Raw genomic sequence first — 144,179 nt, 5'->3', positions numbered from 1 at the left:
TGCACAACTCAATAAGAGGAACGTGCCACTGTAGAGGATGGAGGAGTTTCCTCAGGCTGAGTAAGTAAGTCTGCACACCTTTGCTCTGGGTCATATGAGCAGTGTTGGTTGTAACGTTATAACTACAGTTAACAGCCTTATGTAACAGTGTTTGGGGGTAACAGAGTAACCTAACCAGTTAGTTTAGCAATTTACTCGTTTCGTTATAGTTACCTTTTCCAAAATAATGGCGTTACTTAGTTACATTTAAGACCTATATTTCCCTGTTCTTTCTTTTGCCACAAAGAAAAAATAATCCAGCTGACACAAATTTGTGCTGTTTCCTGAATGAATGAGCTCTCTCTGTCAAAGGAGGCATAAAGGAGACATGCATGCTGTTCGCACTCCCACTGACTGTTACACGAAAAAGAAATTGACCGAACACCGTTGCGTCGCAGTCTATGGTGATTGTGTGATCATTCTACAATATTATAGGTTACCATTTTTGGTGTAACAGTAACACAGGGTTACATGGCCATCTTTTGGCGACAAAAGAGAACTTCTGGTGCTTGTGTCTTGTTTACATTAATTTACAGTCGCACACGATTGAGAGAAGGAAGACCTTTAGTGAGGCTGCGGAAGTATTCACACTATTTTTGGATTTAGTGGTGAAAGGGGGAGATCAACGTCAATACAAATTGATTGGCCATGGTGAAGCCACTCACAGCTCCACAACACTCCAGGTAGGCTGCACTCTTGATTTTATGATTAATAAACTTCCTCGCAGGAGGGGTCTAATTGTCGGTAACGGAAAAGTGAACTAATTTTAATGGCAATAATGCTGTAACTCAACAAGTTACTTTAAAAAAGTAAGGATACGGCATACGAGTCACGCTCCAAATTTGAGACCGAACAGTTGGACGATGCGCACACAAACACACACACACACACACACACACACACACACACACACACACACACACACACACACACACACACACACACACACACACACACACACACACACACACACACACACACACACACACACACACACACACACACACACACACACACACACACACACACTAATGCCAGTCGACCAGAGCGTTGACAATCACTGGCCTCCAATGCAGGTCATGAGCCGGATTTGAGCAGAGGATATCATCAAGACTTAACTGTATGTCTGTGCCTTGAGGCATGCACACTTCCTGGATGAGTGACCACCTGTCTATCAGCTATTTGCCCGGCTTTAAAGTCCACCACTTCAACGCTTTCTATACCCTCCAGACTCCAGAGAAGACTTCCCAATCCCATTCCTACTACCCAGTATGTGGAAGAACAAAGAAGTACTGGGATTCTTTCACTCAGTAAAATGAGCGATACCACAATACAAACATACACATTTTTACTTGAATAAAAGTACAAAAGTATTGTCATCAAAATATACTTATAGTAACAATGTAAAAATACAAAATTTGTCAAATCTTTTTTGAAAATAGCTGATCTACAATCTCACAATGCGTTGTGATGCATCTGTCCACAGCTAAGTGCAGTGGTCAGGGTGGTCCACGTGCATTTTCAGAGCATCTTTATTTTTACGATCAATCAATTGATTGTGTTCCCAGCTTGGATCTGTGGAACTAGCATAGTATTTATCTGAATATCAAAGAAAACTAATATCATGACATTTTTGTCACATCATTATATATATCTAAACTCTTAGTTATTTGGGGGACCCACAGGTTAAGAATCACTGGCCTAAACTGACGCCTAAATGTCAGAACACTTTAGAGACAATCAATGGACGGCCCAGTCCGATCTGATGGCCCCGTCTGATAGATTAGATGAATTCATTTATCTAATCATCTCAATCTGAGGCTGATCCTAATGGGACGATGGAGACATCAGTGTTGTTGTTTAATGATAAGCGCTTGTTGTCCCTCTCATCACTGCTCAGCGCTGTGCCGGTGGCTTTCCGTATAGGCCCTAATTAAAATGACGTAGCAGCGGTGAGATTATTAACATCTTGTTTACAAGTTTCGTCTGCTGCCGCACTCGGTTATTCGAGTGGAAAGACCTCTTCAATAGATCAAATGGTTCGGTGCTTGTTCAGCGCTTCAAAATGCATAGTATGTCACTTTGCCCTGTGTTTACACAGCAAAACAATTCATAGGGATTTTTTTTACCCATAATGTCCGTCTATACCAGTTGTCATCAGCCTCTGGACTTGTGCGGTGGTGTTTACCTGCAGAAACACAGTGCCTTGTTGCTGTATTTTGGTGTTTGTTTTGTTAGACAGGCATGTGTTGGGGAAACCAAAAATGAAGCATAGCGTTAGATTATGCAATAAACAAGAGTCTTGCCCGCCCAGCTGTAATCAGCTGTCAGTCAGATCCTTTCCTATTCCTCATTCACATATCTGGTGGTCATTAGGTCACACTGTCTTACTGCAATCAGAGTTCACGCTCAGTAAGGGAGGCCCCTTTAAATACGGCTTGCTTTCTCTATACCTCTGCTTGTTGGATCTGAAGCCTCAGATCCGTTTGTAAAAAAGAAAAAGTTGGGAATACTCAAAATTTTAAGGCAACAAACTTCAGAAAACTTTTAAGTTTAGGTCAACTTAGAATTTTAAGTTAAGCAAAAACTATAAAAGTTGAGGCAACTGAAAATGTTAAGATAAACCAACTAAACCAATTTAAGCAAAACTTAAAGTTTTATGTTTGATTGTCTAACTTAAAAGTTTTCTGAAGTTTGTTGCCTTAAAATTTTGAGTTTTCCCAACTTTTATTTTTTACAGTGTGCCTGCTGCCTCCTCCACCCCAACCTCCACCTTTGATCAAATTCTGGCATTATCACATAAAAGTGATTTATGTTTCTGATTCAAGCTATTACATATGTATTGCTATGTTTACTATTGTATCCCTATGGGGGGTTTTGCTTAACGTTCCCTGATTTTGCATAGCAGGCAATGGGCATGCATGTACAACATTCTCTGAACACTTGAGGCTGATTATTTGAGTAAAAGTATGAAAGTGTTCGCATCAAAATGTACTTAAAAGTACCAAAAGTAAAAATACAAAATGTTTGAAAATAGCAGATCTAGAATATCTAGAAGCTCACAACACGTTGTGGCGCGTTGTGAGCTTGTAGATTGCCTATTTTCAAATAGCCAAGGAATAAAATAGGGCTAAAGTGGTTAATGTTTTATAATATTATAATTTATAGAAGTAAAAGTATTGGGAATTGGAAATACTCAAGTAAAGTACAAAATACCTCCAAATTATACTGAAGTACTGTACAGTACTTGTACAGTAAATGTACATGGCTACTTTATACCATTGTACCTTAAATCCCACTGGCTCCTCTCTCCCTGTCCCGGCCTGTCCCGGCCTGGCCTGGCCTGGCCTTGGTGCTTGGTATGGGAGAGAGAACACAGCACGGGCCCAGCAAGGTAACAACAACACCCAATCAGTATGGAACAGATGCAGCTGCAGGGACGTGCAGAGAATGTTAGAGAGGCAGGGGCTGAAATTTCTTAAACGGCCTCGAAAATAGCCGACCTCCAAGCTCACATCGCGTTGCGCTGCGAGTCGACCCGTTGTGAGCTTGGAGGTCGGCTGTTTTTGGTGCGTGATACCACACGTCAAGTCAATACTGGAGATGTGGCATAACGGCATGGATTTCTAAACAGAGAGAGCAATTCTTTCAACATAAGATGCTGTATTCAAGTTCAGGAGAGTTTGGACAAGGCAATTCTCTTGAATGCTGCCTTCAGGTATGGCATGGAAAGGAGGCACTTGGATTTCTTTCACCATAGTAAAAACTGCATTATGGTCTGAAAAGGCCACTTTTTTTTACTGACGGAAAAAAGGGCAGGTGGTCAAGCCCCCTTTGATGTCTATGTGTGCACGTGCCTGTGCAGCTGCATTGAGTGGACCAGGGGGTGGATCTGTAATGAAGCAATAAGCCACAAGAGGCGAGTGGTTACCTGGTATTTTACACCGGCTGAGAGGCGTAGGGAGACACGAGGCCCAGCCGAGTGTCTCAGCCGATGTAAAATACAGGTAACCACAAGCCTTGCGTGGCTTATTGCTTTTCTAAAACGGTTACAATATGGCAACTTGAAAAATCATAGACACGTACCAATTAAAAGTAAAACTGTTCTATGTCACATTGTCACTAATAATTCACTACAAGGTCTGCTCTGCAAGAAAGTAGTCCCCAGCTACAAGAAAGTAGTTCCCGGCCAGGCTGCAGAAACAACACACCTGTTAATCGCAATCAAGTTCTCTAGTCTAGCTTCACAACACTGTGGAAAGAAATCATTGATATAAACTGATTTAAGGTGTGGGTTATAGTGATGGTCTCATATACCACAGGAATTAAAGGGAAACCAGCCAATCAGAATCAAGGAATGGAACTAGCCGTTTTAGAATGCCTAATTTATACTTACAGTATATATATCATGCCTTTTATACTTTAGAGTAGTGGTTCTCAACCTTTGGGTCAGGACCCCCAGAGGGGTCCCCACTTGATTTGGGGGGGAAACTGGAATGATTGAAGAATTTATTAGAAGGTTGCATAGGCAAAAGTACAGTTTCATGACAACTCAAATATGATTATTTTGGGTGGTCTACAGTTCAAATATCATTATTTTGGGGGGTTGTGGCCTGAACATGTTGAGAACCATTGCTTTAGAAGTAGACTGGAGATCCTACTGACATGCTGCATGTCAATGTGGTGTGTGTGTGTGTGTGTGTGTGCGTGCGTGCGTGCGTGCGTGCGTGCGTGCGTGCGTGCGTGCGTGCGTGCGTGCGTGCAGACCAGAACACACTCCAGAGAGTGATAAAAAAACAGCAGAGAATCATAGGCTGCCCAGCCCTCCCTGGAGGACAATTGCAGAGGCGCCATTTCTTATATATAATCTATATAAAAGAACTTGAAGGTCACAGCGATGTGAATGAGCTTGAAGATCGACTACTTTTCTTATTATTTATAAAAGAGAAAACATATGAAGAAGAAGTGGAGCTAGATAATAATTCCCATTGAAATGATGCAAGCTGCCGCAGTTTTTCCTTTCCCTTTTCTCCTCTGTAAATATAGCTATATATTTGTATGTTGATGACCTGTAATAATGTGTTAACTTAATATTCTATGCTCTGTTGATGCATTGAATACACAATGGAAACACAAACGGTTTGCAGGACTTTTTTGTGTTATCCCTTTTAATGTTTTACTGTACCTCTGTGCTGTTTAAATGGTTTGACGTAATGTATTCAATCAATCAATCAATTAATGAATGTATGGGGGAGGGGAGGGGAGGGGGGGGGGGGGGGGACTACTTACTGCTCTCTGGCAGGCATTACAGGTTAGCCAAGAACACGTCACTTCAGATTCAGAGACGGTTTATTTCCCAAAGATATTTGCATACAACATGGGTAAATATCAGTGGGACAGGCACTTATGCATGGTAATATCCACCTTGCAAAAGTGATTATTTATCTCAGTGGTTTCTTTAAATTTCAAGTTGAGTTTGTTATGCATTAGGCCAGGAACCCCCTTTAACTCTGAGAGTGTACACACATGGAACCTTTTTAAATCTTGTTTTTGCCTTGTTCTTTGCCCTTCTGAATGTAGAACTTTGAGAGAGTGTGTTAAATAAAATGTATTATTATTATTATTATAAAATGGAACCAGAAGGATCTATTTGGTATCATTTGGCTTGTACGCTTCCATTTAGGTTACTAACCATCAAAAGTTTATCTGGAGACCCCCCCCCCACCACCACCACCACCAAGGACCGGGACCCCACTTTGAGAGCCACTGATTTACCTTGACATTTAGTTTTATATGGGTATTCATATTGTATTATACAATTATAGCATCAAGCTGCAAAGCACTGTGAGCTTGAGGACATGTGATTGAGATTGTGCCACCATGGCACCTTATTGCGGTGTTCATTGTTCATAAATTATATTATACAGATACGTATTTTTAAAACATTTTTGTCCAAAAGCTGAAATTAGACTGAACTGAACTGAGCTTATAGACGGGCTATTTTCGGTGTGTGACATCGACGTGCAACTATAGCTCAGGCTTAAGATGATGCGACGCGCGTTGGCTTTGAAGTGGGTCATTACTGTGGCGGGACTTGTGTGAGGCTTTCGTTTCTTCTAGTGCCGCTTGTTATCTGTTTGAGCGGCTGGAAAAGTAATTAATGGCGGTCTCCCAGGACAAGGGCCTACAACAAGCGCCAAGCAAAGTGATTATGTGCATAATGTAATGTAATGTAGCTTAAATGATGATGAATGTTCAGCGGGGATTGAGACCAGGGTGGTGGGCTGTCATCTCCGACGCTATAAAATAAGCCCGTGAATTCTGACCGATTCGATGAAAAAAGTAATGTGGGGAAGTTGTTAGGCTGGTGTTGGCTGGGACCACAGTCCCCACCAGGGACGTGCTGGGCCTCTGATTCAGCCCGGGAAAAAGAGTTGGAGAGGCCCTCATTTTTTTTTTACCCTAACCCTAACCCTTATATGTCCAAAACCGTTTGTTTTGTATTTATCATTTAAAAAATGATTTAAACTAGTGAAAACAGCCGATCTACAAGCACACAACGCCTGTGTGCTTGTAGATCTGCTGTTTTCACTACTTTTGTGCAACGGCCTTGTATGATGAAGCAGGGCTTTGCTTTGCGAAAAAATTTACAAATTTGAAACTTGGAGATACAAGGTTTCTGCCCGACAGTGACGATTTACTTTGTTGGCCGCCCAGCCCCCAAAATGGAACTAAGGCCGACATTTTATTTTTATTTTTTTCCTAATGGCCAGCCGGGAATGAACCAGCCGTTCGGGAGTTGACCCGCTTTTCCCAATGGCGAGCACGTCACTGGTCCCCACGGTGGTGGGCAGGAAACTGCACGGCCAGATTTACAGAACCATATTGTTGCGGTTGGGCAGAAACCCCTTATCTCCGTAGTTTTATCATAAAACTACATTTCATCAAATTACAGTGTCACACAAAAGTAGAACAATTAGCTGATAAACAAGCTCAAAATGTTTCAAACTCTAGATCTGCTGTTTTTGCATTAATCCTGAAAATACAGTTTTGTTTTTGGGGGTTTGTTATTGCACATACCATGGGGTCAACTGAATTAGAATAACCTGTAGGTCTAAAGAAACCTCACTTTTACAATGAAAGATTGTATACTCTACTGCAGCGACAGTGTTTCTCAAATGGGGGTATAGTACCTCTGTGTATGTGTAGGGGTACGCAGAGGCACTACAGGGGGTACTTCAGAGAAAATGGAAACATTTTACTGTTTAAGTACAAATTTTGACTAGCACAACTGTTACTGAATAGAAAACAGGCTACATACAGTGCCAGCTAGAGGGCGCCAGAGGCTGCTGGGTGACCAGAATATCCACATAGGGATACGTTGTATATGCACAAGCCTTGCGCAGCCGTGACGCGTGTGAACACTTCCGTGCGTGTCATGAATATGACCCGGATGAAGTTAGCTTCAAGCTACCCATAGGCTAACAGTCATGTTAGAAGCCCAATTTTCGGCGATTTAGCCGTGGATAAACCCTGTCACTCTTCCATAAAAGCATAGATCAGAGAAAATGAGCTTCAAAGATCTGAGAATGCATTGGATTCAATGGCAAACATCGGCGGCGCGACGCTCTCGCGGGCCGATGTAAACAGATAGCGACCGGCGGACTGCTCGAAAATTTAGCCGGGGGCTTCGGTAAGGCCTTCGGGTGTTTATTTAACTTTACTGATCGGCACCCCAGCCAAATAAGGGCGCCGATTTATCCCGACACACAACTACTATTTTACCTGAGAGTTACCGCTCTGTGAGCCAGTCACCAGTCTAGCCAGGGACGTTTTCCTGTTTTAACTTTTTACCATGTAGATTGCACCTGTGAAAGTTAGCCTTTTGTGGACTGTGTGGTTTGAATCTGACGCTCGTTAGCCCCTGATATTCTTTTTACACGTTAATATCTAATTATCATGTACAGTATTCTCGCTGTATGTTGATGCACCTAAATGTCTAACCCAGAGGTCTTCAACAGGGGGTCCGCGACTCCTAGGGGGTCCACGGAGGTACTACAGGTGGTCTGCGAAATTGTTGCTTGATTAAACTTTTTTTTTAAAAGGCCATTTGTCTTTAAATATTTTTAAAACATTTTTCACATTCATGTTAAAAATAAATCACGATTCTGTCCATTTTGAATAGCTTGTATACATGATTACAGTGCAATTGACAGATTGTTGAAAGTATTGACATTGGTTCTCAGTAGTATGTTATGTTTAAAATAAAGAATATGTTGTAGCCCCGACTCACCCCACCCTACGAGGTGGTAGGGGGTTCCTGCTCAATCTCCCCATCAGTTTGGGGGTCCCTGGCCTGAAAACGTTGAAGACCCCTGGTCTAACCTAACCTCATGTACATAGTGTACCAGATGGATATGCTACTGTATATACGCATTATCTTTTGTTGATATGTCTCTCCCTCCGCCCACACTCCTTTCTGGAAAGTAATAAAATAAACTATGGAGCTCACAAACGAAAGCGTGCAACGTGACAATAAAGCTCAATCTGATCATGTGTGAGACGAGTAAGCATGTCTCGTGACTTCTGACGGCTCGCAGGTGAAATATTCCTCCACGTTGTTTTATGCTTAAAAATATATCAAACTCGGAACGAGCGAGTGCCCCGGTGACAACATGACTTGGTAAGTGTCCTCCGAGCGGTTTGTCATTTAGGCTGCGGTGTAAATCAAATCCATTACAGCCGGCTGGTCTTTGGCCTCTGTAATGATGGATAGCACAGCCTCTCCGCCACTGCTGCACTGATGGCGTAGTGGAGGGCTGCAACAGTCAATCCAACTGATCCATTTCATTGATTATACTTTTTTTTTAATTGATAATTAAAAATAAATAACCGATTAACAATCAATACATATTTTCTTGGATGTGTCATTATAGGCATAAACTTAAAAAAGGGGGAAATATTTGTGAATAAATATGAAATAAGGAACGCATGATGACGGATTTGTTGATATATAAAATGTTTCAAAGATATTTAAAAAAACACAGAAGTCGAATTGATCGACATTTACCCTCTTCTCTCCAGTACAGAAGAGCTCTTGTGTGGTTTTGTTTACACCGACATGTGCTATGGGGTTACCGTAGTAACAGGAGCAGAAAGAAAGAAAGAACGAACGGACGAACGAACGAACGAACGAAAGAACGAACGAAAGACATTTTCCATTGTGTTACAGATAGGCCTACCATAAGTTGAAGCATGCAAGCTAATAGAAGTCTAAATTACGCTAATTACTGTGTTTATGCTGCCTCTAGTAGTTGTCAATAGTGTAATTATTGAGAGCATGTCAGATGTGCTGCGATTCCATCCCCATCATCCCCACTACTTAAGACATCATTATTCTATCAGTTTCCCAGCACCTTTTTTCTCCCTGTATATCATTATGGAGGTCTAAGGTGTCTCCACACCAAACAGCCTACAGGAGACTACTTCTGACTGTACACAGACTGCAAAGAACTGCAAAAAACGAAGCACTTTTATTTTTTCAGACGACGCCGACTGTAGTTACTGTATGGCAGTGGTGCCAGGTCTGCTCATTATAAGCAACGTTGATCCTGTTTTCCTATAATGTTGCTAGTTGTGGGTTGCTTTTGTTTGGGCTTGTTTCTGAAGTGTAGTTGCTTATTTGGCCTTGCTTTCAACATTATTTTATAAAATAACTAATGTAATAGAGCTCAGAGGTGAAACTGGTCGATGCTTTTGGGCTTATTTTCATAGACCTGGTCGCTTATTTCACTCACAGAATCTGGCAACCATACCCGGAGGCACTGTGTGTTTTCCGTGCAGAGGAGAAGGGAAAAAAAAGAACAACAACAACACGGGGAGCTGCTGCACTATTTACTAGCTTTGCTTTGGATCAGATTGGAATAGGAACTGAGAGTTGAGATTGAGAATATGGTATTTAGTAAAAATATGCGACGGGAAAATGTCTCTGGCTTATTTTGGCTTGGTTTTGCAACAGTAGCAAACTATTCTACAACTCCCCCATCTTACCGACGGCCAGGGGCGACTGAACAAAACTGAGCAAGTCCAGTTTTCCAGTTTTCGGTCGATAACGTTCCCGACCCGCTGCCGAAAACCTGACGATGAGCTCCCGTTCGGCAACCGCCGCTATCCGCCGCCTTCCGCCGCTATCCGCCGCCGATTCGGCCACGAATCTGTTTGGTTAAAAGTGGCCTTAAGGGACGGAGTAGGGTTGCCAACCGTCCCTTGAAATACAGAATAGTAGTGGGTGCTCCCCGCCATCCCGTTTCTCTGAATTCTCTCTCCCAGACCAGCGCGATTATCGCTTCAGCACACACACACTCGCACACATTTTGGTACGCCCACATGAACACGGTCATGGAACTACAGAGCGCATTTGTGAATGATTGCGACCGTAGGTCGCATTTACTATCAAACCCTGCACAAAGTGTCAGTCCGTCAGTCAGTCTGTCTGTCTGTCACACCTCACACGTCACACTCTTGCCCTGCTCATATCTCCGCAACCGTTGCCCCGATCCATGCCAAATTTTGCACACACACTCCTTACCTGCCAAACTACAACCTCCAAGGACCCCCGGAGCTCCAGGGACCCCCAGGTCCCTGGGGGACCCCCAGATGTAAAAAATGACCAAATGTGCTAAACTGACCAAATGACCACCCCAACGGGCCTGCTCACGGGGAATTCCCGGGGACCACCGACTCCTGGTGCTCCAGAACGGATGCAAAAGTGGTGGCGCCCCCAGTGGAGGACCCCCTACACTGCAGCTCACATAAAATGCCGTAACTCCGGCTAGGAGCGACCGGGACAGCCGGGGCCGGTACCTATTCGTCCGCCTTGCCGGCGCGGAGACCCCACCCCTCATTTCTCACATGGCCCTCTTCTAGCGCCACCATGAGGCCGATTCTTGCAAAACACATTTTTGGACACTGCTCCTACAATTTTTGCCCTAAAATCACGCAAATCGGTACACAGTATGTCTACACTCATCCCATCAACATGAATCTCTCCCATATAGCGCCACCTCCAGGCCGATTTTTAAAAACACATTTTTGGACACTGCTCCTACAGATTTTGCCCTAAAATCACGGAAATCACTACACAGTATGTCTACACTCATGTCATCAACATGGATCAGGAAGATTTTGGCAAAACACATTTTTGCCCTATTTGTGGAGATAAGTGACCTACGGTCGCTTACCGATTAGGGAGTCTTACTGGTGTCTATTGTGCTAGAATAGATTGTTTTAGGGTTAGGCTACTATATAGGCTCTGATATTCGCTACAGAGTATATTTCGCATTGTACAGAGCGCATTTGTGCATGTCGTCTATTGCGCTAGGGTTATATTGTCTCTAATATTCGCCAGTATATTTCTATCTATCTTTGAAGAAAATAGAATTGAATTGGCAACATCGTTCTCCTCCTGCCAACTTGAGTGTTGTTCTCCACGGTTGGCGTGCGTGGTCTGGGAGAGAGAAACGGGGAGGTGGGGGTGGCGATCTAGCTCAACCTAGGCGTAAAATAAATCAGTAGCGTCAGTTCAGCAAAAGCTAGGGTATGGGCAAAGATGGGAGTCATCATGGAAAAGAGGCATTACATTTTGTATAACACGGTTCTATTGTGAAACTAGCTGATCTACATGCTCACAACGCCACGCAGCGCGAGGCGTTGTGAGCATGTAGATCGGCTATTTTCACAATGTCTGAAAAAATTAACAATAATGCATTGCACCTGTGCAGCTGACCTGCGGAACCTGGGAATATACATGTTGTCAAGATGGGGAGAATACAAGTGTGTAGAATATAATAATAATAGCTTGTTAAAGAGACATTTTGTTACATTTTGCATTTGTAGTTATTTTACTGTAATTTAACATAATAACCAGCACAGATAGACAAAGACAAGAGACATTCATGGATTTATATTTATTTATAACTTATAACTATTTATAACAGGCTGGCACCCAGGCTAGAATGAATTGGCACAACAACTAAATTGGGGAGAAAAGGGGGTCCTTTGTTATTTGTCCTCATTTTTGGGGAATCAATCACATCTTACAAGTTCAAAAAGCTTATATACATATAATAAAGGTTTTTTAGCTAAACTCTCTAGACTTCGTCAATTGGACCCAAGTTGTCTCTGTACTTGGAGCGCTTTTTTCACCAAAAACACCAAATCTCTCTGCCAAAAATACAAGCTCACAACGCATCACGATGCCATCTGCTATTGTTGTGTGTTTGTTCGTTTTTTCATCTTGTGTTCATAAAATGGTAAATGGTGCATTTATATAGCGCCTTTACAATGATTGTGCATTTCATTCACCTATTCACTTCACACACACACATTCATACACCGATGGCGGAGGAAACCATGCAAGGCACCAACCTGCTCACCGGGAGCAATTAGGGGTTCAGATCAGCATCTTGCTCAAGGACACTTCAACTCTGAGGGAGCCGGGGATCAAACTGGGAACCTCTACCACCGAGCCACTGCCGCCCTGGAGTAAAACTAGTAAAATAATGTTTTTTCCTTCTCTTCAGACAAGGTACATTGTAGCAACATACAGTATCCTTGCTGTCAGGTGGAAACCACATTATTTTCAGGATTGAAATGTAAAATATATAGCAAAAATAGCAGTTCTACAAGTTCAAAACATGTTGCATCGTGGCGCGTTTTAAGCTCGTTGCGACCATACAGTAGGTAGGTCGCTACTTCGTATGAAAGCCACTCATTAATTTGTCACGACATCACAATGACAATGACAATATAGCTGACCTGTTCTAACATCACCTAATCCCAGCCCAGCAGAAGAATATGGAGATATAGCCCCATATATGGAGATCCCTGATGTCATCCATATCATTCAGCAGAAGGATATAGGATATAGCCCCAAACATAGGCGATTCTAGCCTCTTCCAGCGGGGGGTGCACGACCTCTATTACCTCATGCACGCACGCGCGCGCAGATATTAGCGGTTTTGTAATGTTGTTTTAGCGGATATTAGCGGTTTTGTAATGTTGTTTTAGCGGATTTCTGCAGTTAATTTTGTACCCAAATGTAACACAATATAAACAAAAAAAGTGTAAAACAGGTGCTTCTTTTTCTAGACACCATGAGCATGTCTAGTATAGGATTTATTTACTTATTTTGCAGACAGAGGCAGCAAAGCCAAACATCAAGTTAATCATCATTCATCAAGCAATCAAGCAGTCATTTACAGTGTCAAATAAGCATTTCACAAAAACAAATAGTAGACACATCCTTATTACACAATGAACTGCAGCCTCCGGGTTTTGACACTTGCAAACCTTTCAATTATTTTCTGCACTTTAATTTCGTGTATTTTCTCAATCTGTAAAATGCCTATATCTGACACTCTTTTATCAGTCATGGTTGTCCGTAAATACGTTTTTAGTTGTCTCAAAGTAGAGAAACTGCGCTCAGCTGAAGCACTCGTAACTGGTATGGTGAGGTACAGTGTGTAGACGTGTTTTAATGTACCAAATGAATCAGAATTATGCATTCCCTTCTCTTGAAAAAAAGCAAGTTTCTTTTCAAACAGTGTCGTGTCCTCCATTTCTTTTTTTTTGCGCACATTCTCTTCCCTGTACATGGAAGTCATTACAGAGATTTCAGCTTTCAGAACATCTGCATCAAGAGTGTATGTTTGACATACGTCTGTCACACTTTTTTCTGAAGGGCTATCTGAGGTTACAACATCAGCAAGACACTGGAGGATATGAAAATCGTTTTCAGAAAAGCGCCCCTCAAGCTGTTGTATGAGTGTGTCCAGTGTTCTATACAGAATATCACATCGGTAATAATCCGCTGCTGTGTTCGGTTCTACACGGCGGCAGAACCATTTTGGGCTTAATATAATAGGGTTTATAAAAGCATGATCTGACTGTCTTAGTCTTACCTTGGGCTGGTCAGGAGGAAATGGTTCAGTCACGCACAGTGAGACAAGAGTCCTGGCTGATAGAGCCTGAGGTCTGTGTTTTGTAGAGGAAAGTCAGGTACAAAATGATCCTCTCCATGTGATGTTTCAGGGCAAGCAGCTATATTATAATATCTACCGGTAGTCACGTCCATAGTAGTGAAGAGCTCGAACTCCATGCTTTATTTTTAACAGATGTTGTTTTCAATTTCAATACTGGCGTGTGGATATGACATCACATCAGGAGGGGAGGGGGGGCTGCCTGGAGCTGCCAGCCTCTATCACTACCACTAGGGGGTGTTGTTGTATTCGGTCTGAGTGGATGTAAAGTTACATTACAAAAAAAAAAAGAAATCAAAATGGCCGCCTGGCGGCCAGGGGTTGCACGTGCACCCTAGGACACCCCTTAAAATCGCCTATGGCCCCAAATATAGAGATCCCTGATGTCATCAATATCATCCTAGCTCAGCAGCAGGATATAGCTGACCTGTTCTGACATCACAATGATATGATCCTATATCCTTCTGCTGAGCTGGGATGAGGTGTCGTGATGTCAGAACAGGTCAGTGCAAATTATGTCTATGTCAGACATCAGCCATCTCCATATTTGGGAAAATGTGGCCACATTTAGTCCAACTACTCCAACAACTTTTTTTTTGGTCAAAGTTGCTCCCATGCCAAAGGGCCAGCGCTCGCCCAGCAGTCTGCACACGCCCTTAGGGCGTCTTACTGGTAGATCACCTTTTTTGAATGGTAGATCACCTTTTTTGAAGCGGTGAAAACCGCTTCCAATGAATGGCTTTGTGTATATCACGCCCATATATGGTCATTTCAGTCCAGAATGAACAGGCTTTTTCAAAAACAGAATGTCCGTTTAATTACCATATATGGTGATCTCAGTCCAGAATGAACAGGGTTTTTCAAAAACACAAAGTATGTTACCTTATGTCCATATATGGTCACTCCAGGCCAGAATTAACAGGTTTTTCCTGTCCCGTACGTGTAAAATACCAGTCCAGAATGAATAGGCTTTTTCAAAAAGCAAAATGTCGATGTCCCTCCCGGTTAGATGAATGGATACTTTGAGGATTGGTCAAGCTTCACATGATAATTTGGCCTTCAGGGTTTAAAATATGTAGTAAGCCACAAATACATTCAGAATAGAGGTTTTATCTGTCCACCGCTTCACTTCGAACCGAGGTTTGATTTTTTTTACTACTTTGCGTTTTTCTACAGCGACGCTGTAGTATGATGAAGTAGCACAATCATTAATTTACAAAAAACTGAACAAAACAAAACATCAAAGGTTAAAATATGGAGATGAGTTTTCTGCCCGACAGCAATATTATAGTAAAGAATAAGAGGAAGAGACAAAAACAAGAACATAATAAAACAGAGTCTAATAAGATGATAAAATGGGTCAGCATTGTACAATGTGTATGCGTGGCATATTATATACAACATCAGCATTTATCAGAAGCTGCCACATATGCTTCAGTTTAGGTAGGAACAGTCAAGCATTTTAAGGTGCAAAAAGACAAATGATTAAAGGGGAGTTTCGGTCAAAAACGACTTTCCTACCTTTGAAATGATGATCCAGGAAGGCTCTGGGCTGATCCGGGTGTTGTTTTACCCAAAGCAGCATTTTGTTCATTTATCGATTTTCTCCCCTGCACCCCACGGCTCCAAAACGGCACCTTTAGGGTCGTACCGTAATCCGGTTATTATTCTCGCTCAAAATTCACTTTTCTCGCTCGGTCTCAGTCCCTCATACTGTAGTTAGCATATCCGAGCTACATCAGCTCCTGGTCGCCGCCATGTTTGTTTACTTCAAGCTCAACTCTCAACTCTCAGCCTAGGAGAGAAACACTGGGAAATCCCTAACCCGTTGGGAAACGCGCGTTCACGAGCTGCTGCTGCTGCTGCTGCTGCTGCTCTCACAGCTCCACCTCCCTCCCCCACAGCCTGTTACGTGTTGAGGCAGACAAGAGGCTACACCATACATCACTCTGCAGACTTTGTCGACATAGTTACATCTTTTTTCTTTGGCTAAGAGCATTTTTGTGTTTTATTGTTCGTCGCGCGTCGGGGAGTCACGCGATACAAAACGGGATTTCCCAGTGTTCTCTCCTGGGCTGCGAGTTGAGAGTTGAGCTTGAAGTAAACAAACATGGCGGCGACCAGGAGCTGATGTAGCTCGGATATGCTAACTACAGTATGAGGCACTGAGACCGAGCGAGAAAAGTGAATTTTGAGCGAGAATAATAACCGGATTACGGTACGACCCTAAAGGTGCCGTTTTGGAGCCGTGGGGTGCAGGGGAGAAAATCGATAAATGAACAAAATGCTGCTTTGGGTAAAACAACACACGGATCAGCCCAGAGCCTTCCTGGATCATCATTTCAAAGGTAGGAAAGTCGTTTTTGACCGAAACTCCCCTTAAGTACACTTAGTTATTTAGTGAACATATTGCACGTCGCTGGTGTAACACAATGTGTACTGAACAATATCCAATAAGCGGATTATGAAACAACGGGCCCCTGGCCCTGGCACAAACTTTTAAAAGCCCCCCCCTGCATGCAGGTAAACTGACTTGCACTCAAGTACAATATTAACTATTATTATTAATACACCTCTCAACAAAATTTTAGAGTGCTGTTTTGCATTTGCTTTTTGCATGTCCCTGTAAGGGTGTGGTCACACCTAACTTTAATTGTGCCTATAAGGGCGGATTATGTCAACGCTTTTCAATGGGAACAGAGCGGTTTGTTTGGTTTGTTGCCATTTGCGGATTTCTGCAACAAACCAAAAATAATAATAACAACTCTGCGTACTGCAAAAAAAAAGCATTGGTAGAACCCGCCCTCATAGGTGGTTGGTGTGACTGTGCTCTAAAGCAGGGGTTCCCAAACTTTTTTGTCTCGGGGCACCCCATAAATATATTTTTAATCCGATGCACCCCTACATTATAATTTTCACTCCCAGCACCTTATATTTATAGCATATCGTCGTTGTCGGGTGGAAACCTTGTATGTCCAAAACCGTTCGTTTTGTATTTATCATCTATAAAATGTACTAAACGCTTTGTGCGACAGTCTTGTATGATGATCGAAGCAGGGCAAAAGACGTACACATTTGAAACTTGGACATACGAGGTTTCTGCCCGACAGTGACGATATTTTAGTGATTATGTTGTGAGGAAAATGTTGAGATAATAGCCATTTTGGTTAGAACTGACTGAAAATAACTTTGTACTTCAAGTTGAAAATGATACTACATATTTTTGTGTCCAAATAAATTCCAAATATAATCTAATTATCTCGCGGCACCCCTGGACTGCCTTCGCGGCACCACAGGGTGCCCCGTCACCCACTTTGAAAACCCCGTGCCCTAAAGCTCCATAGATAAACTGGCAGGATAATCATGCACTTAAAAAGGCTTTTTTCCCCCCTACAAATGCTACTAACTCTTCAGTTTTCACGTAAGACTTTTGTGGCTCTTTCTGTTATTGTTATTGTTATTATTATAACACACGAGCAAGTCGGATCTTCAAAATATGGATTTGGATAATATTATATTTCCAGTTAATTTCCTGTTATTATGTTACAATATTATCTTCAGGCCTATAGCGTTCCTTTGCTAAGGCGTTTTGTTTTGTATTGCAAAACACGTCTCATACGTGCTGGCATTACGTTACCAGTATTAGGGTATAACAGGGATATCGTTCATGTCAGACAGAAACCTTGCATCTCCATATTTAAGCTTTACACGTTTTGTTGTAAATCAAGAGCCTACTTCATCATACAAGAGTGTGAAAATAGCAGATCTCCACGCTCACACCGCCCTCGTAGATCACCTATTTTCACCATTTTAAAATGTTCTGTTTTTTAAATAATAAAAAGGAAAGGTTTTTGGACGTATGAGGTTTTCAGCCAACAGCGACGATATATGTTTGCAGGCGGGGGGAAGGGGACAGGGGGGCGGACGGACATGGCGCCACGGCCCAGTGGTCCCTTTAACAACCGTTCTCTGAGACCCCGCCGTCCGTCCGGTGATGTGATGGCCAGGGTGCTTAAATGCTCGGTAAAATTGCCCGTGAATTGTACTGACACCGCCCCGGACTCCGCAGGTACTTACTGCCCCCGGTCTGGCCGTAAATCTGGGACCGGCTACCCGGCGAGGACCGTGGTGGGCGGCCCCATAAAAATCATATGAACGCACGGCTAACCTCAGCAAGTCTGCAAACAGCTGCTCAGCAGCAGAAGCACCGAGGGCCAGTGAGTTGGGAGAACTTTTCTTTTCAAGGTTTTGTGTTTCTCCACCACCGCACACACTGGTTCTCAACCAGTCCGGGGGCCACGAGGGATCCAAATGGACCCTTAAAGGAGTAGTTCACCCCCAAACTGACTTATTTTCAATGACTTACCCCATGGAGACTAGAGTTCAATATATACATGTATATATTGTTTTTGTTTTTGTTTTGTTTTCTAACATTCCTAAGACAATAATTTGATTACAATAAATTCACCCCCATTGATTCCGGATGGGGACCCGAATTCATTTGGGTCCCAGAATCAATGAGGGTGAATTTATTATAATGAAATTATTGCCTTAGGAATGCGAGAAAAAAAAAATATATATATATATATATATTATTGAACTCAAGTCTCCATGGGGTGAGTAATCAATAGAAAAAAACTCAGTTTGGGGTGAAATATTCCTTTAAAACGTAATGACATGAAAAATATGTCTGTCACACTTAGCATACCCACGGTCATTATGAGGACCTAGGATCTATCATTAGATGTCCAAACAGTGTGTGAAGTCTTATGCCAAAATGTACTACATTGGTTAACCGTTTTCTCCTCTGCCTCTTTCTGCTGGGTTTATAGATTTTTTTGAATTATTGTTGGGCCACATCAAGCACAATGCTGCACACATAACCAGTGGTATGTTCAACTATGAGCCTGGTATGTTCTCGAATGATACTAATAATGTATGTATGTATGTATGTATGAAACATAAAATCATCCATGACCCTTAAGTTCAATGCATTATTGCCAAATTAAAGTCATTGATTTATTTGACGGCCTGCCTTACTGCCCTGGTATCTGGCCTTTGTGCCTCGAAATAAAATGTCCAAAGGTCAGTTATTGGCCTTGCTCCTAAAATTACGGCATCCCAGGCCTGGGGAGGAGGGGGGGGGGGATAATGGGCTTGGCTGGGCCTGTGAAAGTACAGAATACTGTAGTTTGTAGGCTGCAGAGACTTACAGAAAAGAGAAAAAGGGGATGGGAATGAAAGGATGAAAGCACGAGTAGACCTGAAAGATTTATTACCCTATTCCTCCCACGATGCGTTTAGGCCATCTGGCTAATTAAAAGTATATTCATATTGGCTCCACCTGCTCAAATTTATGGCTGCATCCAGCTAATTTGCTAGCTCAACTCACCTGCAGTGCTACATGTACTGTAGCTCTGGTCCATAGCGTTACTGGAGTTCTCCCTAACGCTATGTTCCTCTACCTCCTCTCCGGCTTGGCAAAACTGGAAAGCCGTCTCGTCTGGTCAGAAAATAACAAAAACTGTTTCGCTACACACCAAACCAAAGGTATCAGTGGGGAGTTGAAAGCTGACCCTACTTAAGGCCCTATCAGAGTAGTCTGCGGTGATAAGTCATCACTGCGGTGTATGTATTACAAAGCCTAGGTGATAGCCAGAAAACTACACTACGGTGATGACTTATCACCGCAGACTGTACTAAAATACATTTCTAGGGTGAAATGAAAAATATTCCAACGGATGGAGACTTCTTTCTAGTTTTTCACTATTTGTCGTCGCCATCACAGCGCCAACCGCCAACTCACTACTGCCACGCAGGTAAGATGTCCACATTAACAGAACATTAGTTTGAAGTATATTCAAGTATTCAAATTATTCTTTCAGCTACAAAGATGTCTCTAACAATCGACTTTTTATTCTATTCCTTTCCTTTGAGCACTTCTGTGTCTCAGATACTGTTGAACTGGCTTCAAGAGAATCTGATACCCCAGTAATTATGATGCAAATTACATTAATCTACCTCCCCTAGTCTGCATTTAGAAGTGCCTTTAGTATCAATAAAACATTCATGCACGACTGTCAGAAACGTGTTGGGAATATTAAATTAGCCAGCTGAGATATTTTTAGGACCAGCACCCTTTGAACAGGTCCTCACTGAATAAAGAGAATGTCTTTATTCAGACATTAAGAAAAAAAGTACAGTAGCAACACGGTTCTCCTCTAAACGCTGCCTTTGTAAATGTGTAGCGTGCAGTCAGTTCATGTCTCTGCAGATCTCTGCCACAGAACAGGGAATAAATAAATACAATATTGGTGGGGGTCAGACACGTGCACACACAGACATCAAAGGGGGCTTGAGCCCCTGCCCTTTTATCTGTCTGTAAAAGGTGCCCTCTCCAGACCATGAATGCAGTTTTTACTCTGGTGAAAGAAATGCAAATGTCCTCTTTCCATGCCATATCTGAAGGCAGCATTCAAGAGAATTGCCTTGTCCAAACACTCCTAAACTTGAATGCAGCCGCTTATGTTGAAAGAATTGCCCTCTCTGTGTAGATCTCCAGAATTCACTTGATTTTGCTTAGTTCAGTGTGGTATCAAGCAGTGAAAATAGCCGACCTCCAAGCTGCGAAGCGTTGAGAGCTTGGAGGTTTGCTATTTTCAATATTTACACTAAAAGGCCCTTTTAGAAATTTCAGCCCATGCCTCTCTAACATTGGATTCCAATAAACAAGAGCCTGCTGCCCTCGCTCTAGCAAGGAAAGCCCAGAACAATGACTGGCATATCCTGTGTAGCAGTAGTGGCTCAGAGGATCTGCATGATGACCAAAAGCCTATTATCTCCCCCTGCCAAGGGGCGATTACCCTTTAGGGGTCTTCAACGTTTTCAGGCCGGGGACCCCCAAACTGATGGGGAGATGGAGCAGGGACCCCCTACCACCTCGTAGGGTGGGGGGGGGCTACGACATATTTTTTATTTTAAACATGTACGAGTTACAGCGAGCAGGGTGAGCCGTACCTTATTAACTGAGAACCAATGTCAATAATATCAACAATCTGTCAATTGCATAGTAATCATGTATTCAAGCTATTCAAAATGGATAGAATCATGATTTATGTTTTAACATAAATGTGAAAAATGAAAAAAAAAATGTTTTTTTTTTTTTTTTTTTTAAGTAATAATTTTGCGGACCCCCTGCAGTACCTCCGCGGACCCCCTAGGGGTCGCGGACCCCCTGTTGAAGACCCCTGCGGTTTAGACTAGCGGTTAAGATGGCTTCCCGACCCGGGTTCGAATCCTGGACGCTACATTGGTTTTAAAAGCACATCTACAAGTACAACCTGTGATGTGACGTGTTGTGAGCTTGTCTATCAGCTATTGTGAAGAAGAAAACATGTACGTTTGCCACTGTAAGTATAGTAAAAGAATCTCGGTACTTCTTCACCATTGATGAACTCTGCTACAGAGTCAACTGTAGAAGAAAAGAGAAGCAGAATGTGGCTGGTGACCTTCAAGTTTATCATTCACACCGTTGCTGTCAGGCAAACACCTTGTATCTCCATATTAAAGGCCCATTCCCACTGGGCCAGATAACAGATAAAAAAATCTCTTTCTCCAGATATTTTTCCATTCAAAGTGGATGGTAGATACAGATAAAAAAAAATATCTACCACAGATATTTGCCACAGATACTTTTATCTGTGGCAAATATTTTTTTTATCTGTATCTACCATCTACTTTGAATGGAAAAATATCTGGAAAAAGAGATTTTTTTTAACTGTTATCTGGCCCAGTGGGAATGGGCCTTTATGCTTATTTTTTCCCCTTAAATTAATTTAATGACCTACTTCGCCATACTAGAGTGTCACACAAAATAGCAAAAATAACCAATCTACAAGCTCACAACGCGTCGCATAGATTGGCTATTTTTGACAATCACAATTAAAGTGAAAGTTTTGTGTGTGCGTGGGTTTTATAAATATTTAATTTTGCAAATAATCAACAAGAGCTTGTGACTAAAATAATAACCGCATTAGGTCCATTTGGAAAACAGTTTCTATTATATATATATATATATATTATTATTATTTTTACACATTTCTTGAAAAGTAACAGTTTTGGACAAGGTTTCCACCCGACAGCTAAAATCTGTATCAGCGCCAGGGGGATCCGTGGAGCAAAGACCCAGCCTGATAGAAATCTCTCCCTGGTTCTCCCTGCATTCATTAGATTAAGATTCACTATGTTTCACCCCTTTCACCTTTCTTAACTGGCTGTCGGGCTAAAGATAGCGGATAAATCGCTAAGGGGGCTGAAGAGTGGCCAGGTAGTGACTGCCACAAAAAAAGGAGCGGAGGCATTATAATGCATTCCGTCGGACCACTTGATCTATGGAGCGCCGAGTCTCAGCCCCTTGCGAGAACGGAGACCTCTGCTGAATGCCGCCCGTTTTGAGGATCGATACGGACCGGGGACAGTGAACGGAGAAAGTTCATTAAGCATGCAAAGAGGTGTCACAATGAAGATGTCTGAAAACAAATGCCTGTATTGATTTTCAATGGGGGCCCCAGACAAGTCTTTAGGCGCTGGCTCTGTGAATGGCCGCGTGTATACTCGACATTTGGGGTCGGGGATGTCTTTAGCACCCTGCTGCACGAAACACTTATCAAGTATGTGTCCTCTAATACACTTTGAGACTAAAAGGCAGCTGTCCATCAAGCACAATAAAAGAAGACAGGAACTTCATGTAGGCCTACTGTATATTTTCTGCGTCAATTTCAATTGACTTGCAGCTTCGGCCTTAGTGGGTTCGATCACTCCCAGTCCCAAGATGTCACACTTTGCAGCTTTGTCAGTAGCCCTGAAACACTGCAACTTTGCAGGTTTGACGAATATATGCCTATAAACAAACCCTAGCCGTCCGTCAACTCATTAAAAAAAATATTCTTAAACCTAACCTTGACCTTTACAGGTTTGTAACTTATGCTTATTCACACTGGCAGATACAAAACGACAGTCTTACCATTCATTTTCAGTGGAAAGTCACTTTGACATAAAGTTGTCTGTCCTGATGAAGGTCTAACTACTGAAACGTTGATTTAATAAAGAGCAACAAGAGTTCCAGACATGTGCCGGAGTCCCTTCTCTTAGATTTTAGTATCAGATAACCCCTTTTGCAGTGCTTAATTTGTGGGGGAACATGGGGGAACATTCCCCCACCTCTCTGATTGGATCCGGCACCTATTTGATTGGATCCGGCACCTATTTCATTGGATCCGGGACCTTCCCTGTCAATCAAAATAGCGCTGTTTGGTTAGATATGTTTTCATCCTTCTAAATAGAGATCTTTTTGCCTTCAGCATTTTCTTTACTTCATATTTTCATGTTTTTCTTGCAATTTTTCTGATGTGGTGCTTCATACTGTAGGTGACAGTGACACACAATAGACAAGATATAGGCCCTATACATACATAGGCCTACATGGTGTCATAGAAATTAAATTGTGTTAATATGCCAGCATTGCCAGCTATTCAGATTGATCAATCGGAATTGATCACCAGTGTTCTGTTCTGATGTGCCACATGTGCCAACTGTTGCTGCAATTGTTATAATGGGTGCGTTAATATAGATAAAAAAGATCAATAAAAAGGTAAATTGTCGTGCGCGCGACAGTTTATGCGCCCAGCCCATGCACGCGCGCAGCCCAGGATCCGGCACCTATTCCTTGACAAATTAAGCACTGCCCTTTTGGCATAAAGTTACAAAGCGACGCCCAACTCGAGCTATAGCTGGCTTGAGCTATAGCTGGCTTCAACTGCCGGTACAAAGCTACAAAACCGCCAAGTCTTGTTTCACCGTTTCAGCCATGTCCTTTATATTGTCCTCTATATTGGACGCATGTTCCTTTTTTTTTTATATAATTTTTATCCCACGATTTTGTAACCCATTTTCACCCAGTGCCAATTGCCTATGTAATCCTGGGCTCTGCTCTCCCTCTGCCGCGCCTGGGGAGACAACGGACTGACCTCATGCTTCCTTCTATGCATGAGGAATCCAAGTTGCTTCTTTTTACCTGACAGGGGGTATTTCCCCGGTTTGGACGTAGCGCGTGGAAGGAACACGTTATTCCAACCAGTTCCTTTCCCCTCCATCAGGCGCCCCGGCTGGCCAGGGGGAGGCATTATAGAGACCAGGATTACTGCATGTTTTTGTGAGGGTATCTACCCTAGGAGACACATGCTTGACAGTAGAGTTCTCAAATTCTGCCCGAACCCGACCATACCCGAACCCGACCGACATTTAGGGTAGGGCAGGGCCTAAAATGTATGGTAATTTATTAGGGCCTGGTAGGGCCTCTGGCTCAATGAAAAAATACAAAATATATTTTTTATTATTTTATTACTATACTCTGTTATAGACCCGACCATACCCGACCCAACGTTTTCGGGCCGGGTAGGGCCTAAAATGTAACTAGTAGGGCCGGGTAGGGCCTCGGGCCTGCCCAGTTAGGCCCAGGCCTTAATTGTCAGGCCCGTGAGAACTCTACTTGACGGCAACGAGCGTGTTGATCAACACTACAACAGCGACTCTGCGACAGTTATGCTGCGTCGCAGGTTCAATGCCCTTGCTGCACACACACTGTTGTGTCAAAATGCCTTTGAGCAGGGCACTTAACCTCTACCTGCTCAACCATTATCAGTTGCACGCTAAACGACTTTCTGCAGATACAAGCAGCTAGAAATGGAAATTCAACTTGGGACTTTCCTGTGACACGCTCATCGAGACAGGAATTATGAAATCATATAAAACTTGCAGGAAACAGTTGGTGGCAGAGCTGCAGCGGGCTGATATCAGCTTTATTATTTTCTCTTGCCCCCTTTATGACCCTCATCAAATCCTGTAGGTCTTCTCAACGAGGAAACTTATGGCCCTTGAAAAAACAGCAGCTCGGAGAAGCAGTGGGCTATGAAGATAATCTTTTTATTGACTCCGGCTAAGAACGAAAAATAGCTACAACGGCGGCGAAGATAGAGAAAACCCCATAAAAATGCTGGACGGATCTGTGCCTCAGTCCTAAAGAAACATCAGTCATGCAGCTGCAAACAAATAACGATCATTTTCTGTATCTCCATCAACTCTGAGGTGGTGATTGCAGTGATTACACCGTTGCATAATTCATTAGGCTTTAACAGACATTTCTAGAATGATGGATGACAACAGCTGCCACGCATGATGGCAAAACAGCGCACTTTGCCAAACTACCCGATGAGACCGTGCTACAACATTATTTTCGAAAGTGTAATTTGGCACATGGAGTATTTGTAATGCATGCGACTCCAGTCGCAGTCTCTGAAAAGATTTAATCAATCTTTTTAGCATTACTGTAGTTGTAACTCAGTCACGGAGGTGCTAACACTTTATGGGCCAATCATTATTTGCCAATCCAGGGAAGGATGTGTACATCAAGGGACATGAGGGTGTTTCATAATGCTACAAGGTTTCTCAATGCATCGCTGCAACGAGAAGACCTGGGAGTGACTTTTGTGACATCTGACACGCAGACTGTGGTTTTAAAAGTTTTCAGGGCAAGACCTGGATAGGACACTGTCCTCTCTCCTATACCTATACCAGTGGTTTTCAAACTTTTTTGACTCAGGGCACCCCTGTAAATAACTTTTTCATCCACGGCACCCCTGAGTTACACTGTTACTTTTTAGAATCTAACATCATATTGGAGAAATATCCGTTTCCATCAGAACTGACTGAAAATAACATTATACTTGACGTTTAACCACTTGAACCCCAGCATGCCTATTCTGTAGGGGTGGGCAATATAATCGATATGGCAATACATCGCGATAGTTTATTTGCCAATACTGTATCGATACCTCAGGCCGTAGTATCGCGATACTTTGAAGAAATTAAAATATGTTCCCATGCATAGGAACCAATGGTATAAGTCCGGTCCTGACACTCCGCTGCCTCTAGATGTCGCTGTACTATAGTAGCTACTAGTAGCTACAAGCTCACAACGCGTCACGTTGTGACGCGTTGTGAGCTTGTAGATCTGCTATTTTTGGTGAAGAGAGTTGTCGTAGATGGAAAAAGAACTCATCGAGTACAGTCCAAATCAGGTCTGTTTTACTATCCACAGTGAAGTGATATTGATGTAGTGATATCTTGATGTAGTGATATATATGGCACCCCTAGACTGGCATCACGGCACCTCAGGGTGCCCCGTCACCCACTTTGAAAACCCCTGACCTATACTATACAAACACCATCTGTTGGTGAAGTACAAAGTTATTTTCAGTCAGTCGTTTCTAACCAAAATGGCTATTATCTCAACGTTTTCCTCGCAACATAATCACTAACATATCATCACTGTCGGGCAGAAACCTCGTATCTCCAAGTTTCAAATGTGGTAAAGCAAAGTCCTGCTTCATCATACAAGACTGTCGCACAAAACTAGTGAAAACAGCCAATCTACAAGCACACAACTTGTAGGTCTTGGAGATACGAGGTTTCCATCCGACAACGACGATATTCTATAATTATAAGGTGCTGGGAGTGAAAATTATAATGTCGGGGTGCCTCGGATTAAAAAAATCACACCCGTGTGAACTGAGCAGTGGTTGTGTGTGTGTGTGTGTGTGTGTGTGTGCGTGCGTGCGTGTGTGTGTGCGTGTGTGTGTGTGAGAGAGAGAGAGAGAGAATATTGCAGTTGATGCTCAGACTAGACTCAAGAGCACCCTCTCTGGTCACTGAGTGGTAGTTCAGGCTACATACACACATACATACATACATACATACATACACGGATACACGGATACATACACGGATACACACACGGCCATGCTATGGAGCGGTCTACCACCGCTCAAAAATATTCATGGGGTGCCCTGAAACAAAAAGGTTTGGGAACCCCTGCTGTAGGTAGTAAAAGCGCTGTGTGATCGCGTCCTAACAGAGTATTTTATATTGTGAGTTATTTTTCCACCACTGGTATTGACACACCTTCAAAGGAGGGCCTCTTCTTAGCGGGACCAGATATGAGGGCGTGGCTGCAATACACGAAAATACAGCAATACACAAAATACAACAATACACAAAAGAAGATCACTTAAGCTCTATTAAAACAAAATGAAAATGTGGAAGGACATACTAGCAGACCTATTGAGGCCTGGGGGCCCACCGGCCATGTATAGGTTTTAAACACCAGACTGGTAAATACTCACACAGTGGCAGATATAAAAATAGGACTATAAAAGTGGTAAAGCTATAAAAATGTTCCCAGCCAGCCAGACACAGATTACTGAACCTCCTACACTACAGCTTGGGCTCCCAATCCCCATGTGTCGAAGCCTGGCAGCACTTTTGTAGAATTTAGAGAGTTTAGCCATTCACGGTGTCTGGCCCTTAAACTGGCTAATTACCTGTCTTTGAATTTATCGATGTCGTGACATTTCTGTAGAGCTAAAGAAATTGCCAAAGTTTTGTCAACCGCCCAATAAGGCCCTGCTTTCCAATCCACTCTATAAGCACGAGCCTTTGGCGCTATAGCCAATAGCCACTCTGACCTGAAATACATCAGGACATAGGCGTACGTCACATGAGTACAACCACTTTGTGAGACAAGAAAATACGATAGGGGAGAGGGGTCTGTGTAGCTGTAATGGAATACCCTCAGAACTGGATTTTTACAGTGTGGCTCTTTTTGTGTGTGTGTGTGTGTGTGTGTGTGTGTGTGTGTGTGTGTGTGTGTGTGTGTGTGTGTGTGTGTGTGTGTGTGTGTGCGCGCACGTTTATGTGTGCGTGTGCGTGCGAGCATGCGTGTGTCCGGAGATATATATGAAAAAAAAAATCCTAAACAAAACTGCCGGACGATCAACCAAAAAACATTTGTGCCGTGACCCAATTTGCTGTTTGCCGTTTTGAAACCCAATATAAATTGTTCACAAATATTAATAATGAAGTCAAGACAAAGAGTTTTCTACGATGGGAGACCCTGTTGATGCAGTGATCTGCAAATAGGTGGTAGAAAGGTTTTCTGTGGCAAGGCCATGGTTGGAATCAAATCATCATAGGCAGTTAAGAGCCCCTGACACAGTTTAGTAGACTTGTTTTCTCTGCTCTCAGAGGGCTTCTCTGAGGATGGAGCCTTAATTGGAAGCTAGTGTAGAGTTTTCATTGAGTTTGAGTAAAATGGTGACGCCGCCCTTGACATTTAGCTACACTAAAACCACACTGTACTAAAGTAGCCTACAAATGTCAGGCTACACGCAAACTTACAAGTAACAAGTACAATTATCTGACATTACTTCTGTATTTTAATTTCCCTACACTTAAACCGCACTGTAATAAAGTCTAAATGTTGGTTGTTTATTGTGAACAGGCTAGACTTAAACTTGGACCTATACTGTACACAATCATAATAAACGGTTGACACATTTGTACTTTTAAGGCTACAGTGTGATTTATATGCAGCAAAATTAAAATAAGAAGAACTGCTACATATTGTTGATACGCTAATAGAGACACGATTTGACAGTGAGGTTCTCACTTTATTTCATTTTTGTTGCATACAGTCCCAACCATTAAGTTAGTGACCCTTCATAATTCATGATTCATTGGCAGAATGTTACTACTATTACAGGTATATGATTAAACCACAGCACAACTTTCCTTTTCAAAAGGGATTCTCACGACACAAGTGTTGTTGCTTTCATTCAAAATTTACAGTGAATTGCAACGCAAATTAATGCATCTCTCCAGCTGATCTCCAGCTGTGAGGGAGGTCTAGTCCCTTTTTCCTTTTTTCTTTTTTTCCTTTAAATAATTTGGCAGATTGTGATTCATGGGCCTGGATGCCTGCAGGCTAAACATATTAGTATAGTTTGCGCTGGAAAAGAACACCTAGGACGGGAAATTAAACTATAAATCTTTGTTGTTTTAGACAAACAGGAGAATGAAAATGCACGATGCGAAGCTATGCTAATAAGCACTACTATAACAGCAGCTAAAAGAACTCATCATCAATTATTTAACCACTTTGGCAAAAATAGCTCTACAAGCTTAACCAGCAACTGTCTTGTGTCATAAATAAATAAAATCTAATATAAAATAAATATATACAATCTGTAGGTTCTACCATGAGGGATCGATACCTGATCATTACAGAGAAGACTCTTCCCACCCATCTCCCTACAAAGTCTCCTCTCCTCTATGTGCACCTCCCTTACAGGGTAGGATATCGTCGTTGTCGGGTGGAAACCTTGTATGTCCAGAACCGTTCGTTTTTATCATTTAAAAAAATTTACTAAACTAGTGAAAACAGCCGATCTACAAGCGAGGCGTTGTGTGCTTGTAGATCTGCTGTTTTCACTACTTTTGTGCGACGGCCTTGTCTGATGAAGTAGGGCTTTACTTTAACGTACAAATTTGAAACTTGGAGATGCGAGGTTTCTGCCCGACAGTGATGATATCTTCTCCATTTGCTTCAGTACACTCCCCATCTCTTCTCACGCCATTACCAATCTCTTTTTTCCCCCCTCCTCTCCCGTCCATGTCTACTTTACACCTCCTACCATCTCCATCAATCTCTCTCTGCTCCCTCCCACCTTTTCAATCCATTGAAAGATTGGGTCTCGCTGGGACCGGCCCTCAGGCGTCGTAGCCCCTTCTCCTGAGTGATTTATCGTCTTTCAAGATTGCTCCTGTGCTCAAAGCACGCTGGTCCCCCCAATTCCTCTGGCAACCCCCCCTCCTCCCCCATCAGCACTCTGGTCCCCCAATTCCTCCTCTAGAGATGTGCCGATTGATCGGTGAGTGATCGCGATCGGCCGATAATGCCTCTATCGGCTTTGATCGGTATCGGCTTTGCCGATCTACAAGCTAAATCAGCTATTTTCACAATATTTAACTGTGAGATTTAACCACAGCTTCAACTCCTACAAGTTGAATTGGATACTAAAGGACCTCAGCCTGCAATCTCCTTAATATACAATGTCAATGTTTTGTAAAAAAAAATCATTAAATATATAAATGCTGCTACAGACAGTAACACAATAAATAGAAGAATTTATGGATTTTACGCTGTGATAGGGAATATCTGTATCGGCAGATATTGATTCCAGTTGATCTGTATCGGCCCCAAAAATCGCAATCGGAGCATCTCTACCCCACACACACGCACACAAGAATCAGTGGAAAAAGGGGAGAGAAACCGTGAGATAGGCAGATTTCCACCCATTTGGAACCTTACAGTAGGCCTACCGGCAGCTAAAGCGGTGGGGCCTTGGAATGGTTTTCATCATGCGATTTTTGGTTGGAACCTCAGGCATTCAATTGAGGAAACCCTGCAATAGTTTATGATTGATCTGAAAACGGGTAAAGAGTGGGCTGGTGGACGCAGGTATTGTCGGGCCGGAGGGGGAAGGGGTTTCGGTTTGCGGATAAATTAGGACTTGCGTTCGCACATCGCATTGCGGTTAGCTAAACTGCCACACACTGTTCGCTAACAAGCCAATTAGACAGACCACAAACGGAGGAAGCCGAGTACCCTATGGTGATAAAAAGAAAAGCTAGGACCGGCTCCCAGGAGCGACGTACGAGATATTGCCAGGAGGGGCTGCGTTCCTTGGATGTGGTCTCCCTTTCACACACAGAGATGTGATGCAACCTGGGGGCAATAATTAGGCTAGGTCTCCCAGCCATATCTATCTTTGTCCGATCTGTAGGCGTTGCCTTCTTCTCCGGTGTAACAAATGGCACATAATGGGCAATTAGGACTGCTGTGAACTCTGGCCTACGGGTTGGCCAGGTATGTCGGGAGAGAAGACCATGGGGCCGACTATAATGTAGAAGGTTGTGAATTGTGAAAAGCAAAGCAGACAAAGATCGAGTGAACATGATTTAGGTTATGTGGTAAAAGAAGATTTGTTTTTTATTTTTCATGTACCCTCGCCCCCTTCTGCTGGCATCCTGGTAAAGTAGCTCAGGCAGATAGTGGCCACATTGTATTGCCAAACGTGTTGCAGATGCAACGCGTTGTCAGCTTGTAGATCGCCTATTTTCGTCAGGCGGTACCACAATGACTAAATTAAGCAGAAGTCTGGCTCACAACCTGTCCCAGGCCATAATCTTTTTGAAAAGCCTGTTCTTTTTCCCCCCGGCACTTTTATGATGGAGGGCACGCGCTCTTTCAACACTGTCCCAAATTTATGCTAATCCCTGGCACCTCCGTGAAATCGCAGCACACATGAAAACTGATTGCCTTGTTTATTTCCAATTCGGTGTTATCTCTCTTGGCAAAGGGTGCAAACTCCTGTCAGGGGCCGAATGTTAATGTTCTTTTAACTGCCCCGAATTTGGAATGGGGGGGGAAAAATGCTTATGCAAGACAGTGAGAGAGAGAGTTGGTATAGAGAGAGAGAGCGAGAGAGAGAAGTGAAAATGTTCCCTCTCTCCTTCATTTTGTAATTGGAAAAACAACAGACGATATTGGCGTTGACAGTCTTTCAAAGCACTTTTTCATCCAGTGTTTACTGCCATTATTATTATTTTCCCTCTTGAACTGTAATGCGACACACGCGTGCACACACACACATCATCATCAGCCTTATAGGGCCGATTCATTCTCCACTTTTAGAGACGTAGTGTGTGTGTGTGTGTTAGCCTACGCTTAGTTTTAGTACTTTAGATATATTTTTGTACTCGTACCCGAGTAAAGATCCAAATACAGGGACTTTAACTTGTATTTCTAGCATTGTGGTATTACCACAGTACTTTTACTTAGTTTAAAGTACAATCTGCCGGGGCGCCCGCTGGGCGCTGGCCTAGTGGCACAGACGCATACCACATAAGGCATTACCATACAGGCATTGATGCCTGACGGCGTCACCGGTTCGATTCCCAAACCAGGCGACCTTTGCCGCATGTCATTTCCCATCTCTCCCCCCATGTTCTGTCAGTATTCTGTCCTATCAATAAAGTCATAAAAGCCCCGAAAAACAATCTGCCACCGCTGTGGTTCAGGGAGCACAGCAGCACCCCCTGGGGCATTTATGGGGTTCAGTGCCTTGCTCAGGGGCACTTGTCTTTGGCAGAGTTAGACACCGTAGGGCGGAGGCGTACTACCAGCTAGGGTTGTTCGATGTGGTCTAAAAATAATTTTTGGTAAAAGAATAATACATTGTTTCAACTATGTTGTTTTCATTTAAAAAATGCAAGGACATGATTTTTTTTTATTATCGTTTTATTTTTTTATATAGCCAAATAGCAAAATCTAATGTGGTGAGCCCTGCCCAGTCTGACGTGCGCTGCATCAAAGAAATTACACATCAGAGATAAAGTAGTATTAATTTGGTGTCGGACCTTGTCGTCCTGCTTTAGGAGGACCGGGCTGTGCACTTTTTGCCCCGTGCAAGGCTCCAATGAGTAAGAATTACCCTAATTAAAGTGAAAATCGATTTTACGATTTCTTATTTTTTAAATCGTCCAAAGGAAAAAATCCCGATTTCGATTAAAAATCGATTAATCGGAAACCCCTACTACCACTGCCAGCCACTCTCCAGTCACCAGTTTACAGCAGGAAACACCCTGCCTGTCAGCGCTGGGAGTCAAACCAGCGACTCAGCATGTCAGTGGTGGTCTCTACTGCACATCAAGGCCAGCTGGCCCAGTGTCGCAGCGCAGGGACCAGCATGGTGAGAGTAATCCCTCTATATAAAAAAGGAAGCAAATTAGAACCTGGAAACTACCCCCCTGTTTCCTTCCTTTGTTCCATCTCAAAGGTTATGGAGAGATTAATCCAAGAGCAAATCAACAGCTACCTTGCCGAGCATAAACTGCTGTTTGAATTGAATCGAATTGAATTGAATCCAATCTGGTTTCCGAACATCCCACTCCACTGACACACATGCCTACTGTATCTGACCAACAACATCAAACGTGACATAAACTCTGGCAAATACTGTGGCATGGTCATGCTGGACCTCCAAAAGGCATTTAGTACAATATTCAATTCTACTGAATAAGCTAAGGGTGATTGGTTTTGATAGCACATCATTAAACTGGATGAAATCCTACCTTGACAGAAGAGAACAAGTGGTTGTTAGCAATGGAACCATGGCCTCGTCCCTCCCGGTGAGCAGCGGGGTTCCTCAAGGAAGCATTCTAGGACAGTTACAGTTCCTCCTGTACATTAACGACATGAATGATGCCTGTAACTGCAAACTGGCGAGAAGTAATCACCCCCCCAGCCCCACCCTTTCTTCCAATACTCTGTAGTGTTTTATACTTGTGATGATATTGGATGTTTTTTTTATGCTACTTTATATGTTGATTGAATTGAATACCATGGACCTCCAACGGAAACAAGACCGCAATTACTTTTTGGGGGGGTCCTCAGAGTTACTACAGGGGGGCCGCCAAATCTTTATGTGATAGGATAATTCTTCTAAATGAACTTGAAATCGATGAAAATTTGCAACACCCATTTATACAATATGCTTCATCTGTCTCTCAGCTAAGGGGTCCTTGGCCTGAAAACTTTGAAGACCCCTGATGTAGCCTAACTGAACCATTAAGTGAAGTGACTGTACCTCAGTGTGGCTTCTCTCTGCTGGTGTTGATGTCCATGGTCATGGGATTTCCAAATGGCCTGTAACTTTCTAGACTACCGTAGTGAGTAACTTTCTGGAAATGTCGACGTCCCTTTTCATGGCAAACTGTGGGAACCATTTGCTTTATCCAACATACTTTCCTTGTTAGTGCTATACAAATAAACTTGCCATCTTTGTAGTTTGAGCATCTTGGCACAGCAAAGTATTCTTGAGCAAGTTTTGTAAAAAGGAAAATAAAGTTAAAGTTTTGGATGCTACCATGGAATCCAGCTAATTGTTTATTGGCATGCACTGCATGGAGGAAATGATGCAGTCACAGTTCACACCTGATCTAGTCTTCAGTAAAGCATTCTGGGATTTGAAGTTTACATTGCTTGCACCAGGAGAAGCCTTTGATGTAATGGAGCTAGGGCTGAGTGATATGAACAAAATCATATATCCCAATGTTCTTGACCAAATGCCTCAACATTTATATTGAAACGATAATATGAATTTTCTTTCGATTTATTTTTAATTTTTACTACTGTGCTGTACTATTACTACAAATACTTTGAAATAAAGTAAATTTGAAAACTTTACCAGTCCTATTGAAATGCGTTGGCAAAATCCACCCTCATATAGGTAGAATAATTGTGCTGTTTGACTGTGCCCTAGCCTAGTAATTCCACATGATTGCAGTATTGATACTTTTATTCAAGTTTAAAAAATACTTTTACCACCACTGGCTACACACATGCATGTGCATGCATGCCTTAAGCATGCACAGGCTGGCATTTCATTTCAATTCACTCAACAACAAAAAAAAATCTATCTTAGGAGCCACCTTCCTATTCCCTGCTGTCCCATACCGCAGGCGGAATCATCTTCAAGACATTCAGGGCCGCCAGTCCCTGCCTGCCAGGCAGCTGTACCATATTGATGATGTGGCCGGCCAGGCAGGCAGGCAGGCAGGCAAGAGGAGCATGAGCCCGCATCTCATGAGCCTGTAATGTCAGGCGGCACACCGCGCGGCATTAACCTCGCCCACCAGGCTGGTGTTCGTTCACTACAGGCCGTTTGGTTTCCGCCTAAAGCGCGGAAACCACTAGAAGAAGCGGCGTCGCTTTGATGTGGTTCCCCCCGTTTGTTTCCCCAATCCCTATTAACATGCTCGAGTAGCCTAGTGTAGTCTTGCCAGTCGCTAACAGTTGGACTAAAAGATGCATATACCAAACGAATTTTTCAAAAGCAAAACTACTCCACATCAAGGATTTTATTAGGTAGGACCTAAAAGTATGTCTTTGAGCGCAGGGGAATATTTTGGGTTAAAACTGAATCCGGTTTGATCTTTCTGGCAAATTGTAGTCCTTTGAGTATACTACAACATGACGTGTTATGGTTTCCGCTCCAGACCGGTTACAAGCCCGAAAAGTGAAGTGATCCCAGACTAGCGCGGCATTAAGGCCCTGTGTTGACAGGTAAAGCTCACACAAGGAGACATTCAATTAAGAGGCCAGTCTTTAGTGTGAGAGGGAGATGCGACCAGGCAGCATGCGTGCTGAGCCATGACCTGACCAGTGGTGGAAAGTAACAAAGTACATTTACTCAAGTACTGTACTTGGGGATTTTACAGTTTTACAGTACAGTTTTGAGCAGGGGTCTTCAACCTTTTCAGGCCAAGGACCCCTTAGCTGAGAGAGAGATGAAGCAGGGACCCCCCGCAACCTCTTCATAGATTCCATATACTGTAGTTTCATCGTTTGACAGCGCAATCATCAGTGTATGTTGGATTCATGTCAATTTGTGTTTTCAGATATTTAACCACTTGAAACGTCAATACTTAATACACTTGACCTTTCACTCTGTACTTAGTCTGCTCTTTTTCCCCTCTACACCAAACCTCTTTGCCGAAAATAGCCGATATACAAGCTGCGAGGCGTTGTGAGCTTGTAGATCTGCTATTTTTGGCTAAAGTTCTCTGGATATGGACGCTAGTAGGGTTCAAGTGGTGAATATAAAAAAGGAAAAGAAAAACTAATTTCTATCACACAAGGAGGATCCTCTGTAGTAACTCTGAGGACCCCCTAGGGGTCCCGGACCCCCTGTTGAAGACCCCTGGTTTTGAGGATTATTTTACTTTACTTGAGTATTTTAAAATGTCTGCACTTATATAAATGGTGCATTTTATAGCCTAGCGCTTTAATCCAAAGCGCTTTACATAGATTGTGCATTACATTCACCCATTCACACACACATTCACACACCGATGGCGGATGAAACGCATCTAGTGGATACCCAAGCTTGTACAAGTTCCTGCCCTCCCCGAGCCCCCTGTGATTGGCTGAACCGGAGGTGGGGAGCGCTCCATTGTAGTCACTTGGACCGCGCAGAGGAGGTGAATAGAATGCGTTTATCGTGGGCTTGCCCAGGCCTTACGGCCTGGGCATAAATATAACGATTGCATTCACCATGGCTTCGTAACTCGCGCGGCCGGCCCTGGCCCGCTCTTCGCGGGCACTCGTGCCTGCAGTGCTCGGGCGCGAAGAGCAGGACCAAGGTCCGCTGGCCTTCGCGCCGCTTGCAATGTCGTGGACAATAACTGAATGTCGTGGACAATAACTGTGACATCTAACCATAAAACGAGCGCTCCCTTCCTAAACACGCTTGGTAATCTGCTTGACGCGGATTAAACAGGAAACCATGCAAGTCACCAACCTGCACATCAGGAGCAATTTATAGGGGTTCAGCATCTTGCTCAAGGACACTTCAACACTAACTCTGGGGGAGCCCGGGATCGAACTCGGAACCTCGCGGTTCCCATCCAGCCACTCTACCGGCCATTGCCGCCCCATACTTCTACTCCATCTCAGAGGCAAATGTACTTTTACTCCACTACAGTTATTTGAAAACTTTAGTTACCGTACTACTTTACAGATTTAGATTAGCTATTAAATCTCGCTCTCTTCTATGGTTTCTGCAGGAACAGGAAGAAAGGACCAAACTCGCAGGCAATCCAAAAGTGTGTGATCCTATGTTCTAATCTACCTGAATGTTGTTCACAAGATTCTCAATAATATTAGCCTGAACTCTTGCTGTGTCAGTGAGTGACAGACTGTGGCAGATATCTCAAATGACAGGTGAAAATGATCAGCCTGGTCAAATCATTCAAACTTGCAGTAGTGGGTCACAGTCACAGTAAGTACACTTCAGTACTGTAGTTAAGAGCAGTATGAATAGCTGATACTAAACGTAAAAGTAATGACAACATTTGTATAAATGTAGTGGAGTTAAAAGTATATTTTTACAAAAAATTACAGTACAAAAAATACTCAAGTAAAGTTCAAATATTGTAAGACAAAATGGTGAAAATAGCCAAGCTCACTATGTGTCACGTGTGTAACACAGTGACAGAAAGAGTTAGAATAGGGGAGAGTTAATATCGCCAATGGCTATAGTGAAGATAGCTGATCTACAAGCTCACAACGTCTTGCATCACAAGGTGTTGTGAGCTTGTAGACGTATGATAAAGTAGGTAAGTACGTTTATTTAACGGGCGGGAAAGCAACTTAAAAAGTTGAAATATGGAGATGAGGTTTCTGCCCAACAGCAACGATAGGCTACAAAAGAAAAGAACACAGAACAGAACAAGTCAAATAAGAGGAAGGCACAGTCAGACCAAACATGAGGGGTATGATTAAATATTAGCAATGAATAGATGCCAGAAATGATACTTGTGCATGTGGATATTGCGTAATAAAAATAGCAGCAGGAATACTAGTAAGACACCTCAGGGTGACTTGCGACCACAGGGTGACATGCGACCTCGCCCTTGCGCCAATTCTTGGCCATCTGGCCAGTGATGTATATGGGACCAGTTACTCATATATGGAGACCCCTTCATGATAGTTATGTTATGTCAAAACATGCCCATATATGGACATTACCAAATATGGACATTCCCATATATGTCCTTAATATTGACAATATAGGAATCTCCATATATGGGCATTAAACGTACGTAAGTAATGCCAAGCAGGGCCTTGGTGAGTTAGGGCCTTGGTTTGATGCCTGTGGATCTCCATATATAGACATAAGGGGGTACCCTAACATTCTCATTTTCGGCCTGGGATTTATGACATCAGAAATCTCCATGTATGGGCATTAGTAACGCCCATACATGTACGTTAATTAGTAATGCCAAGCAGGGCCTTGGTGAGTTAGGGCCTTGGTTTGATGCCTGTGGATCTCCATATATGGGCATAAGGGGGTACCCTAACATTCTCATTTTCAGCCTGGGATTTATGACATCAGAAATCTCCATGTCTGGGCATGTCTTTTGTCGCTTGTCTGACTGTCAGTACAGGAAGTGATGTCACGTGACATCCTTTTTATGCCCATATATGAGTCATTCAGTACCACATCACTGTGACTCACTGACATCACGTGACATCACTTCCTGTACTGACAGTCAGACAATACTGATAGTCAGACAATACTGGCAGTCAGACAAGCTACGGGATTTCTCAGGGTATAATGCGACCTTCGGTCGCAATCAAACCGCAGCTTCATTTGCATGATTGAAAGTGTTAAAGAAATTAAAAGGTATAAAATCACATAGAAAATAGAAAAACATGTTAGTAGGCTAGTCGCGAACTGTGTTTTGTCCGCGACCCAAATATGGGTCCAGACAGAGTCCTGACCCAGTGTTTAATAATGGGAAACAGCCAAACAGCACATTAGAACATCTCGTGGCCGCTATATGTTGCCTGACGCGAGTTTCTAAACTCTAGGAGAACTAAGGGAAAACCACGCCCCGGACTCATTTTTGAAGCTTGTGATTGGCTGAACCGGCGGTAGGGAGCGCTCCATTGTAGTCACTTGGACCGCGGCAGAGGTGCACCAAAACCTAAACCTACAGTATCCCTAACCCCAACCCTAACTCTAACCCTAACCTCCGTAAAACTAACGCTGGTGAATGCTAACCTGGTGAAATGCTAACCTGCCGACGCTAGTGAGTAGCTAACCTGCCGACGCTGGTGAAAACGAGTGCGCCTTCCCTTAGCTCTCCTAGAGTTTAGAAACTCGCTTCCCTGGCAAGACCCAGCAGTTACGAAACAGTGAATTGGTATTAACCAGGCCAGAGTCATGTAGCCTAGATGGTACAGTATGAGGATCAGTGCCACAGGAGAGCCATGCATCTCTTGAGCGCCTTTATTATGCAACTTGTCACCTGAGCCGAGCGGCATAAAGGTACAGCAGGTTGACACATTGAGGACACTGTGTCACATTTAGTGTGCTTTGGAGCATGGAGATCACAGAGCCATTAGGCTACATTGTGTTTATTGTATACAGAGCAGTGGTTCCCAAACCTTTAGCTCAAGACCAAAAAAGAGAAATTAGACATCTGCCCGAAAATAGCAGTTATAATATATTTTAATGTTAACAATGATAATGTCTATTAAATATATATATATAATGCTCGTTCCTCTGATCCAATACAATCGATCGATTGATAAAATGCACACAGCCCACCAATTGACAACTTAAAGGAGTAGTTCATCCGCAAAATGACTTTTTTTCTATTGATTACTCATGCCATGGAGACTTGAGTTCAATATTATTCTTTTGTATTTGTCACATTCCGAAGACAAAAATGTGATTATAGTAAATGTACCCCCATTTTTTCTGGATGGGAACCCAAATGCATGGCCCCGGATGGTGACCCAAATGCATGGCCCCGGATGGGGACCCAAATGCATGGCACTGGATGGGGAAACCGTCAGGTTAAGTTTACTATATTCAAACTTTTGTCTTAGGAATGCGACAAAAAACAAAACATATTATTGAACTCAAGTCTCCACGGCGTTAGTAATCAATAGAAAAAAAGTCATTTTGGGCATGAAGATTTTCACGTGGTCCCTGCTCCAGAAATGGTTGAGAACCATTGTCCTGCATCGTCATCAGAAATCACAGGTGTAGCCTACCTGTCATTGCCCGTGACATATACATCTGCAACACTTTAACATTTAGTCTCATTCTTCATGACTGCCTCAGTGAATTCTCTCTTGCTTCGTTGTCACACAACTTTCTTTTTCACAAATTGTAATCGGCAGCTCGTGTTAGAAACCTATACCGCTGACCTTTTTTGACGCGTGTGCAAAGAGTGCCCTTTTCAAATGGCAAATCCAAAACATGTGTTTCCACACACGTTACATGTTGGCCCATCCATCATCTGGCTGAAGGAACGGATGCCCCGAATCAGTGGTTCTCAAAGTGGATTCCAGGGACTCTGTGGGTTCCTTTTATAGGGGGTCTAAATTGACCCATACAAGTCTGTAACTCTGACAGTGTACAAATGGAACCAAATGAACCCGTTATAGGTTCATTTGGTTCCACACCACACTGTCAGAGTTAAGGGGAGACCTTGAAATTTGAAAAGGACATATTGCACACCCAGAGTGAACAGTCTTAGGCTATCAGGCTGGCTGGAGCTGTGGTCGGGATCGAGCTTGTGTTTTTTGGAGATCGCACAGATGCACAGAACCCCATGTTGTCCGCGGGAGGGACCCAGGGGTCCTTGAGGAGTTACAGGCCTGTAACTCGGAGAGTGAACGAATGTGTTCCATTCGTATTCGTCACTGTAGACTGGGGGTCCCAGGGATGAAAAAAGGGGGGTCTGTGTGGCCTAATGCATATCAAACTGGGTAGGAGAAGGATGCATAGATGATTGGTGATGGGGGAGTAGTTAAAAAGATACATAAAAAGAAAAATAACTGGAAGTCAAGTTTTGATTCCCACTGTGGGTAGAACCAGTGTACAGTTAAGTGCCACATCATTGTCATTGAACTGCAGGTATTTGAGGTAGGAGATACTGCCCCCATGTGGAGACATTTTAATTTGCCACCCATTGACTCAATAAAATAACCTAATGACCCATCATATTTGCACCTTCGCTCGTAATCATCCCAATACCATCCAATTCAAAAGCTTCTGTGCTATACCTTTGAGTTGCATATAGCAACACAGTCAAATGTTGTTTTGCTACGCACTATCCAGACCTATGCCTATGGCCCCTGGGGGTCACACCACACGTGAGCAGTGTTTGCACCAAGTTTGGTGAATAATGCAGATCGGAGAGCAACAGCGTGCCTGTGGTCCCTAATGTGTCCTCTAGTGTGAATTCCAGAGGTGGAAAAAGTACTCACTTGTTGTACTTAAGTAAAAGTATCAATACTAGATGTACTCAGTTAGGGTGCCCTCACACCAAAGTACCTATGAGAGTGGAATCCACGTTCCGCCAATGCATTTCAATGAGAGTGAAGCGGTTTCATGCAAGCATAGGATTTCTGCAAAAAAACGCTCCCTTATCATTGAAATGCATTGGCGTAACGTGGATTCCACTCTCATAGGTACTTTGGTGCGAGGGCACCCTTACAAGTAAAAGTCCAGAATTCAAAATGTACTTCAGTAAAAGTATGACAGTATTGGCATCAAAATGTATTTAAAGTACCAAAAGTAAAAGTACAAAATGTTTGAAAATAGTAGATCTACAAGCTCACAACGCACCACATCGCGACGTGCTGTGAGCTTGTAGATCGGCTATTTTCAAACAGCCTACAGGTATGACATAGGGCTAAAGTGGTTTATGCATGTTTTATTATAATTTATGTCTGCAAAGTAACTAGTAACTATAAGTTTTCAAATAATTGTAGTGGAGTGAAAGTACAATACTTGGATCCAAGATGTAGTAGAGTAGAAGTAAAAGTATAGGAAATACTCAAGTAAAGTACAGATACTTATGTACAGTACTTAAAGGGATATTCCACTTTCAACAGGGAGCAGTGGTAGGGCCTCTCTCCACATACACACCCATTGTAACTTCAAACTCCATTTTAACCATGATAGATGCATTAAAAACACACATTATTTTTTCTGGTGACTCATATTACCTTCCTAATACGTGAGCAGGCCGTGTTTTTTCGATAACTTTCTTCATTTATTTTTAATAATTATTTGGGAAAATGGAAAAAATTAAATACAGATAAATAATTATTCAAAATAAATGAATAATTATTTGGGAAAATGGAAAAAATGAAATACAAATAAATAATTATTAAAAATAAATGAAAAAAGTTATCGAAAAACACGGCCTGCTCACATATTAGGAGGGTAGTATGAGTCACCAGAAAAAATAATGGGTGTTTTAATGAATCTATCATGGTTAAAATGAAGTTTGAAGTTACAATGGGTGTGTGTGGGGAGAGGCCCTGGGCCTGGAGGGCCTGGTAACATTTACATCAAATATCTAAATATTCAATCAAGCTAATTAAAAACTGTTCAGGGTGTTCATAAAAGCCTGATTAGATGATAAAATTACCAAAAGTTTTTTTGAAAGTGAAATATCCCTTCAAGTAAATATATTACACCACTGGTGAATTCACATGGCAGACACCTGAACAGTTTTTTTTTTGCCATGTTTGTTGAGGATTGGAGCAACGGCGTGACCATTGTCATGAAGATTAGCATGATCACTTACACTACCTGCAACAGTACATCAGTAAATTAAATATAATTTCTGTCAAGTGGAAACCTTGTCTCAATACATACATGAATGCCTTACTTTGTCATACTAATGTCACACAAGCGTAGCGAAAATATATCTACAGGCTCCATTTTCGCAATTTTGGAAAAAAATACTAAGTAAAAGTGTGTGGGTTTTATAGATACTGAAACGATGAAAAGTATTAACAAGAGCCTAAAATGAAAGCGTCAAAGCCTTGTCAAGCCCGTGACTAAATAATATTTGTATTGGATCCATTTGAACGCTTTTATATTATATCCCCCCTTTCCCTTTTTCTGCCAGTGACAATATTTAGCTGCAATAAAATACCAAATTGAAAGATTAAAAAACACAGACCTTCCTAGTTTTCATGCACTTCTTTAATATATCAGTTTTTCATATTCACAACAAATACATTAAGCTCTTTCTCCTTATAATACAGCCTTAAATATTCTTCTTTTTTTACACAGAAACATTTTGTATTTTCTCAGAAGTTGACCTATCAAAATGTATTTCTCTTTTAAATCTTTGTTTCTTCATTTTTAAACATGTGATATCTCGTTTCAGTTGTGGTCTCCATGCCTCCTAGCAAACTGACAGTATTTTCCTTTGTACAGTTATCTACACAGTGAAAAGTTATCTCCCAAAAGGTTTTTTCCCAATGATAGTTCTCAGTTGAAAGGGGATTCATTGGTTCATAATGCCTAACCACTTAAACCCCTGTAGTCTTAAAGGAGTAGTTCACCCCCAAAATGACTTTTTTTCTATTGATTACTCATGCCATGGAGAGTAGAGTTCAATAATATTTTTTGGTTTTTGTCACATTCCTAAGACAAAAATTTGATTCGAGTAAATTTACCCCCATTGATTCCGGATGGTGACCCGTTTCGAAACGGGTCACCATCCGGAATGAATGGGGGTAAATTTATTGTTATCACATTTTTGTCTTAGGAATGTGACAAAAACCAAAAAAAATGATTGAACTCTAGTCTCTAGGCGTGACTAATCAATAGAAAAAAAGTCATTTTGGGGGTGAACTACTCCTTTAAGAGAACTGGACTGTACTAGGGCATTCACCAAATATTCGAATATTCGAATATCAAAGTCACCATTCGACGTTGTTCACCGAAGTCGAATATTCGCTTTTTTTTTCTCTTTAAAAAAGTTTATAAAGCTTGGCTAGATAGGAAGTCATAAGAATGAGTTGTCAATGGTTCTCAAAACCTTTTAGGCCAAGACCCCCCAAAAAAAACATATTTTATATAACTGGCCCCCACTCTGACAAGCACTTGGAATTGTAGGTATTACATTTAATGTGACTTGGTTCCACGGATAAATATTGTGGAAAATAGCAGATCTACATGCTCACAACGCCTCGCAATGCGAGGCGTTGTGAGCATGTAGATCCGCTATTTTCACAATGTTCGCCTCTTGCTTACTTAATATTTGACAGTTTGGCCAGTCCTGTCAAATATTCGACTATTCGAATACTTTGAGGTCGAATAATTCGAATACTAAAAATCACTATTCGTGAATGCCCTAGACTGTACTCTGACCACTTTCTCCATCTACACCGAATCTCTTAGAACAAACAAAAAATAGACGATATACAAGTTCACAACGCGTTGTGGGCTTGTAGATCTTTTTCTTTTTATTAATCAAATCAATTAATCAAAAAAGTCAATCGATATCAATGACTTTTTTGATTATTCTCCAATAACCGCAAGAAAAAAGAAAATAAGCAGCCCTAATCGTGCGAGCTTGTTAGATCGTTTATTTTCAGCGCACGACTAAAACCAAGTATAAGTCAGGCTTTAGGTGGCAGGCAAATAGGGGAAGTGGGGGAATGTTTTAAGGACGACAATAGAATAGGAAAAAGAAATCACACACACACACACACACACACACACACACACACACACACACACACACACACACACACACACACACACACACACACACACACACACACACACACACACACACACACACACACACACACACACACATACCAAAATGTAGACAAAGTTACACAAACTTTTGACAGGAAAGCGAACCAAAAAACGGTCTCCATAAGCAGCCTGGAAAGAGAGTGAAGACTAGGGTTGGGATCCTTTAGGATTTCAACGTTTCCAGTTCCTCAACGATTCCCTCTGAACGGTCCGAATACTCAACGCTTCCCTTTAATGATTCCTATATATAGTCGTTGTCGGGTGGAAACCTTGTATGTCCAAAACTAGTGAAAACAGCAGATCTACAAGCACACAACGCCTCACACCTTTGTGCAATGGCCTTGTCTGATGAAGCAGGGCTTTACTTCGCAAAGAAAAAAAAATACAAATTTGAAACTTGGAGATACGAGGATTCTGCCCGACAGCGACGATATTCATTTAAATATATGATTTTGGCATTTGTTAAATTTTTTGAACAACACAAATTCAATCATACAGTTGCATATTGCATACATATTATTGTAGTGGTTCTCAAAGTGAGGTCCAGGGACCTCACTCTGGTTACTTGAGGGGGTTCCAAATGGGCCCTTATAGGGGACATTTGGTTCCACTTGCACAATCTCTGGTGGTCTTTGAAAATAATAATAACAATAATAACCACTGGTATTGTAATTGTATAGCAGACGTGAAGTCCACTTAACCAGCTGACTGTACTATTTGAAATATAAATGCGCCAGTATAGTTTTTTTTACGTCCTCTGCACCAGCTATAACAACAAAGACAATGTTATGGCAATAACGATCCACTTTGGAACCTTTTCAACTTTCACCTCTTACAAAGCAAAGACCATCATGCATTATGCACGTGTAGCCCCAGCCAATCGCATGGGCAAGTGAGTCCATATGCAGACATTGTGTGCGGCGGTCCGCGGTGTGCTTGTGCGAAGCGCGAGGACACGCTTCAAAAGACCAAGGGGGTGATTGTAGCCCCAGCCAATAAACCCACCCGCAACAGCCCTGCCAATCGAGCTCAGCTCTATAAATGGTATGCGCATGCATAAAGTGAAGCGCAAATCGAGTGGCAAAGTGAGTTTAACCTCATTTAACCTCATTTAATGCATTCAGGTAAGACTTTTCTGTTTGGATGTATGGGCTGTCAAGACCAGAGAGTAGTTTTTTGCCACTCAGTAGGCGTTCACGCATAACTTCAGGCAGGGTTCCCACACATTTTTACCAATTAATTTCCAAAACTTTTCCAGAATATTTAACCCAAATTCCAGGACTATATAACAATAATTCAGCTCAATAACGAGTCGCTTACTCCTATGCGCATTGCCCAAAGACAGGTAGTGTATGCCAGTGGTTCTCAACCTTTTCAGGCCGTGACCCCCGAAATAGTCATATTTGAACTGGGGACCCCGGCACCCTGACGAACACTAAGAGTTGAGGAATTTTGTATAACACGGTTTTATTATGAAAATAGCCGATCTGCATGCTCACAACGCCTCGCGTTGTGAGCATGTAGATCAGCTATTTTCACAATTTCTGCCTCTAATATTTGACAATTTGGCCAATGCTTAATTTGTCATTTCAGAGGTATTAACAAAATCAATAACCAAAGACAATGCATAGCTTTTTTTTCCAGGACCTTCCAGGACCCTTGATCAATTCCAAAACTTTTCCAGTACTGGAAAAAGAAAATCTAATTTCAAAATATTTCCAGGAATTTCATGACCGTGGGAACCCTGTTCAGGGTATGATGATGAATGATGTCACGCGCATACCCTCTATTGGCACAGTGGTTTGCGTGTTGGACTGGCGAGTGGGCGAGGGGTGTTCAATTCCCGCTCCAGCGCATCACTACACACGCATTTGTCTGCACATGTACCTTTTAAGTCATAAAACCGGTTCCAAGCATGATGGAACCGAGTCCGGTTCCTCAATGTTGGATCCGGTTCCACCGGTTCCAGATCCCAACCTTAGTGAAGACCCGAGTAGTCTGTAGTAGCTTCTACGGAGCAGTGCTTAAAAAAAAAAAAAGAAAAAAAAAAGAAAAAACACATTGTAGCATTTCCAATTAAAACCTCTTGTAACAGCATTCTCACAAAGAAAAAAAAAAACATCTCTAAAAGGAAAACTAAATACAGCACTTTTATTTTAAGTCATTTACCGTTTTAAATCCTCATTTCGTACACTCGCGACAAAAAAAGGGACTGCTAAAGAGCGAGGACCCCGGTTGGGAGCCGAGGATATAAGAAACCAGGTCACTTTACACGTCTTTCCCTCAACTTGGGAGGGAAATTAATTTACATACATACATGTTCAAGGCAGCGTTAGGATACCTCCTGTGTGGTATTCTAGGACATAATGTCTGGTGCTGAGCTCTTGGCTGGATCATTACTGTATTAAATGGTAGGGATGCACCGAATATTCGGCCACCAAAAATAATCGGATGAATATTGCCAAAAAACGCATGTAGTACCTAATACCGAATACAGAATACCGAAGACTACCGAATAATGTATAGGCTATTGAATATATATATATATATATATATATATATATATATATATAGGCCAATATATATATATATATATGTATATGTATATATATATATATATATATATATATATATATTGTAATCAATTATTTTATTTTTTACATTGATATTTCTTTATTATGCAATAATTCAATTGTATGGCATGTTAATATTTTGAGACAGTCTTTTATGACAAATTTACTACACAAAAGTAAATAAATAATTCTACACAATAAATACATATAATATTTTAAATAACTCAATATGGACCCTTATACTTTTTGCCATAATCATGTAGGTCTACAACAGAGGCACAGCCATGACAGAAATTGTAAAAAAGAATATATATATATATATATATATATATATATATATATATATATATATATATAATTAAGAATTCGGCTATTCGGTTTCCCATATTCGGTATTGGCCAAGAATTTTCCTTTCAGTGCATCCCTATTAAATGCGTCACTTAAATGTATGTTTATTTTCCTATATTAGACGAAATCAGACCATTCTTACAATGTGCAACACAGGACCACTATACAGAGCGATGGCATACCGTTTCTCAAAGTCTGGACATCATTGGACATCCTTGAAATAAATAAAAAAAAAGTTGAGAATCACATTAGATTTCATGTTTTAAAATCTCCGAGACCCCCAAACTACAATGTAAAAATCCTCAGTGTTGATTTCACTCTAAGGGCCCTATTTTGCGCATCTTAAGTTAAGACATAAGACTTGGTAATAAAGATGCGTAAAATAGGACCCTCAGAGTCTTATAAACGGATCCAAATGGATCCCGCAAGGGTCGGCGGTACACTTGGTTATAGACCAACACAAGGGTGGACCCCCATTTGGACCCCATGGCAGCCCATGTGTGAATGGGATAGTGCGACTATTACGTGGAATTCAAAAAATAAGAAAAGATATAAACTCGGTCGTTGTATGGCATTAGTATGAATGGTCTCCGATTAAATCTGTGAGTGTTATTTCTTCCTCTGATCCGGGGGTTCTCAAAGTGGGGTCCACGAGGGGTTTCCAGGGGGTTGGTACTGTACATCATCAGAATCTGCCATTTTAACCCATTTAGGCCTAAGAATTATTGAATGCTTTAACCAGTGAAAAATAGCAGATATACAAGCTCACAGCGCGGCACCGAGTGCCGCGCTGCGAGCTTGTAGATCTGCTATTTTTGAAAAAAGTCGTGAAAATGTTTGCAAATCTTTGAATATATGTATTTTCAAAGCGAACGTTTGTAACTCAAATTTTGCTTCTGGGTGGTCCCTGGAACTAGATATTTTGAAATGAGGGTCCGTGGCCAAATACATATCATTTTGGGGGTCCTTCACATGAAAAGGTTTGAGCACCACTGACATAGCAGTCTCTCAAGAACAGACTAACTGAGCTCCAGTTAAGTGAAAAGGACCTTTTCTTTGACGATGGCTGGCCAGATTGCTGACATAGTTTTTCCAAAAACCTTAGAAGGATTCAAAAGACACTTATAGAATCGGGTCAAAATTCTAATTTTCACGATTTTTCAAAAATAGCAGATCTACAAGCTCGCAGCGCGGCACTCGGTGCCGCGCTGTGAGGTTGTATATCTGCTATTTTTCAATAGTTAAAGCATAAAATATTGCGTCATAATGTGTTCAGGCCTAAATGGGTTAACCCTATCCACAACTTTCCAACGTCCCATCGTGCACTGCACAGAATGTGCAGGCAGCTTCCGGCGCCACAGCCGAGAGTGATCTACAAGCTCACAACGGTTGCATCTGCGACGCGACGCGAGCTTGTATGTCTGCTGTTAACCGGAAGTGTCCCGCAAATAATGCTACAGTAAATTCTCGCGGAAACAGGTGGATATACATTGAATATTTGGAAATAGCCCGATCTACAACCTCACAACTTTATTTAGCTGGGGACCTCTCTGGAACTACACTCAAGGACCCCCTGTGGGTCCCCGGGCCCCACTTTGAGAACCACTTCTGATGATCTAGTCCCCCAGACTTTAACCAAAGACCAAAAACTGTGTGAATACTGACATCTAGTGGTGAGAAGAGGGTAATGAACTGGACATCTGCCTGCCATTATTGCCTGGCACCAAATCCAGCAAATAGCAGCAGAGAAATTAAAGTATCCTGCTTTTCACCAGCAGGGTTTTAGGCTCAACTTAAATTTAGGTTTGGTTACTCTAAACAAAGGGAACATGTCAATCCCATGGTCTATTATGATCACTTAAAACACGGTATGTTTTAGAAACACTGTTAAGGCTGCAGGAGGCTTTTCTAAAGAAAGGAGTGAATGTGAAGATCTTAGCCTACACTTTGCTCTTCCAAGCACTACGATTCACAGTTCGGCTTTTTGCAAGATGAATCATGCATTAGAAAAAGTGAATTTGGGGGGGGGGGGGGGGGGGGGGGTGTCATCAACTCAGTATGACAGCCGTGTCACAATTTATTCAATAAAAAAAGGCAAGTCGCTCATTTGCTTCGATCCATCTCTACAAAGTGCAAGTACATGAGTCACAAAAGACCAAAAACAAGCATTAAAAAGAAAAGACTGATAGCTTAAAATAAAGCGCTTTTGAAAACAAAAACCATCAACACAAAGAAATATCAGTAAAATAAATTTCACATAAATAAGTAAATATCCGCAGGCCTGCCTGTCAACAGAACAAAAGCCAAAACAACAAAATAAAATCAAAAACTGTAAAATACCTACAACCCTTGAAACACACATTGGAATGAAAACGAGAAAAAAAAAAGTACAGGTGCGTGTGTATATTTATAAAGGAACTACTATGTGACTGAAGGAGGATTTCCGACCTTCATGCCAGAAGGTCAAGGTCGTTTCAGCAGGTAAGTTGCAGGCCCTTTCAGTCAAGAAGGCGCAACGATCAACTTCTCGGTTTTGAGCTGAGTGCAATATTAAAGCCACGAGAAAGAAAGAAAAAAGAAAACTACACCACAATGAGACAACATGCACTTGGCGTTAGCAAAAGAATCTGAGGCTTGTGGAGGGGGTTTGGTGGCCCAAAAGAAAGGAGAAAAATAGGGCTGGGCAATTAATCAAAAATATAGAGAGAGATATTTAGAACAAATAACCGACTTAATCTTGCTCATGTAGGTTAATCGAATAATCAAGCAGCAGGTATGTTATATATATATACTGTATATATATATATATATATATATATATATATATATATACTATACTTATTAACCACTTACTCCGTTATTATACTTCATAGGACAATGGTGGCGTACAAAAATCGTGAAAATAGCCCCCAAAAAAAGCTCAAGCTCAGCTTATTTTCTCCATTTAAAAAGACATGATATAATTTCATTAGTTCTTAATCGAGGCAAAAGTTTGAAATAACCGTGATACTGATTTGAAGTCATATCGCCCAGCCCTAAAGTAAAGGAAGATTTTATCGCATAATCTGATATCATTATGTTGTGAACTAACCCTGCTGGTACAGCCAAAATGACAGAGAAGCCACTAGTAAGCGCTACTTACGGCGGAATGCAATGTAAACCCTGGGGGTGAGCAGCTGCTATATATAAAATAAAAATAAAAACCTCGACAACTTCTGTAGAAGCTTCTCTCTGACCAGCGGGAGCGAGGAATCCCCTCTTCTTTGTATCGTTGCATTTGTCCTCCCCCCAATAAATAGGAGGATCTTCATTCGGCCTCTGTGGGAAGGGACCGTTCACTTTAAGTAAAGCAACAGGCCAGAAAAAAAGTGTTTCCTATTTTGGGGGGGAAAGAAGAAAAAGAAATGGCATCTCTCTTTTTAGTTTTCATATGAATGTGACAAAAAAAGATGGGATTATGATTTGAGCGACTAATATCTTGGCGTGAATCAAAGCGGTCGCGGTCAAACCTTTTTAGGTGTAGGTTTCGGCAGAGGCAAAAATAGAGAAGGCAAAGATTACAGTACTGGAGGGGTTTGGTCAGCTGTCTCATTCAAACAGAGAGAGCCGAGGCCAACAAAGAAAAAAACCTCTCCTCGGAAGCGTACAGTCCTGTGCTGCGTGAGGCGAATTCATTTAGAATGTGGCTTTGTAGTTAGTTCACAGGACGGAATGCACTCCTCTCAACACCACCACAAACAAAAGTAAACTCCGCTCAGTTCTCCTCTGCTCAGGTCTCCTCTTCAAATTCAAACAGAGAAAGGCAAAAAAAAAAAAAAAAAAAAAAACATCAGCATTCCCCCCGGTTATCAAATAATCTGAAATAATAGGAAAAAGAAAAATTGCAAAAAAAAAAAAAAAAATTATAATAATAAAAAAGAAAACAAAAATCAGTCTTTCAAGTCATCTTCTGACAGGGTCGACCCCTGGTGACCCCCAGCACACTTCAGGGAGTGGCCGGCCGCGCCATCACGGGCCTTTTCGTTCCGATGCGGGCCAATCGGCGGGGGGGGGGGGGGGGGGGGGTTCAAAAGCCCTCGGAGTCACAGTCAGTCAAAGTGCGGTTTCCAGTGGCCCCGGTTGTGGCCCAAACCGACCATCCAACGTCCCTCTTCTCAGCCGGGGAGTCGACGACGACGACGACGAGGCGCATCACGGGTCTGGCCTCCACCGCCCCCAACCCCACCTCCTCCCCACTAAGGCTGGTCATCTCCTGACCCACGGACCTCCATTTCACATCCTTTTCCCCCCCCCTTAATAGATCCGTCCGTCCGTCCGTCCGTCCGTCCATCCATCCATCCATGGAGCTAGCATGACGCGGTGCTCAGTCGATCCACGGAGTTCAACCATCTCCTCAAACTGGTTTGGTATGGATAATCTTAGTGTCTTCGTTTTGGTGTCATTTTATTATATGCGTGTGTCATCCCACCCCCCCCACCCCCACCCCTTGTGTGTTTCTTTCAAGCTGTCTTTTTCTGATTCAATGTAGTTTGGTGGCAGGCTTCAGTGGTTCGCTCACCAGAGAGTGCTCGGTCAAAAAAAAGGAACTCGCTTCTTTGATTGACCTTGACGTTTGTTTGTTTTTTAGTTTTAGTTTTTTAAGGTTTTTTCTTCTTTTTTTCCGATAATGAATGAATCCACCGAGGGAGCACAAGACTTTTTGAGAAGTGACGAGGAATGAACTTGTGGAATCTTTGCAGCACTTTTTCTACTTTCCTTATTTAAACGCCGAAAATTCCCCTGCAAGGAAAAAAAAAAAAGAAGAAGGAAAGAAACAGAAGAGAGCCAGAGGCCCATCAGTCAGCAGTTTAAGCACGAGTCAACATTTAATTGAGTGTTTGGGCAATTCCCAGCCTTGCCCAGCCTGACTCAAGCAATCTAGAGGTAGATGTTAAAGTACTCTTGTGTTCAAACCCCTATATCCAATGTCCCCATCTGTGACAATTTGCTCTGTTTAATATTTGAGACTAATTGGACGTGTGTGTGTGTGTGTGTGTGTGTGTGTGTGTGTGTGTGTGTGTGTGTGTGTGTGTTAGGGATGGGACGATAAGCGATATTATCGTTTATCGTGATAAAAAAACACTCACGATAATCGTATCAAGGAGATTTAGTTTATCGTGATATCGTCCTCCGTCATGCACTGGGATCAATTCACCTTTTATTTGCCGAACTGCATTATCCGGTACCACTTAAACCCTCTGTAACTGGTAAAAGGTACTTATAATATACTTACTCTTTTTCACTCTCTATCAAATGTCTTTGCCAAAAAATAGCCGATCTACAAGATCACAACGCGTCGCGTTGCGACGCGTTGTGAGCTTGTAGATCTGCTATTTTCTGGCAAATGTTCCACCCCAGGATAATGGATGTTGGGGATTTGATGATCGCGATAAAATCGTAAATTGCGATATCTTTGGTCACAATAATCGAGATATGAAATGTTCATATCGTCCCATCCCTAGTGTGTGTGTGTGTGTGTGTGTGTGTGTGTGTGTGTGTGTGTGTGTGTGTGTGTGTGTGTGTGTGTGTGTGTGTGTGTGTGTGTGAGTGAGCGTGCGTGTACCATAGCCGCCGGCCTGTATGGGGGTTTTGGGTGAAGCGCAGGCGTACAGGCTAAAATCCTCCGTCTGGAACCCGGCCCGGTTCAACGAGGGCTCCGATGCACTGCGGTGGATCTTGGGTAAAGAGCGAGCCAGCAGCTCAATAGACGCCAAGAGCTGGAGGAAGAGAAGAAAAAGAAAAGAAAAAAAACAGTGGGAAAACAAACGCACATGGGTCAATGGTCAAAATCATCAACATTAATCAATCTTTTACATTGGTGTAATGTAACTAAGCAAATGTACTTAAGTAATGTAATTGAGTACAATTTTTTGGGTATTTGTACATTACTTGAGTATTTCCAATACTTTTACTTCTACACCACTACATCTCAGATCCAAATATTGAAATTTACTTCATTACATTTACTTAGTTACTTTTGCAGATATAAATCATATTATAAAACATACATTAAATCACTTTAGCCCTATTCTATCCACAACTTTCCAACGCCCCATAGTGCATTGCGCAGACGCTGTACCGAGCTTCCGGCGCTACAGCCGAGTGTGATTTACAAGCTCACAATGGTTGCATCTGCGACGCGACGTGAGCTTGTATATCTGCTGTTAAACCGGAAGTGTGGTCCAAACGGGTCCAAATAATCTCCAGTAAACTCCCGCAGAAACAGGTGGATACCTTGGCTATTTGAAAATAGCTGATCTACAAGCTCGCAACGCGTTGTGAGCTTGTAGATCAGCTATTTTCAAACATTTTGTACTTTTACTTTTGGTACTTTAAGTACATTTTGATGCCAATACTTTCATACTTTTACTCAAGTACATTTTGAATTCTGGATGTTTATTTGTAATGGAGTACATCTACAGTGCAGTATTGATACTTTTACTCAAGGACAATATGTGAGTACTTTTTCCACCACTGATCTTTTAGCCCTCCCGACAGAAGTAAAACATGGTAAATGGTGCATTTATATAGCGCTTTTATCCAAGGCACTTTACATAGATTGTGCATTACATTCACCCATTCACACACACATTCATACACCGGTGGTGGAGGACACCATGCAAGGCACCAACCTACTCACCGGGAGCAACTAGGGGTTCAGAGTCTTGCTCAAGGACTCTTCGAAATTAACTCAGGGGGAGCCCGGATTCGAACTGGGAACCCTTCGTGCTCTAATAACAGTTTCTCTACCCCTGAGCTATGCCGCCCCCATCTCTCATATCCCTCTCATATTTCCGCAACCAGTCGACCTGAGGCTGATTCTACAAATGCCTTCTAAAATCAGTAGTTCTCAAACTTTCAGCAAAAATAGCAGATGTAAAAGCTTGCAGCGCGGCACAAAGTGACAGGCCGGGGAACTTATAAATCTGCTATCTTTGTAGTCAAAGCTAAAATCTCAAATGACACAGACGCTTTCCCAGTTTTATTCTATTTTTGTCTGTTTGGAGGTAATCCAACATTTTTAATATGTTACACACAATCATAACTTGCATTTTTGGGGTCATTGTGTTATCAAAAAGAGTACTTTATGTACTTTATTCACAAATTGCGAAGGAAGCCGATTGACAAGCTCAAAACGCTGTGAGCCTGTGGATCGGCTATTTTCACTAATATATAGGAACTATAATATTGTAAGGTTTAGGTGGTTAACATGTTTGAAAAACAGCATTGGGAAAAAAGGTTGGTAACCACCGATTTTAATATTTGAATACTTGATAAACTGCATTTGAATTCAATAGTAGGCAATATCTGCTCAGATATCTGTATACTGCGTGTGTTAATAATGTTTCTTACAGTGTAATGAAACATTATTTGAATCTTTATTACATTAGCTACTCTCATTTACCTACCTACCATTGAACCGTTACACTATGCTGCCCTGCATTGAGTGTTGTTTACATTTGTGTTTTGCTGCACCGAGACCCCATGTCTGTTTTTTTTTTTCATTGTTCATTGTGCAGAAAAGGCAATTCACAAATTGTGAAACAGCAGATCTACAAGCTCACAATGTGCCTATGACATAAATAAAACAGGGAAGCCAGGTTGAAAGTGACTCCAATATAAAGAAGGCACCACTTTTTTATCTTCCACTATTTAAGGACCAGGTTTTCAATTTGTAACACTCCGACACCATCTGGTGGTGGTGGCCAAACGTAATGTGTTCTGTATATCACTGAACAGTTCTCTTCAAACAGGCCGGTTACCCATACATCACACCTCTAAGCTTTATGTTGAATCACTTCAAAATATTCCTAGTAAGAGATAACGGGAGTTGCAACTGTGTCTGCATCTGTGTATACAGGGCATGTACTTTATTCATATTTGTTTTGAGCGTGTCTTTATTGTGATGTTATTCTTCTGTACCTGTTGCCCTGTGTCTGTAGCTTTTACTGCTGTGCCGTCTCTGGCACCTGGATTATTATCAATAAAGGCATTGAGGAACTCTACAGTATCTATCCAAATGTACGTGCACCGCCTTTGGTTCAAGTACAGTGTACTCGGTGTACACAGTGTGCTCCAAATCTCCTTGCCAAATATTGGTGATCTAAGGCTTGTCGATTGCCCATTTCTGAATTCTGACAAACGTTCCCCCCAGAACCGGCATGCAGTTGTTCAAGTGTTTAAATTCACACCAGCTGCATGCAAAGAGCGAAAGGGTTGTGAGCTCTTAGATCTACTAATTTCTGCGAATGTTTGCTTCTTACTTGAGGAAAGAGCGGTCGCTCCTCTCTCTTCTTCTTCAGACAGTCGGCCATCAGCCTCCTCATGGCCTTGGGACAGTTGCTCCGCACCTTGCTCAGGTCTGGGGACAGGTAACCTCTTCCCACCATGAAGATGATCTGCGAGCAGGGGAGTCACAAGGGGGCGTCACAAGAGGGGGAAAAGTGGGACTGAGTTACGAATAGAAATCAATGCAGCCTAGAGCATCCATTTTCTCTCTCTCTCTGAGCTACGGGGTGACGTATGGACTAGGGTCATTCACAGGTTACAGCATGCACGTAGAGCTGTACCAGTTAACCCCTTGTTGTCTCGTTCATGAACGAGACAACTCCTTTTGACAGGGTGACCCCTAGTGGCCTTAACTCATTACTGAACGAGTTTGGCACCCAAGTTGTTAATGTCTAGACTGTACCACGTGCCGTTTACATTGATGACCAATACTAATCAATCAATAACCAACAAAAAGTATTCAATCACTGGCTGTAAAATTGGGCGGCAACAATTATCATGGTTGATCCTCATGGTTATTTGGACATTGTAATGGAGCTGGTACCTGGTCTCTGTTGTTGATGTTGGAGTAGGGCAGTACTCCTGACATCAGCTCATACAGGACGATACCGAAGGCATAGACGTCAGACTGGAAGCTGTACGGGTTCTTGTCCTGCAGCCGGATTACTTCTGGGGCCTGCGGACAGGGGACAGACACATCACACAATGTCACTCACAATCATAACGTAATCTCCTAATGGACATTATTTGGGGTATTCAAAATCATGTTTGGATAATCGTCCTCATCGTTTCTATGTTGAAAAATGTTCGTACATTTTCAAAACATTGTGGAAAATAGCCGATGTGTACGTTTCACTTCAGTCAGTGGAATCCTTGATCACACACAAAAAAAAGATCATGCACATCATATTGAAAAATGTACAGTACTTCCATGTCATGAAAGTAGTCCAGTTCTATTATTAATAGAAAGCTCTTGCGTTCGCGAGAGCTTTCTTGACAATAATACATGAAGGAGGAGGTTCTCTTTGATACAGGGTACAATATGGATATTTCTCACATGAATTACTCAACTTCAAGAGAAAAATGATAAGATGAGACAGAGCACGATTAAAAGTTAATATTTTAAGTGTGTTCTTTGAATAGAACTTTCCAATGGATTATTATTCATTTCTTTACTTCAAGACAAGTGCTTCCTTCAGGAAATATACTGTATCTACATTCACTGATAGTCTTTTTGGTGCTGAATAAAGTAGTCTACGCCACAGCCAGGTGTGCTGCTTCTATCTTTAAACTGTGTTCTACTTTTAACCCAGCACCCACTTAGTCCATGGGCCAGACGAGTTGTCGGTATCAAAAAGGTGGCAAAGGTTACCATGCATTTTATAAAAGCTCTATATCTGTAGATTATATTTTGGTATGATAACCCTTTCTGAGACACAGCTAAATTGGTGTTATCAGCCGCTAGAGTTGGTGTCCCATTAACTTTACATTACAGGGAAAAAAAGCTAAAAATGAATCTGCTTTAAGTAGCATAAGAGGGGTCAAACTAGGGGGTGTTCATGATGCTGAATCCATTGCAAGCATCTGTTTTGCACAAAAAACATTCCTTGGGCTATAAACTGTCCTACAAGACTATGGTTTAGTGATGAAAAGTGATGAGTCATAACTTTTCACACTTTTGTGGGGGCTGTTTTAGCCTCAGGAATGTTTTTTGTGCAAAACAGATGCTTGCAATGGATTCAGCATCATGAAAACCCCCTAGTTTGACTCCTCTTATGCTACTTAAAGCATATTAATTTTTAGCTTTTCTTTCCTGTATTGTAAAGTTAATGGGACACCAACTCTAGCGGCTGATAACACCAATTTAGCTGTGTCTAAGAAAGGGTTATCATACCAAAATATAATCTACAGATATAGAGCTTTTATAAAATGCATGATAACCTTTGCCACCTTTTTGATACCGACAACTCGTCTGGCCCATGGACTAACTGTGTGGTCCATGTGCAAGTCGGTATGTCACTGCACTGTGCACAACTACACTGGTGCACTCACCATCCACAGGATGGAGCCAGAGAGCTGTTCAAACTGGTGCACTCACCATCCACAGGATGGAGCCAGAGAGCTGTTCAAACTGGTGCACTCACCATCCACAGGATGGAGCCAGAGAGCTGTTCAAACTGGTGCGATCCACTCCAGCGGGACTTCACTGTGGCCAGGCCGAAGTCCCCGATCTTCACCGTCAGGTCCTCGTGGAGGAAAATATCTGGGAAGGGTGCAAGTCAAGGAGAACTCCTTCCCTTAAAGGACAACTCCGCCCTAAATAACATCTAGGCTCATTTTCCTACTTCTTTTGATCCAAAATTACTGTCCATCGGGTCTATTAGGCAGAAATGCCCCTGTTGTCCAGTTTCCCCCGCAGAACCTAACAGCCCTCGTAGCATAGAGTGGAGCCCATAAGCTTTTATTCAGATTCCTTTATTTGCCATTGTGTAATACACATAGAAATTTGTTTTGGCATATTACATGTGTGCATTAAGTTCCTTTTTTTCCACATATAACATAAAATCGACAAACACAAAACAACACCGTGCAAGAAAATAAATCAATATAAAGTGCAGTAGTGTTCAGTAGTGCAACATAGACATATTGCTGGTTTCACTAAGGGGCAGGGGAAGAAGGGAAGCCAGAGTCAGTGAGCAGCCTGGCGGCTGAGGGGAAAAAACTGAGTCTGTGGCGCTCTGTCGTGGCCTTCAGCAGCCGCATCCTTCTCCCAGAGGGGAGCAGGGTGAGGAGGCCGTGGCCAGGGTGGGAGGGGTCGGCCATGATCTTTCTTGCCCTCCTCAGCGCCCTGGAGTCGTGCAGGGACTTGAGGGAGGGCAGGGGACGACCAATCACTCTCTCCGCAGAGCTTATCACCGCTGCAGCTTGACGACATCTTTTGCAGCTGCAGCGGGGAACCAGGTGATGAGTGCGTGAGGATGGACTCAATGATGGCCGTATAAAACTGGGTCATCATGGACCTCGACAGTCTGTATTTCCTCATATGTCGAAGGAAGTACATCCTCTGCTGGGCCTTTTTCAGGAGGGCCATGATGTTAAGTTCCCACTTCAGGTCCCGGGAGATGATCACACCCATGACTCCACAGAGTTCACCTGGGTGCCTCCGGAAATCCACCACCAGCTCCACTGTCTTAAGGGAATTTATCTCCAGGTTGTTGCAGCTACACCAACTCCGCAGCCGCTCGATGTCCCTCCTGTAGGCCGACTCGTCCCCCTTGGAGATGAGGCCCACCAAGGTGGTGTCGTCCGCAAACTTGAGGAGCTTGACCGACGGGTGGAGGGAAACACAGCTGTTGGTGTACAGGGAGAACAGTAGTGGGGACAGGACACAGCCCTGCGGGGAACCAGTGCTGGTGGACCTAGAGCTGGACATTGCTCTTCCCCAGCTTCACCTGCTGAGACCTTTTGGTAGAAAGTCCGTAATCCACCTGCAAGTGGAGGCCGGCACTTGCAGCAGGGATAGCTGGTGCTCCAGGATAGATGGTAGGATGGTGTTGAAGGCCGAACTGAAGTCGACAAACAGGATCCTGGCATAGCTGCCGGCGGTGTCCAGATGTTCTAGTGTGTAGTGCAGAGCCATGTTCACGGCGTCCTCCGTGGATCTATTCGCTCTGTACGCGAACTGCAGCGGGTACAGCACAGGATCAGTGATGTGCTTCAGGCCATTTGTTGTGGTCAAAATTGTGTTTTTCTTTTATCAATCTGTTATTAGTTGCCATTACACACATCCTCGCATCCATGCCATCGTTGTCCCACACGAGACGCCAAACTCTTCTAAACAGATGTTATGCTGTCATGTGTTTTGCCAAGTCCCGGAAAGGACACGCTGTGATTGGCCAGTACAGTCACTTTGATAAGACAGTTGTGCCGAATGCTCATCCCAAAACATGATTTATGAGACTGTGGCGGCTTGCGTGGGACAACCAAGGCATTGATGTGTTTGTAATGACAACTAGTAACACATTCATGAAACACGTTTGACCGCAACAAATAGTGTAAAAGCCATGGGCTTATTGGCTCCACTCTATGTAATGAGGGCTGCTGGGTTCTGCTGGGGAAACTGGACAACAGAGGCATTTCTGCCTAATTAACCCAATGGACAGTCATTTTGGATACATATAAATGAGCTTATGCATATCCGGAACCACTTAAACCCTCTATAATTGGTAAAAGGTATTTATAATATGTACTTCTATTTTTTGGCAAATGTTCCGCCGCAAGATAATGGATCTTGATTATCGTGAAAATCGCGATTTATTTTGTCAATAATCGTGATATGAAATTTTCATATCGTCCCATCCCTACTGTTGCTACCTGCAAAACTGATTACATAGCAGTTGGTTCCAAGCAGTTGTTGGACCAGTACTGCAGTCACTTTGAGAACCACTGCTCTACTGTATCGAGAACCCAAGTTGGTTGAAGTAACTCGTTTGAAAAGGATACTGTTACTCTTCAGATCTCTATGGATGATGGATTTGGCATGAAGGTAACTGTGGAGAAAAGAATCGCAGAAGACAAAACGTTAGCAGAACAGCAATACTTAATAGTTCACTTGCATGAAATGATACAACCAGACTCACACTAACAGCTAATGTGAGAGAATTGTCAGACCATGATGAGCTATAATCGAAAGACAAAAATAAAACAGGACATCCAGGCAGGAAATGTCCATATATATGTTTCCGTTTATTTTTGTTTAAGTGAAAAACTGTTACTGGGGTTCAAATGTTATAATTGTGGAGACAAAGCATCTTCTGATTTGAGAAAATGATCTAATTTATTTTTAATCATTTATTCAATTATATGAGTTCACTATTTAGTGCCTACATTTGGTCTTCATTTAGCCACATAAACCACGTCTAACTTGACCCGATTTGGCTCTGTACTTGGACCACTTATTCCATCTCGGCCTACACTACATCTCTTTGCCAAAAATAGATGATCTAGAAGCCAACAACACTTGTAGATCGGCTACTAAATGATAGACACATAACTAATTGAGGAGAGGCTCTATGGGATGTATGTGTATTTTTTGTTTGTCTTGTTTTTGAGTTTCTTTTTTTTGTTTTTTCTGTTAAGTGTTTATATGTATGCAGCTGTGACTCTGTCTCCAAGACAAATTTCTCCCCTGGGAGACAAATAAAATTGAACCTTGAACCTTGAACCTTGTACTTTTGGCTAATATTCCCCCCAGAATATGGATGCCTAGGGTTGAAGAGGTTAAGCTGCTGTTGATTCAGACAGAATTGGTGTCCATGTGTTTGTGTGTATGCGTCTGCTGCGCGTGTGTTCATGAGTGTGTGCACTAGGGCATTCACGAATAGTGTTTTTTAGTATTAGAATTATTCTACCTCAAAGTATTCGAATAGTCAAATATTCTACAGGACTGGCCAAACTGTCAAATATTAAGTAAGCAAGAGGCAAACATTGTGAAAATAGCCGATCTACATGTAGAGCATGTAGATCTGCTATTTTCACAATATATATCTGTGGAACCGAGTCACATTAATACCTGCAATTCCAAGTGCTTGTCAGGGTGGGGTCCACAGTTCAAATATGTTTATTTTGGGGGTCACGGCCTAAAAAGGTTTGAGAACCCCTGGTATAGAGCATTAACAAATTCATCCACCAGGGGCATTGACAACTCATTCTTCTGACTTCCTATCTAGCCAAGCTTTATAAACTATACATTTTTTAAAGAGAAAACAATAAAAAAAATAAGCGAATATTCGACTTCGGTGAACAACGTCGAATAGTGACTTTGATATTCGAATATTCGAATATTTGGTGAATGCCCCAGTGTGTGCACATGTGCATAAGCGAGTGCCCACTCACTCCATGCCCTGCGCGGTCTGCCGGGCGATGTCGATGAGCTTGATCATCTCGAACTTGGTCTCGATGATGTGCAGGTGGTGATAGAGGCTGGAGCCCTCACACCACTGGGTCACGATGGCCAGCTGAGGCTTGGTGGTGTAACCCATGAACAGGAGGATGTTCACATGACGCGTTTTCCTGGCGGGGGACAGAGGCCTAGAATTATTGAATGCTTTAACCAGTGAAAAATAGCAGATATACAAGCTCACAGCGCGGCACCGAGTGCCGCGCTGCGAGCTTGTAGATCTGCTATTTTTGAAAAAGTCGTGAAAATGTGTGCAAATCTTTGAATATATGTTTTTTCAAAGCGAACGTTTGTTAACTCAAATTTACACAATAATGTGCACCCGATCTAAATGGGTTTTAACTTAAACGTTTTCTACCGCTAAGTACTGTACATGTACACATTACACGGAATTGAGCCCTCTGCATTTAACTCATCCAAACCATTCAACACCAAAAGATTTGCAATGCAATGCACGACAAAAATATGCATTTGTACTGTATGTAGTACATGTAGACAAGTGCCATAATCTTTTTGAGAAATTACTGCTTTTAGCGCGCGCTGATATGATGAGCACTAAGAGTTGAGGCATTATATTTTGTTGTATTGTGAAAATAGCAGATCTACATGCTCGTTGTGAGCATGTAGATCGGATATCTTTTCAATTTCTGCCTCTAATATTTGACAATTTGGCCAAGGTTTAATTTGTCATTTTAGAGGTATTAAAAAGTCCTTCAATTGTGACTTTAGAAATGTGCAGATACCCTCCATACACTTAAACTTTATGTTGGTTTATGTTGGTTTGTTTACTGCTGAGAGAGAAAACAATGCTGCGCATTAAGTTAATCATCTGGGGACCCCCCAAAATAATTTTGGAACCCCCCAAAATAACCGACCCACAGGTTGAGAACCACTGCTCTAGTATTTGCCTCTACACCAAATCTCTTCACCGAACGCCGGCCGATCTACAAGCTTGCAAAGCGCTGCGAGCTCTTAGATGTTCCGTTTTTGCTGGACGTTCGCCCTCAGAAGGATAATGATGACGTATACCTGAGGACTCCCACTTCATTCTTGAAAGCCTGGAGTTGCTGAGGCGTGGGAGCGGTGACATTCAACATCTTTACCGCAACATCACCTGTGAGAGGATGGAAACACTCAGGACCAACTTTCACACACGAGACTTGTGGATATTAACCCTCAAAGCCATGGAACGAGCCCGGGTCGCGTTCGATTTTAACCACTTTAACCATTATTTTATGCTTTAACTATTGAAAAATAGCAGATATACAAGCTCACAGCGCGGCACCGAGTGCCGCGCTGCGAGCTTGTAGATCTGCTATTTTTTGAAAAATCGTGAAAATGTGTGCAAGTCTTTGAATATCTTTGACCCGACTTCTAAATCCCTCCTCTAAATCACTGGCTCTCAAACCTTTTCATGTCAAGGACCCCCCCAAATTACATTTATTTGGCCACAGACCCCCATATCAAAATATGTTGTTCCAGGGACCCCCCCCCCCCCCCCAGAAGCGGCGATTGATACAAAAGTTTACTTTGAAAAATATATTTTGAAAAAGTTGCGCACATTTTCAAGATTTTTCAAAAATAGCAGATCTACAAGCTCGCAGCGCGGCACCTCGGTGCCGCGCTGTGAGCTTGTATATCTGCTATTTTTCAATAGTTAAAGCATTCAATAATTCTAGGCCTAAATGGGTTAATATCTATGTCGTCGCTGCCGGGTGGAAACCTTTTACTCCGTGTACAATTCAGGAAAACGTAACGAAAGCTTTCAGAAATTGTGAAAACAGCCGATCCAGAGGCTCGCAGCGGGCCGCGATACGTCGTGAGCTTGTAGATCAGCTGATTTCCCTACTTTTGCTCGACACTCTGGTGGAGCATTACGTAAAAAGATGATCACAAACATTGTGTTTCTTCGGCATCGTTCTGAGGTCAGACGTACCGTGCCACTTTCCCTTGTAGACGGTTCCAAAGGATCCAGAGCCTATCCTCTGGCCTAGCGTGATCTGACCCTCGGGAATCTCCCAGTCGTCGCTGGAGTCTCTTCTCCCCAGGCTTTTCTGTTCGGGCCAAAAGAAGCCAGTCAGCACGAATCCCATTGTACACTTCAGGGCCAACTGGCACTGACATGTGAGGTTTTTTTTTAAACGTCGAACTGCCCTCAATTAGGGCTGTCACAATTATTACATAATCGTCTAATCGCAATTATTTGACATAATCGCCATTATTTGACATAATCGCCATTATTTTTCATAATCGTCCATGTTGAAACATTTTCATAGATATTTTTTTAAAGTAAAGAATAGTGGAAATAGCAGATCTACAAGCTTGTAGATCGGTTATTTCCACTATCAATGTTCTTTTTTAAGTATAAAATTGTCAAATATGTCAGTAATTTCTTTGTATATTTAGGTTATGTGTCATGATTGCCATGTGCAACTTCAAAGCCTAAAAACCAAACAGAAATGTAAATGTCAACGACAAAAACACAATTAAATCGTCAATCGCAATTATTCGAGTGACAATTAATCGTCACGTAAAATGTCATAACCGTGACAGCCCCACCGCTCACCATCTTATTGCGATCCTCGGACGACGACGAGGACTTGCGCTCCCGCTGCGGGCACGGCGACTTCTGCGGCTTCACGCTGGTCAGCGAGCCGGGCAAGGACGCGGGGGGCGTGGCCGATAGCCCTGGCGTGGACCCTGAGAGAGAGAGAGAGAGAGAGAGAGAGAGAGAGAGAGAAGGCCAGGGTTCCAGAGGCGGGAGAGAGAGGGATGGTTTAACAGGAGAGAGAGAGAGAGGGAAAAGAGAGAGAAACAAAAACTAAACTGGCAAGATCGACTGGAAAGGGAGTTCAAAAAGACGGTGAGAAAAGTGAGGGAGTGAAAGAAAGAGAGGGAAAACTTCTGTGTCTGGGTGGGTGGAGGGGGCGTGTGGGGTGGTCTGCTGTGTCTGCGGTGTGTTGTAGGGCTGCAACGATCCATTCATTTCTTAGAGATGATTCTATCGATTACTTAGAATAATTGAGAAGCGCATTATGTTAGACTTTGTCGCACAAAAGGTGTCATGCAAAAAATATCGAAAATAGACAATCTCCAGGCTCACAATGTGTCGCATCGCAGTGCTTTGTGAGTACTGTAGATCGCCTATTTTTTTTTTTTTTTTCATAATCAATGAGTTTGATTAATGGTTGCACCCCTAGTGTGTTGTGTTGTGAGGTCAGGTCATACACCACATGCAGTGAGGGACAGAACGTCTGGGATAGGTGATGTGGCGGCATCTGCTTTGATCTGATCCTAGTAGTCTAGATGGACAGGGGGGTCCGCGCGCATAGGGTGGATTTTTTTTTTCGCCACCTTTTTTTTCTTAATCCTTGAAGGGTATATTTTGAGATTCTGCCAGGTACCAAGCTGAAATATGTTCTCATGGGGTTCATTTTTAATGATTTCTACCTATGCACTTACTATACAGGAAAAAAGAGCCCCCAAAAACATCTTTTTAAGTAGCATGTGAGAGGTCCAACTAGGGGTTTTTCATGATTCTGAATCCATTGCAAGCATGTTTTGCACAAAAAACATTCCTCAGGCCAAAACATTTACATCACAAAGTTTTGTGGGCCGTTTTTAGCCCAAGGAATCACAAAAAAAAACCCTAGTTAGACCCCTCACATGCTACTTAAAAGATTTTTTGGGGGGTCTTTTTTTCCTGTATACTAAGTGAAAGGGTAGGTGCAAGAAATCATTAAGAATTAACACCATGAGAACACATTTCAGCATGGTACCTGGCAGAATTTTAAAATATACCCTTCAAGGATTAAGAAAAAACAGGTGGTGAAATCCATAAGATTTATATTCTTCCTCCCAGCATTCGAAGTCCCGGAATTTTCTGGTGCGAGCTTAAGACGGAATGCTGCATTGAGCTTTAGGCAATACCACTTGTCTACTAGTAGGTGTCCTACACAGTCACATGTAGGGCTGTCCTCGACGCAGGATTTATCAAGTCGACTCGAGTCGCGGGGGTTAATCTGACGCGTTGATGAATCGTTTATGTAAAAAAAAAAAAAGTGGTGCTTTAAGCTTTTAAACCACGTCAACGTAATACAATAAAACAGCAATATGTTTTAAGCCTTTAAAGTGAATTAGATCCATGAACTACCGTGCATATTGAGACATGATAGCGGTGGACACTGGACATTAATGACAATAAGATTGCGTCCAGCCGTGCGTAACTGTGAATTGTGGAGCAGAGTAGAACAACGGAGGAGAGAATAATGCATCTCTTTGACAGCATGTCGTGTATTATTTCCACAAGTTGTATTTTCTCAGAGCACAGCGCTGCTGTATCAAAAGAGCTATGTTGCCGATCTGGTGCGAGATAATAAAAAGAAAACAGTTTGCCCGTCGCTATTCCTCAGCCTGAGTCCAACCACCACACACCCACGGCAGTGAAAGTGAAAGCGCGTCGCGCTGGCTCTGCTGATCCTTTGGCCAGCTCTCAAGTAGAATAACAACACGTCGACGCATTTCCTCTCCAAGCGGTTAACTTCAAAATAAGAGCTCCCTGTCATATGATCAAGGCAACTTTCAAGTCACGTGAACTGATTTTATTTTTAAGTCTAGTTTACAAGTAGTAGGAAGTATGGACTCAATAAGAATTACATGACAGTCACAGTCCAGCGCTCTCATACCGCACCACAGTAACTGGTGTGATAAAAAAATAATATATTTTTGACGGCTCGACTCAAACAATTGGCGTCGATTCCGGGGGCTTAAAACGACGCGTCGATTCGTAGATTTTTAGAGGACAGGCCTAGTCACATGATCTAAAAATGTCTCAATAGAGAGTAGGGAGTCCCACCTCCAGCTACCACACTTGTGTTAGCTTACATTGTATCAACAGATTGGTTAAAAGACAGTTTGATTCACTATAGAAGAGACACACAAGCATCCCCAACAAATAACTAGTGTAACCTTCTTTAACTCAAACTGGGGTCTCCACTCCCACCCTTTTGGCCAAAACGGACATTAGCTTCTGTGCCTCAGGCCCCTACAAAACGGATAAAACGGGAACATCTGCAGAAATCTACACTTCCTCCTGTTCAGGCCACAGGCTTGGGAAAGAGGGGGGGGTAGAGCAAGAGAGCGTGTGAGGTCAGAGGTCAGTGTGAGGTCAGAGTCAAGGATCAAACACACAGATGAATGTGACACAGAGGGCAGGCAGGCGATCGAGGCCTGAGTTTTATTTTCCGAAAAACTGCAGATCGGAAAGCTTGCGTCGCGAGCTTTCCGATCTGCCGTTTTTGCAATATAAATCAGGCTTTAGGGTGGTTGAGGTTAGGGGTAAGGGGGGTGGCAGGGGGGGGGGTGTAGAGGACACGCACAAACACACACACACACTCACAACACACAGAGGGCCTAGCTACCTCGGAATACAGGCTCGGGCTCAAAATCAAAGACTATGTCATTGGGGTAGGAGTATAGGAGGGGGCTTGAGGTCCGCGTTCGGTGCCTCCTCAAGCAGCGGGCGGGTTGGGTCGGGGGGGCTGCAGGGGGTAAGAGAGAGACAACACACACAGGGTCACCCTGAAGGCCCTGAAGTCCAGCTGCTCCGCCATGTCTTCCAACTCACCCACGGCACCAGGGGTTCACAGTCTTCACACCCAAAACCAGGCCAGAGCCCAGGGGTGTCGCACCAGATTCTGGGCCCTGGGGGTACAAGGATTCACTGCGGGGCCCCCCATGAATGTTCTTCATAGGGGGAGGGGGTTCAACCCATTTAGACTGGGAACGCATTACTACGCGTTATTGTTGTGCTTTAACTATTGAAAAATAGCAGATATACAAGCTCACAGCGCGGCACCGAGTGCCGCGGTGAGAGCTTGTGAGCTTGTAGATGTGCTATTTTTTTTCTATCGTGAAAATTTGCGCAAGACTTTGAATTTTTCAAATCCTAAAGTTTTTTGAAAAAAAAAAAAAAGTTTCTATGTCAGTGGTGCTCAAGCTTTTTCATGTGAAGGACCCCCAAAATGCTATGTATTTGGCCACGAACCCCCATCTCTAAATATTTAGTTCCAGGGACCCCCCAGAAGCAAAATTTGAGTTACAAATGTTCGCTTAAAAAATACATACATTCAACGATTTGCACACATTTTCACGACTTTTAAAAAATAGCATATCTACAAGCTCGCATCTACTGAGCTTGCATATCTGCTATTTTTCAATAGCTAAAGTATAAAATAATCAAGGCCCCTCCACCTTGGGTCCTAGTAACTCAGTCCCACTCCCCCCCCCCCCCCCCCCCTCCTTGTGACGCCCCTGCCAGAGTACACCACCCAAAAAGGTAATGTCGATGAAACCCCCCGGGGACCCCAAGCATTATGAATGAATCTTATGACACATTTAAAAAATAGTGAAAATAGCAGATCTACAAGCTCACAACGCGTTGGCGCATACTGAGCTTGCCTTTTGGCGCAGTTCAGGCCAAAGGTGGTACTGCAGCTGAAAATGCTCTGAGAGCCATTCAAAAATGAGAGGCTCTCTAATCAGGAGTGGTAATTTAGCCTCAAACCTTTTGAAAAACGTTTTTTGGGACATAAACAATATGACATAAATACTTTTTAAATGCATGGTGTATCACCTTTAAGTAATCAATAAATCAAACTCATTTTGTATGTCCGTGACAAAATAAAAACGCCCATCACAAGCTGGCATGGTGATGACCCCTGCCAGTCACTCATCTGAGCAGGACTGCGTTTACATTTAAATTGTTACACTCTAAATCAGGGGTGGGCAACTTTGATGATGGTGAGGGCCACTATATTTCCACACTCACTCCAGAGGGCCACAATGCATATTGCTACGTCCTACTTTGTCATTCTAGTATCTCATACAAAAGAAGCAAAAATAGCCGATCTACAAGCTCAAAAGCTTGTAGATCAGCTATTTTTGCTTCTTTTGAATTGGAATCCTGAATACTTTTTTGTTATTTTTTAATTGGAATCCTGAAATGTAACATTTTGATTTAATTCAAACACATTTAGTTATATACTCATGTTAACTTTATGAACCTAAATACAAATACATTGGACATAAAAAAATACATTTTATTACGACTATACTATAGTCATTAAGCTACTAATATAGACTGACGGAATTAAAGCGGGTCATGTTTGGAATTGTAACAGCTGAAATCAATAATATATCAGTATTCTGATATTAACCTGCGGGCCGCATTAAGTGAAGGTGGGGGCCGCATGTGGCCCCCGGGCCAGCAGTTGCCCTTGTATGCTCTAAATGCTCACGTTCTTTCTGAATGCGTGCGTGCGTGCGTGCGTGCGTGCGTGCGTGCGTGCGTGCGTGATTGCGTGCGTTTGCCTGGACACCATTACAACGTTAAGGACTACAGTGGAAATAATACAAAACAAACGACAACACACACCCCTTTTGTTAATGATTTCACTTAAAGCTTTTGTGTTATTGAGCTGCTTTAGCAGAGCTGTCTCAAAAGGAAAGACTTCAGGGAGAACATCTGGCAAATGAATAGGGCTTCAATTGACTTGAAAATATATATTGTGAAAAAATATCTACGAGCTCACAACGCATTGCATTACAACGTGATGTGACTTGTAGATTGCCTTTTTTCAAAAGGGCGATGTAGGGTTAAAAGTGGTTACTGACTTTGATGCATTTCTTTTGCTGGGGACCCCTTGAAGGACTCCCCTAAAGGACCTCTGGGGGTCCCCCGCCCCCCGGACCCCACTTTGAGAACCACTGGGTTAGGAGAGATGGAAGCAGGATTTAAAAAGAAAGCGGAACTAGCTGAACGTCGAGGGCCGTGGAGGATAGAAAAATAAAGAGCAGACAGACAGGACGGTGGGACAACGCCATCTAGTGGAGAAATGAAGCCGTTCTTACCTCCGTCTGACCTCTGTAAACCATGATCTCCAATCAAGTCCTGAAAATCAAACACAGAACGATTTAAATAATTATGAAAATGTCCAAACTTTACTTTATAATATTTGAAGCCAGCTCTTGTTAATACTTTTCACTGGTTCAATAGCATACAATCCAGGGACAAACTTAACAACTTTCCAAAATGTACAAAAACATTGCAGCAGATCTACAAGCTCAATAGGGTATTTTTTGCACAACACTCCTGTACAACAAAGTAGCGCATTAATGTACAGAGAGACAAATTCAAATATGGAGATACAAGATGTCTGCCCGACAGCAACTGTGATTTTTGAATGCTGGACAAATATCAATGTCCACATGTCTGCTGAGGTTCTTACCATGGTTTAGTATCTTATGCCGTTATTTTGTACTGTCCATTTATGGTCTAATAATCACACAGGTTTAACTAATGATATAAACACACATACACCGATGACAAAAGATTTGGTCTCCGAGTACCCAGACCCCTGTTGAATGAAGCAATAAGCCACAAGAGTGGCTCTCAGCCGTTATAAAATACAGGTAACCACATGCCTCGCGTGGCTTATTGCTTTTCTAAAACGGTTACAATATGGCAACATGAAAAATGATAGACATGTACCAATTAAAATCGTCGTTCCCAGCTTTTTTGCCAACAACACAGAAGCAGATAATTGGTGCACTGTGGAACACTGTGGAAAGAAATAACGCACCTGGGTTTGATATAAACTGATTCAAGGTGTGGATATATACCACAGTAATTAAAGGGAAACCAGCCAATCAGAATCAAGGAATGGAACTAGCCGTTTTAGACCGTTTTAAACCCCAACCCATTTATATACAGCAGACAGACTCACATCAATGTTAACAGGCTCAATGGTGTTGATATGGACGTTGGGGGCCGAGGACGAGCGGTCCCGCTGGCCAAACTGGTTGCGGTGGTCCTCCTCGCCAACGGGACGGAAACCCTGGGGGATGGGAATGGACTTGGACGGGGACACAGTGGCATGGCACAGGGACCTGTCGTAGAGAGAGAGAGGGACGAGATGGGCTCACGTTGGGAGCGCGGTGTGAGGGAGGAAGTAGATTTCCAAGTCAAAACGCAAAACAACAAAATGTTTTGGTTTCAACACTCGGTTCCTGTAACTGCCATTAACTCTTGTATTTGCTTGTACTTTCGCTCTCTCCGTCCTCCCCTCCACTTCTTTTGTTGTCACTGTCGAAATAAACAGCTTGCTCGGGGTGGGACAATGTTGGGTCTCTGCCCTACAAGTGTCTTGAGACAACTTTTAATTGAAATGAAATACATATACAGTACATATATGAATACAGAGCCATTTAACACTCATTTTAACAGAACATATATATATATATATATATATATATATATATATCCACGAGTTTCCAACGCCCCATAGTGCATTGCGCAGACGCTGTACCGAGCTTCCGGCGCCACAGCCGAGTGTGATTTACAAGCTCACAACAGGCTGCATCTGCGACGCGACGTGAGCTTGTATGTCTTCTGTTAAACCGGAAGTGTGGTGCAAACAGGTCCAAATAATCTCCAGTAAACTCCCGCGGAAACAGGTGGATATATATATATATATATATATATATATATATATATATATATATATATATATATATATATCACTTACACAACCTTCAATTTCAGCTGATTAGTTCAAATAATAGCGCACAGGAGACCATGTGATGGCTGTGACAGGCCTAGTGTGGCCAGGCGGAGGACTCACCCAGTGGAATCGGACGGAGGCAACGAGGGGCAGACCTCGGACACGGGGGTGGTGCCTTCGGAGGACATCTCCTCCTGGCTGAGTGGGTGGTGCTCAAAGAACTTGGACACCAGCAACAAGCTACAGCAGAGAGAGGACATTGACAACATGCTGAGTCTCCAGCATTCCAGGACACATTGGTGGAAGAGTAAAAGTAAGGCTGGCCAATATTGTAATACCGTGATATGGCCTGTGTTGTCTTTTTCTGGTCTTAAATCACTTAAATCAGGGGTCTTCAACAGGGGGTCCTTAGAGTTACTACAGGGGGTCCTCCAAATCTTGGTATGATAGAATTTTTTTTTTCCTTTTTTATGTTAACCACTTGAACCCTAGTGTCCATATTCAGAGAACTTCAGCCAAAAATAGCAGATCTAGAAGCTCACACCGCCTCGTGAGCTTGTAGATCGTCTATTTTCGGCAAAGAGCTTTGGTGTAGAGGGGGAAAAGAGCAGACTAAGAACAGAGTGAAAGGTAAAGTTTTAAAAGTATTGACGGTTCAAGTTGTTAAATATCTGAAAACACAAATTGACATGAATCCACAATACACTGATGATTGTGCTGGCAAAAGATGAAACTATATGGAATCTATGAACAGGTTGTGGGGGTCCCTGCTTCATCTCTCTCTCTCTCTCTCTCTCTCTCAACTAAGGGGTCCTAGGACTGAAAACGTTGAAGACCCCTGATCTAAACTGTGACTTGTATGTACTGTTGCATTGTGTACTTAACGTACCAAAAGTAAAAGTAAAAAATGTTTGAAAATAGCCAATCTACAAGCTCACAACGCGTCATGACGCGTTGTGAGCTTGTAGATGGGCTATTTTCAAATGACCACGGTATAAAATAGGGCTAAAGTGGTTTATGTATGTTTCATAATATTATAATTTATACTAAAGCTAAAATTTAAACTAAAGTTTTCAAATAAATGTAGTGGAGTAGAAGTAGCCTACTATGGAACTGAAAAATGGAAAAACTCAAGTAAAGTACAAATACCTCAAAACTGTTCTTAAGTACAGTACTTAAAGGGGAAGACCACCCATTTTCAATATTGAACTATGTCATTAATATACCTTAGAGGAGTTGTGTGGAAAAAAAAAAAAAAGTTCCCCCTCTTCTGTGTTGCCTAGAACTGGAGGATTGATTTTGGGGTTTGTATTGCAAATTACAACTTGATGACATCACACATTGTACTTTACAATACAAACCCCAAAATCAATCCTCCAGTTCTAGGCAACACAAAAGAGGGGGATTTTTTTTTCCCCACACAACTCCTCTAAGGTATATTAACTTTTTCTCTGCCATTTTAAACATAGCTGTAGTAAGCAGCTGCCAAATTGTCCTTACCTTTTAGCGTGGGCACGCGCACGCATCGTGCACAATCTGTGCGCGACTCATCTAGTAGACATGTAGACTCGGTGACAAGCTTTCGAATACAAAAAACCCCATTGAAAAAGACATATCCGTTGCCACGCTGTATCTCTGCTTATCAGCCAGTGTTTACATGGAAAAAGCATTGAAAAAAGCCAACTGTGCGCTATGGTAACACGTGGACACGTTCGCGCACAAACCGCACGATATGTGCGGGGATCATAATCCAGGCGTGTAGAGACTGGATCAAAGTTTCCAAACGCAAAAATCCGATTGAAAAACGAGTGTTCCATCGCCGAGTAGCTTTCTCCTCTGTTACACTGTAAACCAACGGAGGCGGGACTATGGCCCAGGCTCAGACCGGATACGGAAAGCTTAGATCCGGTCCAGACCGGAAATGACCGGATACAGTTAGGGGGGCGGGCCTAAAGAGCCAGAATCAGCGAAAATCTGCGCTAATACTTTTAATCCTTTCATAATGATTAAAGCTAATTAAACTTTACGGGCTCTACGGGCATGGCAGCGCGGTACAGCGGGAAATCTACGGTCTCTACGGGGATCGCGAGGTATGAGTTAACTCATTCGTAGTTTACGGCCGTAGAGCCCGGAGATTTTTCTATGTCTTTCACTGGCGGCTTCTCCTACCTGTTAACTGGGGCACTCATCCAGTTCCCATCATGCGTGATCGGACACTGCAATGCATCGTGTGTTCGCGTATTCCATCAGCTTCTCAAATCCTTTTAAATTTTTACAATTGATCAATAAGTTCTCCGTCTGTAAGCCGTGGAGTTTATACAGAAAGCTAACGGGCCAAAATAGACGACGGACCATCCGCTTCCGGTTCACGGCCTCAATGTTCTCTGGTCCGCTCAATAATGTGTCCGTGTAGAAACCGATCACGGAGCATTAGTTCCGGCCTATTTTAGTTCCGCTTCGATAAAAAAATAATTAAAGCTTATTAAATCTCCGGGTTCTACGGGCATGGCAGAGAAGGGGTACAAAGGGGTATTTTTTTGGCAGAGGTTGAGTTAATGACAGTTCAATATTGAAAATGGGTGGTCTTCCCCTTTAAGTAAATAGTTCCTTTAAGCTAGCCTTACACCTAACAACTTTGGTAAGATTGTGGACAGATTTGGGAAAGATTTCTTAAAGACTACCCCTCACACTATAAGATTTGAAAAAGACTCCCCAAAGACTGTAGGATGATTTTTCAAAGATTTCAGTTGTTAGATGTGTATGCCTCTAAAGATTTTGTAAAGACTGGTTCAAGATTCCCTTTTATTTGCTGAAATATGTTATGCCTATTATATAGCCTTGTGTTCCTAAATAAATTATAATATTATTATAAAGCATTAGGCTAACCATAAATGAAAATAGCCGATCTACAAGCTCAGTCACAGCGCGTCGCATCACAGTATTGCAGTATTGATACTTTTACTTGATTACTTTTCCCATCACAGCAGTGCACACACACACCGAGCTCCGCCTTCCTCCCTCAGCCCTCCCCTCTCCTCTCTAGTTTTCTCCTCTCAGCCGGCGCAGATCGATCCTATCAACTATTATCAACGTTGAATGTTTGGAATAATGGAAACGCGGAGAAATAACTAATAAAGGGCTGTCCTAGTAGCCGCACCAACAACGACCAGGCTGGCAGCTCAGGCAGCGTCTTTTGGGGGAATGAATGGCTTGGCTTTTGGCTTGTTCTGTTTTGGTTGTAGGCTAGGCTACGTCATTGTATTCATTCAGACTCAGCCCCGATTTGTGAAAATATTAAACCAGTTTGATATTCTCGTAACATAATCTGTGTCTCAAATCGGGGTAAAAATCGAGTCGGACCACTACCTCACATTTAACGATTGAGTAACGACTGAGTCACGGGAGCGCGCCGCAAATAGCCTCGATTTTATTACGACTGAGAAATCTTTACCAAGTTGTTAGATGTAAGAGGGCCTTTACACCACTGCTTGTATGTACTGTTGCAGTGTGTGTGTGTGTGTGTGTGTGTGTGTGTGTGTGTGGGGGGGGGGGGGGGACGTACTCTAACTGGTCGTAGTTGACACACATGAGGGGAACCTCTGTGCTGCAGCGCTGGTGGAACTTGTAGCCACAGGTCTGGCAGCGGAACCCCTGGAACAGGAGCTTCCGACAGAAGTCACAGAAGGCCAGGGTGAAGAAGGTCTTCCTCACCTATCCAAATAAAACACAGTGGAGACAGAGAGAGAGAGAGAGAGGGGGAGGAGGGAGAAGGAGAGAGAGGAGAGGCTTTTCAGACATTCTGCAAGTAGGGGTGGGCGATATGGAACTAGACCAGGTCACCTGGTTCTGCCAGACCCGCAATGAAAATCAGAATGCAAGGAAGGGGGGGGGGGGGGGGGGATCAATCTTAGTCTGGCCTCTCTCCTTTGACCTGTCCGGCTCATCAGGAGAGCCTGTATTGTTAACAAATTTAAGGGGAACTCTGACAGAGTTGGGGCGGAACATTTTCAACACTTAATAGCAAGAGCTTGTAGATCGGCTGTTTTCACTAGTATGGCACTGAACTAACACATGAACACACAGGATTGTATAGGCTGAGCAGCTGGAAATGTTTCTGAGCTTGTAGATGGGCTGAGGAATTTATAGTGTCAGCAGCTCGTCAGCCAACTCAACTCAGCTGGTCCTGTACAGGTGACGGCACTCAAGGCAATCAGCCGAGCAAGGGAAGGGAGGGGCAGATGAGCAGTCAGAGGCAAACACAGGCACACTGAGGAAAAGAGGGACCGACCGACCGACCGACAGACCGACAGACCGACAAAGCCTTTTGTAGGCCGACCCCCTGGGTCTGGCAAAAATACAATATCACGATATTTTCCCAAGCTGTATCACGATACACGATTTTATCACGATTCTTTTTCACATTGGTTTTTATGGTTATTTTTCAAGTTACTTGACAAAGACTAGACTCTCTGGGTTCCTTTTGGGAGGTCTAATTTGAACTTTACAAGTATGCAACTCTGACAGTATACAAATGAAACCAAATGGACCCTTACGGGTTCATTTGGTTTCATTTGTATACTATCAGAGTTAAGTGGAGACCTTGACATTTTAAAGTTTGAGAACTGATGATTTTGCAATGAATCTCTGTATTACAATTGAACAGGATGTCTTGCAAGGCTCCCCCAATTGCATCTCGATACATACGATACCTCTGAAAAGGCATATCGTGGAGACATTGTATCGTCTCAACGATAATTATCACCATATCGCCCACCCCTATCTGCAAGCCACGGTAAAGTTTATTTATAAAGTGCCTTTCAAAGCAAATGTTACACGGTGCTGTACATGCAAAACAATACCCACAGATTAAAACAAGAAAATATTGAAATAAATAGGATAAAACAAAACATGAAAGAAGCATTTTGAAGGGATCAATTGACTCGGTTTTGTCTTAATGCTAGTGGAAGACCATTCCGCAGAGTGGGGGCTACGACTACAGCATTAACCAAAAAAAATCAACTCAATCGACTTGATTACACAAGTCGACTCTCATCAGGGAAAGTCGAAAGTTGAAGGGAAAAAAAGAAAGAGGAAAAAGAGACATTTTAGACTGCATGCCTATAGGTGCCCGTTTCATGTAATCAATTCCCAAATGTGTTATTTTGGGGACAGCTTAGTCTCAGCGCATGTTTCAGTTCATTGTACCTCTTCTTTGTTGGCTGGTGACTGGTGAGAAGTGTCATACGCTCCTAGCGAGACATTTAAACTTCACCCTGCCGCAGCAACGGACGTCATAAAATGACGGATCGATTCAACTTCGACTTTACTGTAAGTCAAGTCAACTTGAAAAAGAAAACTTGAGTCGTTAATGCCCTAGCTACAACTGCAATGGTTTTTGGGACAGTGAGAAGGCCTTTGTCTGAGGACCCAAGCACGTAAGCAGTCTCCCATTTTCCTCATAGGATAATAATGCTGTTAGAAAGTAACCGGCCAACCCGTGAAGTGTTATAAAAAGTGATTAAAATACATTTAAATTCAATTCTGCAGTCAATGGGTTAGCAGACAGGTGTAATATGTGCCCTGCGTCGTGTGTTGGTTAAAAGTCTAGCACAGGGGTGTTCAACAGGGGGTCCAGGACCCCTAAGGGGTCCTCAGAGTTACTACAGGGGGTCCTTCAAATCTTTGTGTGATAGAAACTTTTGTTCTCCTTTTTTATATAGAAACTTTGGTTCTCCTTTTTTATATAAACCACTTGAAACCTAACGTCCATATTCTGAGAACTTTAGCTAAACATAGCAGATCTACAAGCTCACAACGCCTCGCGCAGTGAGCTTGTATATCGGCTATTTTCGGCAAAGAGGTTTGGTGTAGAGGGGAAAAAGAGCAGACTAAGGACAGAGTGAAAGGTCAAGTTTATTAAGTATTGACGGTTCAAGTGGTTAAATATCTGAAAACAGAAGTTGACATGAATCCAAAATATGATTGTGCCGTCAAACAATGAAACTATATATTGTATCTATGGGTTGTGGGGGGTCCCTGGCTCATCTCTCTCTCGACTAAGGGTTCCTTGGCCTGAAAACGTTAAAGACCCCTGCTCTACTGTATATCTACATACAGCTAACCAGTTGAAAAAAATGTGCAGATTGAGGCTTTAACCTTTGCCTTATGCAATAATGGAGACCATTAGGGTTTATGAAAGACGCTTCTGAACATGTATTGCCAGTTTTACTAACTAATAACCGAAAATAGACAAGCTACAAGCTCGCAGCGCAACGTTTGTAGATCTCTGAGAGAGCTTTTTAGTCGAGGACCCACATGGCCAAAAGCTCAAAGAAAAGAGGGGTACCTGTGATTTTCTGCCGTACTTTTTATTTCAGTTTTATCTATTAGGTTGGTCATTAAGGTCCACAGAATGAGAGGCCTGCTCTGCCGGAAACATCGCGAAAAAAAGTTATGGACATTTGTATATCACTGTCCCATTGACTCCACTAGAAATATTAAAAAAATAAGAAAAGTCTGCTTTAATTAGCATGTGAGGGGTCAAATTAGGGATTCTTCGTGATTCTGAATCCATTGCAAGCATTTGTTTTGCATGAAAAACATTCCTTGGGCAAGATATCAACCCCCCAAAACAGTCAAAAGTGATGAGTCATCACTTTTTTCCCAGTTTTCACAGTTTTGGGCTGCCGAAAAGTAACCCAAGGAATGTTTTTTATGCAAAACAAATGCTTGCAATGGATTCAGAATCATGAAGAACCCCTAATTTGACCCCTCACATGCTAATTAAAGCAGATGTTTTTTTTTTTTTTTTTATATTTCTAGTGGAGTCAATGGGACAGTGAATATACAAATGGCCATAACTTTTTTTCGCGATGTTTCCGGCAGAGCAGGCCTCTCATTCTGTGGACCTTAATGACCAAACTAATAGATAAAACAGAAATAAAAAGTACGGCAGAAAATCACAGGTCCCCTCCCATTTTGGGGACTGGGTCCCCGATTATTTAGATTTCTGTGCACGACATGCTCAAGACGTGCTGGTTTCTATGGAATCCAAATGACTGAAACCGGTCGTGGTGACTGGCAAACTTCAATCCATGTACTACGACATCTACAGTGCAAGAGAAAGGGGGCAATATTGTTATTATCGCCGTTATTGTTATGATAACCGTCATACTTACAAAGTTGTGTGTGGTCAGAGGAACGTTTTCCAACACTTCCACGTGCAGCTCCTCTCCTGTAAGCCATGAGATGTCTGTGTCCCAGCCAATGGGCTTCTTCTCTCTGAAACAGCAAGTGGAGGACTTTGAGTTTTTTGGCCCGTTGTTTTTTTTAACCAGTGTTGATTTTGTCGACTAAAACTAGGACGAAAAATGTTTGTCGACTGCGTTTTTTCACTGACGAAAACAAAATAAAAACAAAATAAAAACGAGGCTGTGATGACTAAAACTAAATATATTGACAATTTCGTCAACAAAATAAAAACTAGACTAAAACGTTAGGGAGGGACTAGTGGAGATTAGAGTCATTTTATGTTTGGTTGCTCTCAGGTGTTGCGTGCTGAAAATAGCCGATCTACAAGCACACAACGCGTCGCAGCGCGACATGTTGTGAGCTTGTAGATCGGCTATTTTCAGCATGCAACCAAGTGTAAAATCAGCCATTACGATGTCATCAATTAAGGCCTGCCAAAATATTATTCTACAGTTGACTAAATCAACTGTAGATTTAGTCGACTAAAATTAGACTAAAACTAAAACTTTTCAGGTGACTAAATTATGACTAAAACTAAAAGACATTCTATTCAAAAGATTATGACTAAAACTAAATAAAAATGTTCTGTCAAAAACAACACTGTTTTTAACCACTTTTGCACCCCAATTTAATCATTATGCCAATTAATTTGTCCCCACACACATTTCTGTGTGTTGTCACTGGCTCACCTGCCAGTGAGGAGCCCCAACTGGGAGGCCTTATAGGCCATGGCTAGTTTGGCTACACGGAGCTGGATATTTCTGAAGCTAGACATTTTTTTTTGTGCTGTTGGGGCTTGCAGCCACACGAAGCTGGATATTTCGGCAGTGAAACTGGATATTTTTTAAACCGGATAAATAAGTGGAGAGATTGAAAAATATCCGATTCACTGGATCCGTGTAGACAGGGAACCCGGATATCTCTGAAGACTTTACTGTGTGTGTGCTTGTTAGACCTAGATATCTTTGTCGTGTGGACCTAGATATTTTTCTATGTGGATATCTGAAAAACCGGGATATATGAAATATCCAGCTCCGTGTGGACCTAGATATTTTTCTATGTGGATATCTGAAAAACCGGGATATATGAAATATCCAGCTCCGTGTAGCCTATGCCTACATGCATTGGCAGAATCCACCCTCATAGGCAGAATAAAAGTGCTGTGGGACCGTGCCCTTAACTCACCCACCGCTATTTTTAAGACCCTTCTAATGGTCCACACCGCCAGGATTTTGCCTACCTTTAACGTAGGCGCGCGCGCGAATCCATTGCGCGATGGTTCACCGATTCCATTCACAATACGATCCAGTCAGTGTAAGCTACAAAACCCAACAGCCTGCCATTTCCCAAAGCGAAACCGACGAAGCGCCACGCTGGTGTTGCATAACATTAAACAGGATGGGATTTCGGCAGACAGGATACAGGCGTCGTTGTCCCGCCCCCCCCATTTCCGGTCTGGAACATCCAGATCCGATTTTTGTGAATAGCGGCCTTCCATAGAGCGCTATGGACGGCGAATCGGCGATCATACTTTTTTGTTTTATAGTTATTAAAGCTAATTGATAACTCGTCATATTCGTCATAAGCAGAGTGGACCCATAAATATAGCTCGTCAAACTCGTCCTATGCAGTGGGTGAGTTAAGAGGTTTAAACGTGTATGTTCTATTCGTGTTGTTGTTTTGCGACTAATCCGAATGGCCTTACCCGTCCTGTATCCTAAGGACGGCACAACATTCTGGGATGAGACCCCGCATCATTAGAGCTTTCTTCAGCGAGTCCCTTACAGTCATCCCACAGCGGGCAGGGACCTGGAACACAAAGACACATGGATTAACCCATTTAGACCTAGAATCATTGAATGCTTTAACCAGTGAAAAATAGCAGATATACAAGTTCACAGCGCGGCACCGAGTGCCGCGCTGCGAGCTTGTAGATCAGCTATTTTTGAAAAAGTCATGAAAATGTGTGCAAATCTTTGAATATATGTATTTTCAAAGCGAACGTTTGCAACTCAAATTTTGCTTCTGGGTGGTCCTTGGAACTAAATATTTTGAGATAGGGGTCCGTGGCCAAATAAATATAATTTTGGGGGTCCTTCACATGAAAAGCTTTGACAACCACTGACATAGCAGTCTCTCAAGAACAGACTAACCGAGCTCCAGTTAAGTGAAAAGGACCTTTTCTTTGACGATGGCTGGCCAGATTGCTGACATAGTTTTTCCAAAAACCTTAGAAGGATTCAAAAGACACTTATATAATCGGGTCAAAATTCTAATTTTCACGATTTTTCAAAAATAGCAGATCTACAAGCTCGCAGCGCGGCACTCGGTGCCGCGCTGTGAGCTTGTATATCTGCTATTTTTCAATAGTTAAAGCATAAAATATTGCGTCATAATGTGTTCAGGCCTAAATGGGTTAAAGCTAAATAAAATCTCACCACTGAAAAAAAAAAAAAAAGTGTGTTAGGCCAAGTCCTAATTAGCCTCGAATCCAGACTGATTCGCTACGTTCGTCTTTTTCTCACTCTCACTACTCAGTCTGGCTAGGGTCCTATTTGACTCGTACCGTATTTCTATTACGTAGGCAAGTCAGGAAGTGACTTGAGTTTTACATTGGGCAACACTGGTCCAATAATTTCGTATTTTTGCCTACAGGCATCGATTCTCAAAGTCGGGTCAGGGGGGGACCCCCAGGGGTCCTTGAGAGGATCCCAGGGGGTCCCCAGAATAAGTAGTTAATGTAGCATCACAATCGGTTTAACCACTTTATCCATGTATACGTTGGCTTTTAAAAAATAGCAGATGTAGACATTTTTACTTGAGTAAAAGTACTCAAGTTCACTTCCTGCCATGCTGCCAACTGCAATCTTTGAAAATACAGTATATGAAAAATATTGGAAAAGTTTGAAACAAAACCTTTTTCAGATGGTGGGTCCAAGGGCCAAATACACATCAATTCGGGGGTCCTTGACATGAAAAAGGTTGATAACCACCATCCTAAAGGATCCTAAAACCCATGTCTTGGCAGGCCTGCTTGCCTTGCATGAAGAGCTTTGTGTCTGCAAGGCGACAGTGTCCCACTGTGCAGCTAATCAAAGTAAAGGGGGTCACCTACATTCACTCCCTCATTTCCCCTTGGTCTCACACTGCGCGCCAATCTGTTGGGAGAGGCAGACCCTTGGAACACAGACCTTTGTCAGAAATAGGCACTCCACACAGTGGTGGAAAGTAACAAAGTACATTTACTCATGTACTCAATTTTGACGTGGCTTTACTTTTGCGTTTGAGTTTATTTTATTTTTGCTTGTGTTTCTTCTTACTTCTATTCCACTATATCTCAGAAGCAATTATTGTATTGTCATGTTTTACTTTGCAGATATAGATTATCATGTTAATCTATACTAAACATACTTTGACCAGGATAAAAATGTTATACTACTCCTATCTATATAAAAAAAAAGAAAAACAGAAAAAACATCTACAAGCTCACAATGCGTTGCAATGCGACACATTGTGAGCTTGTAGATCTTTTTTATGTAGTATTTTTTATTTGGTACGGCAAGTACTTTTATTTTAAAGATATTTTTGGGGACTTTTCTGCCTCTATTTGAATAGTATAGTAGAGAGTGACAGGAACAGGGAGTAGGGCTGTCACAATTATTACATAATCGTCTAATCGTGATTATTTGACATTATCGCAATTATTTTGTCATAATCGTCATAATCGTGAACGTTGAAAAATGTCAGAAATAGTGGAAATAGCAGATCTACAAGCTCACAATGCGTCGCTTCGCGACGCGTTGTGAGCTTGTAGATCGGCTATTTCCACTATCAAAGTTATTTTTTAAGTAGTAAGTTGTCAAATATGTCAGTAATGTCTTTGTATATTTAGGTTATGTGTCATATCTGCCATGTGCAACTTCAAAGCCTAAAAGCCAAACAGAAATGTAATTATCAACAACAAATACACAATTAAATCGTTAATCGCCAATTATTTGAGTGACAATTAATCGTCATGTAAAATGTCATATCGTGACAGCCCTAACAGGGAGAGAGAGAGAGACAGGCAGTGATACACAGCCCAGGCTCGGGAATCGAACCGGTGCCTTAACAACTTGGCCATTGGCACCCAGTACATACAAGTACAACGTTTTATTTATTTTATGGGGCTCCAGGTTTGGTATGCATTAGGCCACAAACCTTCATAACTCTGAGAACTTGAGTACTTTTACTCAAGTAAAAAAGAAAACCTAAACTTTTTGAGCAGTGCTAGCCGCTCCGAATACGTGAATTTGTGTGCATGTCCATGTGTATATTTAGTTTTTCTACTTTTCTGATTGAACAATATACTGTAATGATGAGCACATATCTACACATCATCATCATACTGTACTTAGCGTGCTACCCATCCTGAACCCACACTGTTTCTTCAGGAACAGTATTTTCTAGTGTTAATTCTGAAGTGAGCACTGTGTTATTATTATTTTTTTACTTAACAGTAACAGAGTAAAAAAACGCCAAAAAAGAGAGGCTGGGATAAAATAATCATGCAGTGCATGCCTTTGGAATATCTGACTTGCCTGCTGCGCTCTACAACCGATACCTTCTATAACATTTGGGACCCATATTTACGTTTTATTGGTCCTCAGTTAGCTGAGACCTTGACAATAGGGTTCCTTAACAGAAGTGATACTGCTAACCTTGATGTATAAGATAGGAACATCACTTTGTCTCTTTAACACCGTGGTTTTGTTTTTCATTTTGTGTAAATAATGTGTGTATATGAGTGTAATTCCATATGTATATTGTTATATACTGTATATAATCTAAAGAAATGTACATTGATACCTGTGTCCTTTGCTTTTGCAACGTGTCTGAGCTGAGCTGTCTGTCTGTCTTGTTTATGTCATAACTTTTGAAAATCAATAAAAAAATATTATTGAAAACAGAGTATTTCTATATGGCGGTATTGCGTTTTTTACAGAAGTAAAAGAAAATAGTCCTTATTCCAACCAATGGCAGCCAAAAAAATCGCCTGCCCATGTCCACACACGCAAAGGCTGGCATCCGTGTGCCTCCTTGATTAAAATCCTGTGGCAAGGACGCCTCGAGTCATTCATTTAAGACACACCTTAATGTAGTGTGGAACACTTGGAAGATGAACATGGCCTTTCCCTAGGCCTGGGGAACACACCATGCCAGGCTCAGCTGACAACTGACAGGGTGCTTCCAAGTTGACAAAAACAAGCAAGTTATTCGAACGGCCATTCAAATAACAGTTTGCCGGGTGCACGGCTCAAGAAGACTCACAAAGTATACAACTAAGAATAGCCAGGCTCTCCAAAGTCCTTCGGGTACTTTTTAATTAATGAGGCACGGGCATACATGGACGCGTTTCATCGTGAAGCCTTCCTCTGCGTGTATAATAATAATAATAATAACTAGTAAGACACCTCAGGGCGACATGGGCGAGTATCTGGCCATATATGGAGACCCCTGGTACCCATATATGGAGATCCATGTACTGTATATGGAGATATGCTGTGAGAGCCCAAACATGCTTACTCAGTTATTCGTTATGAAGTCCTGTTAGGTATGGGCTTAATATTGATGACATCAGGGAACTCAGTCCACATATGGGCATAAAAGGGATCGGAGCATGATGTCAGAGTGACAAACCCATAGAACCACAGTGTCAGGCTTGACCTACAGAGACACGCGGATACGCGGACAAGATAATAATAATTGCTTGATTTTATATAGCGCCTTTCATGACCCCAAGGACACTTTACAACAAAAACAATTAACAACCAACCAACTAACAAACAACCACAACAAAACAACTATTTGCATAAGCCTGAGTGATCTTGAGTGGGTCTTCTCAGGGTAGCCTTAAAAGAGTCTACAGTTGGGAGTATGGCCAATCTCCATTGGGAGAGAGTCCCGATCCCGACTACATTTGCTGTCACTCCCCATTTCTCTGGTATCTCTCTATTAATAAAGGCATAAAAGCCCCAAAACATATATATTAAAAAAAGAAAAAAAAAAAAAAAAAAAATATATATATATATATATATATTCATACCAATACTTTCATACTTTTACTCAAGCACATTTTGAATTATGGACTTTTACTTGTAACAGAGTATTTCTAAATTGCAGTATTGATACTTTTACTTAAGTAAAACATTTTTTCCACCACTGGTGCATAGAGCCTATTGCCCGGCCCTACAGCAGACCTACCACTGTCCGCTGCTTGTTGGGTAGAAACACTCTGACGATGGGCTTCTGTGGCGAGCGGGGGTTGGCGCGCGCCGCGTCGCCGGGGCTCTGCAGCACCGCCAGGGTGTTGGGGGCCGAGGGGAAGGCGTGTTGGGCCGAGCCGCCTCCGCAGACGCCCGCGTTGGCGTCCTGGAGGCACGGCGACGGGGAGGGGGAGCAGGAGAGGTCTGTGCCGTTGCCCATGGCCTCCAGGAGCTGCTGCTCTCTCTGCTGGAGGGCGTCCAGCTTACTGGTGTACTCCTCATAGGCCTGGGGGTCGACAGAGATTAACCCATTTAGATCTGGACAAATACCTAAAAACAAGTCTTCTAAATCCTGTTTAAAGGTGTATTCAGTGATAATGAAAGTGGCCGGGGGTCATCTTGTCCCTTACTGGCCTTACAGCGTTTAGTGTTTACACCATTATAATGTTCTCGTTTTGATCATTAGACTCAATCACTGAATATCGGTAGGCCTACGTCTCCAGCATCAGAATATGTATGATACTGATTTACTACCAGACTGTGGCATTTTATGAGTTCGGTAGTTTACAATCTAGGCATTTAGCAGACGTTCTTAATTCAGAGCGACTGAGGTTCTCAAAACTTTTATTTTGACCATCATAACTAAACATCATAACATAACTATGGCCATACTCTACCCTGATTGGTCGAGGACTGGCTGGCCACCTCTGAAAACCGGATCTAGCTATGCCCGTAACACAGGCCATGGTGGAAGTCCTTATATGGTCAGTACACATTCTAGTGAGGAGAATGAATGGAAAATGTACCAATTATATTTTTATTTGAATGAAATACAATTACTGAGTATACCTTTAAATCCATGTTTCTATATCAGTGGTGCTCAAACGTTTTAATGTCAAGGACGCCTAGAATCTGTATGTATTTGACCATGGACCCCGCCTAGAATCTGTATGTATTTGACCATGGACCCCCATCTCAATATGTTGTTACAGGGGCCAAGAGAAAGAAAGTTTTGCGTTACAAATGTTGCTTTAAAAATTATAGCAAAAATAGCAGATCTACAAGCTCGCAGCGCGGCACTCGGTGCTGCGCTGTGAGCTTGTATATCTGCTATTTTTTAAATAGCTAAAGCAAAAATAAATAATGGTTAAAGTGGTTAGAGTGACACAGATGCGTTGCAGGCCTATGGTTATTGCCGTGTTCACACAGGCAGCTACAAAGATACAGTCTAGCATTCGTTTTCAATGGAAGCCAGCGACATGAAGATACAAAGCTACTTCGGCCATTGGTCGCTGATACAAAAGCTACAACAGCTGGCTTCAACTACAAAACTACAAAGCAACAAATATCAGGGTTCCCACCCATTTTCACCAATTAATTTCCAAAACTTTTCCAGAATATTTAACCCAATTTCCAGGACTATATAACAATAATTCAGCTCAATAACGAGTCGCTTACTCCTATGCGCAATGCCCAAAGACAGGAAGTGTATGCCAGTGGTTCTCAACCTTTTCGGGCCGTGAACCCCGAAATAATCATATTTGAACTGGGGACGCTGACGAGCACTACGAGTTGAGGAATTTTGTATAACACGGTTCTATTGTGAAAATAGATGGGCTATTTTCACAATTTCTGCCTCTAATATTTGACAATTTGGCCAATGTTATTAACAAAATCAATAACCAAAGACAATGCATAGCTATTCTTTCCAGGACCTTCCAGGACCCTTGATGAATTCCAAAACTTTTCCAGTACTGGAAAAATATTTTTCTAATTTCAAAGTATTTCCAGGAATTTCATGACCGTGGGAACCCTGAAATATGCTGTGTAACTGAGTGTTTTTTTTTATCAGGTTAATACAGATTGTGGTCCCATCCCTTGCTCTTACCTCCAGGTATATGGACGGAGGGTTGTGCTCTCCTCCGAATTTATCCAGCAGGGCCTCCAGGTGCTCTTGTGTCAACTTTATCATCTGCTTGATGTTCCAGATCTGGAAGGCAGAGAGCAGAGTCAGCAGACGTCACCACCTCACATCAACACACTGGGCTAGAATGTGCGACAAGATCACTGCGCGACTCCAGCGTTCGGCGAGAGCTTCCCGAGCGTTACATAACCCATTTAGGCCTAGAATTATTGAATGCTTTAACCAGTGAAAAATAGCAGATATACAAACTCACAGCGCGGCACCGAGTGCCGCGCTGCGAGCTTGTAGATCTGCTATTTTTGAAAAGGTCATGAACATGTGTGCAAATCTTTGAATATATGTATTTTCAAAGCGAACGTTTGTACTCAAATTTTGCTTCTGGGTGGTCCCTGGAAATAAATATTTTGAGATGGGGGTCCGTGGCCAAATAAATATCAGTTTGGGGGTCCTTCACATGAAAAGGTTTGAGAACCACTGACATAGTAGTCTCTCAAGAACAGTCTAAAGGCCACTTTTAACCGCACAGATTCGGCGACGATTCGGCGGCGGAAAGTGTCTGTTGCCGAACGGGAGCTCATCGTCAGGTTTTCGGCAGCGGGTCGGGAACCTTATCGACCGAAAACTGGAAAACTGGACTTGCTCAGTTTTGTTCAGTCGCCCCGCGCCGTCGGTAAGATTGAGGGAGTTGTAGAATAGTTTACTACTGCTCCAAAACCAAGCCAAAACAAGCCAGAGACATTAGTAATAGTCCATCAAGTGCCCGTGTTGTTGTTTTCTTTTTTTTCCTCCTCTGCACGGAGAACAGAGCTGCCTCCGGCCGGGTTAGGGTTGCCAGATTCTGTGAGTGAAATACGCGACCAGGTCTATGAAAATAAGCCCAAAAGCGCGACCAGTTTCACCTCTGAACTCTATTACATTAGTTATTTTATAAAATAATGTTGAAAGCAAGGCCAAATAAGCAACTACACTTCAGAAACAAGCCCAAACAAAAGCAACCCACATCTAGCAACATTATAGGAAAACAGGATCAACGTTGCTTATAAGGAGCAGACCTGGCACCACTGCCATACAGTAACTACAGTCGGCGTCGTCTGAAAAAAAATAATAATAATAATAAGTGCTTAGTTTTTTGCAGTTCTTTGCAGTCTGTGTACAGTCAGAAGGAGTCTCCTGTAGGCTGTTTGGTGTGTAGACACCTTAACTGAGCTCCAGTTGAAGTGAAAAGGACCTTTTCTTTGACAATGGCTGGCCAGATTGCTGACATAGAAACATAGGTTTTTCAAAAAGTCTTAGAAGGACTCAAAAGACACTTATAGAATCGGGTCAAAATTAAAATGTTCACAATTTTTCAAAAATGGCAGATCTACAAGCTCACAGCCGCACTGTGAGCTTGTATATCTGCTATTTTTCAATAGTTAAAGCATAAAATAATGATACACAATAATGTGTACCCGTTCTATCTGGCAGGTTAGAGGTTAGATATTTGGCTCTATCGCCGACACGCTGTTGTGTTGTGCATCAAAACCAAAACAGACTGGGGAGAAGACGATGCAGCATGTGTTTCCAGAGAAAGCGACGCAGAAAACTAAAATAAAATGCACAACACAATAGCACATGGACTAGCACTGTCTATTCATGCTGCTAATGTCCATTCTAGGGATGGGCAATATGAAAATGTCATATCACGATTATTGTGACCAATGAAATCTCGAAATGATATTATCGCGATAATCCATTATCCTGGGGCAGAACATTAGTCAAAGAAATAGCAGATCTACAAGCTCACAACTTGTAGATCTGCTATTTTTTGGCAAAGAGATTTGGTAGAGTGAAAAAAAAGACTGTATCAAGTACGTAAATTATAAGTACGTTTTACCAATAGAAGGTTTTAATGGTACTGGATATGCAGCTCAGCAAATAAAAGGTGAATTGATCCCGGTGCATGACGGAGGACGTTTTCACGATAAATGAAATCTCCACGATACGATTATTGAGTGTTTTTTATCACGATAAACCATAATATCGTCCCATCGTCCATTCTCCCAACATCACATCACTCTCCCCCCCCCCCCCCAATTGGCCAAAAATACCAGCAAGGGTCGCTCTCGTCTCGTCTACAACTCGGCTATGAGTCCTGTGAAATGTCGTGCAATGTGTGAATCCCTTCTCGGGCATCAATCGTGTAGTGAAAACCACAACGACATTATGACAGACGATTTCAAGAAAGACACTCGTATAGTGTGAAATACTTTAATGATCCGATGAGTCCCTGACCACTTCCATATCGTACAGTGTACGATCCAGCCATTAGTATAGTTGGCAGGTATAGTGTAGGCCTATTATATCCAGTTGTCCAGAACCGCCAATCCAACAGCTGACATCAGGGATCTCCATATTTGGGTATAAAAGGGACAAGAACTGACAGATACAGAGATGTCCATGTGGGCATAAAAGGGACTCAAGACAGATGTGTAGAAATAGAATGGGTACTCTGACAACAATAGTCTGGGATCACTTCACTTTTCGGGTTTGTAACCGGTCTGGAGCGGAAACCACAAAACGTCATGTTGTAGTACTAAAAGGACTACAATTTGCCGGAAAGATCAAACCGGATTCAGTTTTAACCCAATATATTCCCCTGCGCTCAAGGACACACTTTTAGGACCTACCTAATAAACTCCTTGATGCGGAGTAGTTTTGCTTTTGAAAAATTCGTTGGGTATATGCATCTTTTAGTCCAACTTTTAGCGACTGGCAAGACTACACAAGGCTACTCGAGCATTTTAATAGGGATTGTGGAAACAAACGGAGGGAACCAAATCAAAGCCGCTTCTTCTAGTCGTTTCCGCGCATTAGGCGGAAACCAAACAGCCTGTTGTGAACGAACACCAGGCTTTCTCTCAGAAAGCCTGGTGGGCGAGGTTATGACAACAATAGTGGATCGGGTGCTGACAAAGACCCCAACGCCGTTGTGACGTAGCTTAGCGGCCCGAACCTCAAGTACATTTATTTTCCAAAGCCGTGAGGTTGTGGTTCTGCCATTGTTTTTGTTAAAGCAGGGGTCTTCAACAGGGGTTCAACAGAGTTACTACAGGGGGTCCTCCAAATCTTTGTGTGATAGAAACTTTTTTCCTCTCCTTTTTTATATTAACTCATTGCATGCCAGGCCCGATAGTCCCGAGATTATTTCAATGTCTTTCCCTGCCAGGCCCGATAGTCCCGAGAATTTCCGCCATTTTGAAAAAAAAAAATTCAAAAAAATTTTTTTTTTCAAAAAATTTTTTGGACCCCAAAAAATGTAGTAGGCATGATATAAATCGCGAAATTGCATGTTTAACCCCCATAGCAACCCCATCTATCAAACATGGCAGCCATCTTTGTTTACATTTTAGGAAAACATAATGGCTTATCTCATGAATGCCTGAACGGATTTCCATTCGGATTTTTTTGTTTGAAAGCTGTGAGCAATGTGGACACACGTGGTGCATTATCTAGGCATGGGTGTGCATGATCCGTGCACTATGAATTACATGGAAGTCTATGGAGACCAGAGGCACCATAGAGTACGAAGGTATTGTTAAATGGCGGGGAATGTGTTAACCACTTGAACCCTAGCGTCCATATTGTGAGAAGTTTAGCCAAAAACAACGCTGCGAGGCGTTGTGAGCTTGTAGATCGGCTATTTTTGGCATAGAGGTTTGGTGTAGAGGGGAAAAAGAGCAGACCAAATACAGAGTGAAAGGTTAACATGAATCCAAAATTCACTGATAATCGTGTTGTCAAACAATGAAACAATATGAAATCTATGAAAGGCTTGTGGGGGTCCCTGCTTCATATCTCTCTCTCAACTAAGGGGTCCCTGGCCTGAAAACGTTGAAGACCCCTGTGTTAAAGTTTGAAAAACAGTTGAAGTTATACAAAATGTTATGGAAAACTATTTTGACGATTACGCAAAAATAACTGTGATTTAGCTCAAAGAAATTGTGATCAGCCGATTATGTAATCATTGTGACATGCCTAGTTGGCAGACGTATAGGAAGAATCCGACTACAGATCCCCCCCACACACATACTCTCCCGAGCCTCCCGCCACACCCCGAACAGTGAAAGAGGGCAATGTTCTGCGTTGATGTCCCAGGCATTCGAGGGTTTGCACTCGGTGACAAGGTGAGAGTGAGCAGCACGGCTCTGGAACATTCCCTACTGCTTTGAGGAGTCTAAACAGAATGCAGTTGGATGATTTCTCTCCCTTTCTGCTACTGAACCGTAAGAAGTTGGGCCTGCAATAGGGATGGGACGATATGAAAATGTCATGTCACGATTATTGTGACAAAAGAAATCGCGATCAAATCAAATCGAAATCCATTATCCTGTGTGGAGCATTGGCCGAAAAAATAGCAGATCTACAAGCTCACAACGCGTTGCGACGTGTTGTGAGCTGCTATTTTTTGGCAAAGACATTTGATAGAGATTGAAAAAAAGACTGTATCAAGTACGTATATTATAAGTGCCTTTTACCAATTATAGAGGGTTTAAGTGGTACTGGATATGCAGCTCGGCAAATAAAAGATGAATTGATCCCAGTGCATGACGGAGCACGATATCACGATAAATTAAATCTCCATGATACGATTATCGTGAGTATTTTTTTATCGCGATAAACGATAATATTGTGTATCGTCCCATCCCTAGCCTGCAATGGTTATGTTATGCAATGGTGTGTCAGACGAGAGCAGGGATTGAGCTGTTGGACTTAAAGGGGAAGACCACCCATTTTCAATATTGAAATATGTCATTAGTATACCCTAGAGGAGTTGTGTGGAAATAGAAAAAAAGGTCCCCCTCTTCTGTGTTGCCTAGAACTGGAGGATTGATTTTGGGGTTTGTATTGTAAAGTACAACTTGATGACATCACACATTGTACTTTACAATACAAACCCCAAAAGCAATCCTCCAGTTCTAGGCAACACAGAAAGGGGGGAACTTTTTTTCTATTTCCACACAACTCCTCTAAGGTATATTAATGACATATTTGTGGGCTCGCCTATAAGGCGAGCACACTTTAGATATTGTCATTATTTCTATACTATACTATACTAGTCATATCAAGTTCTCCTCAAAACTTCGGTTCCTTTCTACTCCTACATACTTAGTGAGAAAATGAAAATAAAAACATCAATGTGTTCAGTTTACAGTGGCGAAGTGTGCTATTATTTTTTATAGCAATCGGCCAAATGGTGGCGCTGTAGGAAGCCTTCGAAAGTGCGATTTTTGAACAGGTATAGCTCATGCTGTGTTATACATACAGCCATGAAACCTGTATACACTTATGCGTCTCCTCATGCCGAACAACTTTTACCCTCTAACTTTTGACCTCTGACCTTTAGGTCTCCCACAATTCGGAATTATATGAAAAACAGTAAAAATCTATCTCCTCCTGGGATTTTCGTGTCAAGTGCACAAAACTTTTTTCACATGAACTTTGAACCTATATCTACACAGGCTATGTGGTGAGAAGTTTGTACGTTAAATAATGATTTTTTTAATAATTCAATATATATTGCGGTTTTATGCAAATTATTCTTCGGCCTCTAAATCATACATGCAAAGTTACACGTTCATGGCATTTGGCAAAGATGTGGAGGGTTAGTCAAAGTATCACTGAAACCAATTTTATTCCAATCGGCCAAAGGGGGGCGCTATACGAAGCGTCTGAAAATTCAAACTTCAAATGGGCATAAGTCATGACTCGTTTCGTTTGAAGACATGCAACTTGTTACACGCGTGCTTTGACTCAAGCGGAAGACATCTGTGTCGTTGTTAAGTAAGCTCCGCCCTTCGATTTTCCGCCATTTTGAGCAGTTTGTAAAACGCGTAAACCCGCTTTTATTCTGGAATTTTCGCGTCACGTGCACAAAACTTTTTTTACGTGAACTTTGGACCGATATCTAAAGATCTGTCAGATCGGATTTCTTTAACATTGAAACATGCTTTTTTAAATAATTCAAACAATATTGCATTTTTATGCAAATTATTCTTCTGCCTCTAAAACATACATGCAAAGTCACATTTTCATGACAAAATAGTGTAGAGGGTTAGTTCAAATATCACTGAAACCAATCTTACCCCAAATGGCCAAAGGGGGGCGCTATATAATTTTGAGCAGTTTGTAAAACGCTTAAACCCGTTTTTATTCTAGGATTGTTTTTGCAATTTGCATGAAACATTCTACACGCAATCTAAGGACCTTTATCTAACATGCCTATGAAGTGCACACAAAAAAATTATAAAATAATAATAATAAATATAGCTGCAAGCAGCGATAAAGTGTCCAAAGCCAAAAACACCTCAAATCATGAACACAGCCTGGGATGTGCGTGAAATCTTGCAAGCACATTCCCAATAGGTCAAGGAACAGATACCAACCTTCTCACATTGGCCTGTTATAGCGCCACCAGCGGGTCAACTTTTGCACAACACATTTTTGGAACAAAATGGACCAATCTTTGACGTCAGTAACGTCAAAGAGAGCACTGCCTGCGATCTTGACGTTTTGTACTTTTATAGCCATTGTTTTCCGGCTTGAAGCGAGCCCACAATTGTTTCGAAGGAACAATATTTTTCTAGTTCAATATTGAAAATGGGTGGTCTTCCCCTTTAAGGTCTGGCTTCTGAACTGTTAAGGAACCAAGTAGAGGCAGATACATGATGTCTGCTGACACGCAATGTCTTTACTCAGTCACCTCGCAGACAACATTGGTTTATTTTGATCTATAAAGCGATGCTGGGTAAACTTCCATCTCACCTCTGTAACCTTCTGTCCCAGCTCTGCTTCTTACCAGCTACAGTCCTCCAAGTGCTTTTTAACCAATTAGGACCCGATTCTACAAAATGTCTTCTAAATCCTAACAGTTTTCTGAAAGCCGTATGTTGCAAACTTGCAATATCAGTGGTGCCCAAATCTTTCATGTCAAGGACTGGACCCCGAAAATGATATGCGTTTGGCCGCGGACCCCCCCCCCCCCCCCCCCCCACCCCCACCCCTCCATGGACCTCCAGAAGCAAAGATTTGAGTAGAATGTTCGCTTTTAAAAATAATTAGTGATGTCATCACGTGCGCATCCCTCATCAAAAACTCATTCAAGTCGCCCAGGGACTCATTCATTGTCATGGTCCTGGGGTCCCGGGGATGCGCCTCCATTGGAGTCCATGTTAAAATAATTTACCGGGTCGCGGTAAAAGAAAAACATTTTAAAATTCCACAGACACCACCATTGTTCATGGGTGAAAGCATCCTACTTTACCCTACGTTAACACAAATAAAATCCACGTAGAAAGTCTTAAACAGGCGATAGAAACGTCAATGCTTTGATGTTTTGACTCCGCCATTTTGCGCGCCCGAATTCATTAGGGGCACATGTTTTAGTAGTTTTAGTAGTTCTAAGTTCAAACATTAGCCAAATTGTAAAATAAATATAAGAAATAGGCAAACATTTTGAAAATAGCCGATCTACAAGCTCACAGCGCTCGAAAACATTGTATTGAGGACTCATAAAACTTTTCTGGGACCCATTTGAATGACCACCTGTGGGTCCCGGACCCATTACATTGAAAACCTAGTAACATCACTGAATTATATATTCAAAGATGTCCCCAAATGTTCATGATTTTTCAAAAATAGCAGATCTAGGCCTGGACCGATGGCGTAGCCCTTAGCTGCATGTCACCCCATTTCCTGTCAGCCTGCCCTATGCTGTCCTGGCAAATAAAGGTATGAAAGCCCCCAAATAAATCTTAAAAGAATAAAATAAAATTGGACAAATCTGGGGCAAACAGCATTTTCCCACTGTGCACCGGTCCTTGGTCATGGAATAATTTACAAAACGATCTCAAACTGGACACGAACTGTCCATTAATGCATTTAAGGTCATCATAAAGGATGCGGTTAAAATCGGTATGTGATTGTTTTACCTTGAGGCCAAATGTTTAGCTTTCTTAATGTTTTTTATTGCAGATTTATGTTTTATACTTATGTTGTATTTTGTCGTGGTGTGATTATTATAAATAAATAAATAAATCTTGGAATTCTAGCGTAGGCCAATCAACAAATCACAATTGAACCCCAATGTTTGCTGGCCAATTAAATCAATCAAAATATCAATGAAACCGGTCCCGTCTAATCTTATTTGACCATCTTGACAAAGTCTTCAGCTACTGAGCCTATTAAATAAATTGCAGTTTAACTAGATTACATGCTTTGTCCAAGACATGCCAAATGAAATAAGCCGACCATCACCACTTGATTTCATAGCTACTAGGAGGATAGACCAATTGGATATGTATAGGTTGAATTAATTTCAATACTTTAAGAAACAAACAACCAACCAACCAACTAGGGGTGGGCGATATGGAAAAATACAATATCACAATATTTTCCCAAGCTGTATCACGATACACGATTTTATCACAATTCTTTATTCACAGCTGTTTTTATGGTTATTTTTCAAGTTACTTGACAAAAACTAGACTCTCTGGGTTCCTTTTGGGAGATCTAAATTGAACTTTACAAGTGGAGACCTTGACATTTTAAAGTTTGAGAACTACTGATTTAGACCAAAATGCAGGTTTAAATGAATTCTGCAATGAATCTCTGTATTAACGATTAAACAGGATTTTTTTACAAGGCTCCCTCAATTGTTTTACAAAAGATACGATACCTTTGAAAAGGCATATCGTGGAGACATTGTATCGTCTCAACGATAATTATCACCATATCGCCCACCCCTACAACACACACACACACACACACACACACACACACACACACACACACACACACACACACACACACACACACACACACACACACACACACACACACACACACACACACACACACACACACACACACATTCACTTTTTATGTCTCCTGTCCTGCATCAATATAGCCAACAGTTCTTCCTTAAATATAATATAACATACATCCAAAAGTCACTCAATCCGCTCGTCACTGGACCATTTCTCATACACTCAAGGGCTACAGTTTAACTAAAACATTGTGCTTCCAACATATTCCTATTGGAGATGGGAGTGAGTGAGTCAGGGAGTGTTTCATTAGTTTAGCAAGCATGCAAAGCTTTGCTACTGTACTGTAACTAAGCTTATTTTGAGAGAGGAGAGAGAGAGAGAGAGAGAGAGAGAGAGAGAGAGAGAGAGAGAGTGTGAGAGAGAGAGAGAGAGAGAGAGAGAGAGAGAGAGAGAGAGAGAGAAATCCCTGATTCATAAAAAGATTGTACAATAATATCCTTCACCCACAAACCCTTTGGGAAACAAATTCGCACATAAATAAAGTCCTACGACCCTGCCCTGTTTATAAGTAATTTATGGATTACTGGACACAAGGAGAGTGAAAACCATGGCCAGATAATCTCTCCTTCTCTCAATAGAAATCTGATTCTGCTGATGTATTGAAAGGCTTTTTCATTATTTTTTTGTATTACTTTACTATTCTACATTTTGCTGGAACACTGTGGAGTTCCGACTTTGACTGAGGTTTGTTGACCTATACTGTACAATACATGTACAATACCATTTTTATTCCCAATGATAAAAATCAATAGAGTCTCGATTACAGTAATAAAACAGACAGGTTCCTTGTACTTTGTAAAGATTTGCACTCTGTTCTTCTGTCAGTAGGCTTCAGACAGAGGATGTAGTATGTCTTCGTGAAGTCACTAGATTTTTAAGCACTTGAACCCTAGCGTCCTTTTGCCGGGGCAAACATTCGCTGAAAATAGCTGATTTTGCAAGCTCACAACATGTCAAGTTGTTGATACTGTAGAGCCGTTCCGATACCAGCATTGGAAAAGCTGGTATCGGCCAAGGACCCCTTTGTTTCATTGTTTGACAACACGATCATCAGTGTATTTTGGATTCATGTCAATTTGTGTTTTCAGATATTTAACCACTTGAACCGTCAATGCTGAATAAACTTGACCGTTCACTCTGTACTTAGTTCTTTTTACCCTCTACACCAAACCTCTTTGCCGAAAGTAGGCGATCTACAAGCTCACAAAAACAATGCCTCATCCATATCAATGGATATTCAAAATGCCTGCATGAAAGTACTTAAAAGGCATATAGTATGTAACTTTTTCCTGTGTTTACATAACACATTTTTGACCTATCATTTCCCTTTATACCAGCAGTTATCAGCCACTGGAGTAGTGTGATGGTGTTTACCTGCAGAAAAACACTGCCCTCTAGCCGTATTTCGGTGTGTTTTGGTAGACAAGGTAGATGTTTTTAGGCTACCAAAACAAACCGTGAAAACACCAAAATACAGCAGTTAAACACCGAACAGACTACTCAAGTGGCTGGTACCAGCTCACAATATAGATATATCCAGATATATCCAGACTGCTGGTATAGAGGGAAATGATCGGTAAAGATGTTCATCATTTTGTTATGTAAACATAGAGAAAGATTACATACTATTACTATGCCTTTAAAGCAACCACATTTTGGGTAAATATCAAACTACGGTCGTTCTTAGCATCAGACACAGCGTCATACAAGTCAAATTTAACACACATCCTTCCGACTTCGGTGCTGAGCCAAACTGCAAGGGCAGAACGATCATTAAACTCACTTTTGAAACAAACCAAACTTTATTCTAGCAAGCTGCTCATTTTAAAAATGAGTAGCGAGTCCTTCCCAAGTCCATTAACAATTTAATGACGTGACCATGTTCTTACAACAGCGCCAGCAGAGTTGAGTGGTATGTCCACTAGAGATGTAGCTGTAATGCTCAACATTCTATCCCTTATGAAACTATCTTGTTGAAGCCTGGTGCATGTCAACAAAAGCCACAAACTAAGTGTGATGTCTTTCTACGACAGTGTTTTCCCCAACATGGGATCAAATCAGATTTGAGTAACACAACACATTCCTTAAGACTTGTTCAACCTGCGTAAAACCAATCCGACTCCAATCTTGATAAGAAATCGGATTTGGGCTACAGCCAAAGCCATCTCCTGTGTCCTATCCTGGGTCAGGTTAGGATGCACACCTGGTCTCCAACACTGTTTAACAGGAGAGAATGAAAGACACAACATTCATTTGGACACTCACCCGTGTGAGAGTGTGTGTGTGTGTGTGTGTGTGTGTGTGTGTGTGTGTGTGTGTGTGTGTGTGTGTGTGTGTGTGTGTGTGTGTGTGGGGGGGGGGGGGGGGGGGGGGCATTCACCAGAAATGAACCGATCTACAAGCCCATAACAGGTGAGGGTGTTGCAACGTGCCACATTTTGAGCTTATAGATCTGCCATTTCTGGTGAAGAGGAGGTCTGGTGTAGAAGGAAACAACACTCACCCCGTGAGTGTGTGTGTGTGTGTGTGTGTGTGTGTGTGTGTGTGTGTGTGTGTGTGTGTGTGTGTGTGTGTGTGTGTGTGTGTGTTTTATGAGTATGTGCTGTGAGTGAGAGTGAGTGTGTTAGGCCTAAAAAAAACAACTTTGGTTTCCGGTTGGCTGTCATTTTAGGGCCGAGTAGGTAGGGAATTTATTTTATTTTATTTTTTATTTTTATTTTTTTGTGGGCATGATGGGTAGCAAGGAATTTTATTTTATTTCCTCATGGGAAGGATGGGTGGGTAGTTTTTTTCCTATGGCAATGATCGATATGCTTCTTTTTTAATATATTCTGTTTTCCTGAGTTACCAATTTCTAAATCATTAAATGGTTCATACCCAGGGGGCAAAGGAAGGTGTGCTGCATTTGCCCCGACATAAAAGGTTGTCCACCAGAAATATTATCTATGACCCAGTAGGATCACAACCTATATGGACAACCCGGTCAATTTGTACGGCAAAGTTCCAATATGGCCGCCTCAATATTAGCCCCTATTAGTTTTAATGGGGGGTGAATAGGGAACATTTTTAAACTGAGGGATATTTCCACGAAACTTCACAGGTTGATCAATGGTATACATATGAACATTTTTTGTATTGCAAGTTTCCATGAAATCCAATATGGCCGCCACAATATGGCCGCCATAATGTAAGGACCCAGAAAATAGGTTTTGCCTCTAACTTCTGAACCAGATGAGCTAGAAACGCAAACTTGGTGTCTATTTCATGGTGTCTGACCATGGGAGACTCAATGGAATAGCTAATTTTATTATTGGGTGTGTCTGGACCTTTATTGTGCATATTTGCAAGATGGTGGACTCCCAAAATAGAGCTTTAACATAATTTCTACCATGATTGTTGACTGCTTTTGAAAATACAAGCAATATGAATCCATTTGCTAAGAGTTATGGCACAGAAGGGACTTATACCTGTATTATTCTTGAGTTTGCATGTTGTCAAAATGGCTGTAAACGAGATATTATATTTCCTGTCCGATTCTACTGTATGTAGTTGTAGCAATGACTTCAGATAAAATCAGAGACCAAAACAATGTATCTTAGAAATTATTGTTTTATTTAAAAAATTAATAAAAAAGAGAGAGATTATCTCAATGAAATGAATGCAACTGCCTTTTTGGGTCTTTCACACATAGACATGCACATGCTTTCCAACAACTTCAGCTTCAGGGAAATTATAATGAACACATGATTAAAACAGGCTGCATTATAATGCAAATAATTGCTAGTCACTATCACTGTCATGTGTACCTATCCTGCTGCATCTTGTCTCCAGTCCTTGGCAACGACACCCCAAGTAGCATGCAATTCCCTTCTTCGCACATGAACAGTTTTTCTGGCAGCCTTTGATACAGCTACATGATATTGCCTTGTCCATTGATATAGGCCAGGCTGGCTCTGTAGATGGACAGGGGACTGCCTTCCCATGGCGGCAGCATGATATAGGCATCTATATCATGCTGCCACCCACCTCCTAGACCTTCCAGAGCTGTGGGTGAGAACAGAGCAGGATGCATATCTTCCTATCCATCACATGGTCTCAGCCCTTGGACTCGCACAGTGTCGTGCCCTGCCCTTTATTCACAGCCTGAGTGGCAGAGATACCACCAGCTATCCCTTTTTCACTGGAAAGAAGGCATGGTTCAAGACCAGCATGGGTCTAGATATCCCTGCACTTCAGGAGTTTGGTGAAAATTCCTCTTATTCCCTCTCAGAAGATGTCAAGAATCAGGCTAGAGACCTCACGATAGCTGTATATGCATCAAAAGCTGACCATTCGGAGGACTTTGACCTGGCAAAGCTGAGAGTGTACAAGTTCCTAAATAACCGATCAACCCTGTTGAAGCTGCTGCCACCTACAGAAAATGCCTTTGGCCTGCACCTGAAAAGAGCTGCTCTTGCAGCCATAATAGATAAAACTGCACACATCGCGAAGCCAGACATCCCTTGCTTCACTGAATATGGATGGTCTCTCAGTGATGGGAAGGCAGTCCCCTGTCCATCTACAGAGCCAGCCTGGCCTATATCAATGGACAAGGCAATATCATGTAGCTGTATCAAAGGCTGCCAGAAAAACTGTTCATGTGCCATCCATCCATCCATCCATCTTCAACCGCTTATCCGGAATCGGGTCGCGGGGGTAACGGTTCCAACTGAGACTTCCAGATTTCCTTATCCTGCGTAACTTCCTCCACTCCCTCTGGGAGTATACCGAGGCGTTGACAGGCCAGTCTGGAGATATAATCCTTCCATCTGGTCTTAGGTCTGCCACGGGGTCTCCTCCCAGTGGGACGTGCATCGTGGACCTTCCTAGGAAGGCGCTCGGGGGGCATCCGTACTAGATGCCCGAACCACCTAAGCTGACTCCTTTCCAAGTGAAGGAGCAGCGGTTCTACTCCAAGTCTCTCTCGGGTGATTGAACTTCATGTGCGAAGAAGGGAATTGCATGCTACTTGGGGTGTCGTTGCCAAGGACTGGAGACAAGATGCAGCAGGATAGGTACACATGACAGTGATAGTGACTAGCAATTATTTGCATTATAATGCAGCCTGTTTTAATCATGTGTTCATTATAATTTCCCTGAAGCTGAAGTTGTTGGAAAGCATGTGCATGTCTATGTGTGAAAGACCCAAAAAGGCAGTTGCATTCATTTCATTAAGATAATCTCTCTCTTTTTTTATTAATTTTTTAAATAAAAAAATAATTTCTAAGATACATTGTTTTGGTCTCTGATTTTATCTGAAGTCATTGCTACAACTACATACAGTAGAATCGGACAGGAAATATAATATCTCGTTTACAGCCATTTTGACAACATGCAAATGGATTCATATTGCTTGTATTTGCAAAAGCAGTCAACAATCATGGTAGAAATTATGTTAAAGCTCTATTTTGGGAATCCACCATCTTGCAAATATGCACAATAAAGGTCCAGACACACCCAATAATAAAATTAGCTATTCCATTGAGTCTCCCATGGTCAGACACCATGAAATAGACACCAAGTTTGCGTTTCTAGCTCATCTGGTTCAGAAGTTAGAGGCAAAACCTATTTTCTGGGTCCTTACATTATGGCGGCCATATTGTGGTGGCCATATTGGATTTCATGGAAACTTGCAATACAAAAAATGTTCATATGTATACCATTGATCAACCTGTGAAGTTTCGTGGAAATATCCCTCAGTTTAAAATTTTTCCCTATTCACCCCCCATTAAAACTAATAGGGGCTAATATTGAGGCGGCCATATTGGAACTTTGCCGTACAAATTGACCGGGTTGACCATATAGGTTGTGATCCTACTGGGTCATAGATAATATTTCTGGTGGACAACCTTTTATGTCGGGGCAAATGCAGGTTTCCTAAAAAAAGGCTGGTTTGCCCCCTGGGTATCATGTACACTGCACTTACAAAACAGTGTCTGAAAACAACAAACAATAAACAATTGAGAAGCCGACTTGTCTCTCTCGTAGTAAGTTTAGTACGTCGTTAAACAACTCCTCCTTTTTGTTCTGAGCTTGTTTGGCGGTGGGCAAGTGCACGTTACGTTGGGCTGCAAACAATCCGATTCCGAGGCTTCCTCCTCGCATCTCAGGGCTAAATATTTAAAGTCGAACATGGCCAAAACAGACCCAGCCTGAGAGGCTAGAGGCTCGGTGGGCGTAGAGAGTATGTCGACTGAGATGTGGGTCCATGCAGGGGTTGACACTAAGGTCTCAGAGGCACTTGCCCGTCGGGCAAGTACAGGTCATGTTCTACTTGCCCTCAGGTCATGGCCACTTGCCCTCATAATCGCAAAATCGTAACATTTGAATTAACGTTCATTTTAACGTATTTGTTACCTTCTACTTGCAGTGATGTTGCTAGGTTTTCAATATAATGGGGGACCCACAGGTGGTCATTCAAATAGTTCCCAGAAAAAAATGATGGGTCCCCAATTAAATGTTTTTGAGAGTTGTGAGCTTGTAGATCAGCTATTTTCCAACATTTGCATCTTTCTTGTATTATTTTACAATTTGGCTAGTATTTGTTTTTATAGAATAGTTTGATTACTTTTGATGCAGCAATGGTCTTTTTTTCTTGTCTTTAAATTTATCTAAAAAGTCCTTAAATTATTACTTCGTTGTCATCTAGGGACCCCCCCAAAATCATTTGGGGACCTCTGGGGGGTCTCGACCCACAGGTTGACTCACTTGACTGAAGTGGAAGGGAGAATGTCGTTTTAGTGGATGAATGAAAGTGGAGCAAAGATATTTGTTTCAAGACAGTTAGAAAGTGTTTATTGCTCTGGTGTTTTCTTTTTACACACTGTGATTCTCTTCGAATGCTTTATGCTTGTGTCGCAACCCAGTCTATGGTCGCAACGTGAATGATCTGAAAACAAAGTTGTGCGTCAGAGCGGCTCTTGGCTCGCTCCGATGCCGACTACCGTGTGCGGTTCGCGGCAAGCTTTTCTGCGTGGTTCGCTGAAAAGAAAGGCGGTCACGGCACGTCGCGATGGTAAAATCTTGCTCTTTCGAAAGACTATCATTTCGTCCGGAGGGTTTTACCGACTCACCCCACGGAGGTTAAGGTTAGAGTTGGGTGTAAAAAAGATGACATGTAGAAACAGCGAAGGTATCCCCGTCGCGACAGACACTCTTTGGAGAGAGGATTGATCCTGCAAACGTATTCACATTTAGGTTTTGCGCGAATGAAACCCACTGATTTATACATAGTTGCAGAAGTTGCAGCTGTGTGCGCGTCGTGTCTTCATCATAATGTGATCTTGTAGATTAGCTGTTTTCGACGGAGGCACGGAGCACGCACGTGTTTGCGTGTGTGTGTGTGTGTAGGGACTGGGGAGGAGGGATGGACTGAGGGGGGAGAGAGAGAGAGACGGAGCAGCACTTTAGTGCAATGACGCATGAATAGTAAAACAAAACATTTGCGCACATGATATTTTAGACGAAAGAAAACTTTGATTAAACTTCGCGAATGTGGTCGCACCAAATATATTTTTTGTAAGACGTTTTTGATCGACTCGGTCGGATTTTGACTTAATTTTATTTATTTTCACTCCAAATGCCAATAAAATCATCTGGGTCGCACGTATTTAATAGGGTCGGTCGCCAACCGGAAACCAACATATTTTTTTGTTAGGCCTTAGTGCTGGACTCTATTGGGTGAAAGTCTATTGGGCAACAAAACAAAAGCATTTCACTCAAGTTATCCATCATCATCATCATCATCATCATCATCATCATCATCATCACCACCACCACCACTGATGGGTCTCTTGTGAAAACAAACTTTCGCCACCTCAACGATTAAGGCGCTGTACCGACATTTGCGTGAAACATCTTCTCCGTATCGCTCAGAATGGCCACTGGGGTGCGCCGTACTAATGCATTGTCAATGGAAGGTTGTTGTGTTTTGTCGTTGCCGTGTCTCTTGGCCAAAAGACATGCTGCGGTTGAGCTAGAGACACGGCAACGACAAAAAACCAAACAACCTTCCATTGACAATGCATTAGTACGGTGCCCCCAGTGGCCATTCTCAGACGATACGGAGAAGATGTGTCACGCAGCTGTGTGAGTCCAGCCTCAGAAACCAATTCACTGACTAGTCTTACGCTGTGTCAACAACAACACCGGTCTTAAGCTAGGATACAAAGCGGTCGTTCTCAAAGCAGGGGTCCAGCCAGGGACCCTGGCTCTGGGTTCCAACCAAGTGGACCCTTACAGGCCTGTCATTCTGAAGGTGTACAAAATGGAACCAAATGGACCTTTCGGTTCCATGTTGCAGTGTACACTCTTAAGAGTTATGGGGGTCCTCTAGCCTGATTTCAGACTCAGCTCACGCTTTAGTCTGAAGCTGTGCCCCATTCTAAATGATTTACGGGGGAGGGACTTTGCGAGTGTGCACGAGCGTGCGCGTGCATGACCGCGCGCGAGTGATCGCGACGCATCGTGCTCGCGACACACGGTGATCGCGACGCACGGCCGCGGTGTATGTGTTTGTGTGTGTGTGTGTCTCTGTCTGTGCCAGTGACTGCTTCCACACAGAACTGCGACCAGAAACATGTAATCAACATTAACAGCTTGTGAACTCAGCGTGTGCGTGTGTTTGTGTGTATGTGTGTGTGTGCCTGTCGTGTGTGAACTTCGTTTGAAATCGTTTCAACTGCTGCGCTGATTGGATATTCGTTAGACCTACCCCCCACCCCCCGCGCTCATTGGAGCAGCCGAATTTTTGGGTTGCTAAAGCCGATTCCTCTACTCAGCTCCAGACCAGAGAAAGAGTCCACTCTGAGAGTGGGCGGGGTCTATGGTCCTCCAAATTAAACTGTTTCAAGAAGCCCATTCACCTGAAATTAGTCGATCTACAAGCTCACAACGTGTTGCAAGTTGCAACGTGTCACATTGTGAGCTACTGAACTTATAGATCGGCCATTTCTGGTGAAGAGGAGGTTTGATGTAGAAGGAAACAAGAGCAGACCAAGTAAAGAGCCAGCTCAGGTCTGTTTCACTAAAGTGTTCAACTCCAACTCCATGCATGTCCGTGACAGCTTAAAGAGTTCCCTTTTAAATATCTCTTTATGTCGTTTAAAAGGCGTGTGACATCATGTGAAACAGTGCGATTGTGTCATCTTTGCATGGCTCCGCTGTCGTAATGACAAGAAGTGCTGAAATACAACGGTTTGGTGCCACACATACTTGTTGTGACAGCAGTATTTTACTACTGGGGTCTGAGCGGAGGGGCCTTCTCTGTCTGACGTACACAATGTTGTTATGTGTGTGTGTGTGTGTGTGTGTGTGTGTGTGTGTGTGTGTGTGTGTGTGTGTGTGTGTGTGTGTGTGTGTGTGCTTTTTATGAGTATGTGCTGTGAGTGTGCGTGTGTTAGTGGTGGACTGATGGTATATAATAAATACCACAAAACTGTCGCCTGTGTTCATGCAAAGTCTATTGGGCAACAAAACAAAAGCTTGGGCAACAAAACAAAAGCACTTCACTCAAGTTATCCATCATCATCTTCATCACCACCATCATCACTGATGGGTCTCTTGTGAAAACAAACTTTCGCCACCTCAACAATTAAGAAACCAATTCACTGACTTGTCTTACGCTGTGTCAACAACAACAACACCAGTCTTAAGCTAGGATACAAAGGGGTCGTTATCAAAGCAGGGGTCCAGCCAGGGACCCTGGCTCTGGGTTCCGACTTGGACCCTTACGGGCCTGTCACTCTGAGCGTGTACACAAATGGAACCAAATGGACCCTGGTGGTTCCATTACAGACACTCTCAATATGTATGGGGGTACTGTTTCGAGAACCATTGTAGGGTATGTAATATAAAGCGCTAGCTGTGTTGGAAGTATCATCAGGCAAAAAGCCGTGCCAGGCAGCGGTGCCTCCTCGCTCTGTCATCGGCTGCAGCTGCAGCAGTGAACAGCTCTGCTCTGGGGGTGTTGTGGTGTTGTGTGGTGTGGGGGGGGCCGGGGGAGAAAAATAAAATAAAATAAACAAAGCCAATGAAATAAACGCATGCATGCAGGCCTGGAAATAAACATTGCCACCCCCACTCCCCGGACTTGAGAGAAACGACTATTATTATTTTGGTCAAAACGAAAAATGCCCGTTTTCATCCATATAGCATCTACGCCGGGCATGTATGCGTGCGTGTGTGGTGGAAAGGGGGAGGAGGGGGAGATGGAGGGGGTGGAGAGGGCGACGTTTGCACGATGTTTGGATTAAAAATGGATTACTTTTCTTTTTTTTTTCTCGCATGCATCGTCTCGCCACCCTGCAATGCATTGCTCCCCCCCCCCCCACTCCCTCCACCCGATCCATGTTGGAAACAGTTCCCAACATCCAGAGCCTGTCTCTCCCCCTCTCTCGCCCCCATGATCAATCTCCAGCCCACCGGTAGGTGGGCTGGAGATTGATCATGGGGGCGAGAGAGGGGGAGAGAGTACGGTTAGCTCTACGGTCGGGTCTTGGACTCTTGGTCTTGGTTTCTTTTCATTCTATCCAGTCTAAACCACCACCCTCCAACACGATGCCGTCAGTCCAAGTCCAGTCCACCACCAACCAACCAACCCTATCCCCAGCCTTTACCTCCTCATCCTGCGGACATTCAGGTATCCTCCTCCCCGCCGCGGTGGTGGAGGAGCAGGTGGTGGAGGCGGCGGTGGGATCGAGCCCTCCACTGCCGCCGCCGGCGCCCGCCGCCGCCGACGCTACTCCCGCTACTCCTCCCAGCTCGTCGTCGTCGAGTCCCCGCTGTGGACCGTGGTGGTGGCGGTGGTCCTCCGGATCGCCGCGGTCCACCATGGTGTCTCCGTTGAACACGGGCGGTGGGGACTCGGCGCTGCTCAACGCCGCCATTTTAACACTGCGAGAGCAGAGCAGCAGCAGCAGAGAGAGGAGGAAAAAAAGAAGAAGAAAAAAACTGAGTGGAAAATAATAGGGGGGTGGGGGGGGGACGTCGTGATCCTCGCTGGCCGGTAGGGGGAGACAGAGACGCAACCGGCTGCTTTGTTTTTTGTTTTTTCTAACAGGCCACTCAGTAGGCTACTCAAGTAAGTCAATGTAGCCTACTTAAAGGGAATAGATATTTCACTTTAAAAAAAAACTTTTGGTCATTGTATCATCTAGTCAGGCTTTTATGAACACCCTGAACAGTTTTTAATTGGCTTGATTCAATATTTAGATATTTGATGTAAATGTTATCAGTCCTAGTATCCAGGAGGGCCCCATACACACCCACTGTAACTTCAAACACCATTTTAACCATGATAGATTCATTAAAAACACACATTATTATTATTTTTTCTGGTGACTCATTACTCAAATGTAATACAATAAAAGAATATTACAAATAAATTAAAAAGGTTATAAAGTCACCAGAAAAAAAAAATATTTTTTAATGAATCTATCATGGTTAAAATGGAGTTTGTAGTTACAATGGGTGTGTATGAGGCCCTCCTCCTGGACATTTACATCACATAATACCTAAATATTGAATCAGGCAAATTAAAATCTGTTCAGGGTGTTCATAGAAGCCTGATTGATGATAAAATGACCAAGGGGCATAGCTCAGGGGTAGAGAAACCGTTATTAGAACACGAAGGGTTCCCAGTTCGAATCCGGGCTCCCCCTGAGTTAATGTCGAAGAGTCCTTGGGCAAGACTCTGAACCCCTAGTTGCTCCCGGTGAGTAGGATGGTGCCTTGCATGGTTTCTTCCGCCACCGGTGTATGAATGTGTGCGTGAATGGGTGAATGTAATGCTCAATCTATGTAAAAGCGCTTTGGATAAAAGCGCTATATAAATGCACCATTTACCAAAAGTTTTTTTTTTAAGTGAAATATGCCTTTAATTACTGACAGGGACCGTGTGTGTGTGTGTGTGTGTGTGTGTGTGTGTGTGTGTGTGTGTGTGTGTGCGTGCGTGCGCGTGCGTGCGTGCGTGCGTGCGTGCGTGCGTGCGTGCGTGCGTGCGTGCGTGCTTGCGTGCGTGCGTGCGACTAGTATCTGCAAATCTGCAAATGTGTACATTTTGAAAGTAACCTATACCTACCTGGCTATGGCTGGGACAGGCTGGGTACAGACAGCAGTTGTTCCAGTTTACACATCAGGCCGGCTATCAGGGCCTGTTGAGCTGTATCAAACTTGTAGGCTTATACATTCACATTTCAAGGATCCCCAGTTCTGTATGCATTATTAGACCAAGATACCCATAACTCTTGAGAGGTTCACATGGAACCAAATGGACCCGTATTGGTCCATTTGGTTCACAGAGTTACAGGCCTGTAAGTAAGGCTGGGCAATATTGGGAAAACCTTCGAATTTTTTGATTATGTTGTTGAATACCTCGTTATCGATATTACTCACGATATTAGTAAAAACAATTGCATTATATCGTTTTTAAAGTTTTTCTGCTTTAGGTCCACTGCCTGCCTAACCCAGATAATGAATAGCATATCCATGCGTGCAATTACTTATTTCCATTTTCCAACAATGGTTTTATTGAAATAGCTACACCTGGTTACAGGTTGCTTTTTTGCATGTGCTACTACGTGAGGTCGTGCATGCATAGCTTGTCTATTAATTAATTTGACACATACACCAATACCTAATTTCAAGCAGTCTTCATTATATCTACCTTGCATGTTGATACCTCGATATCGATATATTTTCGATATATTGCCCAGCCTTACCTGTAAGTGTCCAGTTGGTTCCTCTTAGCTAATCATAATTTAACAGAGGGAAGGGAACCCCCTCGGTTTTAATACTTTTACTTTGGTACTCTTACTCTTCCCATTTTGAATAGAGGCCTTTTAATTTCCTTTTGTGTGTGAACCCAGTCTGTTTACAGTACATAAAGCCATACAGTACATAACATGGCCAGAGAACAGGTGCCACACTGCAGCCTGCGTTGTATAATTAATGACGTTTAGGGATTTGGTATTGATACAAATATCAATACCAAATATCTTACAATCTCATTAATATATTCTCACCATTATATGAGTGATCATTTGAAACAGGATAGTCACTCAGTGTTAAAGGAGTAGTTCACCCCCAAAATGCAATTTTTTTCTATTGATTACTCATGCCATGGAGAGTAGAGTTCAATAATATTTTTTGGTTTTTTGTCACATTCCTAAGACAAAAATTTGATTTGAGTAAATTTACCCCCATTGATTCCGGATGGTGACCCGTTTCGAAACGGGTCACCATCCGAAATGAATGGGGGTAAATTTATTGTTATCACATTTTTTGTCTTAGGAATGTGACAAAAAACAAAAAATATTATTGAACTCTACTCTCCATGGCATGAGTAATCAATAGAAAAAAAGTCATTTTGGGGGTGAACTACATGTCCTAGAAAGGGTGTGTGTGAACTACGTTATATCAACATACCGGTAATGACAACTTGTTCATTGAAATAAACATGTGAACAGGTATGTTTTCTCTTCACTGTCAGCCAGAAACCTTCCCATTCAAAATTGTTCCTTTTTCATAATTTAAAAAAAAAAAAAAATGTTTTAAAATAGTGAAAATTGCTGATCTGCAAGCTTTTGCAAGAGCTTGTATAACGAACAAAACATGTTTTACACCTGTAAACCTGTATTTTTTGTGATTTTGTCCACACATTTTCAGATCCTCCAACAGTATTATGTTGCTGATCATTTGACAGAAACCATTGATCGTTCATGTTTTATTTCATGTTTAATACATGTGAAATCAAAACACCATCGTTTTGTATTGTCTCCTCCAAACAAGACCCAAGTTGACACATAACAAGGCCAAGTTGATGCATAAACATTAATGGACAGAGAGCATCTTTACAGCTTTTTCATGAACGATCATATTGATCGCATGATCAAAAGTGCATTCAAAAGAATGTCCCGTCTTCCACAGCGAGTTGGGTGGTTGTCACAGTTCTGAAATAGAACGCTGCCAATGCACTCTGTCCACCCACAGAAAGACAAAACACAGTCTGAGGTTCTGTGAGCCTGAAGATCCAGGGTCATCAAGTCTAGGTATATATCCTTCAAGTTCGGACAGAATCTCATTTTTTCTTGGTGGCTCGCTTTCCCTCGCCCTTCTTCGGCTTCCCTTTGCCTCGCAGCTTCCTCAAGCGACGCATCTCCTCCTTGAAGTCCTCGTGTTCATCTCTGAGGGGAAAAGAGGGATGAGGAAAAGTATGATCGTTGGGTCATGCTTACTGCAGTCTCAATCCTTGATTCTAATTGGCCGAGGCCCGTACTAAACTACTTGATTATCACACACCTAGGACCGCTTGTGTCGGCATCACTGTGTCTACATATTGTTTATAACATGGGTCTTCAACAGGAGGTCTGGGATCCCTAGGGGGTCCTCAGAGTTAATAAAGGGGGCCAAATCTTTGTGTGATAGGGAACGATGTCAGCAGCCAGGATGCAAGTGACCAGTACTGCGCAAATCGGTGTGACAAGCCCCACAAATCACCAACTTAACTGGCATGCATTTGCTTATTTTGCTTGTTAACTCATTCGTAGTTTACGGCCGTAGAGCCCGAAGATTTTTCTATGTCTTTCACTGCCGGCTTCTCCTACCTGTTAACTGGGGCACTCATCCAGTTCCCATCGTGCGTGATCGGACACTGCTATGCATCGTGTGTTCGCGTATTCCATCAGCTTCTCAAATCATTTTAAATTTTTACAATTGATCAATAAGTTCTCCGTCTGTAAGCCGCGGAGTTTATACAGAAAGCTAACGGGCCAAAATAGACGACGGACCATCCGCTTCCGGTTCACGGCCTCAATGTTATCTGGTCCGCTCAATAATGTGTCCGTTTAGAAACCGATCACGGAGCATTAGTTCCGGCCTATTTTAGTTCCGCTTCGATAAAAACATTTTTTTTAATTAAAGCTTATTAAATCTCCGGGTTCTACGGGCATGGCAGAGAAGGGGTACAAAGGGGTATTTTTTTGGCAGAGGTTGAGTTAAAAGCAACAATTCATTATGACATGACAGTAATATGGGTGCAAAACGTAAAAATGAGTGGATCTAGCCTTCTCTCAATTTACAATTCAGGCATTTAGCAGAATCGCTTTATCCAGAGCGATTTACAGTAGCAAGGTCAACACATACGTGTAATCCCTCAGTAATCTAGGATCATAGTAAACCAAGAACCTAGCATCAGTCTAAACAATATAATATCAAAGCATAATCATTTCGTAGTTTGAAACTATAGGATAGGATACCAGGTAAACAAATTAACCGAGCATCTAAATAATACTTTCTAAATTACATTTGAACCTTTGCATGGTCGTCAAAGCTAGGTAATGTGCTATGTGCTAAGGTGGAAAGTCTTCAGATTACAGCGGAACCTTGATTCACAGTTCACACAGCAAGCATTATGCCAAGATAGAAAGTCCAGACTAGAGGGTTTAAGGCCGGATTTACACTGGCAGCCAAATCCAGCCTGAATCAGATCTGAGCCACATCCAGATGGGAATCTGATTTGTTTAAATGAGTCATGTAACCTGTTGAACTAATTTTAACTAATCAGATTCCAATCTGGATGTGGCTCATATCTGATTCAGGCTGGATTTGGCTGTCATTGTAAATCCGGCCTGTCTTAAACATCCAGAATAGGGGGTGTCCCTAGAGCAGTGACACTTGCACTCAGAACTAAATCTGACATTAACAAAATGCAGCCCCAAATGTATTTAATGATTTTTTTTTGTATCAGCATGGTTAAGACACTGTCCTATACCAACGGATCTCAAGTCAAGTTGTACCCATCTAGTGAACATGTTAATGTTGTCATGGGCAGGTTGTTAGTAGGACAGATATTTACACACTAATGCTGGGGTTAAGTGTTAAAAAGAAAGAACTATAGGGTTAGGGTACCCAAACTTGAAGGCGAGAAGAAATGCAATACCTGAATAGTCCCATAAACCTCAGCTTCTGGGTCATGGCATAGTAGATCCTGTGCTGGGGGTACCAGTCGTACACGTCCTTCCTCTGGGCCATGGGAGGCTCCTTGAACAGCTCCACCACCTTCATGGACCTCCTGTCCGTCGGACGCACCACCTCCCCAAAGATGCGAGCGCTGAGACGGGCCATGCGGACCGCGTATGTGGAGAGGCCGGCCATCTCTCTCTGGGGCAAGAGGGAAAGCACAATCAGTGTTGGAAAATCTTTCCCAGTGATGTGACCCTGCAGTATAGATTCAAGGACCACCTGGGGTTAAGTGTCACTGCTCTAGAGACAGTTGGGGCTGTAATGGCCCTGGGGATCTTGAGGGGGTCCCCAGCAAAAAAACTAAATAATAAACGACCGAATGGATGTCTGTCTGTCTGTCTGTCTGTCTGTCTGTCTGTCTGTCTGTCTGTCTGTCTGTCTGTCTGTCTGTCTGACTGATGGCTGTCTGATATGCATGCTGAAACAGTGCCCAAATATGGAGATGCCTGACATCACTGATATGTCTCAAATCCTACCATCCTACAAGCCGATATTTTCACTTCAGTACACACTACAACAGGCAAGGACTAATAATAGACTAGTGTAAACTTGAGTCCCCTTTTAAAAAATATCCCATTTACAAGCTTACACGTCTTACTCTTTTTTCAATGTTTTAACTACATAGTTCAAAAAAATAGATTGGGTTAGGTTGGTGGTTCAGATCATAGGTTCATAGGCTACTACAGTATAGAAGGAATTGTAGAATTCTGTAGAATGTATATGAGATGCTTAAGTGGTTTCCTGTGTAAATAAGCCAAGTGCTTTCTAGGATCTCCTTTTAGTTGACCTTGTTGTACCAGTGAACTGTACAGTCATGAAACTCTACCTTTTTCTACGCAAACTTCTAATAAAGTTTTCAATCAATCAATCAATCAATGTACTAAATCTCATGTCACAGGTTAAGATCTTCTCTGACATCTTTGATTAACACTAGCCTAAGGATCAAGACTGTCATAGATGTCGTTTAGAGTCTTTGAGTCTTAAGAGTTGTCAAAATCGATCAAATAATACATCCATGATACTATCATGAATGTATTTGATCGATTTTGAAGTCAAAAATCAATAAAAAATATACATATATGACTATGATTGTCTTGATCCAAGGCTAGATTAACACTGGTAAAAGCATGCTAAAGACGTGTGTATGGGTTTGGTTTGTTGACATTCAGAGAACAGCACAGATCCATGCAGAATGAAGGATGGTTTAGTATGATGACCGCACAGGAACGTACCTGAGTCAGAGAAGACCCGTACTGCAGCCAGTTAAAACCAAAATATTGCAATTCGTCTGGAAATATCACACAAGAAAGCGAAATCTTTGTTTTAATGACCGATATCTAGCTATTAGCTAACCTTCAAGCATGAACACTGGAGTCGACGCCTAATTTGGAATTGCACATGAGTTCTGGGCGGAGGCGTTTGATTATTGTCCACGACATTGCAAGCGGCGCGAAGGCGCGCTCGGGGGCGAAGAGCAGGGCCAGGGCCGCGCGGCCGGCGGAGCGCCGCGCGAGTTACGAAGCCGTGGTGAATGCAATCGTTATATTTATGCCCACGATAAACGCACCGCCGTGCGGTCCAAGTGACCAAAAAGGAGCGCTCCCTAGCGCCGGTTCAGCCAATCAAAAGCTTCCATGGGCGGGGTTTGCCCAGAACGCGTGTGCAATTCCAAATCACGCGGAGTCGACTGGAGCCCGCTTCCGCTTGCGTAACAACGTTGACTTGTCCGGACTAGTCAGCTTCCGTCTGTCTCGAGTATTAATGCTCGACCCGTATTATGTAAATAAATATGCAATATGACTAACATTAAAGGATTCACTGTAAAACTTTAAAAAGAAAAAGTAAAAAGAAAAAAGAAAGAAATCTTGTATTCTGTCCTGGTTTTTGTTGTGCCGTTACCGACACCGTCTCCCCTGTCCCTCTCTGAAAGTCGTACAGAAATTCTGACTGTACTCATAGTTCCTATTAGGCGAGGTTAGTTCCTATATGTACAACATTGTGCAAACACAGCAGCAAGATTCGTGAGCTGCTGTGAAAGGAGAAGGATATGAAATGGAACCCAACCACCCACTCTGCCTGCATGTAACCTTGATACATGAAAACGGTTTCACTCTTTTCACTTACAAGTACATATTTTGTTCTGATTATATTGTATCATATTGTGTACACTTCTGCTTTGGCAATGTCAACGTTTTTCTCATGCCAATGAAGCCCTTTGAATTGAAAATGTAATTGTATGTTTACCGTTATGTAGGCCTACATGGCTCTCATTACAAAAGAGATTTTAACTAATTAATTTTGCATTATTTATATAGGCATATGTTTAACGGTCCTTACAATTTCTAACAGAAGAGGGCGCCAAATACCAAGAAACAAGGGGGTTTGCCTTGTGCCCCCTCAATGGTATTTGCTCTAGTGCCTAACAGTAGTTCACACATCCATCTCTCTGCTGAGTAAGAAAACGCAGGCATAATAATAAAATAACCGTGAGATCAATTAAATGCCAAAATGAAAAACCCATATACGATGTTTGTTTTGACTTTTGAATTGGCAAAACCGGGGCATTTTTATTGCACACATTTTAAACTGAACGATCTAGCTCTAACTCAAATGAATATCCTTTAGGCCTTACATGCCTACCCAAGTACCCTCCCTGGCTCCCTCCCCTCACTGTGCTGTGTGTATGACAACGCATTATGTTTCGTGACATACTGACGTCAGCGATGGAGTCGCACCCCGAAAATAGCCGACCTACAAGCTCGGCCATTTTCGCCTATACGCTGTGTGTCTCTCCACCGGCCAGGTGGTGCTGTTTCAACGGGGGATAAAGCATGCAGAGCCCCGTGTGGATGATGTACCCATTAACACCATTCCTGGGATATTAAATGAAACAAGATACGCAACTTGTGCAAGGCTATCAAAATAAAATTGTGGTTGCATTGTGTAGGTCCTAATTGAATTTGTAATACTCTCAGATGAAATGCTGTGAAATAGCCATGCGTTCATGGGAAAACCTTCTGTGCATTAAAATTAAATCAAGGCAATTGTTTAATGCAACCCATTTAATTACAGCTTCCTTTGCCCAGCAAGGAAAACATAAAATTAATAAAAAGGTGGACAGCAGAGAAGAGAGCATCTGAGGAGAGCCATAATAGCCTATAATTGCTAACTGTTATTATTTGGCATATATAATATTCATAGCAGGAAATAATCAGATGGTTCCACTGGGTGGAGGAAGTGTAGCCTAGTCTGACAGCAGCTTTGTCAAACAAGGGCTTAAACTAGGCTTTGATACTTTTTAGAATAAAGTTTTACAGTTTGTTTTAATATGTACTGTACTGTACAATCCTTTTCTCAGAATATGTATCACTTAAAGGAAGAAAACATTGCTGATATTAACAGTTGGTGTAGAGTAAAATACAGCATGGTAAAATGCTGTAGTGATATTAAAGTAACTTTAATAAATACTCAAGTACTGTACTTTTACTTTACCTGGGTATTTCCAATTTCCAATACTTTTACTTCTACTCCACTATATCTTGGATCCAAATAGGCTACTGTACTTTTACTCCTCTACAATTTTTTGAAAACTTTAGTTACTAGTGACTTTGCAGATATAAATTAAAATATTACATAACACACAATAAGCACTTTAGCGCTATTTTATATCTAGGCTATTTGAAAATAGCCGATCTACAAGCTCACAATGTGTCGCGGTGCGAGTGCGTTGTGTTGTGGGCTTGTAGATCTGCTATTTTCAAACATTTTGTAGCCTACTTTTACTTTTTTGTACATTTTGAATTCCGGACTTTTACTTGTAACAGAGTAAAGCTGGTTGCACACTGCTGCGTTTTTCGTTGCGAATTGCGTTTTTCAGGGCAAGGAGAGAGAGAGAGATAGAGAGAGCAAGGGACAGAGTGGTGCGCGAAACGGGCGGCAGTGTGCAAACGTGACTGACATAACGTGAGTTTGATTTTTTTATTTGCGTGCTCCGAAATTCACTCCGATATTCGGCCCGAAAAACGCAGCAGTGTGCAACCACCTTTATTCTATATTGCAGTATTGGGACTTTTACTCAAGTAAAACATTTGAGTACTTTTTCCACCACTGGATAGGCCTATTTGTTTTTATTAACTTGTGGTTTGATTCGATCAGCAGGCAAGAGAAGAGAAGGGTGTAAACCAGGACAATAGTGCGAGTCAAAGAAGGCGTACCTGTTCACAACTAAAGCCCTCCCCCTTATGCACACTCAGGAGAGAGCACTGAATTGGGTCAAAGTTTGCCTGCAGGAGTGCCATGCAGGGACAACAGCGCTGTGAGCTCTCCAAAGGGTGACAGACTGCTACTGAGTTGTTTTAGATGAGCCCTGTATTTGGCCCGCGTGCACCTGTGGTGTCCAATTTGTCTTTGAGCTATTTACGTCGTGTGACATATGGCTGCACCCGTGTCACCAGTCTGATGTGATCAACAACATGCGTTCAATGTGTAAAAAGAAAACAGAGAGGAGGGACATCTTCTCTACAAGCTCACGGCACATTGCATCGCGACACGCTGTGAGCTTGCCCACCGCTCGGTTCTACGGGTAGTTCTCAAACCTTTTCATGTCAAGGATCCCTAAAATGACACAGTCTATTAGGATGCGGACCCCATCTGAAAACGTAATGAGAAGATTTGAATGGAAGTACAGCAGTTAAGTACAGCAGAACATTTTAACTTCAAGACCCCAATGATATGCATTAGGCCACAAACCCTTATTATTTGATACCATTTGATCTTTGGGAATGGGACCCCCATCTATACTGTAGTATCATCAGTGTTCATTTAATTTTGACAGTGTACAAAATCAACAAATGGAACCAAATGGTTAATTTGGTTCCATGTGTACGCTCTCAGAGATACAGACATAGGGTCCATTTTGTTCATATTCCTCCTAACTATCCATTATTTGTCTGGGGACCCACTGGAACCCCCTCAAGGACTTGGGGTTCCCGGACACCACTTTAAAGGAGAAAAAACAGAAAGGAAGAAAGGATGCTTGTGTCAATCAATGGGCAGTATGAACATAAAGTAGAAAAGTGTGCTCCTCGGAGCGCAGATCTCCACCAGGGCCCCTAAACACAGAGCAACTCTTATCAGCTCCACACACATACTCACACACACACACACACACACACATACACATGCACACCTGTGCACTCACACACACACACACACACACACACACACACACACACACACACACACACACACACACACACACACATGCACTGCACTGCAAAAGAGAAGAGTCTGAATGTAGCAATGGATGTCCTGGGCAGCTAATTTGAGAGGTTCACCTTTATGGAGTAATGGATGCTAAAACAAATTAACTGGAAAATGCTCGTTACGAGTTGACGACTCCCCATCTGTAGAGCAGGAGTCCTTGACAGGTGGGTAACAGCAAGTGCTTATCAATTATGCAGGTGTACGCTCCGTGCAACGGTCAAAGTGGAGCTCAAATCAACTTAAATGCACATTAAAACTGATATCTGCGGTACACGGTCAAATACTCAGCCTCTAGATTTAACTCAGAGAGTGTACAAACGTAAGCAAAATTACATTCTTACAAATGGGTAAATTAAATACTGAAGATTTCACTGTGTACTTTGAAGAAAACCAAATTATGAGGCAATTTGTGAGCTGGAGGTAATGTAAAGAATGGCTAAATGTCCTATAATACACTGATTTGGGCTTGTTTAAGTACTGGTGTCTGTCAGAGTCAAGTGTGTGTGTGTGTGTGTGTGTGTGTGTGTGTGTGTGTGTGTGTGTGTGTGTGTGTGTGTGTGTGTGTGTGTGTGTGTGTGTGTGTGTGTGTGTGTAACAACATGCATTTGGGATTTGGATCTAAAACAGGCAACTTATAGGGTTGTTTATTTGTAGTCACTGTCAGCATCAAGGGAGCCACTTGGAATTCCGGGCTCCACAACAACATCTCAGACTGGAATCCCAATAGCTCTGAACAATATCTTCTATAAACCTTATAAAAATATCATCGAGGGGCCCTAACTGTCAACTCCCTCTATCTCCACAGCTTTTAACTCAGCATCTGTTGTACGGCTCCTCAGTCAAATCTCTCTATCAAACGATTCCTTTTTAGTTTTTTTTTTGTTGCCTGAGATGATTTAAATCATGGGCTAATTCAAAAAGCAGCATGTCAGAAATGTATGGTCAGTGGTGGAAAGTAAATAAGTAAAGGTTAAAAAAAATACAATTTTGAAGTATACTCTTAAGATGAGAACTTTTTCCTATTTCGTTATACTTCTTCTCCACTACATCCCAGAGGCAAATGTTGTAGTTCTTAATTGTAAGTATATACAGTAGTTATGTTGCAGATTGAATTATTAATACATATATGTAGCATACATTATGATGATGTAGGTTACATAATGCATAGATGATGATGTATTATTATAGCATAAGCTTTCCAGTAGCACATGAAGTAAATTAATCTAGTCCCAACTGCAACTGCACCATAAATAAAAATACAAAAATAAAAAGGTGTGGAGTATTATATAATGGGTATGTTTACATTTGGTATAGGTAAATATTGGTGCCAATAACTTTGTACCTTCATCAAGTCAAATGTTGAATGTGTATTTCTCCATTGTGGTATTGCTCCCTTACTAGGAAAAATCTTTATAGGCTACTTATTCCACCACTGTGTATTGCGATGCCACTTCATACAGGCATTTGTAAACTAGCAGCAGACTGCTAAAGGCGGTGAAGCGATCTATGAATTGATAGCGGCAGCTTTCTGAATGAGCCCCACAGTCTGCCAAGGCTTTAGAAGAAGGCACGACAGCGGTAGCCTATAGAAGATGTCTAACTTAGTTTTCTTAAGTGATAGAAATGCTTTCCTCGCAATGGTGCTAATATGACATGTGAAATTCGGCACCCATCTAGTTCACATTTCAGCGTGTTCAGCTGATGTACTTAAAGGAGTAGTTCACCCAAAATATTACTTATTTTCTATCAATTAAACACCCATGATGAAGCCTTAAATTCATGAAGATTTTTTAAAGTTTTTGTCACATTCCTAAGCCAATCATTTGATGACTGGCGGAAAGATGCTAAAGTCTTAATCAAATTATTGTCTTAGGAATGCGAGGGGAAAACAATATTATATATATATATATATATATATATATATATATATGTCACAGTTAGTTTGAGATTCAGTTAGATTGAGAACAGGAGTGCTCGTTTTTGGGCACAAGGTGGAGCAGGCGGTGCCTCCTTCGGGGAACTAGGAATAATTTGACTGAGGTTTAGGGTTAGGATTAGGGTTAGGTTTAGGCATAGTTTTACTGAGTTAGGATTAGGGTTAGGTTTAGGCATAGTTTTACTGAGGTTAGTGTGTGTGTGTGTGTGTGTGTGTGTGTGTGTGTGTGTGTGTGTGTGTGTGTGTGTGTGTGTGTGTGTGTGTGTGTGTGTGTGTGTGTGTGTGTATACTCCATGAATTCAAGGCGTCATGAGGTGTGTAATTGATTGATTGTGGGTGAGCTACTCCTTTAACCTCATATTTAGACTGTATTATGCAACCAACCATAGAATAAGATTGACAAGATTACAAGTATCCAATAGTGTGAAGTACGAGATCAGACTTGCTATACTCAAGAGAGAATTTTACTGTGTGTGATCCAAGGACCTCATAATGGGGTGGGAGGTCAGAACAAGGCCTATCTTTTTCCGTTTACAACGAAAGAAAATAGAAAATGACTGTAGAGATCTGACTGAAAGGGGATATTAATTTGAGCCTGGGGAAGTGGATCCCTGGGGGAGAATTGGGTATTTTGACAAAGTACAAATTTATGTATCTTTATCTTAAGGATTCATTTTAATTAATTTTCTATACGTTTCCATATGTATAACTATCGTCTGAATATGACTTATTGCAGATGCACTACATGTGATTTAGGACCCCTTTTAATGACTTGATTATAGTATTATGTTTAACACATTTTGTTGTACATCGTCTGCAATCCAAATATGGTGCTCGATAAATAACATTTGGTAGCGCTGTCTCCTCACAGCTAGAAGGTCCTGGGTTCGATTCCCGCCGGGGGACGCTGTGGGCGTGTTCCCTCCTCCTAGGTGGGATTGGCGAAAGGGCCTTTCTGTGTGGAGTTTGCATGTTCCCCCCGTGTCTCCTAGGGTAGATACCCTCACAAAAAACGTGCAGTAATCCTGGTCTCTATAACACCTCCCCCTGGCCAGCCGGGGCGGCTGATGGAGGGGAAAGGAACTGGTTGGTTCCTTCCACACGCTACGTCCAAACCGGGCAAATCCCCCCTGTCAGGTGAAAAGAAGCAACTTGGACTACTCATGCATAAAAGGAAGCATGAGGTGAGTCCGTTGTCTCCCTAGGCGCGGCAGAGGGAGAGCAGAGCCCAGGATTACATAGGCAATTGGCACTGGGTGAATGGGTTACAAAATCGTGGGATAAAAAATATTATTATTAAAAAAAAGAAAATAAATAAAATAAACCTATAGATTAAAAGTTAAAACACATGCTTCCACAGAAAACAAATGTGCGTATGTGCATGACTATAGTCGGGTTCAGACATATCCATAAAAGTAATAGGGAAGTAGTAATACTAATAGGAATAAAAATTAATTAATCTTTATACTGTAGTACTTTTCAAAACAACGTAACAAAATGCTTAACAGAACAAGATCAATTGAAGCAATGTGAACACATGGTAAAATAGAAGTAGGTTATTATACAATTATTAATGACTGCCAAGAGAAGGCATATATATATATTTTTTTTTTTTAATGGCAAGATGAAAATAAAAAGTAATTACAATAAATTGCAATATGTGGAACCAGGAGAGGATAAACTGTAAACAGATACAGTTTAATTTAGTTTGGCTTGACAAAACAAACAAAATGGATCATAAAAAGGCTTTCTCATAAGAGTTAAGACGAGATGTAAACAATGAAACTGAATGAACTAGCCTGAGATTCTGCTGTGGGCTATTAGTGGTAGTCGTAGAAGGCTATTGCAGTTGCAGCATTACAGACTATAGAAAGGTGTGCTCGGTGGAGCGCAAATCTCCACCAGGAGCCACACCCCAATAATACTAATACACTGTCTGACACAGTAACATCAAATGATGTCTCTCTATGTGTCCTCTGTGTGTGCAGACATCATATAAAGTCAGTGTAACATTGATGAGTTTTAGTTGCATGTAATGCATATAAATTTGCCACAATTTCAACGAGCACGTCACACGCAAGCAGGCATGTGCGTCATTTAAGTTTGTGGAGCATGTTGTCACTTTTATGTATGTTGGTGTTAATCATTAACTAAAATCACGCAAAGCGGTACACGGTATCTATAATGTCATGATATCAACATGGATCTGTCCCATTTCTCATATTCCATCCTGAATTCCTGATTGGCTACCAATGCCTTGTAAAGTTTGTGTATGCAACGTGACGGTCGCTTATCTCCTGATTAGGGAGTCTTACTGGTTATAAAAATGTTGATGTGCTGTTTAGCATTGGGCTGTAATGCATTGCTTAATTGCGACTGTACTGTAGGTCGCAGTTAAAGGGATATTTCACTTTCAAAAAAACTTTTTGTCATTTTATCATCTATCAGGCTTTTATGAACACCCTGAACAGATTTTAATTTGCTTCATTTAATATTTTGATATTTGTCAATGTTATCAGGAGGCTTGATCCTGAGCCGCTCCCCATACACACCCATTGTAACTTCAAACTCCATTTTAACCATGATAGATTCATTAAAAACAACCATTATTTTTTTTCTGGTGACTCATAATACCCTCCTAATACGTGAGCAGGCCGTGTTTTTTTAATAATTCTTTGGGAAAATGAAAAATATTTAATACAAACAATAATTATTAAAAATAAATAGGTGTGTATGTGAAGAGGCCCTGGGCCTGGAGGGCCTAGTAACATTTACATCAAATATCAAAATATTGAATGAAGCAAATTAAAATCTGTTCAGGGTGTTCATAAAAGCCTGATTAGACGATAAAATGACCAAAAGTTTTTTTGAAAGTGGAATATCCCTATCCATATCCCTAACTATGAAAACCGGCACATCTTGTCCGCGTATTTGTGTATCCGCGTATCTCTGTAGGTCACGCCTGACACTGTGGTTCTATGGGTTTGTCGCTCTGACATCATGCTCTGGCTTCACTCTGATGTCACACTAACAGAATCCCTTTTATGCCCATATATGGAGTTCCCTGATGTCATCAATATTAAGCCCATATCTAACAGGACATATGGGAATGCCCATATATGGAGGCCACATACCACACTAACGGCTTATTTCTACAGACAGGGATCTCCATGCATGGGCATACAATAGTATGATGTCAGATCAGATGTCATAGACATCATAGGACTTTCACATAATGAATAACTGAGTAAGCATGTTTGGGCTCTCACAGCATATCTCCATATACATGGATCTCCATATATGGGTTCCGATACATCACTGGCCAGATGGCCAAGAATTGGCGCGACCGCGAGGTCGCATGTCGCCCTGAGGCGTCTTACTAGTAATATATTACTTTACCAGTAACAAGTAGTGTAACTTATTACAGCTGCCTAAACAGTAATATTACCAGTAAGATGCCCTAAGGGCCAAGGTCAGTGTTATTATTTTTCCACTCTCAAAAAACGCCTGCAATGTAGTGTATTTGAAATTACATTGCAGTGCACATCATGGGGTGATCACTGCTTGCATCCTGTGAATTGTTTTATTTTTATTTTTGTTTATTTCTTTTATTTTTATTTTTTCGTTTATTTCGTTGCTGAGTGAGGTCAGGAGGCGTGTGGAAAAAAAGGGAAAACCTGGGTGAAATGTGCCAATCTCAACAGGAAACAGCGGTATGGAGATCCAGGTGATGATGATATAGTCAGCAATCTTGGTTTGCAAATGAATTCTGTCTTGGTCATGTGGAGGTCCATATATGCATCATTCTAGTTGAAGCCAGACTTTTTTTTTAATTATTATTATTTTTTAATGAAAAACAACAAACTTAATCCAAAACCAAACCAATAGTAGGTTCTAGGTTATAGAAGGCACATTTCCCTATAGCCTATATAGTCAACAGTGAATTACAAACACACAAAATATACATTAAAATACATTCGCCTACAAACAGTGACAGACGTCACGAGGTCTTCAAACCCGCCGCCAAGCCCAAAGAGGACAGTCAGACACCTTTCAACCGAAGTCGTGGTCGCATCCTAGGCTGTATGTTTTTTTTAAGGCGGTGAGTATCATATAGGCTATATTAACAGCACATATATCCCAACAAACAACATAAACTCAAACTGCATTGTAATCGTTGTTTATAATCTGTCTCCCATTGATTGCCATTCATCTAGTCGGCTATTAGGGTGAATCTAAGTAGGGTACGGTAGCCTATATAGTCTACTAGGATAGCCTACGCCTTGGATTAAGCAATTGTTTTGGGGGGTGGAGGAGGGGGGTTCACCATAAACCCCCACAGATGTGCAAATCAGGTTTGTGCATATGTTTGTCTCGCCCTGTTCAGTGAAATCGCACAGAGAGAAAGACGGCGGCTGGATCTGGATGGACGCAGATCGAGCCTGGGATGAGATAAGCATCTTTTGATCGTCGAGCATCCATCCGCGCAGCCGCTGCTGACGGACGGCACGCAGGCAGGCAGGCAGGCAGGGACCCGTCTACACAGCTCCGACACACACACAGCCAGGTTATTAACGTCTCACCGCCGACGAGATCTTTATTTCCCCCCCTTTTTTTGGTGCCTGCTCGATTGCGTGTGAATTGTGAAACATCTCGACGACATGGTATCGACGCTGGTGTTCGAGGGGTGATGTGAGCTGAATGAACACTGGTGGATGCATCGGGAAACGGAACGCGGTGCTTTTTCAGAGGGAGAAGCTGCTCTTTCTGTTTGAGGTGCTGATGCGGCTGTAGAGCGCGGCGGAGAGAGAGGAGCGAGAGAGAGCCATGGCTGCCGGGAAGTTGCTGCTGTACGCCGGTCTCTCTCTGTCCCTGTGCGCCCTGGGCATGCTGGCCGTGGCCGTCTGCTCCGACCACTGGTACGAGACGGACGCGCGGCGGTACAGGGAGCGCTGCCGGAGCTTCTCGAGCCGCCGCAAGGACCCGGGCTTCATTTACATCCCCAACAACAGCCTGCCGCTGCGGGCCAGCCGGACCAGCCTGGACCGCTGGGAGGAGAGGCTGCTGCTGGCCCGCAACCGGCGGCAGCTGTTCGCCATGAGCGCCGCGGACGAGTGCAGCAGGCAGTACAACTCCACCAACATGGGGCTGTGGAGCAGGTGCCACCGGATGGGCTTCGACCAGGACATCGAAGACCTCATTCGGAAAGGTAAAGAGTCGGCTAAAAGCAATGGAAGTTGTTGTCTAAAAGACTGAAGCTTCTGTTTAATGAAAAGCTCTGAAATGAAATGAAAGCGAAACATATGGCTGCTAATATTAGGGATGCACCTGCACCATATCGTATGGGTCATAGATATCGGTATCGTCCGATATTTGCTGTTTTCGGTCAATATTGGTATCGGCAAATCAAGCTGACATTAACCGATGGCAGTAGCCGATGTGTATTTGTTGTTGATCAATTTGGCACTGGCTATATTGCTGTTTTCCTTATCTGATTCTGCAGCCTACCAAGCTGCAGATTCTGAACAATTATTTCTAGTAATGAAGATGTATTTAATTCTCGGTCATAAAAGGGGGAATCAATATTATTCAAATTGTTATTCGATTAATATTATATATAATATCGGTATGGGTCAAAAATTTCCATAGGCCTACCGGTGTATCCCTATAGCTGCTGCTATACTGTAAAATGCTCAGACAGACATCAAGGCGATCAGCGTGTCTCCATATTGGCATTTATTATGGGGGAAAATAGGTATGCCTGCTGTGAGGTGATTGTGCGTTTGCCCCTTTGGGTCATTCTATTAGGTCTTAAGTCATATATATTCCTATGTAATAGGCTCTCAAAACGTCATTAGCGGTTGCTGCCTCAGTACTTCATTGGATATAAATCGCCCGCGGCTATAACAGGCTTCCTTGTTGTCATGCTAGTTTTTTGCTGGAACGGTGTGTTAGCATGTGATGCTGAATGCCGACACTGATGGCAATGCGCGTGCCTGCATGTCATGTTTTTTTTCTCTCTCTTTATTTTTTATTTTTTTACTAACCCTCTCAGGTTAGTGGTTCCTACCTGACCCCCTAACTGCAAATAATGACATAATCTTCTCAGGTTTTGTGTGTGCCAGAGAAAGGGAGAGGGCGGGAGGGAGAGAGAGAGAGAGAGAGAGAGAGAGAGAGAGAGAGAGAGAGAGAATAGGGAGATGGGAGGGGGGTTCTCTGACCAAATCCGTTGCTATACAGTCACACATCATCCTCGGCAGAATTAAATAACCTTTCCAATTCCACCTGATACAGAGATAATACTGTTTGGGATCCATTTGCAAATGTCCTTGGCCATTTTCAAACAGAGAGGAGGACCTCATTCAACTTTAGGTGCTCCATTATGTTGGGGGATGTTGGGGGCTTAGCTGTTCATGCTACATGGGACCAGGCTGTGTTCGCTGCTCAGAGAGTAAGGGCAAGGGTTATAGAAAAAGCTTGAGACCCAAAAGAGTCATTTGGGGTGCGTGTGTGTGTGTGTGTTTGTGTGTCCTGCAACCCTAAGCACAAAACACTTAAAATAAGTGTTTAATGGTGAAAATAGCAGATCTACAGGGAGTACGTGCACACAACATGTGAGATGTGGCGTGTTGTGTGCTTGTAGGCCAGAGACATGAAAACAGGTCCCAAACCATTGTTTGGGAAACATCATTGTCCAGGGGCCTGCAAGCCCACAAAGTGTGTTTGTCTGCAGTGTTTGATTGATTGATTGAATCATTTATTTGGACATATAATGAGTAACACATACAAGTACACACAATAATCATTGCAGCACATTTGGTTTCACATCAAGTCCAAAAAGGAACATCCCAATAAGGCCTTTCGGCTTTGTTTACGTTGGAAGTCCTCAACAAATGTATCATCTCGTAGAACATGAACATCATTTAAAGTCATTAATAATACTTTATGTAGGGAGTAAAAACTACATTTAATGCAATCAAATATAAAGAAATTAAATAAAATAAAATGAGAGGGTGGTGGGTATTTACTAGGATAAGTGTTGACTACTTTATCTCTGTCCTCCTGAAAGGTGGATCTTCAGGGCCGCCTTGAAGGGGCCCAGCGAGCTACATGTCTTAAGTGAAACTGTCAGGGAATTCCACACCTGTGTGGCAGTATTGTAAAAAGAGAATTTACCCATATTTGTGTGACATGTTTGTACAATCAGGTCGTTATGTACGCTCCCTCTGGTATTGTGGCTGTGGGTGTCGCTAACTTTTTGAAGGTGATTTATCAGATACGCAGGTACTGTGGGGGTGGAGGGTCGATTTGCATTGATTATTTTGAATGTCAATCCCATTTTTAGTTGTTTAACCCTGTCGTCTACATTTAGCCACCCTAGGCTAGCAAAGTGTGTGGGAGAAACGTGGGTCAATGGTCCCAGGTTAAGAAGTAGTCTGATCAGTTTATTTTGGGAGGTTTGGAGTTTAGTCTTTAGATGCATCTTGGTGTTTGAGTACCAAGTGTGTGTGTGTGTGTGTGTGTGTGTGTGTGTGTGTGTGTGTGTGTGTGTGTGTGTGTGTGTGTGTGTGTGTGTGTGTGCGTGTGTGTGTGTGTGTGTGTGTGTGTAAACTGTGCATCTACATTTGTGTGTGTGTGGACGTATAATGTGTGAATGCAGATACTGTATGCGCTTGTATATTTTCGAGCATGTATGAATTATGTGTGTATTTGTGTGTGTGTGCGTGCGTGCGTGCGTGCGTGCGTGCGTGCGTGCGTGCGTGTGTGTGTGTGTGTGTGTGCGCGCGCGTGTGTTTGTGTGAAACGGATGGAAAGAGTGCAGCTGTGCCTCCCATTGAGAATGCCTCAATAGCCTTGATGGCCCGCCATCTGCAGTAATGGGCAGCCCACAGCCAGTGCGCTGTTCACTGATCAAATGGAAGCTCTTATAGAGGAGTCTGATCTATCCCTGCCATTTCAAGGCCTTGCTTCCCTCCCCTACCTCCCTCCCCTACCTCCCTCCCTCCCCCTCTCGATGCGATAGTACATTGCGGTTCGCCATAGCTATGGTCGGGGAGTGATGGCTGGCAATAATTCAACAGCGCTCGGGATCGATAAGGCCATGCACCTCACGGCCCAGAGGTTAATACTGTATTTATCTCAGCGTGCGCGTTTGTGATCATTCTGAGCCACGCCGAGAGATTACATCGCGTTTAAGCACGATCCACACGGGGATCTGAAGATCTTATAAAGTGCAAAGCTCCATAACCTAATCTAAGTAGTATAATTTAACCACTTAAACCCTCTGTACTTAGTTCAAATCCATCAACGGCAACTACAGTATGTTATTCGTGCAATCTCTACACAAAAGTCCCTTCTCCGAAAATAGATCGGCTATTTTCGCCATCCCACAAAAGGGGTGCTAGTGTTCAAGTGGATAATTTAATGCTACATGGACCGACATTTTTGACAGACGCAGACTTTCCAAACAAAATGAAATGAAGGCTCGGTGCTGCTTGAATCATCAAGAGCAGCTTGAGGAAACAAGATACGTGCCAAGGACTTGGGCTTCATTCATCCTGTATATCCTGTTGTCAAAATAGAGCGCTCAGACTCCGATGGTACTATATTACACAACCCTGGCTATTGATAAACCAATCGATAGTAGACCGTACGTACTACAGTATGCCTTTCCAGGTGTGGGATAGTGAGTTCCCCAAAGATTTGGATGATGAGTCTGCTCTTTGAAGGGCCAGTAGATCAATAGATTTCTGGATGCAGTCCTGTTCTATGAATGACTGGTTGGACAGCGTCTTTGTTTGTGGCATGAAAAGAAATACTTTGAAAATGCTTCTCCTGGCATCACTCATTAAAGCAGTGGTTCTCAACCTTTTCAGGCCGCGACCCCCCAAAATAATCATACTTTAACTGGGGACCCCCCCCCCCACCCTGACGAGCACTAAGTTGAGGCATTACATTTTGTATAACATGGTTCTATTGTGAAAATAGCCGATCTACATTCTCACGTTGTGAGCATGTAGATTGGCTATTTTCACAATTTCTGCCTCTAATATTTGACAATTTGGCCAATGTTTAATTAATCATTTAAGAAGTGTTAAAAAGTCCTTAAATAGTCAGGTTAGAAATGGGCAGATACCCTCTATACACTTAAAATTACTTTTTTTCTATTGATTACTCATCATGTGGGTCGGGACCTGTGGGGTCCCGACCCACAGGTTGAGAACCACTGCATTAAAGCAAGTACACATCGTACAAAAATAGAAGAGTTTTTTTTCTTCACTCCAGCTGTTAATTGGGTATCTCTGAAAATAAAGGTTTTGGATGCAGTTAAAGAAAAAAAAAAAAAATAGAAAAAAAAGAAAGGGTGGCAGTCAAAAAGGGGTATCACGGATGCATTCCAAAATCCTAAAATGGTTCTCAGATTCTCAAAATGTTTACAATATGAATATGTGTTTCGAAAGTTAACAGCCTGTGGCAATGTGACACGTTATGAGCTTGTTTGTAGAGGCTATTTCTGTTGTTCATTGTACAACAAAGTATATAGGGCTTAAGTGGTTAATCGCAGAAGGCTTGTTGTGCCTTCTTAGGGTCGATTCATACTCCACTTTTAGAGCCTAATTTATTTCGGTTTGTCTCTGTCTAATATGGTATGGCGTCATTCAGAGGATCGGGGGGGCGGGTAACGTCATTACACTGATGACGCCATATAGAATAGAGTATGAATCGATCCTTAGACAATAACAAAATACATTTGCCGCTCTATTAGTGGGATTATAATATACAGACACAGAGAGGCAGACTGGGCAAATGCATCCACATGTAGTACCTGCGTACACTTACAAAGCTCTTCACCCTCCTACGTCCAATACAAACTGTCTGAGCAACTCATTCATGGCAGTACGCTGCCCAGCCATTAACGGCATGTCGAGACATCCTTCACAGATTATTAGTTCCCCTCTGATGCCAAATGACAAAACATCTTTCAACAAGACAGGTTTCACTAGGGGCTTCCCTGTGGATCTCTGATGTCATGTTGATGACATCATATTGATAACACAGCCTTAACCAAATATGGGAAAGACAGAATAACTGGTGGATCTGAGCACAAAAAAGAATATGGTAAGAAAATGTACTTCCTTGGCCTACTGGCAGTCTTCACACATTTGGCACTGATCAGGCCAGCGAGCTTAGCCGCAGACAGGCAGAAAGACAGACAGACTGAATGACACACAGACACTCTTCTGGAGTAGTGCTATAACCCTTGCAAATGTCCCCCCCCCCCCCCCCCCCCCCTTGGTGGGGAAGTATATAATCTGAGTGAACTTTAAGCCTCGAGTCATCTCAGCGTCCTTGTCTGGGTGGCTTGTGGGGAATGGTGCTACAGCTTGCTCATGTTCGGCCAGATCAGCAGCACCCATTCATCCAGACTCTCCCAAGCGTCTTACACAGCCCCCCCCCCCCCATCATTATTCGGATTTATGGGGGGAAAGCAGGGCAAAGTATCACCCGTCAGACACCATTGAGGATAGGTGTGAGGGAACGAGTTGATGATAACAAAAATAGAGAGAGCGAAAAAAAAAGAAAAAAAAAGCTAACAACAACTTCATCCTTCGTTATATTTATGCAACACCCCCGAGTCTCATGCATCGGTTAGCCGGCGAAGAGGACGTGCTGTGCGGTTTGTTTGTTTGTATAGGTTGTGCTAGCGCTCTGTGTTGTGCTAGCTTGTGTGTGTGTGTGCGCGCGCGTGTGTTTTGTGGTTAATTCAGCGAGTGTAAGAAGAAGCGGGTGCAGAGGGAAATATCCGGACAGTTGGCACATGTTTACTTGGAATTCTGCTGACGTGACTGGGCATTGTATCTCACCCTCCCTCCCTTATGAGCATATGTCTCTCTCTCTCTGTCTCTCGGTCTGTCTCTCTCTCTCTCTCTCTCTCTACCTCTCCCTCTTTTTCATCCTGTCTGATACAAAATAGCACCTCCCGGAGAGAAACAGGGAGAGGAGGGGGAAGAAGATAAAGAGGTTACAGAGAGTCAAGAGGAAATGCTGGTGGTTGGCATATGGAGTGGTTCAGGTGGGGAGGTAAAAGATGAAAGGGGAAAATGGGTGGTGGTTGGTGGTGGGTGGGGGAGAGTTGAGGAAGAGGGAGAGAGACGGAGATCGGGGTTAGAGAAAGATGGAGATGGAGTCGGAGAGAGACTGAGAGGGTGGGTTATGTGCAGTGGTGGTACTCACTTATTTTACTTAAGTAAAAGTATCAATACTTCAATATAGAAATACTCTGTTACAAGTAAAAGCCCAGAATTCAAAATGTACTTGAGTAAAAGTACAAAAGTATTGGCATCAAAATGTACTTAATGTACCAAAAGTAAAAGTACAACATTTTTTTGAAAATAGCAGATCTATTTTTTAGCCAAGGTATAAAATAGGGCTAGAGTGGATTAATGTATGTTTTATAATATAATCATTTATGCAAAGTAACTAGTAACTAAAGTTTTCAAATAAATGTAGCGGAGTAAAAGTACAATATATACAAACTCAAGTAAAGTACAAATATTTCAAAAGTGTACTCAAGTACTTGAGTAAATGTACTTAGTTACTTTACACCACAGGTTATGTGCAAGAGGGAGGGAGAGAAGTGAGAGAGAGAGAGAGAGAGAGAGAGAGGAGGGAGGGGTTTGGAGAGCGTGAGAGAGCTGCAGAGAGACGAGATACAGTATTAGAAACGAGAGGATTACATATAGAGGAGCGGAGAGAGCGTCGGGTGACGGCCGCCATCGTCGGAGGCCATCTGTCACACTCCCCTCCTGGGAAAAGGCCCTATCAAAACCCTGATCAAGACATTTTACGGCATAGACCAATCACACGGAAAGCGGGGAGGGCGGGCTCCTCCCCCCCGAACAGGATCGTGGCCCCCAGATCATAGCTTCTGATTGGATTACAACACTCCCCTGGGGGCCCACTGGGTGAAGGCTACATGAGACCCTATACGGGTGGTTAAAAGGTGATTCAAAAGCCGCCCCTGTCAGGATTATGGAGGTGACCTGATATGAGTTGATATAATACCACCTCACTCTATAGCAGACCTGGGCCTTATGCGGCCCGGGGGCCTTATGCGGCCCTTTGGTTCACTCTGACCGGCCCGTGTAGAGTTGATGGCAAAATAAACACATTTTCTAATTTTACCTCAAGCATGGACTAAAGCTGCATTTCTTTTATTTTGAAGTTTTTTATTCGCGTACATATGGACGCAATGCGTACATCAGCACGTGTGCGTGATCATTGAATGTTGTCTCAATAACAAGCAGTTGGTCAGACTGGTCACACGTCAAGACGACCTGCCTTACCCATCAAAAATGGCTAAAGTGGGAAAAAAAAGAAGAGTCGATGCCGAATGCCGGGTTTTCAAAAAAATTTGATCGCTAAGTATTTATTTACTGAAGTCGGAGGTAAAGCTGTGTGTTTAGCTCATTCTGAGCCCCAGACATTAACGGATTATAATGTCCAAAGTGCCTCCTTCAGGTCCCATTCACTTGCGTTGTCTTATTTTGAAGGCCAGAAGTCCACCGCGCAATCACTTCCGGTCTGACGTCATCGGATCGTGCGCCGGAACCGATCCGTGTCCACGTGGAGTTGTGTAATGGCCGACCGGGAGCTTTTATAACTGTGTAACATAAGCGAGCATCTGCCTCCATCCTAGCTTCTAAAGTGTAGTTTTGAGATAATGGACATTAAAGATGAGATCCCCCGTCCACCTCAATGTTATGGATGGGACTATTTTGTGCTCGTGGAGCCGTGATGATGCGAAATCAGCGACGGATTTCGTCTCCGGACCGCCGGCCATTCTTCTCGGTAATGTACTCGCCGTTACAGTAATATATTACTTTTCCCGAGATATCCCGTGAATGGCACTACAGATACTCGAGTACATTTCGCGAGATATCTCGCGAATGGCACTAGATGAGTTAGTTTGCGAGGAGCACATCTTGCAGAGAGCACTGCCTTTTGGCCCGGCCCTCCACAATATTGTCTGTTGTTCATGTGGCCCCATGGAAAAAATAATTGCCCACCCCTGCTCTATAGGCTAGCAAGATCATTCCGCTATAATGACAGAGCTTTCGACCCAGCCGCATCCGAAAGTTTGTCGCAAGGCGTTAGTAATTACGTAGGGCTGTCAAGATTATGACATTTTACATGACGATTAATTGTCACTCAAATAATTGCGATTAGCGATTTAATTGTGTTTTTGTCGTTGACAATTACATTTCTGTTTGGCTTTTAGGCTTTGAAGTTGCACATGGCAGATATGACACATAACCTAAATATACAAAGAAATGACTGACATATTTGACAACTTTAAATTTAAAAAAAGAACATTGATGGTGGAAATAGCCTACAAGCTCACATCTACAAGCCCACATCACATCTACAAGCTCACAACGCGTCGCGATGCGACGCGTTGTGAGCTTGTAGATCTGCTATTTCCACTATTTTTGGCTTTTAACACATTAAACGCCCACGTGGTGCCCACGCGCCAATCTCTTTGATGTTTACGAGTGCCCAATGACGCGTTGACGTGTTGTACAGTAAACTATACTGTACTGTAGCTACTGTACTTGGCTACCGCGGTGATGAAACAAACTCCATTTCCCAACAAGCAGCGCGAAATTACGTCACCCGGACGTGCTGTCTGTCTCGTTGACTTCCTGTTTAACGGCTGCACAAAAATGCTGTTTTCTCCAGATTCTTTTCCTTTTTTCTTTTTTTCTCAAAACGGCGGCCTCTTCTACCGGCCGTAACACAAACGCTGTGGCTTAGGATTGATAAAAAACGGAAAAAGATTTTCGCGAAATAAACAGGACATGCTTGGATTATTTTTCTCGCCAGTACTTCAAAGGTAGGTAAAATTGCCATGGGCACCAGCAAATTAAAAGTTGAATAATTCTGGGCACACGTTGTGTTAAAAAAAATATCTGAAAATTTTTCATGGAAACGATTATGAAAAATAACCGCGATTATGTCAAATAATTGCGATTAGACGATTATTTCATAATTGTGACAGCCCTATAATTACGAGCAGTTCAACAACTTTTTTGGTCAAGTACGTTTGCATATATGCAGTAAAACCCTCTGTGTTAATTTACGAGAGTGAACAAAATGTAACCAAAGTTAGGGTAGGTAATATTTGCCCTATATTCTGATAATTGCTGGTGTGTTTGTCTGTCCTCGTCTCTCCAGCTCTTTGGTAAACAGGAAACGCATTTTCAGGTCGGGACACCAATCTGATCCAATCAGGAGAGAGAACTCACACAGGATACAGATTGAACCAGTGAAATTGGAGGTGTTGACACAAAGTAATGAGCAGACAAAATTGGAACTGGAACACTATCAAATTGAAGCTGATAAGAGAGCTCCCCTCTATCTCCTGATTGGCAGAAAAATTGCAACCCCACTGAAAATGTAGTTTTTGTTATTAAAGGCTGGTAAGACGGGGAGACAACGGCATACATACGGTACTAGAGTGTATGTTGTCTATAACAATGAGTATTATCAGAATATAGTTTTATCAAAAAAAAGAAAAAATAGTTTTAACCCAAAAATATCAGGCCAACACAACCGGATGCCATCATAGGGTTAATAGAATTTACCGGGGTGTGTGATGGCCGCGGGTTTGATCGTTAACGTTGCGATGCTATAATCCATCAGCGTGGCTTTATATAAGCGCAAAATGTAAACAACCGTTTCCACTCCACTTAGAATGGAGCCTCACTGAAGGGGATCTTCGCAGGGCTGCGCGCGCGTCATGCGAACGTGCAGCGTGCGGGTTGCGTAGCGGCCGCTAAGCGTTATGGGTAATGTAGTGTTTTTTTGCTAATCTGGCGATAAAATAGAAATATTGATTATTATTTATTGGTAGAAACACCAGGAATGCCAATTTTGATATAAAGATGTTTTCAGACGTCTTTTTGGCTATTTTCGCAGCCAAAGTGTTCTTAAAGGAGTAGTTCACCCCCAAAATGACTTTTTTTCTATTGATTACTCATGCCAGAGAGACCTGAGTTCAATAATATTGTTTTGTATTTGTCGCATTCCTAAGACAAAAATGTGATTATAGTAAATTTACCCCCATTGATTCCGGATGGGGACCCAAATGCATGGCCCTGGATGGGGACCCAAATGCATGGCCCTGGATGGGACCCAAATGCATGGCACTGGATGGGGAAACCGTCAGGGTAAGTTTACTATAATCAAATTGTTGTCTTAGGAATGCGACAAAAAACTAACAATAGTATTGAACTCAAGTCTCCATGGCGTGAGTAATCAATAGAAAAAAGTCATTTTGGGGGTGAACGCACTACTCCTTTAATTAACACACTTTTACTTGCGTATGCCCGGGCCGCCATGACACTTTTGCTGCCACAGCCACTGCAGTGTAATGTGTAAGTGTTTTTTTATTTATCGTGGCTTCGGGTAGAAGACACAGGGCGCTCTCTGTAATTCCTGGAAACAGTTAAATTATTCATGTGTACCTGCCCTCCTAAGGCAAGGACTGCGGGGCGGCTCATTAGTGCCCTCCGTAGTCTGCCGGCTGCGCAGTCCACCCATTGGCCCTCTGCGCGGCTCTGTCTGGCAGCTGCTAGAGGAGTCTCGCTGCACGTCTCCTTTTTACAATGCCCACACAACGGGGAGGAGAACGGACCTCGCGTACGGCACGCTAAACAGAGAAATCAAAGGGCATTTTGAATCAAAAGCGATCGACGTTTCTGCCCAAACTGGAGTGGAGCTTTTTTTATTTATTTATTTATTGTTCTTTTTCTTTTATTTATTTATTTTTGCTGCTGCCGATCCGGAGGGAGCCCATTTCATAGAGATTACACCACCACCACTCTCACACTCCTCCATATTTCTGCCAACATGTCATTTATATCGGAGGAGAAAAGCTTTCGATTTTCTTTTCTCTCTCTCTCTCTCTCTCTCTCTCTCTCTCTCTCTCTCTCTCTCTCTCTCCCCCCTGATAATTTTCTGGTTGCCCCTTCACTTGTGTGCGTTCATCCGCTCTAACACATCAGACTCGGAGGCCAACATTGATTAGTATAAGATCTCCAAAGATCACAGGGAGGGGATAGATCAGCGTGTCTGATCGATCCCGGGCCCCCGGCACTGTCCTCCACCCCCCCCCCCCCCCCCACCACCATCATAATGCACAGTTGAAATTATGCTAATGCGACCATAAGTACTCCGGCAATGTGCGGCGTATCGACTCTGCCGTCAACACGGCGGAGGGCAGCTGAGAGGCCAGAATCACCAGCAAGCAGCTGAGCAAATCACGACTCGTGAATCACGACTCATTCATTCGCGTCCCGCGCTGCTATTGCAGCCGGCGCTGCAATGTGCCAACCCAAATTACACTGACCGGTCCAATTGAACTGCAGCACGCGCCATCCCTGAGTTGGAGATTGATAGAAAATAATGATGCGCAACAATAACAGTGTCGACCCAGCCCTCGCTTTCATTGCAATAGCAAAGGTACAGAAGCCTATTTCACGTGATTACTGTCTTTGTCAACATACTGTTGGGGCTGTCACAATTAATACATAATCGTCTGATCGCAATTATTTTGTCATAATCGCAATTATTTTGTCATAATCGCAATTATTTTGTCATAATCTTCATAATTGAAAAATGTTCATACATTTTGAACATTTTCAGAAATAGTGGAAATAGCAGATCTACAAGCTTGTAGATCGGCTATTTTGTACGCATGCCCCCAACCACTGAAATAAAAATCTCTAAAACAATAGAAAGAAGTAAATGAAATCATTTTAACACTCATATTTTATATTCTTTAATTACAATCTAAAATATGAACCCTTGTTAAAAACTAAAGTTGTCCTTTAAAGTCTGCGCACCAAGACAGCGACATTATATGCAGTGGTCTGATTTGATTTAGAGGCAGTGTTTTTGTTTCTCGTCTGCACCCGTCTCAACAGAGCAAGAACAACGGTTTCGGCAGAAAGATTTACTCGTTGTGAAGTCAGCCTGACGACTGTAACCACAGGCAGAATAGAGCGAGAGGGAGAGAGAGAGAGAGAGAGAGAGAGAGAGAGAGAGAGAGAGCGAGAGAGAGAGGGAGAGAGAGTAAAATACACAGAGACGGAGAGGAGAGGAAAAGAGAAAGAAATGAGATGGAAAGAGCATGATGTTTTCTTTCGCCAACATCACGCAGCAGCATCAATGTTTGATGACCTCACACTGTACTGTTGAGTTTCCCAGAGGAGCTCCTCTCCTCTCCTCTCCTCTCCTCTCCTCTCCTCTCCTCTCCTCTCCTCTCCTCCAGTGGTGTTAAGTAACTAAGTACATTTACGTATTTATGTACTGTACTTAGTAAGTACTTTACTTGAGTACTTTACTTGAGTATTTCCAATTTCCAATACTTTTACTTATACTCCACTACATATCAGATCCAAATATTTAATTGTACTTTTACTCCACTACAATTATTTGAAAACTTTAGTTACTAGTTACTTTGCAGCTATACATTGTAATATTATAAAACATAAATGAACCACTTTAACCCTATTTCATACGTAGGCTATTTGAAAATAGCCGATCTACAACCTCACAACGCATCGCGATGCGACACGTTGTGAGCTTGTAGATCGGCTATTTTCAAACATTTTGTACTTTTACATTTGGTAATTAAAGTATATTTTGATGCCAATACTTTCATACTTTTACTCTGGTACATTTTGAATTCCGGACTTTTACTTGTAAGGGTGCCCTCACACCAAAGTACCTTTGAGAGTGGAATCCGCGTTCCGCCAATGCATTTCAATGAGAAGGGAGCGTTTTTTGCAGAAACCCTCTGCTGGCATGAAACCGCTTCACTCTCATTGAAATGCATTGGCGGAACGCGGATTCGACTCTCATAGGTACTTTGGTGTGAGGGCACCCTAACGGAGTACATCTACATTGCAGTATTGATACTTTTACTTAAGTACAAAATGTGAGTACTTTTCCACTCCACTCCCCTCCTCTCCTCTCCTCTCCTCTCCTCTCCTCTCCTCTTACATCACCCATGTAAACACGGAGGAGCTGTCTATGGCAGCAGGAGCGACGGGGAGACAAGCGGGGGTGGAGGACTTTGCAAAAAGTACATAAACCCTCAGGAGAGGCTGCGTTATGAGTACACGCCAAACACACTACGGATGCAGTTTGCACACAAGCGCACATAAAGCACATAAAGAAACTGTACATACAATGCATAATAGATAGGTGTGCTTTATTTCCCTGACCAGAACGCACACACACACACACACACACACACACACACACACACACACACACACACACACACACACACACACACACACACACACACACACACACACACACACACACACACAATCTTTTTTTTTTTCCTAGGCACATTGGGCTGCTTGTTATTGTCTGAGTCTAGGAAGAGTCTTATGAGGAGACTGTTGGAGAAGTCCCCCCCCCCCTTCCCCACACACAAACACACACATTTCTATTACTGTACGTCAGGGGTCTTCAACAGCGGGTCCGGGACCCCTAAGGTGTCCTCAGAGTTACTACAGGGGGTCCTCCAAATCTTTGTGTGATAGAAACCTTTTTTTCCTCCTTTTTTATATTAACCACTTGAACCCTAGTGTCCATATTCTGAGATCGTTGTGAGCTTGTAGATCGGCAATTCTTTTTGCAAAGAGGTTTGGTGTAGAGGGGAAAAAGAGCAGACTAAGTACAGAGTGAAAGTTCAAGTTTATTACGTTTTGACGGTTCAAGTGGTTAAATATCTGAAAACATAAATTGACACGAATCCAAAATACACCGATGATGATTGTGCTGTCAAGTGATGAAACAATGGAATCTATGAGAAGGTTGTGGGGGTCTGATAGAAATATTATTTGTAAACAACAACACCTTCTTATTCCCCTATGAGATACATTAATCCATCACACAGAAATAAGACGGGAGAGTGATTCAGAGTGAGAATGGAATGTTTACTGGAGAGAGAGAATTCAAGACAGGTACCGTACAGAAATAATGGTTGGTTCGTGCTCTTTCTGACAAATTATGTTTTGACATGAGTTTATGTATGGTCATTTGGTCAGTCAATGGATGACGTTTCAAAAGTTCATAGGATGTTTCTTGTCCACAAGTGGGTTCCATATACGTGGCAAAGAGTTCATAGGTTCCTGAAGGGATGTCCTTCCCTGCAGTGTCTGCATGACACCAGGCTGAGCCTTATAACCCAAAACAATTCTCATTGTTTTAGTTACAGGCTCCATGGCAGCAGATAAGGCCTCATTTCTACCAGACAGAGACCTTGTGGGTATTGTACATGACATTATAGCAGGACACTGTCACGAGCTGTGCCTTCGGGTCAGGTGGTCAGTTGGTCATCAATATGAATGATAAAAAGATGATCTAAACCACAACAAGGGGTCCTTATTGGCCTGAAAACGTTGAAGACCCCTGCTATACTTTTTAGAATTACGTCACTATTTTTGAATGGCAATTTTAAGAATGTCATTTAGTTTTTTGTTTTTTAATTCTGCTTTTACCTTTGGGGGGCATTTGGTCCTTGCAAGTATAGTGTTAAAAGTAGACACAAGCGCACGCGGGCGCGCACACACACGCACACACGCGTGCAGGGACGTGCAGAGAATGTTAGAGAGGCAGGGGCTGAAATTCCTAAAAGGGCCTTTTGGTGGAAATATCGAAAATAGCAAACCTCCAAGCTCACAATGTGTCGTGCTGCGACGCGTTTTGAGCTTGGAGGTTGGCTATTTTCGGTACTTGAAACCACATTAAACTAAGTACAATCAAGTGAATACTGGACATATGGCATAACGGCATGGATTTCTACACAGAGAGGGCAATATCTTTCAACATAAGACGCTGCATTCAAGTTCAGGAGAGTTTGGACGAGGCCATTCTCTTAAATGTTGCATTCAGGTATGACATGGAAAGAGGGCATTTGCATTTCTTTCACCACAGTAAAAACTGCATTCATGGTCTGGAGAGGGCACTTTTTACAGACGGATAAAAAGGGCATGGGCTCAAGCCCCCTTTGATGTCTATGTGTGCACACGCCTGCACGCGCGGTCGCACATACCCCCCCCCCCCCCCCCCCCCCCCCCCGGGCCTACGCGGCGTGACCCACACAACCCACAGCACAGCGGCAGCAGCACCGCGCCCCGTCAAGATGGATGCTGGCTGTCTGGCCAATTACAGGGAGAAGTGGAGAGAGAAGGGACGGCCATCTAGAGCCACGCTGCTCAGGTGATGGAGGAGGAAATGACTCCCGTCACGACCGATCCTTTATCCTCGCCAGCTCAGCCCCCCCCGCCTCACCCCCCACTACACACGCACACGCACACATACACACACGCACACATACACGCACACATACTCATACACCACCGTCTTGTTTCACCGAATCAATGGACGCCGCGCACAATATGTGTTCAGGAATTTGTCTTAATGGTGGGTTGGTGCAGAGAGGTACAGTATATGTCAAGGACAGGGGAACAGGGACCGCTCGTGTTCATATATGCACTTCAAGATGCAATTGATGGTCTGTCTGTCTGTTTATACTGTGTGTGTGTGTGTGTGTGTGTGTGTGTGTGTGTGTGTGTGTGTGTGTGTGTGTGTGTGTGTGTGTGTGTGTGTGTGTGTGTGTGTGTACAGTATATATCGTCGTTGTCGGGTGGAAACCTTGTATGTCCAAAACCGTTTGTTTTATGTTAATCATTTTAAAAATGCACACTGTGTGCTTGTAGATCAGCTGTTTTCACTACTTTTGTGCCACGGCCTTGTATGATGAACCAGGGCTTACTTTGCGAAAAAATGTACACATTTGAAACTTGGAGATACAAGGTTTCTGCCCGACAGTGACAAGATTATATACATATATATATACCTACCTGCCTATCTATCTATCTATCTACCCACCTCACAATTCAATCCAATGGGCTTCATTGGCATGAGAAAACATACGTTTACATTGCCAAAGCAGAAGTGTACACACTACACAGTATCCAATCAGTCAATACAATACAATGTATGGAGGTTACTCAACTCAATACAGACAGTGCAGGGATATCTATACACAATGATCAGTTGTGTTGCATTTGATTTCCTTCAACTATCAAAGCAGCTCACAAATCTTGCTGCTGTGTTTGCACAATGTTGTACTTCACACACACACACGCGCACACAAGCACGCACACACGCGCACACAAGCACGCACGCACGCACGCACGCACGCACGCACGCACGCACGCACGCACGCACGCACGCACGCACGCACGCACACACACACACACACACACACACACACACACACACACACACACACACACACACACACACACACACACCTAAGCAAGTGGTTCTCAACCTTTTCAGGCCGCGACCCTCAAATCTTATTTAACTGGGGACCCCCCCACCCTGCCGAGCACTAAGAGTTGAGGCATAACATTTTGTATAACACGGGTTTTATTGTGAAAATAGCAGACCTACATGCTCACATGTAGATCGGCTATTTTCACAATTTCTGCCACTAATATTTGAGAATTTGGCCAATGTTTAACATGTCATTTTAGAGAAAACTCCTTAAATTGTCAATTCATATACCCTCCAATCCATACACTTAAACTTTATGTCGGTTTGTTTACTGTTGAGTGAGAAAACAGTGTTTCACATAAAGCTAATCATCTGGGGACCCCCCAAAAATAATTTGGGGACCCCCCTGGGGGTCCCGACGCACAGGTTGAGAACCACTGCTCTAGGCTGCCATTGCCGAGCTGACCGTCTACTTTAGCCTGAGATGCTTCCTCTCTCTCGCCTGCTGCCTCGCGTCACCCAGGCAGTTTCACAGCAGCGTGACATCTCCATGGTGACAAAGGTGTCCTGGAATTCTGATTGGCGGTGGGTCACGGGCATTATGGAGATGAGCGTGGGCTGACTGCTCGCCCTCCGTGCTCTGCTCTCTCCCATCAGAACACTGACCCAGAGTAACCATGTACATACAGTACGTTTACTACAGCGGTGGTTCTCAACCTTTTCAGGCCACAACCCCCAAAATAATCATATTTTAACTGAGGACCCCCCCCCCCCCCCCCCACCCTTGAGGAGCACTAAGAGCTTAGGCATTACATTTTGTATAACAAGGTTCTAGCCGATCTACAAGGGCTATTTTCACAATTTCTGCCTCTAATATTTGACAATTTGACCAATATTTAATTTGTAATTTTAAAGGTATTTAAAAAGTCTTTAAATTGTACCCTTTAGAAATGTGCAGATACCCCCTATACACTTAAACGTTGTGTTGGTTTATTTACTGTTGAGAGAGAAAACCATGTTGCACAGTAAGGCGCTCCCGTGAAAAATCGGTAAAACAATCCTTCTTGCGTTTCCATCTAAACGGGCGAGTGACACCGCAAAATGTGTGATGTAATGACTGACGCTGCAAAGCCGACAGCAGTGGAGCGCAGTGGAGCCTGTACGCTGCCATGGTGATTATGTAAACAAATGCTGTGACTAGGAAGTAGAGCGGACATGATGTCACACTCTGCCAGATAGGGTGTCACTGCTAGCGACCTCTATGGACATGGCATGCACACTACATATTTTCGTGCCTTGGTGCGGCTTCATATGAACGCTGAAAATAAAAGTGACAACGCCGTCTGAACATGGCCTACTTTTTTTTTTTTTTTTTTTATCCCACGTTTTTGCAACCCATTTTTCTCACCCGGCGACTACCTAACCTGTAGTCCTGGTTTCCACTCTCCCTCTGCCGCGCCAGGGGACATTGGGGAGCACCCGGCTGGCTAGGGGGAGGTAGTATAGAAACCAGGCCTACTGCATGTTTTTTGTGTGAGGGCCTATGCCCAAGGAGACACGGGGAGAACATGCAAACTCACCACAGAGAGGCCCTATCGCCAACCCCACCTGATGACGCGGGTGGAGGAACACGCCCCCAGCGCCCACAGCTTCCCCCGGCGGGAATCGAACCCAGGACCTTCTAACTGTGAGGCGAAGTGCTAACCACTGCACCACCGTGCCCCAACATGGCCTAAGTTAACATGAAACGGTGAAGAAGCAGCCAGCACACACCTTTTCACATGGTTTATTTATCTCTCTTGGACAGAGAACAACGTACGCGTTTCGACCGGGTTGGTCTTCCTCAGCAATGTGCATTAAGTTCATCATCTGGAGAACGCCGGAAATTATTTGGGTACCCAGGGTCCCGACCCAAAGGTTGAGAACAACTGTACTAGAGTACTAGTACAACTGAAGGTCGCTTCAGTTGTATTTTTCAAGTGGGGTGAAGATACAAGGCGACCGTTCGCGCCGTCCCTTTCGGATGGTTCCCGTCCGCCCGCTCGCGTCTCGTCTTTGCATTCACTTTGTATGTAATCGCGCCGCTCGAACCATCCAGGTTTGAACCCAGCTGAAGACAGCAACTCTACCCCTGAGCCACTGCCGCCCCCTTTCATATGCAACATCATTTTATACACTATGTATTAGGCTTGTCACGATACTGGATTTCTAACTTCGATACGATATTTTGAAACATTTCAATACTCAATACCATTTTCGGTACCACGCAACCAAAGCGATTTCAGTGCAAAAATGTTTATTTTTATTTAAAGAAAAATACAGAACTTCTTGAGGTAGATGGTAGTGCACTTTTTAAAGGCCTGCCTTTGATTTTCTCACATTCTAAGTACAAATAGGCCTTTAAAATAACTAGGAATAAGCCAAAGTAGGAAGGACACACATAAAATTAATGTTGGTGTAAACCAACGAGAGAGGTAAAAACTGATCGATATTATCGATATTATTGAAACTATGGAAAAGTCATATTGAAAATCGATACTATATTCAAAATCGATACTTTTCGATAAATCGATATTTTTGACAACACTACTATGTATATAGTGTATGTGTGTGTGTGTGTGGGGGGGGGGGGTGTCCCTGCTTCATCTCTCTCTCACCTATAAGGGGTCGTCGGACTGAAAAGCGTCGAAGACCCAAGCTGCTCTAGAGAAGACAGGTCTCCTGTCTCCACCGGCCTCCCCCCCTCCTCCCCCCCCCATCCCTCCTCCTTTGGCCGTTTAACCCATTCAGGCCTAGAATTATTGAATGCTTTAACCAGTGAAAAATAGCAGACATACAAGCTCACAGCGCGGCACCGAGTGCCGCGCTGCGAGCTTGTAGATCTGCTATTTTTGAAAAAGTTGTGAAAATGTGTGCAAATCTTTGAATGTATGTATTTTTAAGTGAATGTTTGTAACTCAAATTTTGCTTCTGGGTGGTCCCTGGAACTAGATATTTTGAAATGGGTGTCCGTGGCCAAATATCATTTTGGGGGTCCTTCACATGAAAAGGTTTGAGAACCTCTGACATAGTAATCTCTCAAGAACAGACTAACTGAGCTCCAGTTAAGTGAAAAGGACCTTTTCTTTGACGATGGCTAGCCAGATTGCTGACATAGAAACATAGGTTTTTTCCAAAAAATCTTAGAAGGATTCAAAAGACACTTATAGAACCGGGTCAAAATTCGAATTTTCTCGATTTTTCAAAAATAGCAGATCTACAAGCTCGCAGCGCGGCACTCGGTGCCGCGCTGTGAGCTTGTATATCTGCTATTATTCAATAGTTAAAGCATAAAATAATGAAACAAAATGTGTACCCCGTTCTAAATGGGTTAATCAAGGGCTCATCAGAAAGCGGGGGAGACTGCCGCAGGCCTGGAGGAAGAGCCAGCATCAATCAGGCCCTCATTCAGCCGGGGGCCCGATGATGACTGGCCACTTGTGCAGAGAGAGGAGCGAGCCGAAGAAGGGGAGGCTCTGTGGACACAGCTGCCTCGTCTTAGAAGAAAGGGAGGCTTTTTTTCAAGCGCAGAGGGCGGCGGGGGACAATGCGAGAATTATGCCTCGTAAAAGGGGACCATTATCGCTCTCTCGTGTATATATAGGCGAGTCTGGCATCGGCCAATGAGTGAAAAGGAGGTTGTTATCATAGACTCGTGCTTCTTCTTTCACCTTATTATGGTCCGGGCAATTGATGAGATGAAAGACTCTGGGGCCCCATCTGCAAAAAAAAAAAAGGAAAAAGCTAACGCTGATGTAAATTAGATACAAGTCAGTTTGCGAGAGGGAGAGATATAGAGCATCGCAGTGGGCGTGGTTTACTGGTCCCACTAAAAAATATCCCGTTCATTTTCCTCATTGGCTTTCACGAAAATATTTATAACAATTATGTTAAGCCTAGAACCAAGCCGGCTTGGTTCGCTAAACAAAGGGTAGTTATTAACTCTTATTGTGTGATAGTTTGGACCTTATTAACGTTCGGGGTGCCAATCCCGAACTAGTTCGGCTTTTTATAAAAAAAAAAAAAAAAAAACATTCGGAGGCCTTACCGAAGCACCGGGCTAAATTTTCGAGCCGGGCCGCCGGCCGTCATCTGTTTACACGGCCCGCGAGAGCGTCGCGCCGCCGATATTTGCCATCCACTCCAATGCAATCCAGGATCTTTAGAGCTCAATTTCTCTGTTCCATGCATATCCATGAGGTGTGCAAGGTTTAATCACGGCTAAATCGCCGAAAATAGGGCTTCTAACATGCTTG

General features: G+C 42.6%; 3 protein-coding genes across 5 annotated transcripts in view; 1 reads left to right on the top strand and 2 right to left on the bottom strand.

Moving 5' to 3' along the window:
• Positions 1-51,871: 51,871 nt before the first annotated feature.
• braf (B-Raf proto-oncogene, serine/threonine kinase) lies at positions 51,872-105,916 on the bottom strand (the record flags this gene model as incomplete). Of its 3 annotated transcripts, none has more annotated exons than XM_080754043.1 (19): positions 105,908-105,916; positions 86,350-86,451; positions 84,460-84,747; positions 79,922-80,025; positions 78,144-78,246; positions 74,528-74,676; positions 71,086-71,205; positions 70,189-70,351; positions 69,314-69,353; positions 63,969-64,102; positions 63,339-63,456; positions 62,432-62,516; positions 61,339-61,515; positions 59,947-59,993; positions 57,588-57,706; positions 55,988-56,119; positions 55,419-55,553; positions 52,718-52,871; positions 51,872-51,894 (listed from the first exon to the last, which is right to left on the bottom strand). In XM_080754043.1, exons 2-19 carry the CDS (start codon positions 86,431-86,433, stop codon positions 51,872-51,874), a joined length of 2,175 nt encoding a protein of 724 aa, XP_080610169.1. In that variant the 5' UTR covers positions 86,434-86,451; positions 105,908-105,916. The 3 variants fall into 3 exon arrangements, with proteins under 3 accessions (XP_080610169.1, XP_080610167.1, XP_080610168.1); XM_080754041.1 differs by lacking the exon at positions 105,908-105,916 and adding an exon at positions 66,823-66,942 and having other exon boundaries at positions 86,350-86,448; XM_080754042.1 differs by lacking the exon at positions 105,908-105,916 and adding an exon at positions 66,823-66,942 and having other exon boundaries at positions 70,162-70,351; positions 86,350-86,445.
• A 3,131-nt stretch (positions 105,917-109,047) lies between these two features.
• Positions 109,048-112,860, bottom strand: mrps33 (mitochondrial ribosomal protein S33). Its single transcript, XM_080754637.1, has 3 exons — positions 112,544-112,860; positions 111,229-111,449; positions 109,048-109,474 (listed from the first exon to the last, which is right to left on the bottom strand). The coding sequence occupies exons 2-3, from the start codon at positions 111,441-111,443 to the stop codon at positions 109,369-109,371; spliced, it is 321 nt and encodes a 106-aa protein (XP_080610763.1). The 5' UTR covers positions 111,444-111,449; positions 112,544-112,860; the 3' UTR covers positions 109,048-109,368.
• Positions 112,861-123,339: 10,479 nt separating this feature from the next.
• Positions 123,340-144,179, top strand: part of tmem178bb (transmembrane protein 178Bb) — a gene marked incomplete at both ends in the record, with an annotated part of 232,420 nt that continues 211,580 nt past the window's right edge. Inside the window, one exon of the mRNA XM_080754527.1 lies at positions 123,340-123,721. Coding sequence (XP_080610653.1) covers positions 123,340-123,721 — 382 coding nt within the window. The remainder of the gene's footprint in view (positions 123,722-144,179) is intronic.

The sequence above is a fragment of the Nannobrachium achirus genome (assembly GCF_963921795.1).
Source record: "Nannobrachium achirus genome assembly, chromosome: 23".
Lineage (NCBI taxonomy): Eukaryota > Metazoa > Chordata > Actinopteri > Myctophiformes > Myctophidae > Nannobrachium > Nannobrachium achirus.
Note: the sequence above shows the minus strand (reverse complement) of the source record. Positions and strands in the feature narration are given on the sequence as shown.

Excerpts from the sequence above, each read along its gene's own strand:
- mrps33 (XM_080754637.1), bottom strand. The coding sequence starts at position 111,443 with ATGGCCGGCCTCTCCACATACGCGGTCCGCATGGCCCGTCTCAGCGCT. Across the intron at positions 109,475-111,228 it reads AGGTTTATGGGACTATTCAG|AGATGAACACGAGGACTTCA; the intron begins GTATTGCATTTC and ends TTTTCCCCTCAG.